The 144179-nt window shown below is 40.4% G+C and overlaps 1 protein-coding gene across 1 annotated transcript; it reads right to left on the reverse strand.

Annotated features, from left to right (window-relative positions):
- Positions 1-16430: 16430 nt before the first annotated feature.
- Positions 16431-84320, reverse strand: TRPA1 (transient receptor potential cation channel subfamily A member 1). The gene is made up of 27 exons (XM_032794479.2): positions 84189-84320; positions 81449-81611; positions 80749-80924; positions 78811-78918; positions 76741-76849; positions 75063-75208; positions 68780-68916; positions 65544-65592; positions 51941-52040; positions 50720-50820; positions 47975-48144; positions 47723-47887; positions 46906-47020; positions 45294-45460; positions 41785-41878; positions 41348-41407; positions 35102-35200; positions 34183-34253; positions 33461-33608; positions 30283-30372; positions 29870-30039; positions 26822-26951; positions 25520-25702; positions 24163-24231; positions 19742-19852; positions 19037-19134; positions 16431-17633 (listed from the first exon to the last, which is right to left on the reverse strand). The coding sequence occupies exons 1-27, from the start codon at positions 84303-84305 to the stop codon at positions 17435-17437; spliced, it is 3345 nt and encodes a 1114-aa protein (XP_032650370.1). The 5' UTR covers positions 84306-84320; the 3' UTR covers positions 16431-17434.
- Positions 84321-144179: the final 59859 nt, after the last annotated feature.

Here is a 144179-nt window from a genome sequence, read left to right on the forward strand (position 1 = left end):
GACATGTAGGGGTTTGAGAAAGGCATTGCTTCAGCCACACCAAGTACATATTCATGTGAGAGTTGTTCCATTCCTCACAAAAGCATGCGCTATAGCTCTGCGGCACTACAGGGTTGTTAATCTGAGCTATTACTAGGTTGTAGATATTCTATGATTCAGCATGAATGTAAATACTGATATTTTCTTTTTACATTTGGACAAACATGTTTGATCTGATTTAGAACTCACTCAGGCCATCTGAGTTCACAGTTGAGCTTACAGACTTGAGTTTTCAGGGCTTGTGCTCTGCCTTGCCTGGGCAGAATGCTTGTTTGCTCCTGCTTGAAACCTAGTTAGTTCCTGGTTCAAAATGTAAGTTACCTCCTGGGTTCAAATGCTGCTCCATCTTTCTTCCTGGGCTTGAAATGAGATGAGAGCTACTGTCTTGTGAGATTTTGAGCCCATAAAAGCTGGAGTCATTGGTTCTGAACAAACTCACAACAGGAGCAGCTTATTCAGGAGTAGCTCTGCTGGAGTCAGGAGAGTTTCAGCAAAATTATTTTCCCCTTTCTCCTTTTGCAGAGTTCTCTCTGCTCTTCCTCACAATGAGCCTGACTCAGCTCTCATTGCAGGGATTCACCCCTGTTCTGTAGCCACTATGTGTTCTGTGATGGGTGGGAGCAGGTCGGGGACAGGCTAGAGGAGGGAATGGGTAGAAGGGCGGAAGAAGGAGGCATGGACAAGATGGATCTTCACCCTGGCAATTGTATGTCACTGCATTTGTCCATAGGGGCCATTGTAACAAGGGGCACAAATTCCTCAGGATTTCCTTAGCTTGCACCTGGGGCCATATCCCAAATAGAAAGGAATAAGCTGCTTCCCTCAATACCTGCAGCATCCCACTTACGCCTACTCCTGACCGGGGCTGGCTGTAGGATTTTTGCTGCCCCAAGCAAAAAAATAAAATAAAAAACCCCACCTCAGACAGTGCAAGTGCCACCCCCAGAATTGTGCCACCCCAAGCAAGTGCCTAGAACCGGCCCTGCTCCTGACATGTCACTGTCTGCCCGTATGCTGCCTACTCCAGCCACACCAGGGATCTGATCTGAAGTCAATGGGAGTCTTTCCATTGACTTGAGTAAATTGTGGATCTAGCCCTTGTGTTACTATGTTCTGTTGCAGAAACTTATAACTACTATGTTCTTGAAATTAGCTTAATTAATAATGATGTGTGGGAGAGCACTGCAGTAGATAGCTGCTTTGCCAGTACTTATACTGCCCTTCCACTCCCGGTGGTGCTGAACTGGGTGGTGAGTGGCTATAAAATGCCAACATGAGAAATTACAGCAAGGGCATCCACAAGTGTCTGTGACTCTGAAAGCCTTTGGAAGCGTCATCTGGCTTCAGTTTGTGGAAGACCACACACACTCCAGCAGCAGTGCCACCTGTTGTGCATTTCTTGCCAGTTACTGTACCGTTCTGTTATGGTGCTGCTGCATGCCCTTAAAAACATTCCCATTTTGAGAACTAGACAGCAGTACTCCTGATATTTTGCTATGCACTTATACCTAGTGCATACCACAGACACAGAGTATGCTATTATTTAGCAAAAGCAAAAACAGTTTTTCAAGGTGACCTCTCCAGCCAGCTAAATATTGCTTGTTTAATAAGGGCACAAGCGTGGGTCAATGCTGTTGAGGGGGTTGTCTTTCTTTGACCCTCTTTAAGACAAACAACACGTGTTACAGCACCTGTTGTTTTGTCCTCCTACTTATTGCTCGGTTGAGTCAACCTCCCCTGAGGCAAGTAACACAGCTCATAGGACTGTACCCAAGCACTAGCTGTGCTCCGCAGCTGTATGCTCCCTAGCAGCAAGCGCTGTGCTGTGTGATGTAGTTACTGCTGCTGTAACAAACATGCTCGATGAGCAAGTGCACTCATTTGTGTCACTGCTGCTTCTGAGGGCGTGAGGCTGTGGGGTTCACCCAGACTAGTGAGGGGTTCTGTCACTGCCTGCCCTGTAACCTTGACTCCTTCTGTGCTGTGTAGAGCCCTGACACTACCCACCTGCTCACTGCACAGTGGCCTCACTCTGGCTTCCACCAACCTGCTTATGCCTTGCAGGGTGAAGTTAACATCCCCTTCAGTCCCAAGTCTCCCTCAAACCATCTCCTCTGCAGTGTCCTGTTCCTGACACTGGCCCCTCACAGAAGTTATTTAGTTGGCTGCCTCCAGAGAGACAGAGTGCACACCTGCCGACTAGTTTAACAAAGACCCATGCTTTACTTTATTACACAGCACTGAGATACTTTTCTAATAAAACAAGAGTAAGTTTATTAACAAAAACCAGAGATTTAAGTGATAACAAATAAGAATAGAAGACACAAGTAAAACAAGTAAAACAAAACAACGCACACTTTCCAGTGACTGAAACTTAAATTTCAGCAAGTCACATTCTTTGTCTATGCAGGTTTCTCACTTACCTAAAGTCTCCAGCAACTCTTGCATTCCAGGGTAAGAGGATACAGTTTTCAAAGGCTCAGAGGATGCTGTACTCTATTGTCCCCTCAATGATGGATGCCAAAATGGTTTTTTGCCTTTGCTTATACTTCCCAGAGTCTATTGTCTCTGTCTCAAGAGCCAGGAAATCTTTCTGGGGGTACAGGATCCATATTCATGGTGATCACCAAGCAGTCTCCTCAACCCCAAACCCTCCTCATTTAACTTGCTGGCTTTGTTTGCCTTCTATGTAGATGTACTTTTCATTGTCCTTTGAGGAATTACCTGCCTCAGTTTACATTGGAGATGCAGGAATATAGATGAAACTACATTCCTTTGTCTAGGACAGGCTGGGAGTATAAACAACTTGCAAAATAACTTTTAACAACGTATTTCCATCACACATCTATAATGCTTTACACACTGCCAAGGCCAGTGTGTTACCAGTTCACATACAATACTCCCATGGCAACTTTTAGATACAAATTATGACAACAGTGTATTCAGGCAATGAGTGTGTCAGGCCAGATGTGAGTTATGGCATGGTGTGCCCTCTGACAGTTGGCACTGAGGGACTCACTGGGTCACAACGGGTGTTGTCTCTCTAGAGCATTGGTGGGCAACCTGTGGCCCATGGGCTGCACATGGCCCCTCAGGGTAATCTGCTTGCGGGCCACGAGACAGTTTGTTTACATTGACTGTCTGCAGGCACGGCCACCTGCAGCTCCCAGTTGGTGCGGTTCATCGTTCCACGCCAATGGGAGCTACAGGAAGTGGTACAGGCTGCAGGGACATGGGTATGTTGGGAAAACAAAATCTAGTGATCTTACCGTTAGCAAACAAGAAAAAATTACTGTGATGGTGAAGAAGCCCTTGGCACCAGCTGCTACTGTAGCAAACACTCTAGGAATGTGAGATACTGTATTCTCTCATGCTTTGGTAGAGCAAGTGGTTTGCTACTATTCTAGGTGGAAATTTCGGTAGCAAGGAGTCATGTAACATAGGGCAGGATGTTGCTGATGATTCAACTAGGGATGAGTTCAGCAACATTGATGCTGAATACATTTCTGAATCTGAAAATTTGTTTAATATGCCAGAGGTCACATGAATCTCTTAGGGTTTGCAAAGAATGTCTCAGGCTGAATGTCTCAGGCTGAAAAGATGACATCTGAAGTAAGGTAGCAGCAAAGAGTTTAGAAGAATTTGCATCTAGCAAACTAATTGCTCTGTCACAGATAACAGTCTGAAAATACATACATTATTCTACAGTGAAATCTTGGCCCCATGGAAGTCAAAATAAGTTTTACCGCTAACTTCACTGGGGCCAGAATTTCACCTCAGGCTTGATCCAATCTATGCTATTGCTACGAAGATGTTCACCTTGTTTACAGCTTTCTGGTAGGATTGCTCCGATAGTCCTGTGGTTAGGGCACTAGCTTAGGATTTCAGAGATCCGGAATTCGCTGCTCCACCACAGACTTCCTGTGTAACCTTGGGCAAGTCAATGAGTCTCCGTTTCTTTCAGCCCCCCATATGTAAAATGAGGATAATAACTCAGCTCTACCTCTTGGGGTGTTGTGAGAATAAACACAGTAAAGACGCTAGGTGCATACTTGAGACAGAGACTACATTGAAAATAGTGCTATCACCATGAGTGCTAGTGCAGGTATGTCTCCTCTAGCTGGGAACCAAATGCCTCAGCTTGAAGTGTAGACATACCCTAAGATAGAGAGATTCTGATGACACATCATTCAAATAAATGCAACGTTAAGACAAGCCAAGTATATGGGATGGAACAGAAAATTTATGTTTATTGAATATAAGATTATGAAATGCTACTTTGCTTTTACCAAAGTATTTTGTCTTCTGTGATCCTAGCTAGTCAGATATATTAGAAAACAAAAACAAACAGCCAAGGATTGATAAACACTTAAATGATGTTTTATTTTTATTTTCTTCAGTCTCTCATCTCTCTCCCTGGCCGGTCAGATTAACATATATATTTATGACTATGCAGGAAATATGGGAGGTAAGATTTTCCCATGATTACACATAGTGTAGTAATCCAAGATTCAGCCCATTACCGATCAGTTTGGCTTTGTCTAAAGGCCATTGTGCTGTCGCTGATGTAAAATAGATTTGCAGACAAAGAATTAAAAAGCAATCTTTTAAGACAGAAAATGATCAGTGCCGCAGTTAGAATTTCATTGTTTATATATGGAGTCATTAATACATGGTTTATGAGTTGCTCAGGACTAATTTGTATATTATTGAATTTATTCAGATAACTGGATGATGCTTTTATGACTCTGCTGGAGAACAAACAGAGCTAAACAGTGACTCACAGCGCTTGTTCTGGGCTGTTGACTCCATCCTTAACTCCCTCAGCACCTCCCTCCTTTTATCTTTCTTCAGTGAACATTATGAGAAGTTTGCCCTTTGTTTCTTTTTGAAGAACACAGAGACACACAGCTCCATTGCAGCCCCAAAAGCCAGGTACCTCCATTCTCCTCTGATCTACCTGCATTTCATCCCCTCTTCAATCCTATCCGCTCTCTCATTATCTATAGTTCCAGTTCAGATTAGAGTTAAGCACATACGTAAGTGCTTTGCTGAACTGGGGCCTATCTGATTAAAAAACCTGCTTCCTGGATCATGCATTTTAACCCTCAGTTGTCATCTCTTGCCTCCCCCTACTTTATCTTTGTATCACTTTCCTCATCCCAAACAGACTTTTCCTGGTCTCTTGCTGTCACCTCCATTTTTGTAAAAATTCTTTGCTTGACTTCTTTTCACTATCTATCAACATTGTCATTTTCCCTTTGTATAACAAAGTTCTGGAGAAAGTGCTTTCTCTTGCCTCTCTGACCACTATTGCTAGTTCGCTGCAATACAAATTCCTTGACCACTTTCATGCCAGCTTTCAGTTCTTCCCCAGTAACAAACCTGCTTCTCCCTGCTTGGTTAATCACCTATGCTTCTAATCATGATTCTTTTGACTCCTTTTATCTGACATCACTTCACTGTGACCTTTATTTCTCTTCCAACATGGTTATTCAATAATACTACAGGATAACAGAGAACATTTAAAGACAAGATACAGTTCATTTGTCTCTGATGAAAGAATGAAGATAGCAGTGCAATGTACTATTAGCTACTTGACCATATTAATAAAGAACTCCATAAAATAACAAGATTGTTTTCACATGTTCATGGCTGTGTTAACCATGGAACAAAGAGTATGGTGAAATGTTTGTATTGTGTTCATTGTAATATCATGAAACAAGTGAAAAAATAGAATAGAAAACCTGGAATCATAGGATGAAGTCCTAACTTTATTCAAGTCAATGGGAGTGTTGCAATTGAGTTTAAAGGGACCAGGATTTCTCATATTCATTCTAGCCAAGCAGAGAGATGCTTGCCAAAAACAAAATCAAGCAAGCAAGCTCAGATCTTGTGAAATTAGATGCCCTCATGAACCTAGCACCTATAATGACAAGGTGAGAGTTGTGAAGAATAAGATATGAGCCCATGTGGAGGATTAGCAACAATGTTTTTGAGTAAGAAAAGTTTTCTCTGGTGGAATCAACCCATTCTACTGCCAGATATTCAGTCCGTTGTGTCTTCACCTTATTTTTCCTTACCAGATCCATCTTACACGGTGCTTTATACAAATATGGAATAAGCTTTCTCATTAAACTATTTTTTTAGACGAGGATACTTCCAAGTAAGTACTTTTGTCAGTTATTTGTGTAATCTTCTGGTGTGTGTTACATATTTAAACTGTTAGTGAAATAGGTCAGAAGGAGGTGAAGTGAAGAGGCACTGAGCTTTCTCAAACATAATGAGTTCTTGCCCTTTTATATGTCCTGGCCCCTCCCTGTATCTATCACTTTTCCATCTCTGAAATATTACTCTCATGTGATCATTTGGATCTGTAGATGAAACTGGGTTACTATAGCAAATATGGATATTTTAACATATTAGATCCATTGCTTCCAAGCATTTGTCCAAGGTATTATTAATATATCTAATAATATAGCTGCAGAAGGGGGAGGGGGTTGTCTTCCTAATTAACACAGAGTTAGTTTCTCAGCACTACCTCATGCCCTTTCAGAACATTGAATTAGCTGGGGGAGGGGGTTGTCTTCCTCTGCAACACAGGGCATGGATCATTGGTTGGTTTGAACTAGAGTAAATGGTGGATTCTTTGTATTGTGAAGTCTTTAAGTTATGAGTTGAGGATTTCAGTAACTCAGTCAGAGGTTATGGGCCTATTGCAGGAGTGGATGGGTGAGGTTCTATGGCCTGCAAAGAGCAGGAGGTCAGACTAGATGATCATGATAGTCCCTTCAGGCCTTAAAGTCTATGAGCCTGTGATATCTTGCTTCTAGAACAATATAACAGGGCCAGTGCAGCTTTATTAATTATTATTATTATTATTATTATTTTATTTATTATTTATTCTATCTTGGTTGAATATGAAGTAGTTTCCTCTCCAACTTTGAATCCTTCTTTTCTAACCACTCATTTGAAATTGCTTATCGAGTCATCACACCATTTCTGCCTGCTTCCCAGTTTATAATGTTTTAAGGATTTTCTTGGCCTTCTCCTCTCCTTCATCCATTTTCTCTTGCTGCTCATCAGCTGCTCGCTCATCCTTCACTTGCTTTCCAGCTTCACGGATCTGATCTCTGCTCTTTGCCCTCCCACGTGAGCCAGGATCTGGAAGGCTATGCCTTGTGAGGGATGGAAGTGGGGGATCGATAAGACCCTCTCCCTATTCCACACAATGTGAGCCAATATCTGGGGGGGTATCAGAGCCACTCGTCTTCCCTACATAGCCTCCAACAGTGAGAAGGGGCTCCAGACTCACCCTTCCCCCGATGCAGTTCCTTCTAGGAGGAATGAGAAAGTCAGAGAAGTGCAGGGGAGTGTGGAAAGGAAAGGAGGGAGTCAGTTCAATCATCTCCCCAGATCCTCCCCATTTTTGCCCAAAACAGGTCCCCACAGTGCTGATTCCAGGGTGGGGAACTGGAACAGGCTTGTTCAGTGGACAGCACAGGCACACAGTGCTGAGGGGAGGTGGAGAGTTGAGAATAGGCTTGCTTGGTTCATGGCACAGAGCTATAATGCAGAGACCAGAGTGAGAAGCCAAAATGGGCATGTTTGCTGCATGGCACAGTACAAAGCATTGAAATCTCAGTTGGGATCTGAGAACAGGCATGATCACAGCATGCACCAAACACATAATGCTGAGGTTAGGGTAAGAAGCAGAGATCAGGCGTACTTGGTACATGGCACAGACCCACAAGCCCTGACACTATGAGAGGGGGAGGAGCTACCCACTAAAATGAATGGAGCAGTTGACACGTCTGGGAGCTATTGTTTCAGGCTTCATTCAGCTGACAATATCTCATCGATATGAATGGGCTACTTCACACGTCTCTGAGCCTCCAGTGCTACAGACGGATGTGTAGAGCCCCTTCCCATATACTAGGCCCAGATTTGGGGCAGGGACTCTGCATCTCCAGTCTCCTGCCTCTTCCTGCCTCCAGCTGGTACTTGCACTCCTCACAGCCTCACCACTTTCTCTCTTCCCCAAGCTTACAAGGGGGATGGAGTGGCAAGGAGGAGCCGTGTGTGTGTGAAAGAGAGACAGAGGAATAGAGGACATCAGAATTGTGCAGTGGGGTATGTTATGCATAATCTCTTTCCGCCAGACATCACACACCCATGTCCCTCCAAGTCCGTCTCCCTCTTCAGTAAATGTCCCCACTGATTCCATGCTAGCCCCTGTGTCACTCTTGCATCCTATCTCCAGCTCTTCAACCTCTGGGGCCTCTGCTATTAGGGGAAGGGGGCTTGTCAAGGTTCCTTCTCCACTCTGAACTTTAGGGTACAGATGTGGGGACCTGCATGGACACTTCTAAGCTTAATTACTAGCTTAGATCTGGTATCGCTGCCACCACCCCCAAGTACTACCTTTTTCCCTGGGTAGTCTTGAGGGACTTCACCAATTCCCTGGTGAACACAGATCCAAACCCCTTGGATCTTAAAACAAGGAGAAATTAACCATCCCCCCTCCTTTCTCCCACCAACTCCTGGTGGATCCAGATCCAACCCCCTTGGATCTAAAAAACAAGGAAAAATCAATAAGGTATTAAGAAAAAGGCTTTTAATTAAAGAAAAGAGAGGTAAAAGAAAACCCTCTGGGAGAGATTAGCATACCAGCTACTCTCACAGACAACAGAGTCAAAACACAGAGGATGTTCCCCTGGGCACAAATTTAGTTACACAAAAAAATACCAAATACCCAATTTTGATAATTCCCTTAATGGTACCAAGACAAGTTACAAAGAAAATAAAAATAAACCTATTTATCCCTTTCTAAAACTTATTACTCTGATAAGAGGCTGGTTCCTTGCTCTTTTTCACCCCAGGTGAAACTGAAACTCTAAATGAAGGAAAACTTCCCTCCTTCCTTTTGAAACATCTTGTTCCCCCATTGGTTCCTCTGGTCAGGTGTTAGCTAGGCTAGGTGGACTTCTTAATCCTTTACAGGTAAAAGAGGCTTTAAAGCTTAACTATCTGTTTGTGACAGAGCTGAAGAGGGAGAACCAGGCTGGACAGGCAGAGAGATGGGAGATGAGGAGAAGATGAAGGGACAGTAAAGGGACTAACATGCAGCCAAGGAAATCATTGCCAAGGAGCCAGAGGCAGTGGATGGGAAGAGTAGGCTGTGGCACATGGGGGTGCTGAGAATTTATTTTAAAAAAAAAAACAGCCAAAGAAATTAAATGCTCCAAAACTTCATTAACACAGAGTTAATTTCCCAGTAGAACCCCATGCCCTTTCAGAACATTGAATTATCTACACTCAAACCTCTGAAAACCAGAAGATGAAGAGTTAAGGTAACACAAACGTAACATTCTCAAAACCAGGAAGTAAAGTATATTACCCCTGCAATGTAACCTTAACTCTGCTCTCTTTGGGAGCTGTCCCGACACACTAATAATGTACAAACTAGCACTCCATCCTCACAGCTGCTGACGAACACTCTGGGAAGAGAGCCCATGAGCACTGTCAGACACAGTCTAGCATATTCTCTTTGCTAAGGCAAAACTTGGGTGTAGCAAATGGGAGCTACTCACACCTACTTATGTTCAAACACTGAGCCCATTCCATACAATCCATCCAGACTTGCTAAATGTTACCACCCTGTCACCTGGGTGACTCTCAGTGCCAACTGGCAGAGGGCCCTCATTGTACTGTAATGCATATCAGGCCTGACACACTGATTACTCCCAACACACTGTCATCATAATAAGCACCAAGAAGGTGTCATTTGAGGTATCAGAGGTAAATCGGTGACACACTGGTCCCAAAAATCATTGTGTGACTTATGTTCGAGTTGAGTACAAAAAATTACAGATGTGTACTGGAAATACGTTCTTAAAATGGGTTTGGGAGGCAGGTCATACGCCCAGCCTGCCCTAGACAAAAGAATGTATATCTACATGTCTGAACAGCCTGATTACTGGCAAAGGACAATGAAAGGACATTTATATAGAAGGTAAACAAAGCCATTAAGCTAATGAGCTGTAGAGAAGACAGTTTAGAGATCAAGTTCAGGGACAGTTTCAAAGAAGCTCCATGACTTCTTTGCATTAGTCTTCACTGCAGAGGATTATGAGGGAGATTCCCACATCTCAGCCATTCTTTTCAGCTGACAAATCTGAGCAACTATCCCAGAGTGAGATGTCAATAGAAGAGGTTTTGGAACAAACTGATACATTAAACAGTAATAAGTCCCTAGGACCAGATGGTATTCACCCAAGAGTTCTGAAGGAACTCAAATATGAAATTGCAGAACTACTAACTGTGGTATGTAACCTATCATTTAAATCAGTCTCTCTTACAAATGACTGGAGGATGGCTTACGGTTCTAGATGAGCAGATATGACACACTCTTTCACCCTGGCCCTATAGATTCCTTCTGAGACACCACTCATAATGCCCCGGAGTATCCAAATAATGCCACGGCCCATAGGACAAGACCTTGGTGCACCACTACTGTCACAGTCTCTAGAACCCAGCATTAAAATAAGGCTTATATGATCCTCTGAAGTATGAATGCACTTCTCCTCATATCACAGGAACAACGATGCCACCCTTCGCCAACTAATCCCCCATCATTCAGTACAACTACAATACACACAGGAAGTGTAGCTGAAATGCATGCTGAAAAATGCTGGAATTCAAATCTGTGGAACACGATACAAATAATGGTACATTCTCTTAGAACTTCCTCATGTCTACCTGTTGCGGCACATACATCTCTTATTGAACCATTCCCAGTTGCTATTGCCAGAGCTGAGGGGCAGAGTTAAGGTTGTGTTGCAGTGGTAGCATGTACCTCAGCTCTGCATTTCCTGGTTTTCAGAAGTTTGAGTGTTGCTGAATTCATTGTTCTGGAACGGCATGGACATTGCTGCCCAACTTTAATGTTGTTTTGGGGCATTTAATCAATTTTATGGTTATTACACTCAAGTCTCCCTTTCCTCCTTCACTCTTCATCTCATTTCTGCCCATATACCTACCTGCTTTGACTTTCAGCACTTGTTTAAACCATAACTTCCTACTGCAGACGCTTTAGAGAATGCAATCCTCCTTTCGGGTACATCAATACAATTTCATCTCCCCAAATCATGTTCCTTATCCCAACTTTTCTTCCCATACTCCTGGGATCAGACCTGACCATGAATCTATTTCTCTTCCCATATCTCCTTATCTCTATTACCTCCTTCTCATATCTTCTTCATGCCCCCTTGTTTACATGACCAGAATTCATCCTTGTCTTGAATCTACCTCTACTGAACTCCTTAGTACACACCTTAATCATTTCCTGTTTCAGTTATTGTAACAACTTCTTTTTTGGACTTCCTGATTCCCTGTTCTCTACATTACAGGGAATCCCAAATGCTGCAACCAGGTAACTGTGTGACTTAGGAGTTAAGTTTCTCCCCTCATCCTTATCATCATGACAGGCTTCTTATCCATTTCAGAATGCAGATCAAAATTACTCTCCTGCTTTCGAAAACTCTCTGTGGACTTGCTTTGCCATGCCTCTCTGACACTACATTCAGCTACCTGCTTAACAGATCACTCCATTAGTTTGAACTTGGTCCCTGATTCCTATTTGCATGTTAAAACATTGTATGGCATGATTGGCATTTCTTCATGAATGCATCTTTCCAACATCCCTTCAAGATAAGTAGCCTGAAAGAAGAGGTTCTTCCATCCTTACCTGCTTATGCTATTCAGGTGCCTCTTCTCTGACTCTTCTTCCTGCTGTATGCTATTTTCCCCTTGCTGCACTCTGCTGGCCACTCAACCCAGTGCTGTAAGACATGCTCTCCCTCTCCATTCTATGTGTTGCGGGAAGTGTTTTTTGATGCTGTATATGAAGGATGTATTAAAATCAATGGCATTATGCATGAGATTAGGGAGAACATGATGCAGAATGTTTCGTTTCAAACAGAGAGGCCAAATCACTATGTTTCAGAGTAGCAGCCATGTTAGTCTGTGTCTGCAAAAAGAACAGGAGTACTTGTGGCACCTTAGAGACTAACAAATTTATTTGAGCATAAGCTTTCGTGGGCTATAGCCCACTTCATCGGATGTATAAACTAGAACATACAGCAAGAAGATATTTATACATACAGAGAACATGAAAAGGTGGAAGTAGCCATACCAACTGTAAGGGCCAATCAATTGAGATGAGCTATCATCAGCAGGAGAAAAAAACTTTTGAAGTGATAATCGAGATGACCCATAGAAGGTGTGAGGATACTTAACATGGGGAAATAAATTCAATTAGTGTAATGGCCCAACCATTCCCAGTCTCTGTTCAAACCTAAGTTAATTGTATCTAATTTGCATATTAATTCAAGTTCAGCAGTCTTCCTTTGGAGTCTGTTTTTGAAGGGTTTTTGTTGTAAAATTGCCACCTTCAAGTCTGTCTGAGTGGTTAGAGAGGTTGAAGTGTTCTCCCACTGGTTTTTGAATGTTTTGATTCCTGATGTCAGATTTGTGTCCATTTATTCTTGTGCGTAGAGACTGTCCAGTTTGGCCAATGTATATGGCAGAGGGGCATTGTGGTTTGCTTACAGTGCAGCTTATAATTAGTGCCATTAGTGTAAGATGGTACTTTATAATCACCAAGTAGGTGAGCTGAAGCAGGAAATTCTATGTTTCCTAGGCTTTCTCGTCCTAAAATAGTCTCAATCTATTCCACTGCTAAATAAGGGCATTTCGGATGTTCTCAGGAGGAAGTATTTTATTGTTCTGGCTGATTTAATTCACACGATCAGAGTCCTTTATCAGTCTGAACTTACCAGCAACTCTCTGCTTCACCTCCTGGACACATGCCCTAAGCAGCCAAGTCTCTGGTATCAACAACCACACTGCTACAGACTTCACTCTAAATCTGCATAAGCATCACATCTGTACTCTGATTCTTCCAGAACTTTCCCTACACTGGGGAAAGTTGTCCTAAGTGGTCCCACAACTGCTAGATCACACTAGAGCACCTTCCCTGCTTCAAAACTTCGCAAGCCAATTCCTAGGGCTAACTAATGATAATGAGCCCTTCTGTATCACTTTGAGGGGCTAAATTATGTCCTAAAACCACAGCTCACACTGGAGCACATGGAGGTGCACCACCCCTGCAAGAACTGTCAGAAGCATTGTGCCTGTCAGGCAGCACAGCTGCTGTGCCACCACCAGTGCATCAGTGCACACAGTCTCTGTGGAGGAAGGGAGTGTCAGGGCCCTACCATCTCCCAAATTCACCAGAAATTACACTGGGCTCTGCCAGTGGAACTGCATACATCTCAGGTGTTTCTGCCATTGACCTCCATACGTTTTCTACCATATGTGGACAGCTCTTACTCCTATCAGGGGTCCAAAGGAGCTCCCCTGGCAGGAGGTTAACTGGTGCACTACTGAATCAGCAGGTTCCCCAGATGCCCTAGCCACACAACCTTTCCTGACGCCTTCAATCAGTATTGGCCTTTTTCCCTTAGAACTGAAACTGCTATTTTTTTTTTTTTGCACCACCACATGTTGGGGCCACCACCAAAAAAACATCCTCCAAGGATTATTGGCCCATTGGCATTGCTGGATCTTAATACTTGTTTAAACACAGATCTGTGTGTAAGGTGCCCAAGTAAACAACATATTTGACAATTTTTACTAGCCAGGCTTCCAAAAATAGCACAAAACAATTTAAATAATGATTTACGTGTATGTGTAAAATGACTATATACATTATATATCATGTTTGCCTTCTCAAACTTTTTTTAAATGTCATAAAAGCTTTTATCCCCCCCAAAATTACCACTTTTCTTGGTGCCCTGATGCACATTGGCTTGGGATTCTGGAGCTAACTGTGGAATTTGGGACCGCCCTGGATTTCCAAGCTGTGTTGTCACTCTGATTTGTGGAAGAGCTGTGGCTATAAATTTCATCTGGCTGTGAACCTGCTATGTCTAGGTCACAGTAAATAAAATAAAATTAAACCACTTGGAGATTTGGGAAGTTGCTAACAACATCAGTCAAACGGTCCTCTCTGCCAGCCAATCCTCAGAATGGCTTTGGGGTTAGCCTTGGATGTGTGTATGGGAGGGATGGATATGGTTATCCATACTTTCAACCATAATGACAGCTGCTAAGTGAGTACAAGACAAGAACATAAAAGAATGAAAATGAAACATTTCAAATTAAAAGTTAAAACTGATTAAGAGCCCTCCTGCTGAAAGCCCTGCGTACAAACTTCTCTGAAGTCTGCACACAAAAGGTTTATAGAATCAGGATGTAAAACTTTAGATGGTGATTGCTTCTGTTTTTGAAGTAACTGTGTTGCTTCCCTTGTTTCACTTAAAAGAATATTCTAAAGATCAAAACTTCTTCAGAAATATTAGAGAGACAAGGTGGGTGAGGGAATACTTTTTATTGGACCAACTTCTATTGCTGACAGAGACATGCTTTTGAGCCATACAGAGCTCTTCTTCATAGCTTTACGTGGCTCGAAAGTGGGTCTCACTCACCAACAGAAGTTGGTCCAATAAAAGATATTGCCTCACCCACCTTGTCTCTCTAATATCCTGGGACCAACACAACTATAACTACACTGCATTCAGAAATATTGACATTCACTGCCATCTAGTGTTAATCTGAGAGACTGCCAAAACCAGCAAATGACTGTCCTCTGCTTTTCACAGGTCTAGTGGTTTTTCATTGGCAGACCCCCTAAAATATTTTGAATGGAGGTTTGGAAATTCAACCTGTGGTCCGAGGACCCCTACCATAGAAGTCTTTGACTGAAAACTGACTGGACAGAAGTCAGCTATAAATGGGGTATAGTAGTATGTGCTCAGCCTGGCATTGGACGCAGTCTGAGAAAGGGCATTAAACTGTGGGCTTCTATGGTACTGACAACACTTCCAGCTTTTGCCCTGTCGGGGGGAAGGGGGTATTTGCATACTTTTGATGGATCAGAAAATGGAATACCTTTTCTGGAATCTGAAACTTTATTTTCATGATCACCTTCTGTGGACCATGAGGGGTCTGCAGACCACAGGTTGAAAACCACTGGCTTAGGCCAACATTTTCATACATGGTAGGCTGAAATTAAATAGTTAACTTCATAGTTTTAAAAAAGTGGCTTGATTTTCATAGGTACCAAGCATCCCCATATTTCACTGACATCAGTGGGAACTACAGATGCTCAGCAACTCAGTCAGACCAAATGGCAGGACTGCCCTGGAGCCCCACATCCTGCAAGTCCAGGGTCCCTGGCCCTGGAGCACGCCACATGGTAGGGCTCTGGAGCCACGGACCCTGGATGCCCATACAAGGACTTCTTGGCTTCATAGCAGGGAGGACAGACTTGACTGGAGCTGGATCTCTCAGGGCTTCCAGGACTTCCAGGCTCCTGGCTCTGACTAGCTCTGTTTTAAAGTAATAGCTCTGTTTAGTCAGTGGAAGCTGCATGTACTTGGAACCTATGAAAACCAGACCACTTATTTTGATGCCTAACTATGAATTAAGATGCCTGATTTTACCCTAGTTTCAAAATCTGACCCACTGCTGCCAGAGTTTGTCTGTGGGGTGTCACTCTAGGAGTGAAGAGCCACCCGATGAGCAATCTCAGAAGAGATTCCTAGACATCTTTACAGAAGCAGCTCTTAGGAGAATGGTCACCACTTGAACTTGAAAGTAGGAGGAAAAGGGGAGGGGTAAAAATGGGAAATGTCCTCCATCTTCAAAATAAGAGATCAATAGAAGCTGCGTCTACTTGTACCTGTGACTGGATTGAGGACACAGAACTCAAGAGGCATCAACGGCTCAGTAAGAGTCGCCATTGAAGGGCAGAGGCACATGGCCCTCCTGAGGCTTCCTGTTCTCTCACAGGAATCCAGGAATCTTCAGCAATCCAGCATCTGACTGCACTTCACCTTTGGTAGTCCCAGCAGAATAGCTGTGAGGACAGAGAGAACCTGTTTCTTTCCCTGTTCTCACTCAGCAACAGCGTCAGGGAGTATGAAGTTGAGCAGATACTAACTAGCTCCAGCTCTGGACTATAGCCAGCTTTGAGTTAGAGATGTTGAGTGACGTGATATCCTCACTGAAATCATAGTGTGATGTTATCTATGCTACCTCACTCTAGGCAGTTTTAAAGCACAAATGCCATTAACTTGCATTGAGGTGCCCTGCCTTTTGTGTGGATTAGTGAGGTTCTACATTGTATGACATCATTCCCAGAACTTAGTTTATCATTACCTGAATAATAAGGTATTCTTTAGAGAATGAGTAAAATGATGTGCAAAGGCTAAAAGTAAAATATATCTGAACACAAAGGCAGAGCACTGATGGTGACCACCAAATACAGACATAAGCAGTTTATTGTTATCATTTCTGAAACTGAAAATACAGTACAGCATTTCAACAGTAGAGTGTAATTAATGTTTATAGCATACCTACATGTATATTCCTGTATTCCACATAATGCATTTCATATTCTGTAAATAAATAACAAGACTCAAAGTGCAGATTAAGCTAACAAGCTGAGTTCTTATGGTAGAACCAAGAGTAAAGGTATGTCTACAATGCAGCTGGGACCATGCTTCCCAGCCCAGGTAAACACATACAGGCTAGCTCTGTGAGGCTTTGGCTAGATACCCAGTGGATTGGGCAGGTTTGGACTTGGTAGGCTATCCTGAACCACCACTCATGGTGCCATGGCCACACTGCTATTTCTAGCACACCAGCTGGAGCAGCAGTACTGTGTGTCTGTTCACCTGTGCTGGAAAGCACCATGCCAGTTTCAGTGTAGATAAACCTTAAACGTACTATGTACAAGAGACAATAGTTCAAAGTGACTGTCAGAATTAAATTCTGCATTCTGCTGTTTGTATTTTAGGATGTACTTATTGATGGCAGAATCTGGCCTTTCAGTTGCACAACAGGTTCACAATCTTACATTTATTTTGTACCTTTCAGGGCCTGATCCTGCAGTCCTTACTCAGTCAAAACTCCCAGTGAAATCAGTCTGGCTCAGCTTCTTGTTTTACATTAAATGATTTTTTACATAAAAGTGATTCCTTTACTCATCTGTCCCACAAAGTCAGGTTATTATAGGAATTAGTATACTCTGAATGCATCAAAAAAGATTTTCATAACAGCAAAACAGGTCAGTAAATACAAAGCTAAAAGGTTTACTATATTTCTTGTAAACCCTAATTAGGAACCTGTTCTATATTTGTGTACATGATGTGAGTACCATTAACATTACACTTGGGCAGAGGAGAGGAGAGCCTAAAGTGAAGCAATTGATATATGATGTGATATTCATGTTCAGAAAGAGTTGTTGTTTTCAGCTGTGCTAGAGCTAGGGACATTTTGATTTTACAGCTTTTAACACAGTATCCCATTTACTGTTCATGTGTTCTAACTGCTGTTTCCTAAACCTATGCTGAAATAAATCATTACTGTCTTCATCATCAGCTTCTGATACTATCTCCATCTTTTGTATGATCAGTTTAATGAGCTCATGCTGTTTTTTCAAGAGCGTTGACATATCCTTCAGCCTAAAACAAAAGAAGTATATACACAGAGTAAATTTTATAATGTAGTTTTACAGCAGATTTTATAGAATCATAAACATTAAAGATACAAAGGACCTATTAGATCATCAAGTTCACTCCTCTGCCACGAAAAAAAAAGTTCCCTAGAGTGTATCTAATATCTCATGCCATGGTGCTTCCCCCATTTCAGGAATATTTTGTTTGAAAATGAGCTGCATGGTCCTTGAGAAAAGTGATATATAACTGTACATTTTAAATATAAGAGCTGAGGTCTGTCCCATCCTGAAGTAGAATTATCACTTGCAGAGCATGATCCTGCAAGGACCTTTCTATCCACAATAGTTACTCATTTGTGTAGTCCCACTGAGGTAAAAAGGGCCAGATTTTAATAGGTATTTAGATGCTTAAAGAGGCAAATTGGTGTCTAGAGGATTTTCAAAAGTGCTCTGGCACCTGCCTAACTAAATCTAGCACAAAGGAATTACTGGGGATTTAGTATTAGCCCTATAGAATGCAATTTGACATGTACGTGCTTTTGTTGTATTTAACAAAAGCAACTAATTACAAAAATGGAATCCATCTCCAGAAACTGTCTCCCATGAGTTACTGAATGAGTATTTTGAAAACTCCAGTGGTAGAACAGTGATACTCAGACTGAGGCTCGGGAACTGCAAGGGGCTCTTTAATGTGTCGCCGGTGGCTCTTTGTGGCACATGATATTAAAATACTGTGAGATTTAATTATTAACCAATTTAGATCCTTTTACTACGTACCAATTGTAGAATACTTGGTCAGCCATTTTGCTGTGAGAATTTATATATATATATATATATATATTATATACACACACACACACACAGCAAAATGACTGACCAAGTATATAGTAATTGCACAATGAATTCACACTACTGTGGCTCTTTTGGGTAATGTTGATCACTAATTTGGCTCCTGAACCACTGAGATCTATCACTGGCCTAGAACATGGAAGACCTGTGGTCAAGTCCCTGCTCTGTCACAGATGTCCTGTGTGATCTTTGGCAAGTCATTTAGGCCCACATTTTTTTAATGAGATTTAGGTTCCTAAATCAGTTAGGGGTTACAATGCTGAATGCAGCAACACTAAATATTTTTTAAAGTCTTGACCTTAGTGTCTCTATGCCATAGTTCTCCATCTGTAAAATGAGGACAATAAGACTTCACTACCTCACCAGGCTGTTGTGCATCTAATACATTAAATATTGTGAAATATTCAGATATTACGTGATGAGGGCCATCTGAGTACCTTAGATAGTGTTGTACTGATAAAGTGAAATTAAATCTAAAGTGCATGACACTGGCATTAACTGAAAATATATTCGCAATGCTGATTCTACATATTAGTGCAGAAATAAAACAAAAATAAATACCTGTATTTCTGCTTCAAAATTTCCAGTTCTAAAGTTGTGTCAGCACTCTGAGCATCTGTGACAGAGTCTTTACAACCAAAGCAAAAGTTGAACACGCTCTAAACAAGAAATTGTTTACACATTACAATTCAGACATTACAGTGATGCACAAAACCCAAGGGAGATAAATATAGCAATTTCTCCTCCCCAGAGTGAAAGTTGCAGCTTCTATCATAAAGCTATATTTTAGCATCCTTATAACTTTGGCTTAGAAAATGTATTTGGCCTAAAAAACAACTAGGTTCACTTTGCCAGCAAAATAACATGTTCCCTCAAAGTCTGGAGATAAATATTCTGTGCTGCAGGTCATTAAACTATTACCCTTGTTTGAATTATATTAGTTTATCTCATATTTCGTCTTTCTCTGCCAAGCTTCCCACATGGTTACACTTCCTTGAAAACTCATGACCAACTACAGTTGCTTAATCACAACTTAGTTTCTTCAAAGTTATGTTATCTTTGTTGTGGATAGTTTGAGGCTTAACCCTGTGCCCGGTGATGTCAATGGAAGATTTTGCCATTAATTTTAATGAGGACAACATTGTATTCTCTGGTCCCAATCCTGCACACAGCAAAATTAATGACAACATTCCTATTGACTTCAGTCCATGAAAAACAGAGCCCCAAGCGTGTGTCAGCATTTTACTCTAGGATACATCAACTTACCATAAATCCACAGTATCTTGGCCTATTAGGATACACAGTGATTGTTTCCTGGTCTACTCGACTTAGGAACCAATATGGCAGCTTCTTCTCTAAATTTGTGTGAAGATGAACCTAAACATATTTTTGCATTTAGAGTAGTAATTAACATAGCATAATACATTTCTCTTTAGATCAAAATACATATTCGGATCATGTAAATGTCCTACTCATTTTGGTAATAGGTTTAAAAAAAATTTGCTTCATTGTTTTGAAATGTAGACCTTCATCCAATGTATAATATGTAAAGCTGGTTGTTATGGCCAAAAAGGGGAAAAGTCATGTGTTAGTCATAGCAAAATAATGCAAATGTAAAATATTTATAGAGAAAGAACACAAAAAGTCACTGGAGACACTTGTTTAGTGGATGCTGGGTGGGCGGGAAAACATCTGGAGTCCAGCATAGTTTGTAAATCTCATTCTCAGAGCTCAGGATGGATGGCTTTGTGCTTAAGGCCATGGATGCAGACTTCAGAGACCTGGATCCCCTGCTCTACCACAGACATAATGTGTGACTCTGGCCAGTCACTTATTGTCTCTGTGCCTCAGCTTTCCAACAGCAGAATAGGAATACTAGTAATTCCCTGCTTTTTAATGATGTATTGTAAGAGTTATTACATCAATAATTACGAGGCTCTCAGATACACTGCTGATGAGGGCTATGTAAGCAGCTAAGATGGAAAGACTGGTATTGAGGATTTCAGTGGGATTCAGGGAGGATCATGCAGTTGTCAGAAGGTTAGATCAGAGAGAATTTCCATCACTTGAAGAGGTTGGGTTTGCAGAACTATTAATAGGATTAGTAATAATAGGTATTAGGAGAGATTCTGCAATAGGATGGTGGTTGGGTACTTGACACAGTGGTAGGATCTGAGACCATTCATCAGTCGGAGTGGGTATTATGATGCCCTGACATGCAGGGGGCATGAGCCTATGGTAGGGCCACTGTAGGGTAACCTAAGCTGCATTGTGTAAAACTGGTACCAGTAGGAATTCTCCCTTGGCTTAATTCAGGGCTCCACTGGGCCTTTTTACACTGTTGCTGCTGTGTGATGAATGCCTCTGTGATGAGGTGTACAAACTCCATCCTGTGCCTGCAGGGGTTAACAGACTATACTGGACCCAGGTAGTCTGCCTGCAGCGCATGCTCCAGCTTGAGAGGAAGCTTAAAAGGGAGCCACTCAGCTCAGAAGGGAAGAGGCTGGGGAGAAGACAGACTTACCCTGAGGGCTCCTGGACAAGGACACTGAAGAAGCCTTACTGTGGGGAAGAGGCCTACCCGCTGAGGCCAACCAGGGCTGAAGGTTTAGTTGTCTTTTCTTTTGCTATTTTATATTTAACTTGGAGACTTTGGGAGAGATGGATGGCAGGAAGTGACCCAGGGAGGCAAGCTCTGGGGCACTCCAAATTGTTCAACATTTTATAGGGCCCTGGCTCAGAGCCTGGTGGAGTGGGAGGGCCCAGGATCCCCTGCCAACTGCTCTTATTGCAGAAGGGGCATAAACCTCATTCCCTCCTCCCCCAAGTAAGGAGAGACTAAAGATGTTGAAAATCCTGAGGTGAGATAAGCCACATACAAGAGTTAGGAACTGGATGGAAAGTCCTTGCTGCTGGGAAGTGAGAGAGACTGGAAACTGGGTCCTGGCCCTTTGAGGACTCTACTGCACCCTCTCATCCATTTAAACTATTAAGGAAATACTGAACATGTATACTTGTTTATTTAAACATGAAATACTATATCAGCTCATTTCAGTTATTCATAGCATGGGTATTTCATGTTTTTGTCAAACATGGCAAAGGTCACATAGGTCATTTGATGTTTCAAAACATAGATTTGAGTTTTCTGATAACCAACTATGCTCTGCACATCACTGGGTGACTTCCAGTGACCACACCTGGGGAATAGCATTCAACCCATCTGATGCCCCATCCTTCAGTTTCTCGTCCATGGTCTCACTCTCTTTGGAGTCAGATTATTTCTTATCTTTTCTTTCCTGATTCTGGATTTACCACTGAAACCTACTCAACTCCCGTGGCTACTTCACCCCTCCTGGCAGGGCCGGTGAAACCATTTACGCAAACTAGGCTGCCGCTTAGGGCGCCTAGTGATTGGGGGTGCCTAAAGGTCCCCTCAGGCGAGGACGTGGAGTGGAGGTGAGGTGGGGGGGGCGTGCAGAGAGGGCTGCCCACAGTAACGGGGGCAGGGGCACACAGGAGGAACAGCTCCCCTCCCCAGCTTACCTCCACTCTGCCTACTCTGCTGAGCACACAGCCCAGCTCTAAGGCTCCTCCAATCAGCGCCACAAGCCTGGGCGGGGACGAGAATTAGAGCAGCGCCAGCATGCTCAGTGGAGGAGGCGGAGCCAAGGTGAGCTGGGGTGGGCTACCTAGGCAGGGTTAGCTGCCGTGGCGGTGGGGGGGAGAGGGAAGAGAGGGGGGAAGTCTCCCCAGGCAGGGTTAGCTCCCGTGGCGGCGGGGGTGGGGGGAGAGAGAGGGGGAAAGTCTCCCCAGGCAGGGTTAGCTGCCATGGGGGGACAGGGAGGGAGAGGGGTTAGCTGTCACCGTGTGGTGGGGGGTAGCTGCTGCGGGGGGGGGGTGCTGCCTGAGTAGGGGGTTGAGTTAGCTGCCGGGGGGGTGCAAGGTGGAAATTTTGTCTAGGGCGTGAAACTTCCTTGCACCAGCCCTGCCTCCTGGCCTCTTACCAGACTCCTTACTCCAGTACAGGATGCCAGGTCTTGCTCTCCCAGTGCACTTCCTCTTTGTTCCTGGAGGCCTGCCAGGGAGCAACTGTAGACTCCTTCCCCTGCAGCCCTCTTCTGCTTTCAGCCTCTTGGTTTTATAGTGCTGGCCCTGCCCTTCCCCATCTGGGCTTCACTCTCAATTAATCTTGGCCCTCCTTTTTTCAGATGACACAAAGTGAACTAATTGGCCTCTTAGACCCTCGTTATCCCTATCAGAGCTGGTGTGGGGTGCGCACCTCATCACACCAACCAATAACTAGATAAGTGCAAAACATGCATTTCTTCTTCAAGAATTGCCTCTGTATTCCATCCCAAACCCCTCGTTTGTATCTCTAGCAAAAGAAATTCCTTCTGGGATGAAATTTCTCATACCGTAAGCTAAAAGCAAACTTTTAAAATAAGTTTGAACATAGTCAGTTCAGCTAATTGCGAGTTTTGTGAGCATCAAAAGAAAAGGTTACTCACCAGTATGTGTAGTTCTTTGAGTGTATTGCCTTTGCACACTTCTGGAATATATACTGTAGCACTGTGAAGCTCTGGGAACTTTCTAGAAAGCAGTGCAAACCAGGGCCACATGTGCACCCCCTCTTGACATTGAGTTTCTGACTGTTCAAAGCTGAAACTACAAAACAGCGGTACACTCCCAATCACCTCGGTTCCTTCCACCAAACTTTGGAGCCCTAGAGAAGTACAACTCCAAGGTAGTATGAGGCTGCAGAAGCAATACATTCTAAGAACTACAATTAATGATAAGAAACCTTTATTTCTTATTTGACAATTGCATATTCTTCATGTTTCCACTTGCAGAAGTCTAGTGATCATACAATCTACAGGCAGGTGGGCTGAGTTCTAAATAAATGTGTGTGCAGAACTCCAAGCAGCAGACCTGCAGATTTCTTAAGTGAAAACATTACGAAGTTATGTCACCTAAGCTGCCTTACTCCAGTAAGCAAGCCCCAAGTCCTAGATTTTTAAAGGATTTTAGGTACCTAAAGATGCAGATAGGTGTATAGTGCGGTTTCCAGAAGTGCATAAATGACTTAGGTGCTCATGTACTTTTGAAAACCCCACCAGCTGCATCTTTAGGCATCTAGATACCTTTGAATTAAGTCCCTTAATCAGTTTCATTGGCTACCATATAATGTGTCTCACTACGTAGCCTCTGCCCAATTGAGTGAGCCTCTGATATGTTGCAGGAGATCTGGGGCCCTTCACATTTTCATGAATCTCGATTATTTTTAGGCTAAATAGATTCTTCCTTTCAAAGGGAAAGCAATAAATCCCCCAAATTACACCACTATGTTTGGCTTTTATGCTCACATAACTAAAATTGGCTGAACTGACTGTTCAAACTTACTTTAACAATTTATTTTTAGCTAAAAGCATGAAAAAATTCATCCTATAAGGAATTTTTGTATAGTTACACAAATGACCAAAAGCTGGGATTTAGGATGGAATGCACTTGTCAACCTACCTAGCTTACAGAGATGTTTGAATATAAGTTTACCATAGTGATAAAAAGGATCCTAAAAATAACACTAGAGACCAATAATATTAATGCTAAATAAACCAGTTCTTTCAAGGTGATATTTAAGCACTTATATCTGCTACTTACACCCTACAAACCGAACACACACTACGCACCTGCATTGCAATCCTTTTCAGTGCAGCATATTTTTGCACCTCAGCAATGTCTCCAACAGCCAAACCAATCTAAAAATACAACATAGAATCAAACAAGTATTTTTAATTACCTGATTTTTTACATAGGGTGGTTTAAATTATGTTCCTCACTGGCATTATGATCTGAAAAGCCTTTTGCTAAATCATATTGTATCAGCAGAACACTTCCCCACTAAACACAGAAGATTTGTCCATACTTAAAATCCATAATCAAGAAAGTTAATTGTTTGTTTAATATTATTTTCATTTTCTTAGCAAATTATATTTGGTTATCACTGATGCTCTTTGTAACTACTTCTAAGAACTGTTCAAAAACTAATACAACTTCTTTAAGGCCCTTTATTGCTTTAATTGACTTCAGTTGAAGCAGGATCAGGCCAACATCCTGTAAAATAAAAGTCTTTGTATCATTTCCTATCAAACATGTTGTTTAATGGGGCACAGGCAAAAATGATATTAAATATTTTCTCTCGCACACTCTCTTTGCTACACTTCCAGTTTGCTGATTTTTTTATTTACATCAGTCCTACCATTTAGTGTTCAACAATACTTCCAGTGAGATAAATGGTTCACTTATTTAATAAAACCCGCTGAGATTTGCTTAAGCAATTTGTTTAAATATGACTCTAAGAACATCAAGCTGTAAATTACTACAGTTAGGACTAGATATTGGTTTTTATGCCCTGGATGGGGTCACTTTGAAGCCACATTAGTTCAGGAGGAGCACTGGAGAAACTATGCCTCAGACAGGCACAGTCTCTGCTGGGGCTTGTCCATGGACATGGGTAGGGGGCACAAACTGGTTGGTACAAGGCTGCTTTCCATGGTGTGTCACCTTTCCTCTGTCAGCTGGTATGGGGCCATGATCTTGCTTCCTTCCTTTGCCTTTTTGGGTTCATTGCTTCCTAAGGGAGGGGGAGGAACCAATATTCTCTGGACTTCATGGAACATAGGGGCTAGTAGTGAGGGAGGGCAACATAAGGGGCTGGCTTCTTGCATGGCCACCTTACACTTTGCAGTTGAACAAGGGCCATCACAAGCTGGCTCTAAATACAGAAATACTCAAACGTGTTCTGTAGCAAGGACAGAAAAACACTTGTTTTAGGAAGTAAAATGATGGAAGATTGGAGAAAAGAGAACTAGAGAAAGGCAAAAGGAAATACCTCAATGTGTTCTTAAAAAAAAACAAATGTTGCTAACTAATGAACAAAGTTTGCTGCAAATCAGCATGCACGTACACAAATGATCCTATCCAGTAATGATGTGTATAAACAGCAATGTTCCCAAATCTCCATATTTTACTATATGAAATACTTACCAGCAAGTTCATAAGAAGAATTGGAATAAGCAAGGTGAAGACAATGAGAACTGCATAACTCAGGAACGGATAGGGCAAATTATCACTTAGCAGTGGATCAAGGAAAGCCTCATGATAATTAATATCTCCCAGCATCATAGCAAATGTCTGCATTACAGAAAGGAGTGGAGTCTTGTAATGTTGCTGAAAAAAGAAATAATGCAGGCAATGTAAATGGGAACATTTTTAAAATCTGTAATGTCACCTCTATTTTTTTTTTCAGATTCTCAATCCATGAATATTGGTTGTGGTATATTTAAAACTTGCACATAGCTATGCAAAATTTACAAATACAAGATATAGTGGGCCAGATCTTCTACTGGTGTAAACTGGTGCAACTCCATTGACTATTCAGCTTTGCAAAAACTATTATCCTAACTACCATGCCGAAAGATTCAAACTCGAGTGATGCACTTCTGGAGTGGATTAACTTCTGGCTAGCGAGAAATGAGGGCACACAGAATCAGGATATTCTCTCCTACTCTATTTTTATTTACAATGTTCACATAGGGACAAATTGGGCTCCCATCTGTGCTAGCGTGAAAGGACTTCTGACAGTTGAACTTGAGAGTTTCTCTGCTGCACAGGGCACTATGTTCAAATACCTTACAAAAGTCTAAGTATATTATATCAACACATACCCCTTTATCAACCAAACATAATTTTGTACAAAAATGATTCCAAGTTCATTTAACAAGACATAGTATTTTCCATACATCCTTGTTGACTGGTATTAATGATGTTACTATTCTTCAATTCTTAATTGACTGAGTCAAGTGTCAGCTTTTCCATTATTTTACCTAATATCAATGTCAAGGTACAATTATCTAGATACAATAATCTAGGTTATCTAGGTTTTTTCCTCTTTTTTTAACAATGGCCCCCTGTTAGTACTCTTCCCCAGCATTCCAAGATTTATTAAAAAATGAACATTAAGGTCCAGAGAACTTCTTGTCCAATTTTTTTTTATCCTAGGGAAGATCTGTGCAAGAAGGGCTCCAACAACACTGGGATTCTTATGGGGCAATCTATTCTTTCATATTTTTTTTATAGGGAAAAACAACAGTAGCACCTTTTGGATTGGTTTCTGAATTATTATAAATATGTTATTTTTTTCAAAGATAGAAATTATTTTTCCCTATATTATAAATTGTCCTAATTTTAAAGTACCTCATCAATTGTATCTATCAAATATCTGAATACAGGAAACACACAAACAGTATTATTAACAATGACAACAAATAACTGTGCCATTAATCTAACCTGTGAACACAGAAGGACAAAGAAGCTGAGTCCAAAGGCCAGTATCAGGAAAAAGAACACAACAGCAATCCGAATCAAAGTCCTCAGAATTTCCCAGAACATTACAATGTAGATTCCATAGCTTTCAAATCTAAGGAAATGTTTGTAGGTAAAAATTAACCACCATCAAATACTATAACAGGTTACTTTTCCTGCCATATCTGTAAAGCAGAGCACAATCCTAATGCATCAGCCCAGTTGACATTTTGCTTCTAGGAAAGATTTTTAAATGTTCAGCACATTTTTCTAATTTTATGCATGCAAAAGTGGAAAAAGTCCAGTTTGTCACAAATTTAGAACAGGGGTTCTCAGATTTTTTAATACAGTGGATCACATTTTAATTGAAAGATGATTGTCTCATGGCTGTCTTCTCTCCCATTCATGATCCCACCTCCTCTTCCATCTAAGAATGCCTAACCCCCCTGTATCATGTACAGCAACTGATTACATGGAAAACTAATATTAGAAACCCAGTCCATCTTTTATAGCTGTCTTTTAATGTGACTTAGCCACTAGAAACAAGGAGAGCTGGTACCATGAGATAAGCCAGCTCTCCAATTTGGAAGATCTTCCTTCTTTTCCAATGAGAGGGGTAAAATTTGCTATGCCTCTAAAAGCTGCAGCAAAAAGCTCACAGTTGAGGTCAAGAGACAGGATACCATGGCTTTAAGATGCCTTTGTAGCCTCCTGATTTTGTGTGACAGAGGGCTGCCTATGTAACAGTTGTTTCAAGCTGGACCTATGCACAGAAGTGCTACCCACAATCCCTGCAGCACGATGTCCCAAGTCACCGCCCCTCCCACTCTTTGCCTCACCCCCACTGCCTTATACACTGCCACGATGTATAAAAGGATAAAAGGGCCATAACAGATGGAAAAATCCCAACTTTAGCGTTTCACCAATGATATATTATGCATTAGTTCAGAGGAGCAGTTTTAGGAATAGTGGACCTAATCTTTTTCTGTTTTACATTGTGTATATCAGGAGTAACTCCACTGAAGGCAAAAGAGTCATATCGGTGTAAAATGATGTAACTGAGAAAAGAGTCAAGCCTATTGTGTTAGGCAACTGATGTAAATGATACCTAAAAGTTTCTGCAGGCATACAAAATCAAAAGTGCTTTGGGGAGAGGAAGCATTTCCCCAGGGAGAAGAAGGATGGTTGAGCAGTTAGGAGACCAGACTTAGACTTAGGAGACCCTGCTTCAAGTCACTGCTTTATCACAGACTTCTTGTATGATTCTGGGCCAGCTATTTAGGCCTGGTCCATACTTAAAAATTAGATTGATCTAGCCATGTTGCTCAGTGCTGTGAAAAATTTTGTAAGCCATGCAAGATAATTAGATTGAGTTAACCCCTATGTAGATGCAGCTATGTTGACAGAATTCTTCTGTCTACCTAGCTATTGCCTCTCAAAGAGATGGACTAACTACATAGATTAAAAAAAAAACCCTTCTGTTGATGTAGGAAGCATCTATGCTATGGTGCTGCAGTGCCATAGTTGTGTTGCTGCAGCAGCTGTAGAGTAGACTCTTAGAGAATGTCTACACTTCAGACTAAAGGTATCAATTCCAGTTGGAGGCAATATACCTGCATTAGCTCTTACTGAGCTAGCATGCTAAAATAGAGTGTAGCTGCAGCGATGGGAGGGCTAGCTACCCTAAGTACATGGGTTGTATATGTAGGGCTGCTAGCCCTTTCCACCACTATAGTTATATTTTATTTTTAACATGCTAACTTTATTAGTGCTAACGCAGGTACATCTTCTCAAGCTTGAATTTTTACCACCAGCTCAAAGTGTAGAGGTACCCTTAAGGGATACACTGTACACCAGGCTCTGACTCAGGTTTGAGCCCAAGTTTCCCTTCCATCTCCAAACAAATCATTCTGATTTGGGTCAGCAAGCACTCAGGACCAGGCTCCTAGGATCTTGGTGGGGGGGCATGGGTCAGAGCCCAAGTCCCCGTGTGACTCAGGTCCCCAAGCTCTGTCATTTTGCAGTGAGGACAGAGCTCAAGCTATAGACCTGAGTTAGAAGGTCTGCACAGAGTAGTATGGCCATGTTAGCGCAGCTGAGAGACCCAGGTTGAGCAATTGTTAACCCAGGTTTACAATGCAGTGTAGATGTTCAAACACAGGCTTTGAAACACTAAAGTTCACAAGCCAATGGCCCGGGTTTATAAAGCAGTGTAGACATACCCTTAATAGCTCTGTGTCTTGGGTTCCCAATTTGTTAAATAGATATAACTACTTCCATAGCTCACAGGGGCATTGTCAGAATAAGTACACTACTGGTTATTAGGTGTCCCTATACTATGGTAATGGGGACCATATAAGTATTGATAGACAATCAGTCAGCCATGGAAACATTTTACCACCCCCGGCTCCGTGTTAAAATAGGAGGGTGGAAATTTTTTTTTTCATTTAATCCATAAAATGATCCTACATGGCTGCTCTGGAGTAAAAAAAACAAAACAAAAAAAAGCACCTTTTCCTCAGGTGAGGGGCAGTCTCAACAGCTAAAAACTAAAGGGCAGGCTGCCAGAGGCTAGTGGAGGCTGCTTTCTTCTGGATATAACCCAAAACAAGAAACATTTCCTTTTATTAGGCATAACTAATCTTTCTCTTCAGATTTTTTTTCTTTTTAAGATTTTTCAAATGATAACAAAAGAAAAAAAAATCCTGCTTTCTGAAGCTGAAAAGGATATACAACATAACATTTTAAAAATTTTTTATTCAGACCACTAAAAAAACCTAAAGATCCTTTGTTTTCTTACAAAGTGACCTGGAGAGTGTTATTTACATTATCGATTATTTCTTCAGTTGGAGTTATGTGCTTTGAAGTTTTCATTATGAAAAACAATCAACCACAATTAAAAATTCCTTAAGGAAAACAGAAACAGAGTAAAGGCCTAATCCATACATGTGTGATAATTTTACACATGAAATTATTCCTACTGAATTAATGTTTGAATTCTAAGTGTTTGGAGAATCAGGACCTAAATTTTACCTTTGAAGATAAAGCAAGAAGTTCATCCAAGATAAATATACAGAAATTGCTCCACATTCCCACTGCAGGCGAGCTGGGATATTAACAAATAAGGAAGACACAAAAATTATGCTAGAAGTATAAATTGTCCAGTCTAATAGATTAGAATAATCCAACAGGTACTTCAATTTCTAGAATTTGAAAGAAAGAAAAAATTAGCATACTGACAAGTATGAAATCATTAAATATAATACATTATATGTTATTTTTCTATCCTCTTAAGTTTTAATGTATCTTGAGTATAACCCTAAATTAGGATTTCCCTGATAATAAAAGAAAAAGCAGCAGTGTTTTTAATATCAAATTATTAAGACAAATAGAGTATGATAAATTACACATATTATATACACACACACACACACACACACACATACCTGTTGAAAGAGTTGAAATATCTCTTTGCAGATTCCAAATAAACTCATAGTGAAAACTAAACACATGCATACTCTTATGAAGTATGAATCCTGAAACAGAAACCAGACAGGACAACAAAATGGTAAATAGAAACTTTGGCTGAAGTTCTAATTAGGACACTCATGTTGCATTGACAAGTCTGCTAACCCTTCACAGAACAAAAAAGAATATATTTAAAAATAGTAATAAAAATATTACTTACAACATTTATGGTGAAATCCACCTCATCTGCATTGAGTTCAGACAATGAGGTTTTATAGTGGAGGGGCTGTAGAGGTGAAATCCAGCTCTACAACTCAGAATCAGTGACTAGGACTGCTGTGCAGCCCCCCTAAAGCTGCTATTCAAGCCTATGAGCTGAAATGGTAGCCACTGCACATCTATAACACTTGCACAGACTGTTGGGGCTACTGGATGTGTGTAATCACTGAAGCTGTGACCCATCATCTCTGCACCATTATGATCTCCCATGCTAGCCTACAGTATTCAGGGCCAGCAAAGGGATCCTTTCGATGGTACTTAAAAGGTGTGCAGGCACCCCTAACTGGCTACTCTCCCTTGATGTCTCGCAATGCAGACTGTATGAAGGACATTAGTGACATGGAGTGCCTCTCACTCATCCCCACACCACTAGTGAATTTCATACTCACTAAATAAATTCAGACTGTGTCTTAGTCATATGTTTTCTCAGATACATTCACATGCCAGCAGCAGAGCTGCTCTCACTTCCTTGTCAGTGTGTCAACAATTACCTGAAAGGAACAAATGAGTTTTAAATCTACACCATGGGCCAAATTCTGCCTCACATACACTGTGCTGCCTCAAGTACTTGGTTTACACCTGGTCATATCTTGACTACAGAGTTGAAGCATGGTTTTAAGCAAGGGCAAAACTTGGCCACATATTCCAGCAACTTCCACAAGATGCATAAGCCTTGGTTGCAAAGTCACACACAGAGATACCGTATGTCTTGTTTCTGGATGTTTTTGTCACTGATCTTGCCAGCAAACCATGTGTTGTGGATTTTCCTCCTAGACACACTTAATCATTTATATTTATATTAACCATGTGTCTATAACTGACACACTGAAATTAACATTATTTTCAATGTTTTGGGGTTTTTGTGGGGAGGAGATATTGCAATATAATGTAGATTTCCTCTCCCCCTTTTTCTGTTCCGTGAGTTGATTTATATTCACCTAAATAGTCATTTTGGAATCATGACATCACAAAACAAAACATGCAGTATTTTAAAATCATTGTTTGAGTGTTCTTGGAAACCTGAAAAGGAAAAGAATCAATACCACCACCACACCAAACATTATAGTTGCATATATTTGATATTGTTATTGTAACCTTCAACTCTATCTTTTAGTTTTCAGGTTCTTATCTCACTGCAGTATATCAACATCTATTCTTCTCTCTAGTTTCCTCTGCCCATTAGATTACTGCTTTTTATTTGTGTGTAAAACACAATGCTGACTGAGGGTGCTGTATAAATAATGAATTCCCAACTATTTATAGCAACAGAATATTGAGGATACCAATTTCAGCATTGAAAAGTAAGCACAGGGCCGGCTCCAAGTTTTATGCCGTCCCAAGCAAAAAAAATTTCCCATGCCCCCTCCCAGCCCTGCCCCAACTCTGCCCCTTCCTCACCCCATTCCAACCCCTTTCCCAAATCCCCAGCCCCACCTCCTCCCCCAGGAGCGCTGCATTTCCCCTCCTACCTCTGGGAGGGAGTGGGGAGAAGTGGTGTGCTTGGGAGAGGAGGTGTAAGTGAGCTGGGAGCAGAGTGGTTCCTTTGCTCCCCCCAGGATTATTTCCTGCGGCCCTCCCCGCGCCCCCCACCACCGCAGCTCACCTCTGTTCTGCCTGCTCCCCTGAGCGCACCGCCGCCGCTCCGCTTCTCCCCGCTCCCTCCCAGGCTTGCCGCAAAACATCTGATTCGCGCAGCAAGCCTGGGAGGGAGGGGGGAGAAGTGGAGTGGTGGCATGCTTAGGGGAGCAGGCGGCAGTAGAGTGGAGGTGAGCTGTGGGGGAGCAGTTCCTCTGCCCACCCCCAGGTTACTTCCTGAGGCCTCCCCACACCCCCCACAGCTGCACCTCATCTCTGCTCACGGCCAGCTCCCGACTTTTTGCGCCCCAAGTGAAAAAAAAAAAAAGGAGCCGGAGTGCTGCCCCTTGAAAAGTGCTGCCCCAAGCACATGCTTGGAGTGCTGGTGCCTAGAGCCAGCCCTGAGTAAGCAGATGACAAAGTTAAGGCTGCGTACACAATCTTACTTGTGTGTATGTGTTTTGATTGTCTTTTATTATGCAATAGCATTCTATTTCCCAAGTAGGATATCATACAAATTGTTGCACAGCAGCCCTTCTTCAACACTTTTACAATTTACAAAGTGCTCGGGGGCTGCGGGAAGAATCCTTAAAAAGAATCTTGAAAATTCTTGAAATATATGCAGGAGCATTTCCTTAACCCCTTACAAGATGAACACAAGCTGAGGTAATGGCTTAGCAGTATTCCTACACTACATTTTTCACTATAGCTACAGCTGAGTTAGCCGTGCACAGTACAACCCTTCTTAGCTGCATATTTTTTGAGCTTAGTGCAAAATGTACTGTGCTTGTGTGGCCTGTGAATGTCAAAGACACAAAACATGGCCAAGTAAAATCCAATGTTCACCAGAATACTCAAAAGCACTTCTCTTTCATCATGAATATATCCATGCCAGATTTCAAACTTGCAACTTTGGACATCACCCATTTTGCTGCTTTTTATTTTTAAGAAAAAGGGAGAAAGTGTATTGTTTTCAGTCACTTCATACTAAAAAGCAGCTTAATCCCTTTTGTTCACACTGTGCCTTAGGGCAGAGACGGAAACTGAAAAAAAAATGTGCCCAAGAGGTAACATTTTCAGAAAATAAGTAAAAATAGGGAAAATTACTGTAGAATTTAAACTACAGGAGTTATCACTTCCCATTCCAGGACAATACCAGCATGAGGACAGATTGTTTGGATGTATATGTTTTATAATTATAGGCCTTATTGTTGCAAAGTGACTAATAATTCTAGAAAACCATTTCAATTATCATATCGTCTTGTTTTAAAATGATATATTGTAACTAATTAAAAATAGTACCTTATACTCTAATGGTCCTGTTTGATGGGTTTCTGTTGCATTGGAAGATATTCCTGGTCGTATGCGGGTGACCAGAAGAGTCAGAGGAATGAGACCAAGGGAATACACACCAAGGTTCATAATATGTGCTCGGAACCCATAGGCCATCCTGGAAGATGAAAAATGAAAAAAGTTTATATTTGGAAGGCTGTATTTCCAATGGTCCTTTTGTGATCATGGAGAAATGCACGTTAAGGCTGCAATCATGCAAATACAACTGTATAAATATTCTTAGTGACTGGCCTTGCCCCAGGAGCTCAAGGTGAGCAAAGGCTTAATGGCTGCCTTTAGGGTCTCTGGGCCAAACTCTGCTCTTATTCCCTTTGAAGTTAATGAAGTGACACCAGATTTTCTGTGATGGAAATGAAAATAAAACTTGTGCCAATATAGATTGTGGTGTGTTTCTGCCTCTAGTAAAATAAAAAGATTTCTTGAACTTTATTTACTAATGGTTGAGATATTTAAATATTCTTATCAGAGTGACTGGATGGGAGTAAAACTGACATAAATTCTACAATTAAAATTAACTTTCTTTGTAACAAATCTTTTCCATAGGACATATAAACATTTTTATAGTAATGTGTTTTTTTGTATATTCCATTTTACTGTAAACCCGATTAAGAGATTAAAAAACACAATTTATTCTAAAATCTGTTTTAGAGGTCCAGTTAACAGATACATACCACTTCATAAGCAAATATTCTTTACATACAGGATGATTGAGAAGCTCCATGCGATTATGACGTACCATCGCCTACAAAATGTGTAAGCAAATGTATCAAACATACAGTATATCCACTTCAGTTGAGTGACCCAGTTACAAACCAGTTGTTTAGACTACCTATTTCAGTACACTAGAATCCCCTTTATCTGAGCCTCCATTATCTAGCTCTCCGTATCAACCAAACCACCAACTGCCTGGGGCTGACAGCAGGGAGTCCCATCACCCATTCTCTGGTTTATCTGGATTTTTATTATCCCATTTGGCTCAGGTCCCAGATAGATCAGATCAGGATCCCACTGTACTTTACATGAATTCTAGCCCATTGAAAGGTACAGTACATTTGAAGTGACCTTATTTATCTAATTTTATTATGATTGAATTGGAAAGAACAGAATATCCTTTGAGGCTAATGTTGTGTGAGAACATTGAAATTTGTTTTAGATCAATAAAACATTTTGCAATCTGCATGTGAAGAAAGAAAATGGTGAATACATCATGACCACTTGTACCCTGGTCAGATCCCTCTCTTAGAAATGTTTTTTCTGCAATTCTGTTTACATTTCAGGATGTGATTGCAAGTGATGAAGGATGAGTTTGCTTAGATACATGCACATCCACATACAGTGTACTCTTTCAAAGTATCTGAAGTGCATAAATAAGTTAATAACTTCTATCTATACCTAATAATTGGTTAAAATATTTATTATATAAACTATAAGAACTTCAGCTGGAAAATTAATGCCCAAGTTTCGATCCAATGTGCTTTAAAACTGCTGAGTTACAACCCCTGGAAAAGAGGGTTTACAATGAAAAAAGCTTAACTTTAGCTCCAACAATACCAATGTACAATATTTTGATAGTTAAAAAACAGAACTTACATTTAGAATGGTAAGTGGTTCATAGACAATTTCTTCATCTGCCTTTACTTTTTTGTTAAGTACTAGTGGACACTGAAGATACCTGAAGTTATATTCAATCTGTACAGTAAATACATATATTAGTGTGTGTTTATGACAATATTAATGTAGCAGTTCAGTCTTGGTACATCAAAGCAAACAAAACAAAAAACAATTAAATATTCTTCAGAAAAAAATATGACTGTTGTGGCAGAATAACTATCAACCTGGACACTCTGTACTTATCAATCACTCAGTAAAACTATGAAATCTATATGACCAGCTATGATTATTATGGATTTTCATCACTATCAGTAAAATAAATGGGTTCTTAAAATACTCTTAAAATATTAGAATTTTAAATAATTGTTTAGATTTTTTTTTATTTTAGCATCGACTACAAGGTAAACTTTATATAGGTAATATAAGAAAGAAATCACATAGTATTATATTAATTTTCCAAACAATCTGTTAATGTTGTGGACACAATCCAATGTGAAAATCTACATAAGATGTTTTAATATAAATCCAAAATTAGTGCAATTGTAAAAGCAACAAACACTTAAAAATATATCCTGCTTCCCTGGATATCTGTAAGGTGACTGTCATTTTAGATTTTGGATGTAATAATAAGATGTGCCAGTTTATGTACAGAAGCCACATTCAGGTTTGGAATAAGCACAAACTGGTTTAGAGGGGATGTGAAGGCAGTTATAAAAATTAATATCCAACAAATGGAAGAAAGGGGAAGTTGATTGTAATTAATATAAATCAGATGTTATGAACTGTAGAAAATTGATATGGGAAGCCAAGAGACACAAGAAGAAAGCTATGGCCAGCAGAATGAAGGACAATAAGAAGAAGTTTTAAAATACACTAAGAACAAAAATAATCCTGACAATTACATTGGTTCATTATAAGATGGAAGTGGTAGACTTATCAATAACAACAGAGAAAACGCAGAAGTGTTCAATAAATATTTCTGTTCTGTCTTTGAAGGAAAAACAGATGATATAGTCTCATAATACGGTGATGATAACATTCCTTCCATTCCACTAATATCTCTAAAGGATGTTAAACAGCAGCTATTAAGGTTAGACATTTTAAAATCAGCAGGTCCAGATAACTTGCATCCAAGACTTTTAGAAGAGTTAGCTGAGGAGCTCACTGGACCATTAATGCTGATTTTCAATCAGTCTTGGAGCTCTGGAAAAGTTCCTGAAGACTGGAAGAAAGCTAATATTGTTGTGCCAATATTTAGAAAGGATAAATGGGATGACCTTGTTAATTATAGGTCTTACATCAATCCCAAGCAAAATAATGAAGTGGCTGATATGGGACTCAAGTAATAAAGAATTAAAGGAGGGTACAGTAATTAATGCATATCAACATGGGTTTATGGAAAATAGATCCTATCAAAACTAACCTGATATATTTTTTGATGAGATTACAAGTTTGGTTGACAAAGGTAATATTGTTGATGTAATCTATTTACTTTAGCCTTCTCTAAGGCGTTGCACTTGGTATCATATGGCATGCTGATTAAAAACTAGAATGATATACAATTAATATGGTACACATTAAATGGATTAAAAACTGGCTAACTGCTATATCTCAAAATGTAACTGTAAATGGGGAATCATCATAGAGTGGGTGTTTTTCCAGTGGTGTCCTGGAGGGATCAATTCTTGGCCCTACACTATTAACCATTTTTTTTATCAATGATGTGGAAGAAAACAAAATCATCACTGATACAGTATGCCAGTGACACAAAAATTGGGGGAGTGGTAAATAATGAAGAGGACAGGTCACTGATTCAGAGTGATCTGGGTACCCTGGTAAAAGGAGTGCAAGCAAACAATATATTTTATTATGGCTAAATGGAAATGTATACATATTGGAACAAAGAATGGAAGCCATGCTTATAGGATAGAGGGGTCTATCCTAGGAAACAGTGATTCTGAAAAAGATTTGGGGGTCCTGGAGGATAATCAGCTGAACATAAGCTCTCTGTGGCCAAAAGAGCTAATGGATCCTAGGATGCATAAACAGAGGGATCTCAAGTAATAGTAGAGAGGTTATTTTAACTTTGTATTTGGCACTGGTGCGACTGCTGCTGTGTCCAGTTGTGGTGCTCACAATTCAAGAAAGATGTTGATAAATTGGAAACGGTTTCAGGAAGAGCCACAGAATGATTAAAGGATTAGAAAACATGCCTTATAGAGAGACTCAAAGAGCTCAATCTATTGAGTTCAAAAGAGAAGTTTAAGGGGTGACTTGCTTAGTCTTTAATAGCTACATGGGGAACAAATATTTGATAATGGACTCATCAGTCTAGCAGAGAAAGGTTCAACATGATCCAAAGACTGGAAGTAGCAGCTAGACAAATTCAGACTGGAAATATGGTGTAATTTTTATAATTAACCATGGGGACAATTTACCAAGGGTCATGATGGATTTTCCATCACCGACAATTTTAAAAACAAGACAGGATATTCTTCTAAAAGATCTGTTCTAGGAATTATTTTGGGGAAGTTCTGTGGCCTGTGTTATACAGGAGGTCACACCAGATGATTATAGCGGTCCCTTCAGGCCTTGGAATCTATATGCAAGTCTATGAACAGTGAAGACAGCTGCACCACTTAAACCAGATGTCTGTTTGACTCAGAAACTGAACATTTTGTCTGTACTCATTGTTAAGAAAATAGCGTATATTCTGGAAAATCTATAACCTTTGATTCCAGATTCATTTCAAAAGGTATCTTAGTAAAGTTGAAGACCTATAAATTGCTGAAGTTTAAATTATAGTTATAACAATTTTTAAACGTGAAAATTACAGCAACTGACCTTCAAAACAGGACAAAACAAGAGTAAAATAAGACAACATACCTGGAAGCATGTATTTAAATTATGTGTATGTTATGTATCTGTGTGTGTATATATATACACACACAAAATTATATACACCCACTGAACTGCTAAGCCAATTGTGAATGTGTCCAATTCAATCTCAACTACTATAAACAAAAATGATCAAGGGTATGGAACACCTTCCATACAAGGAGAGACTAAAAAGATTAGGGCTTTTCATCTTAAAAAAAAAAAAATGACTAAGGTGGATCTGATAGAGGTCTATAAAATCATGAATGGTGTGGAAAAAGTGAATAGATTAGTGTTATTCACCCATTACCCAATACAAAAATGAGGAGGCATCAAATGAACTTAATACACCTCAGGCTTAATACAAACAAGAGAAAATACTTTTTCACACAATGCACAGCTAACCTGTGGAACTCATTGCCATGGGACTGCCAAAAGCATACTATGTTCAAAAAAGAACTGGATGAGTTCATGGAGGATAGGAATGCAACCCCATACTTGGGGCAACTCTAAACCTCTGACTACCAGAAGTTGAGAGAAGACTGCGGAGATCAGTCCCTAATCACTCTATTCTGTCCACTCCCCCTGAAGCTTTGGCATGGGTCACTGTCAGAGACAAACTACTAAGCAGAGGATCACAGTCTGACTTGGTATGGCAGCTATTATGTTCTTTTGTTCTAATTTCATGCAGAAGGTGGAAAGGGGATACCAGCAGGGCCGACGGGGACGGGGAGGAAGAGCCCTGAAAAATTTCTTTCACCAGGGCCTAAACCCACTCTTGGCAGCCCTGAATACGAGGGGCATTCCTTGGTACAAGATATTTCTTCCCTTGTAGATATAAAAAGGTGACAGTATCAAGTGCATACATATTTCACTAACTGGTCCATATACTGAATAGATGACTTTGCTATCAGATTTGAAAGGGCCTTCATTTCAAGGAACTACATAATATGAAGACTGTAGCCTTTTGTGGGTTCCTGATTAAATAGAATGGCTTTAGCAGTGCTCTCCTCCAAAAAGCGAAGTGTGGAGCTACCTCTTCCCCTTGTCTCCAGATAGATATGTAGATTTTAATGAGGTTCTTCTATTGCCTTTAAATGGCAATTCTGAGTTCATGAATCCTCTTTCTTTTCCTTCTTAACCCAGTTTGGCTCATGTTACTGAACCATCGCAGGAGGAACATGCATCAACACTTTAGGCATGACATCAGCACAACGTGTGCTGAAGTTGCTGGAGCCAAGGATGCTGACTGTACTGAAGCATATTATGAAATTGTGTGATGACAGCTTCAAAGGTTAGAGAACAACAGGGATGTTAAATATACACATCATGATTTTAGCACCAAAACCATCTAAGGTCTAACCATGCAACTCTTGAAGTCAATGAAAGTTGCCATTAAGTTTAATTGGAGGACATTGAATCAATTTGGTAGGGGGAAGCACTGGGAAACTGCTTAAACCAGTTGATACACAGACACAGATTGACAGAGGTGAAGTCAAGTATTCATCAGGCTATTCAACATGTCTGACTGTGGCTTAGATACTAGAATACTAAGAAAGACACTGAGGACTTGAATGATCAGAGTTCTCAAGGAGTTTGATACAGACATCAAAAGCAGCCAAGGTATCTGTGGTAGCAAAAGATCATCACAGTGTAGCCTTAAACTGAGCTTTGTAGAACACTCATTTTCAGCTGAGTTCTCCTGGAAAAGGATTTTTCAACACCTACTGCTTTGAAGCCAAAGTGGCTCCTCCCATCTTGTATTTACAATAGATCAAGGAAAAATTTATGGCATGGTAGTGTTTCTGTAAAGTCTGTTTCAGCAGACCTATGCAAAAGCAGGGAGTAAAAGGAACACCATTACAGGTTGCAATGAAAAAGGGATTGATAACGACTGCACTGCATCTTAAGATGAGAGACTGTTGTCTGGCTTGCTGGGGGAAATAGTTAGGGGCGGCTCCAGGCCTCAGCACGCCAAGCATATGGTTGGGGCGGCATGCCGTGGGGGGTGCTCTGCCGGTCGCCGGGAGGGTGGCAGGCAGGGTGCCTTCAAAGGCATGCCTGCGGAGGATCCACTGGTCCCGCAGCTCCGGTGGACCTCCCGCAGGCGTGCCTGCGGAGGGTCTGCTGGTCCCGCGGCTCCACCGAAGCCGCAGGACCAGCAGACCCTTCGCAGGCACACCTGCAGGAGGTCGACCGGAGCCGCGGGACTGGCGACCAGCAGAGCGTCCCCTGCTGTATGCCGCTGTGCTTGGCGCGGCGAAATGTTTAGAGCCGCCCCTGGAAGGAGTGTACCTCTTTAAGAGGCAGAGAAGCACTAACGGTGCAGCCGAAGGGCAGCTGAATCATCCCTCCAGGTGGCCAGTCCAGAAGGGAGGGGAAGGTATATAGAGTAAGCCAGGTGGGAAAAACCCTCTCTCATCTGGACCAAGGCAAGGTGGGGGATTTTTTGTCTTCCTCATAGCAGGTAGGTAGGGTAGGGCATAGGTTGGGCAAGCAGGAACAGGAATTAGGCTATGATGTCACAACTCATTACGTAAGCATGGGGCAGGTGTCCTATGCAAGTACTCCATAGGAAAGGGATAGAGTGATCAGATAAATGGATTGGTAAAGGATTTAATGGAGGTGTTTGTTAAATGAATAGAAATAGGGGGGTTTGGGGCTGCCATGACTAGAACAGTAGGGAGCCACCCCCATTCCTTTAGATACCACCTTAACCCTAATTTGAGGGTGGAGGACGGAAAGGATCCAGCAGTGGATTGGCTGGGAACCAGCATGGAAAAGGGATAGGCTAATGGAAGCCCCCTGGGTAGATACTGAAATGACCATGGATTTACCTGTACTATACACTTTTATCTGCCAGGTACTCCCAGACAGTTGCAGTCTAATTAAACCACATAGTATAGCCAAACAATTAGAGGCGGTTGGTATCACTGCACCTTAGTACTAGGTAAATTCATGCTACCAACTGATGAGGTGATTTAAATTATTTATTCTAAACTAAAGGGATTCTTGCCAATCACACACCGGGAGCACAGACCCACAAGTTTACTCAGCTTACCTTTGGTGAATTTCAGTTGCACAATGATCCAGATATAAACTATCTAAAACATGTTAAAAAGGGATTAAACTTTACAGAGTAAGCAAGTTTAAGCAGATATAAACTACACTGATGATTTGGCAAGGTTCAAAAAGTGCCAAGTTCAGTCAATTTACTACAATCCAAATTTTTAACAAATGATTTATCACTAATAATATATTGGAGGTACATTATGACATATCCTACTGTAAGAAGAGTTTTAATAATTAAAATGTACTAGTTTTAATTACTTTTTTTCTTCCACTTACATAGAAGTCTCGACTTGTCTTTTCCTCTGAAGAATCAATTATACAGTTGTCCAAAACCAACTTTCAGCATGGAAAGAAAAACAATACATTTGCATAAATTGTCATGATTGCTGAAAATTAGGACTGTTCAGAAAAAAAGGAAGATTTCCATACTTTAGGGGGAAAAAAGTGTCCACGGTCTTCAACAATACAGTAGCCCTTCTAACAAAAATAATTATTCAATACACATTTACAGCATGCTTAGTGATGTGCACAACCTATATTTGTACATATATGTTAACAAATGAGAAATTTTACCTTGTTTACATGGGCATATGACAATTTGCACTTCCATATGCCAAGTCTTTAGAAATACTGATACTTGCAGATTTACTTGAAAATTTCACAGAATTTTTAGAATGAGGTAAATTCTTAATGTGTAGACTAAACAATCTTACTTTTAAAGATTCAGGAACATATTCAACCATCTCCAACAAAGGACACTTATTGGCAGTAGAAGAGTGAGAAAATGTTCTTACAGCTTCTTCCCATCTGCAAAAATAAATTGAAATAGTGCAGAATTAATTCTATGCTTCTCGGCAAAGGATAAGAAGTTAAACATCAACTTTATAATGAAAGAAAAAATGGATTATGTTATTTTGAAATCTAATTATTTTCAGACCGGATGAGCTGTTATTTCAGAAATTATTCTGCAAATTACAATCTCTAATGAATGCATATGCCATGAAGTGAAAATCAGCTGTTGAGGCCCTAATTGAATAATATTCCTGAATGTTTCCATAAGAATGAGTCATGTTTAATCCTGTTTTCAGATAAGCAGTGATGTTTTGCAAATCACAGGATATACTGAGCTCTTCTTGGCCTTCACAATATTCTCTGCCAAGAAGTTCCACAGGTTGACTGTGCATTGTCTGAAAAATACTTCCTTTTGTTTGTTTTAAACCTGTCGCCTATTAATTTTATTTGGTGCCCTCTAGTTCTTGTGTTATGAGGAGTAAACAACATGTCCTTATTTACTTTCTCCACACCAGTCATAATTTTATAGGCCTCAATCATATCCCCCCTTAGTTGTCTTTTTCCAAGTTGAAAAGTCCCAGACTTACTATTCTCTCCTCATATGGAAGCCATTTCATACCCTTAATCATTTTTGCTGCCCTTTTCTGAACCTTTTCTAATTCCAATATATCTTTTTTGAGATGGGGCAACCACATCTGCATGCTAGTTAACAGCAGACTTTGTGAGGGAGTTCTCTGGATGAAGGAGGAGCATTTACATGACCCTTAGGATAAGACTGACGTCTGTAGTGTGTACGTTTGTGTTTGTGGTGTGCTTGCTGCTTTACTGAAATATTCCGTGTGATCTGTTTATTTGGGGGACCGTTTTCCTAGCCTAGCCCATCAACCCTTAACCAAAGAGCTGAGCTACTCAGGAAGATCAGGGCTTTAAAAAGCCAGCTCCTAAGCAACCAGAGGAGCTAGTGAACAGAAGTGGCTAATGGGAGTTTTGCAAGGGCGTTTAGAGAGGGAGTGGGGACTAGATAAACTTAAAGCCAAAAACACCCCCTGATAAAAACAAAACATCAACAAAGAAATGAGCTGCAGGAGTTAAAAGAGAATGCAGGCACAAGTCCAGCAACAGAGTGGTGGCTATGCAGTCTATTGTATCCAGTGCAGCATGTATGATTACCTGCCCTATGGGTAGGTGGCATATGTGTGCATTCAGTGCAAGGAGCTCCTGGCCCTCAGAGACCATGTAGACCAGAGTGGCTGAACTGGAGGGGCCAAGGGAGACAAAGAGGTATATAGATGAGACTTTCCAGGACACAGTAGAACAGTCCCACCCCTGTCTGACAGCCTCTATGCTGTTGAGGAGAATGAAAGCCTCAGGAAAGGAGAACATCCAACTGGAGCAGAGGGAAATGATCCCATATTTGGGCCCCTCATTCCAGATGATGACATGGTATCCTCTCATACTGAGGATACCTCTCCAGGGGTGGGAACTCTAGTTATTAGGAAGAGACAGGTAATAATTATGGGGGATTTGATCATTAGAAACATAAGTAGCTGGGTTTGCAATGACCGGGAGAATCACATGGTGATTTGCTTGCCTGGTGCAATCTATTAATAGAGATTATCTATGTCCTAGTAAGGAGGAGAGGATGGAAGATGATAAAATACAGGTAGGATCTGATGAGAAACAGTCAAATGAAAAAGAGTACCATTCAACTGTATCATGTAATGTCAGACAGCTAAAAAGTGAAAAAAATTGTAAGTGCTTATATACAAATGCTAGAAGTCTAAATAATAAGATGGGTGAACTAGATGCCTCATATTAAATGAAGATATTGATATAACAGGCATCACAGAAACTTGATGGAATGAGGATAATCAATGGCAATTGGTAATACCAGGATACAAAATATATCAGAAAGACAGAACAGCTCATGCTGGAGGAGTTGGACTATATGTGAAAAAAAGCGTAAAATCAAATGAAGTCAAAATCTTAAATGAACCAAACTGTACCATAGAATCTCTATAGATAGTAATTCCATGCTCTAATCATAAGAATATAGCAGTAGGGATATATTACAGACCACCTAACTAGGATGGTGATAGTGATTGTGAAATGCTCAGGGAGATTAGAGAGGCTATAAAAATTAAAAAAAACCTCAATAATAATCGGGGATTTCAACTACTCCTGTAATGACTGGGTACATGTCACCTGAGGACAGGATGCAGAAATAAAGTTTCTTGACAGCTTAAATGGTTGTTTCTTGGAGCAGGTAGTCCTGGAATCCACAAGAGACAATTCTTGAATGGCATACTGGGTCAGACCAATAGCCCATCTAGCCCTGTATCCTGTTGTCCGAAAGTGGCCAATGCCAAATAAACCAGACAGAATGAAAAGAACAAGGAAATTATCTATTGATCCATTCGCTGTTGTCTAGCCCTAGCTTCCCTGAATCACCCTTGTCCACATTTGTTGACTCCCTCAAAAAATTCTAAAAGATTCGTGAGAGATGATGTCCCTTTAGAAAAGCCATGCTGACTCATTCCCAACAAACCTTATTCATCTATGTGCCTGATAATTCTGTTCTTTATTATAATTTCAACCAATTTGCTTGGTACTGAGATTAGGTTTATTGGCCTGTAATTGCCAGGCTTGTCTCTGGAGTATTTTTCTTAAAAATCAGTGCTACATTAGCTATCCACCAGTCATCTGGTACAGAGACTGATTTGAGTGATAAATTACATACCACAATTAGTAATTCTGCAAGTTCATATTTGAGTTCCTTCAGAACTCTTGGGTGAATACCATCTGGTCCTGGTGACTTGTCACTGTTTAATTTATCAATTTGTTCCAAATCTTTCTCTAATGACACCCCAGACTGGGACAGTTCCTCGGATTTGTCACCAAAAAAGAATGGCTCAGGTGTGAGATTCTCCCTCACATCCTCTGCCGTGAAGATCAATGCAAAGAATTCATTTAGCTTCTCTGCAACAGCCTTTTCTTCCTTGAGTCTTCCTCATGTACTTAAATATTTGCAACAGTTTTACCCAGCAATTTTAAATTAAATCCCTGGAATTATGTGACTTGTGCTCAGGCTTTGATAAAAATTCTGTATCTTTGTATCATTACAGTACCATATTCCAGAGCAAGAACTACTCATTCTCTTGGCTTCTTGTCATGTTTCTTGCAGTTCTTCAACAATTGCCCTGACATGGAGAGGATTTCCTTCCTATAGCTGATTATTATTTATTTTACCATTTCCTCCTGATTCTCATTATACATATTATATCAGTATTAATCTTTTGAATATGGAAAATATGTATCTGATCAACCGTAGTATATTGCATGCTCAGTATATTAACTGCCAGGGAACAAAGAGAAGACAATGGTTACTAAACATCTGAAACTATTAAAACGTGTTGTATAGGCATCTCACCTTTTATTCAGAATGACAGCAGACACTACATCTTTATGCCTCTTGTGTATTGCTTCATGGAAAAAAGAGGCTGATGCTTTGTTCAAGGTTATTTTGGCACCACCGTCAAGAAGCAGTCTCACCGCTTTCGCATGTCCTTCTTTTGCAGCAAGATGAAGCGCTGTGTTCTTTTCAGAAAGACAACACACCAAAACATTATTAGGAATCACTATGCTTAAAAGAAATGTACAGCCCTTTCCCCCTCCCCTCCCACTCCTCAAGGGCAAGATTCTGCTCTCAATTCATAGAACATAGGACTGTAAGGGACCTTGAGAGGTCATCTAGGTCAGTCTCCTGCACAAATGGCAAGACTAAGTATCATCTAGACCATCTGAATCACTTCAGTGGTGGTATAAAAGAAAAGAATTTTGTCCCAAGTGCTTAATTGTATATGCCTGTACCATTACAGAGAAAACAAACTGCATGTAGGAAAGGGGAATGCGTATACAAAGGATACTAATTATTAACATCTCATAGTTTTGCAATTAATGAAAGCAAGATGTTAAAAACAAAACTATCCTGTGTCAACAGATCCACAGAATCTATATTTGAGGGTCAGGAAGAGAAGAATCCAAAATTAGTTTCTACCAGTGTGGTACTATGTATAGGTCTGCAGGAAATTATTTGCAAACAGCTCTGAGAGAAGGATTTTGCCCTCAGTGACTTGCATAAAACTAAGGTAAATGGTTGTGATTTTCAAAGGCACTAAAAGGCCTCAGAAGCCCAAGTCCAACTGCAAGTTAGTTGGGCAGGAAGACAAGTGCTTCTAGATCTTTTTGGCACTTTGGTGAATCTCTCCAAATATCAACCCATCCAGTCTTCTCTGAGCAATGTACAAATAAGGGACTACACAATGGCTTCTAATTAGCTTCCAGTGGAATCTGAAGTGCTGTTTTTAATCTAACAGGTCCTAAATGCTTTGAGCCCTGACTACCTCAAAGATTGTCTCTCTCTCATTTTGGTAAAACAGTTGCTTGAGCTGAACATCCCTTGGTTTCTGAGAGGGAACTGTTGATGCATCATTTCCCTCAAGAGGTCTTCAGCTCTGGAACTGGATTCCTCTCCTGGCCAAAAGATCTTGGTTTTGACAAACTTCAGAACAAGCTGCAAGCATAGCTACTAGGGTTTGCCAGGGGGAATAGACTTTGAGGTTTGAAGAGCTTTGTTGATGAGTCATTATCTATGGTGGGTTTCCTTTCATTGTCATGAGCTCTTCATATTGTGAGTTTATGATGTTATTATATTCTGCTACATTGTTAAGTGGGTCATGTGGTATAGTTAGTAGAGTCTAAAGTGCTTTGTACTTTACATATTGCGTTAATGATGTTGATCTTCTGTTGTGTACAGCTCCTAGAACTTGGATGGGCATTTCACTAATTATAAATAAACCTAAACATGATATGTTAACAACAACAAAATAGTAAGGCTTTTATAATTGCCAAAATAAATATATTATCATAAACACAGTCTCTCCTAATCTTCAACAGTGAAACAAGTTTGCTAACAGAGATTACATGTTTGATTGCAATGAGACAACAGAGTGGAAACAAACAAAAATTATACATATACATACCCCTTCTTCATCCACTCTGTCTGTAGATTTCACATTAGTATCCAAAATGATTTGCATTGTGTGAGTGTATCCTCCGAAGGCAGCATGGTGCAGGGCTGTCCAGCCTTTATAATCACTTTTCAAACAGTAGATATGATGTTATTCACATATTTTTACAAGTTTAACCTACAACCTTGAGCTCATGGGCCTGATTCTCCCCTCTCTCACAATAGTTTCCCCACTGTTGTTCTCCATCAATGTCAATGTCTTTTTGCTGAGTAAAGTACAATAGAATCCTACTAGTACTACACTCAGCCATGTAAGGGTAATCTCAACTGTGTAGAAGTAATTGAGTCTCATAAAGGCAGATACGTGATCTTGTGGGATCTTGCCTGTTTCACAGGATTCACCTCTGAAATAAGTGAGAAATATACAAGACCCTGGTATTAACATGTAACAGCTGATGCTGCATACAACACTGCAGTACTGTTGAATTGTACATTTAAGGCAACTGACAAGTATTAAAAGCACACAATTTTATTTCTATTAAAAGTATTTCATGTTAATATTGTGATATCCTATGTGTTAGTGAATTGTCCTGGACTAATTACATATTATATGAAAAGCCCCCTGAATCAAGTTCATTGTAGAATATTCTTAATGACTTAAACAAAAGTGTAATATACAATGTTAGTGTTCATGTGATAATTCATACCTTAGCTTTAATGCAAACTTGCATGGACAATCCAGCACAACTTTAGAGATGAGTACAAAATGTAAGTAATAAAGTAGCTCAGTAACACTAATTATTTTAAAGAAAGGAAACCTATACACTTACCACAGGAAGAGGGCACCCTTCTTCAGTAGAAATTGCACGACCTTTTCATGACCATTTTGGGCTGCCAAGTGAAGGGGAGTCATTCCCTTCTTATCGCCTTCATTCAAAAGTCTTGTGTCATTCATGCCTCTGAGAAGTCGCTGACAGGTGTTGATGCGCCCATAGCTTTAAAAGATTAATGTACAGGATAATACTGAGAAAATCTGAATGTATAAAATGGCATTGATACATTCTGTAGACTGCACTACTTACTTGGCTGCAAAATGCAAGGGAGACTTCTTGTCTCTACTTTTAGAATAGACAGAAACATTCAAGTCGAGCAAGCTATTTACAGAGAAGGGCACTCCTTGTCTGCATGCATAATGTAGTGGAGTGCACCCCTCGTCATCTTCTTCCACTACAAGATCTTTAATATGTTTCATCTGTTGGCAAAAAGAAATGGTTGTATACATATTACCAATGCAACTGTGGGTCCTAGTTAGTTAGCAGTAATTTTTTGAAGCTAAATTTAAAAATAAATCTTTATGGAACTTTAAGAAAGGTAAAATTAAAAACAGAGGCAACAAAAACAAGAGAGCCTTTAAAAATATGTATGCTGATTGATGGTTTTCAGTGAATTTACACTTCACAAGAAGAACTCAGCAACTTGGATATTGGTCCTCGAGCTCTCTATTTATCCACAGAACAGGTCCAATACAGGAAGTACAAGATTCTCTTACACTGCCACACCATGCACCTCAACCACATCAGGGAGGAAAATGAAGACATGTCAGCCTATATACCTTCTGAATATTTGGTCTCTCTGTCGGGCTATTCAGAAGGTGGCCAGTGAGGATGGCGGTAATTTTGCAGTGTGGACACCTGCAACGCTATCAGAAGGTGAAAAAATATGGGCGCAAATTACCTGAGACTAAATTTGCCCGCAGTAGTAGAGAGAGGCTGTCAAGGTTCCTCCCCTACTCTGAACTTTAGGGCACAGATATGGGGACCTGCATGGACACTTCTAAGCTTAATTACTAGCTTAGATCTGGTAACACTGCCACCATGCAGAAATTTCGCTGTCTGGATCACTTCCTGTCCCCCCAAAACCCTCCCCTCCCTGGGCAGCCTTGAGAGGCTTTTTCACCAAGTTTCTGGTGAACACCGATCCAACCCCTTGGATCTTAACACAAGGAGAATTTAACCATTCCCCCACTCCTTTCTCCCACCAATTCCTGTTGAGTCCAGATCCAATCCCCTTGGATCTTAAAACAAGGAAAAATCAATCAGGTTCTTAAAAAGAAAGCTTTTAATTAAAGAAAGAAAGGTAAAAATCATCTCTGTAAAATCAGGATGGAAAATACTTACAGGTAATCAGATTCATATAGCCAAGAGGAACCCCTCTAGCCTTAGGTTCAAAGTTACAGGCAAACAGAGGTAAAGTCTTCTCAGCAAAAAGGAACATTTACAATTGAGAAAACAAAAAAGACTAACATGCCTTGCCGGCTATTTACTTACAAGTCTGAAACATGAGAGACTGATTCAGAAGAATTGGAGAGTCTGGATGACGTCTGGTCCCTCTTGAGTCCCAAGGCGAATAATCTCCCAAACAAAAGAGCACACACAAAGACTTCCCCACCGATTTGAAAGTACTTGTCCCTCATCTGGTCCTCTGGTCAGGTGTTAGCCAGGTTTACTGAGCTTCTTAACCCTTTATAGGTAAAAGAGACATTAACCCTTAACTATCTGTTTATGACAGAGGCAGAAACTGAACTCTTGTGCAAGTGGGATCAGCTGCACTACAGCAGAGATTCAGTCTCAGAGGGCGGGAGACAGCATTTGCCAAACCTCCTCTGGGGGGTTCAAATGGAAGTGAAGGCCTTTAAAGCAGAAGTGTCAAACTCATTCAGAGCAGAGGAATGAATTTTGTTTAATTGTGTTCCATGGGCTGAGGTATAAATTTAGGAGTATATATTCCCCATAGTATACATGGAATGCCCACTGATGTCAGTAGGTTTGCACGGAGAGCAATAGGAGAACAGAGCCTTTAGGTAGTAATGAAACATTTAGTTATTTAGTCAGTGCCTCACTGTCACATTCACTGCTCAGTGAGAGAATATGCTTTCCTTGAGGCATCACTATTTCTGCTTTGTGTTTCTCATCCTTCCCCAACCTTTCTCTTTCCCTCCTCTCATTTTGTGAGTCTCCTCTTTTCTCTGCATTTCCCTTCCTGCAGCAACTTCCAGTTCCCAGTCTAGTGTACTTCACTCCCAGCCCTTAAGCCCATTCCACCCACTGAAATGATCAGTGATTAAGTACATTTAAAACTTGACAAAATGACATGCAAAAGTTATCATTGTTCTTTAAAGTTGATTCTCCAATCAGATTAATATGGGGAGTTCACACCTCTGACTCATGGTTTCAAGCTGTCTGCGCATTAAGGCAGACGTAATTGCAGCAGTTATATTTGGCTCACATCTGAAATATATCTCTGCAGCTATGATGACTAGAAACTTACTATATTTTCTTTAAATGAAAGCTTAGATTCAGAGAATCTGAATATGTCAAGTGACCCATATAAATACATCAAACAGGCCAAGTGCAGAATTACGTTTGATACTCCTATTTTAAAATATGTCTAGGGATTTATTGAAACCCAGGCAATGGAGACTTCCTAAAGAATTTGCTGCAGCATGCAGCATATCCCAGGGTTTGATTGCCTATTAACTGGCAAAGTAGAAGAAAAGGTTCTATAATATATTGCTAATCTCCTGAGCCATTCAATTCCTTGGCAGCAAATAACTTTATTCCTTTGCCTTCCAGAGAGATCCGTATTATTGGCTTGATCATGTTTATTTTTATATTTGTACCTATTTAAATTACCCTGTGGGGACAGTGAGGTGAGTTTACAAATAAAATGACTTTCCATAAATGTTCTGGAAGAAAAGAGAATCCTTAAACAGTTGGACAAAGAAATTGAATTCATCAGAAAAAGATACAAATAGATCCTCACTGTACCTGCAGAAATTTCTCATCCAGATGTTGTAATCCTCCAGGCTGCAATACTGTCAAGTGTAAGAAATTCCGACCAAGCTGATCTTTTAAAGATATATTTGCTCCTAAATAAATATGGGGATAAATACTAGCAATTCAAAACTGCTGGCCTCTGATAACTAATAATGTTTGATTAAAATGCACAAGCTAAAATGAAATTAAAAATACAATTATTTCAGCCAATGCAACAACAAATATCACACCAAGACTCTACTAAACTCTAAGCTTTCAATTTACAGTAATGTATGAATTTCATTTGCTCCACTGTAGCACTCAGATTTATAGGGGTGTGATATTTGGAAATGTTGAGCCTCTACAACTGCTGGTGGGAATGGAGGCTGCATGATCAACACCTCTAAATATATCAGTCAGCCTCCATTATGGTGTACTGCTGCCGTAGTCATATTGTTTTAACTGGAATTCTATGTTTCAATATCAGTTTACTTCAGTGCTGTTATATGAATAATCTATGATAACATTACAATAGTTTGGCAACACAGAAATGGAACGTCTTGCTTATTCGAACCAAGAGAGTGCCTTGCTAAAGTCCACAACAGTTTTACTATAAACTTTCTATTAAAAAAAGGAATAGTTTGTTAATAAAAATTAAAGGTACAAATATTGAGATAAATACTCACAAGAATATTTACAGTAGCTTACTCTTAAAAATGCGGCAACTGACAATTAAGGATGAAACTTCATTAAGGGTTTAGTAGTTAGTAAAGTTTCAGGTGACACTAAACTGTGACCACTTACTACAGTTTAGGCTTAATACTTAAAACCATTAATGGTCAGAAACTTGACCATGTCAAAGTTATATCTTCATGTTCAATAATTCTGTTCCCTCTCTGTGTACTCAGTAGTGTAGAGTTGCTTTGAGCTTGTGGAAAGTGCAAGGGGAGTGCACACCAACCCTTAGGAGGGTGCAGCATGTGCTTTCCTTCCACAGCCCACACACTCTGTATGTTGATGTGGAGGGGCAAGGACATGCCTCTGCTTCCTCCTTTCTCTTCCTGAGGATTTAGCACTCCAGAGGGAGCTAGCAAGGAGCAGTTCATGTGTTCACTTGTGCCTGCCACCCATGTAGGAGGCTTAAAGAGGAGTCTCTTGAGAGAGTATCTTAACTTGTACGGACCCTTCTCAGAAAAAAAAAACCACACATAATACTTGTTTGTTCCTTTGTACCTTTTGAGAGTAGTAAATTCACAATTTTCCATGATGCACAGGAAGTAGCCAGGAGGAGTGGTGACCGACCCTCAATGTCAAGACTATCAATATTTGCTCCCTGCAATGAAAAAACCCAGGTTTATCACAGATTCATGAACAAATACTATTTAGCAATAAGTTGTAAACAGAGCAGAATTATAGGCATAGTTAGTCACTTTCACATGCTTTAAATTATGTAAATTCAATAAACAAATTATTTCCTAATTTAATTGAATTTAGGTCAAAGATTTCAAACTCGAGTGCCTAAGGTTAGATATCTAAATCCATATTTAGTCATCTAAATAACAGTATCTTGATTTTAAGAGGTGCTGAGCTGGGGAACATGAGGTCCTTTATGTGGAATTAGGCAAGGCCGGATTTAGGGCGAGGCAATCACCTGGGTTGCTGGGCTTCAGGGGTGCCAGGCTTGGGGTGCTGTTTTTGTTGTTAGTGACAAAAGGGAAAATAGAATGTTTGAAGTAAAATGTTTCGGGTATTCTGTATCTGGATTCATTTTTCATTAACATCTTAGAAAGTTCTGGACCTCTGTAGAATCTCATGGAACCTTCCAGACTTTCTGAGAACTACATTTTCCTTGAACCTCTTAGAATCTTGTCAGCCATGCTCTCACTGGCTGCCAGTCAGTCAATTAGTGAGACATAAGCATAAAGTGAAGTGAAGTGAAGTGAAAGCCCAGCTGCCATACTGTGAACCTTGTTTTATTGTGCAATTGTGGAAGTGTACTTGTGTTTTGAGATTTGAAGAGTATAAGTAGCAACTAATAAATGACATATTTAATGATGATAGATATCTATCAAACCCCTCTCTACACATTAATATAAAAGAAATACTGTTACTTCTTCTGACATCCTTAACACGTAATGTTTGATGGCTTTCTAAGACTGTGGAACATAAACTTTTGCTCTCCCTAATGCTGTCTCTTTCCCCTCAATAGAAAATAAAAGATGCCCCCAAAGAAACCTTCAGGAACTCAGTATAGGAAGTGAAAAGCTCAGTTGCAATCTAGTTTGCAGCAAGGGGCAAATTTGATGGGAAAATATCTGAAACAGAATAGACTGGGCTTTAGGCAGTAGTGATCATCCCAGTGCAGAAGAAATTGAGGAGTGAAGCATAAATGATGGAAGTCCTATTACTAAGGAATTAGCAGATTTACATGAAGATAAGTAACAGAAATGTGAGGAAAGTTATGGAGAATCGTCCGGTTTTCCTGGCAATCTAAAGGAGAGTGATGATAAAGAAGAATGTGGCTCACATGAAAAGGAGAGTAATGACAAAGAAAAATCTGGTTTACATGAAGAGGAGAGAAAATATAAAGAAGAATCAACCTCACATGATGACAGAAACAGCAGTGAGAAAAATTGAACACCACAAATTGATACATCAGATCCTGCTTTATGGCTGGCATGTTAAGGTTCCTTCCCCACTTTGAACTTTAGGGTACAGATGTGGGGACCTGCATGGACACTTCTAAACTTAATTACTAGCTTAGATCTGGTATCGCTGCCACCACCCCCAAGTACTACCTTTTTCCCTGGGTAGTCTTGAGGGACTTCACCAATTCCCTGGTGAACACAGATCCAAACCCCTTGGATCTTAAAACAAGGAGAAATTAACCATCCCCCTCCCTTTCTCCACCAACTTCTGGGGGATCCAGATCCAACCCCTTTGGATCTAAAAACAAGGAAAAAATCAATCAGGTATTAAGAAAAAGGCTTTTAATTAAAGAAAAGAAAGGTAAAAGAAAACCCTCTGGGAGAGATTAGCATACCAGCTACGCTCATAGACAACAGAGTCAAAACACAGAGGATGTTCCCCTGGGCACAAATTTAGTTACACAAAAAAATACCAAATACCCAATTTTGATAATTCCCTTAATGGTACCAAGACAAGTTACAAAGAAAATAAAAATAAACCTATTTATCCCTTTCTAAAACTTATTACTCTGATAAGAGGCTGGTTCCTTGCTCTTTTTCACCCCAGGTGAAACTGAAACTCTAAATGAAGGAAAACTTCCCTCCTTCCTTTTGAAACATCTTGTTCCCCCATTGGTTCCTCTGGTCAGGTGTCAGCTAGGCTAGGTGAACTTCTTAACCCTTTACAGGTAAAAGAGGCATTAATCCTTAACTATCTGTTTATGACAGCTGGTGATCCTAAACTCTGCTGATAGTGATTGCAAAATTTTGAATGGGACAGGCAAAACTGAGGATATGACATTTCCAGTAAATGAGCAGAAGCGACACTTCTCAAAGTCACCCTGCGAAAGAGTGCTCAAGAATGGTGAGAAACTGAATTGACGTTTGCTAGCTTATTCAAAATCAACTGACAAAGTGCTCTAGGTTTGTTGCAAAATATTTGACAAGAATGTCAAATCACTGCTTGCACTTTTCTGGTAAAATTACTGGCATAACTTAGCTGATGCTCTGAAGCAACATGAAAAGTAACCCAGCCCTTTTATGGCCTACTCCAAATGGATGGAGGCTGAGTCCAGTCTCAAGCTGAATAAATGCATAGATGCAGAAAATCAGTGCATTAGTAAAGTAGAAACCCATCATTGGAGGAATGTGTTCAAGTGTTTGATCTCAACTGCCCTCTTCCTTGCAAAGAATAATTTGGCTCTCCTGGGCTCTTCGGATGCATTGTTGACTGAATGTAATGGTAATTTCCTCGGTTTGGTAGTGCTCCTTGGGAAATATGACACTGTCACGCATGAACACCTTCATCGAGTAGTTCATAAAGAAGCAAAACAATTCGAAATGAATCGACTGACATGTCCAGCAACTTCCTTGCCAACATATTGATGCAACTCAGCACAGTGAAGTACCATGCCATAATAATAGACTGTGCTCCTGATATTAGTCACAATGAAAAGATGTCATTTACAGTAAGATTTGTTGACAAGGATGGCTGTACCAAGTAAAGGAACACTATCTGTTTCCAGTCTCTGGATGACTCTACTGGAAAAGCCCTAACAGAACTGTTCATGAACATCTTGAATGAGAATAAAATAAAGCTTCAGAGCTGCCATAGCCAAGGCTATGACCACAGCATGAACATGAAGGGAAGAAACAGTGGTGCCCAAGCAAGGATCTTTGCGTTGAATGCAAGAGCTTTCTTCATGACTTGTGGCTGCCATTTCCTCAACCTGGTTGTGTCAGATGCAGCATCATCTTCTTTAGATTTGGTATCTCTCTTCAGAATACTGCAAATAATATATGTCCTATTTTCAGCATCAACTATCAGATGGAAGATCCTCTTAGACAATGTTACAAATCAGACCATAAAGCCGCTAAGTGACACTTGTTGGGAAAGCTGCATTGACAGCGTGAGGCCAGTGAGGTACCAACTAACTAATACACTGATGGCATTTGCGCAGTAGAGTAAAGTCAAGGCTGGACTACAACATGATGCTCAAAGCCTGGCAAACCAGATCACTAACTTCAAATTTCTGGTCTCAGTTGTGGTTTGGCAAGATGTCCTGTTCCAAGTAAATGTTGTAAGCAAGACATTACAAACTCAGTTGATGGACACTGCAACCACTACTACTTTGATGAGAAGCTGCCTTGATTTCATTGTAGCCTATAGAGACAATGGATTTGAAAATGCCATCACTGCTGCCAAAGAAATGGCAGAAAACTTTGGAGTTGAGCCTGTCTTCAAGGAAACTTGTATTTATTGGAAGAAGAGACAGTTTGGTTGAGGGCAGAGATGAGGTGATGGAAAGCTTGGGAAAAAAATTCAACAGAGTGTTTTTTTGCTTGCTCATTGACACTGTTTGGCTGTCCATCCTAGAAAAGTATGGATAAATGAAACACCATGAAAATACCTGGGTTTTTTTGTATGACCTTAGTAAGCTACCAGTGAACAGGAGACCACTCTTGAACAATTGTACAGACCTTCTCCAGACACTGACATGTGGGGAATGTTCGGATGTCAATGATTAAACCCTCTATGGTGAATTGGACAACAGTAGTCACATTTTGCAACATGAGAAGCAATCTCCACTACAAGTTCTCCAATTCAATTCTGATACAGAGCTGAAGGACACTTTTCTTAATGTGTGGATATCTTGAAAGATTCTGCTCTTGTTGCCGGTGATAGTCCCAAGTAGTGCGCACAGTTTTTTTGAAGTTTGGGCTTATTAAAACATATTTTCAATTGATAACTGAGTGAGACTGACTTCACTTGTTATTTTATCGTTTGAAAGTAGCATTGGCCAGTCTTTGGATCTCTCTGACATTGTGCTTCAGTCCATGAGGGCAAAGGCGAGAAAAGTGACCTTTTGAACTCAAGGACAAGGGTTAACATTTTAAGGCTGTCACCTACTGTAATACTATTGAATACTGGTTCACCCAATGTTAGTGCACAGTTCAATATCTTGATGTTAGTACATTTTCAGTTATTCTTAAAATTAAAAAGTTTCTATAAGCTTAGAGAAAACAATCTTTTTGGTTTGCGTACACGTAGCACACAGATTTACATATCCTAGTGTGCAAATGTATCAACTTATATGATGGGGATAAATCATGCATGCAAATTGTGCATCAAAGTCATGAAATGGGCTAGAAATGTAATAAAAAATAAGGTATTCAAAAGTTTAACAAATGGGGGGGCACAAAAGATACTCCTCACCTGGGACGCAATTTCATCTAGGGTCAGCCCTGGAGTTAGGTGCCTATTTTAATGGACCCAAGTTTGAAAACAATACACTTAGTGGTCTGGAAATGTACCAAAATTACAGCCCTGATGAATGAGGTTCCCTACCTATCCACATAATAGTCAGCAACAGTGCAAGCCTCTTCCGAACTACCATACCACTGCAGTTTACTCCTGTTCTGGAGGAATGACATCCAGAAATTAATGTAGTTTGATCTCTGTGCCCATTAAATCCTTGTCTTCTCTGCTCAGGCTGCCAGGGAGTGCAAGTAAAGGGCCAATACGTGGCAGCTTCGATGGTGGCTTTTGTGATGTGGACATTTCTAGAGCTGAGAGACGAACTCAGATCATGGAATTAAGACTAGGTTATATCTAACGCAAATCTGACCCAAAATGAATTGAAGTGAATGGGAGTCTTTCCATTAATTTCAACTATCTTTGAATCAGGCCCTAAATCATGAGACAACTATTAACCAAAGCCACAATCAATATTTAACTTGAGAAACAATAAATCTTGTTGTTCATAGAAACATGATAAGTTATATTGATTGTTATATACACAATGACTGTTTTCATCAGAAACACCAGGAAGTTACCTAGCAAGGCCATGAATTGTTTAAGGATAACAAATAATTCCCTGCCCCCTGCTCTCAGTTACCATTCATTCTGTAACTTAAGAGGGCAACTGAAAAATTAAAAATAAGGTTAATTTCTGATGAGCCAATCAAACAGAGATTTTCCTATCTGATTGGCTATCAGAATTTAAATATAATTTCAGATGATACAGCTGCAGCAAGTCACAAATAGTCATTTACATAAACATTCTCAGTAGTTACCTTTACTCCAGACATTACTGTTGTTGACCTCTTAGGAACATGAATTCAACAATATTGTACATCCTATATGTTTTAATGTATTTAACAAGATTATGACTAGTATATTAAAATATATATTTAAAAAGGACATCAGGAATAGAAGATAATGTATATTTATAACATGCTCAAGTTATTGGTGCTTTACAAACCTTTACTTCTTGAATTTTCTGACTGGTATAATTTAGTTATCCTGAAGTTACTTTAATGTTATTCCTGCATTCAATATAATTGTTTTTAACTGAAACAGGAGTCAAAGAAAATATAAAAGGAAAGAAGAAGAAAAAAGAATAAAGGGCTAATAAAGTGCTTTAGAAGCCCTTTAGTGATATAAAAATCACTTGAGAGAGAGAACTTTTCATTAAAATGTTCTTAACTCAAGATGCCTTAACTGAGGCAGTCCTTAAGAAAGACATCCTTAACTCAGGAAGTCTTGAGCATGTTAAGAGATCTCAAAGCTAACTTGTCCAGTATACAAACAGAATTCTAATTCATTAAGCCTGAAGTCCTAATGAAAAATGATGCAACCAATTCTAAAGCACATTTGTGAACATTTTGACTTTGCTGTTCTGATTTTTTACAATTACTCATACACAACTGAATACCTAATACGTGCATGCAATTACATCATTTGTGTGCACAAATCAGATGCTTGCCAATACAGTAGAGACAAAGAACTGTCTATGTGTATATGCAAATACTATAGTGAATATAATTGCACAAGCATTGGATACACAATTGAACACAATTTGCAAATACACATTTTAAAATTAGATTCATAAAGTTCAAAACATTTAAAATAATGACCTAGATTTTCTTTTTCAAGCTTAATTTGTTTTGCTTCTTAAGGCCCTGATTTAGCAAAACACTTAAGCATATCAATTTCTGCTCAAGAAATAACATGCATATGCATAAGTCCCACTCAAGTTAAAGCATCTGCTAAAATGTTATGCTGAACCAGGGCCTACATGAAGATGACAAAACCAACCATTAGTTCAATTTTTAACTACAGGGCTTGATTCTCCACTGCTTTGCATCTTGTGCAGTCATTCACATTGGGCACGAGTACAAAGTGGGTGTATAATGCTACAGGAGAATTTTGCTTTTGTGGGGATGATCAGGCTCTCATTGTCTAAAACATGACATATAACTTTATTCCTGTTAAGAATGTTTTGACAGCTGCTGTTTTTATTTCCAAGTAGAAAAAGCACTTACAATAAGATAAATGTTTATAAAAGCTAACATCCCTGAAATGAGATGTGGATTATTAAAGGATACAAGTGATAACCAAACCTAAAGTCAATATTTCTCTCTTTTTACTATGGAGACAATGGGCAGGACCCTGAGCTATGTTGTGGCAGGAAAGCTGCACTAAACTGGGAGCTCATGAGTCCCACAGAGCAGCGAAATCTCTGGCTGACACAATCAGCTCTATACCACCCTTTCCCACTTAACCCTGCTCATACCTAGTGTAGAAGATGCCACAGAAGCATGCCAGGAGAGAGGAAACAAAGGTAACAGCTGAAATGTGCAGTGTTTTGTTGATCTTAGCTGGTACTTTGGGGCCTATTAGAAACCACTGCAAATGAGAGAAGTCCTGAGGTGGTCTTTAGAGGTCTAAAACAGCTCCAAACTGCACCAGGAAGCAAGGAGTGCAAAGACAGCACATAGTCATTGTAACAGAATGTTAAACTGTACTATACTGTTCAGCTACTAGCCAGCGATGAGTGTATAAATACCTTATGGAAATGACCTTCAGCCATACCTGAAAGACCACTGAAGGATCTTATGATGAACATATCTGGTGTGTATAAGCAAGCTCTGAGCCCTGTCCATACCAGATCCAGAACATTACATGGGATCAGGAGTAAGATAAGAACAGAAACAGAAGGAAAACAGCTATAAAGGTTGCAGACAGAAAGGACACAGCAACAAAGGTTGCAGGATCTCATCAACATGCCACTCTTCAATGCTCCAGCGAACTTCATTTTGGATAAACCTTCAGAATGGACAGACTGGAACAATATTATGCAAAATTTTACATTGCTACCAAGCTGCACAAAGAAACTGAAGATATACAGGTATCGTCTTTAATTTATGCTGTGGGGAAGCAAGCAGGTCATATCTTTCAATCCTTTGACATTAATGAAGATAGTCACAAAGATGACTATTAAAGGGTTTTGGCTATGTTTGATGCATACTGTATACCTCAGAGAAGCATGGTTTATGAAAGAGCATGTTTTTACCAGAGAACTCAGAACCAAGGAAAAAAGTTGAATGTTTTATAAGAGTTCTACATATATTGGCTGAAAACTGATTTGGGGAATGCAAAACATGAATATATCAGAGACACATCGGTTATTGGGTTAACAGATAAAAACCTTTCACAGCAGCTACAACTGAAGACAGATTTAATTCTAGCCATAGCTATTCAAATAGCAAAATAGTCTGAACTGGTGAAATAGGAAAACCTAGAGAAACTTGACAAACTTAAAAACCTGAAACTAGCTTAGCAACTGCAGACACTTGAGTCTTAAAAGTCATTATCATAAAACCCCTGATGCAAGAAGAGAGAACTCCTAGCTAAGAAGGACACATTCCAGCCTACATGCACAAGAAGTGGAAAAAGTCATATCCCAAGAAGAGATGATGAATGTCCAGTTAGAGGCACAGGTTGTAATAAAAGCATGAAATATGGACATTTTACAGCTGGGCATTAACTCATATTATAAACAATCAAGAGCCCTTGTTTTGGGGACCTATCACTTACAAAGATATAGAACCTGCCTGGACAGTGAACCTGAATAGTTATGGCATGACAATTGACTTTAAAATTGACTCAGGAGCTGATGTCTCATTCACCTCAGACAGCACTTAAAATCACCTTCAACCCCTCCCAAAGATGAAGACACCTGACACAGCTCTGACTAGCCCTGGAGATAACTCTGAAATGCATAGGCCAGTCCACCACAGAAACAACATACGAAGACAAAAGATTTGCATTCAGAGTGCATATGATCAGAGGATCCAAGATCAACAACCTTCTCAGCAGCAGTATAGCAACCATGATGGGCCTAGTGAGAAATGTCGAGGAAGCTGAATGATATTGGACTTTTGAGAGGAGATTGAGCACAAATCAATTTAAGCGATAATGCTGAACCACAGTATACAAACACCTGTACCAGAAAGACCTTGGAAGAGGCTAATGGCAGATTTATGCAAATTCAGAGGATATCATTACCTGGTCATTGTGGACTATTTTTTCAGGTATATAGAAATAATGTACTTGAAAGACATAACGTTGCAGTGTTATCAAGAAACTGAAGAGCACTTGTGCTTTGGTATTCTGGAACAATTAGTGATGTACAATGGACCACAATTCATTGCAGCAGAATAAAAGTCATTCCAAATGAAATATGATTTTGATCATATTACTAGCTATACAGAGAGCCAGGAAAATCTGACAGCATGAAGATCCATTCCTTGCTCTTCTGAGTTATAGATCAACACCAATAGTGATTACTTGATGTTGTCCTGCACAACTCCTGATGGGAAGACAAAGCAGACCTACTCTTCCAACTTTGGAAAAATAATCTATTTCTGAAGTGGCCAGACATGAAGAGAGTTGCCAAATTGGATAAAAAGGCTAAAAGATCTTATGAACACTTTTACAACAGACATCACTCTGATGGAATGTACCCCTATATTCACACCCTACACATAACTGTAATAATCTTTGTACAAAATATGTCTTATAAGATATCTTTTGAAAACAACTCATGGTCAATAATATCACAATGAAATGTGTGTAGTAAAATTATATGTAAAGTTATGAACATAAGATGAAATCTCATCTAAAATGTGATTACCAGACAAGTCTGGGTAAATCAGTTTCTCTAAGATAAAGGACAAGCTGACACCACTAGCCAGTTGTCGTCAAAGTTGTTGGGCAATCACCCATCAAGTGGCCATTATTTGGCAAGGAAAGGGGGCAGGAACAAACAGATCTGCACCGTAGCAAACAACAGCACTATGAAATGTCCTCAAAGTGGGAATAAACTTTCTCCAGTGGATACAGTGTATTTAGATTTTCAGAAAGCCTTTGACAAGGTCCCTCACCAAAGGCTCTTAAGCAAAATAAGCAGTCATGGAATAAGAGGAAAGGTTCTCTCATGGATTGGTAACTGGTTAAAAGATAGGAAACAAAGAGTAGGAATAAAAGTCAGTTTTCAGAATGGAGAGAGGTAAATAGTGGTGTCCCCCAGGAATCTGTACTGCACCCAGTCCTATTTAACATGTTCATAAATGATCTGGAAAAAGGGGTAAACAGTGATGTGGTAAAATCTGCAGATGATACAAAGCTGTGCAAGATAGTTAAGTCCCAGGCAGACTGTGAAGAGCTACAAAAGGATCTCACAAAACTGAGTGGCTGGGTAACAAAATGGCAGATGAAATTTAACGTTGATAAATGGAACGTAATGCACACTGGAAAACATAATCCTAACTATACATTTACAAAGATGGGGTCTAAATTAGCTGTTACCACTCACAAAAGAGATCTTGGAGTCATTGTTGATAGTTCTCTGAAATCATCCACTCAATGTGCAGCAGTAGTCAAAAATGTGAACAAACTGTTGGGAATCATCAAGAGAGGGATAGATAATAAGACAGAAAATATCATATTGCCGCTATATAAATCCATGGTATGCCCACACCTTGAATACTGCATGCAGATGTGGTCGCCCTATCTCAAAAAAAAAATATTGGAATTGGAAAAGGTTCAGAAAAGGGCAACAAAAATGATTAGGGGTATAGAACAGCTTCTGTATGAGGAGAGATTAATAAGATTGGGACTTTTCAGTTTGGAAAAAAGTCGACTAAGGGGCTATATGATAGAGGTCTATAAAATCATGAGTGGTATAGAGACAGTAAACAAGGAAGTGTTATTTACTCCTTTTCATAATACAAGAACAAGGAGCCACCAAATGAAATTAATAGGTAGTAGGTTTAAAACAAACACAAGGAAGTATTTTTTCACACAACGCACTGCCAACCTCTGGAACTCCTTGCCAGAGGGTGTTGTAAAGGCCAATACTATAACGGGGTTCAAAACGGAGCTAGATAGATTCATGGAAGATAGGTCCATCAATGGCTATTAGCCAGGATGGGCAGAAATGGTGTTCCTAGCCTCTGTTTACCCAGAAGCTGCGACTGGGTGACAGGGCATGGATCACTTAATGATAACCTGTCTGTTCATTCTCTTTGGGGCACCTGCCATTGGCAGAGGACAGGATACTGGGCTTCATGGACCTTTGGTCTGATCCACTATGGCTGTTCTTATGTTCTTATAGAGGTAACCCTCAGGAAAATGCATTGCAGAGGAGGACTGGGCAATTAAGGAGAAGCAAAAACACCTCAAGATTTCTCTCTATCCATCTCTTGCTCTTTCACCTAAGACGACAAAAGAAACCATCCCATTTATCTTTGGGAGAGATCCTAACTTGAAATTTGGTCAGCCCTGTTGCTGGGAGTATGTGGTAAGAATTTTATCTTGAACCACATTAAGTTTTAGCACTAGAAAGCATTTTATCTTTATTTCTCTTTTAACCATTTCTAACTTTAATACCTTATACTTGTACTCATGTAAAATCTCTTTGTGGTTAAATAAACTTGTTTATTCTTTAATTAAAACTAATCCAGTGTTGTCTTTAAACTGAACTGTATGGGGTAATTCCATTTATGGTAGCAAACTCTTGTATATTGATCCCCTTAAAGGGGCAATGGGCCCAATATATCTGGACTGTCCAGGAGAGGGATATGGGGGAAAATCTGGGACTGGGAGTGTGTTTGGGGTCATCCCGCAAGTGGTAACCCAAGGCTGGTGGAAGCCAGAGTGTGACTCATGTATGGCTGGCGGGCTGCAGCTACACACAGACACTCAGGGCATGCTAGAAGGCTGTTTGTGAGCAGCCCAGGTTGGAGTTATAGCAGCAAAGCATTATGAGGCACTCAAGTTTGCAGGGCAGGGATGATACATCCCCTCAGTGGTCTGGATTGTACGACCCAGAATGTCAGTCACTCATTTAGAGAACTGCCAGGTCTAGAATTTGGTGGCCATGCTCATGTCAAATTGGATGGAAAAAAGGGATGAACGTGTCATAAAGAAAAAGAATTCAGCACTCAGATCATATGTAATCAAGACTGACAGTGGCGAGTTCAACAGAAACTGTTGCCATATAGAGTTTGTTCCTTAACAGAGAACAATCAACAGAGCAAACTCTACAGATGTTGGATGTGGAAAACAAAGAAGACAACTCAAGGATTCTGCACTGACTGCAGCCAGTTGTTGCAACTAATGGACAAGCCAGATGACCAAATTGTTACATTTGGGTCGTGTAACTAGAAAATCAGTATGATTCAGAGACACTTAGCAGACTGATACATACTAAATTTCAAAGTCAGCATGATAGTATAAATTAGTGGTTTTCAAACGTTTGTACTGGTGACCCCTTTCACATAGCAAGCCTCTGAGTGTGACCCTACCTATAAATTAAAAACACTTTTTAATATATTTAACACTATTATAAATGATGGAGGCAAAGTAGGGCTTGGGGTGGAGGCTGACAGCTCATGACTTCCCATGTAATAACCTCTGAGGAGTCCCAACACGCTGGCGTAAATTCTGTAAATGGTAGGAATGTAGAACTTAAAGGGGGAGATGTAATGGAATGCTAAAGCTAAACTCTATTATACTGCTCAGACATAGGTGGCACTTTGTGTAAAATATCTTATTTCAATGAACCTCAGCCAGACATGGCAGAGCATTAATAGATCTAATGATGAACACATCTGGTGTGTATAAGCAAGTTTTGAGACCAGTCCATATTGGGTACAGGAACATGACAGTCACTTTCACCTCCCAGCATGGGTCTATGTTGAGCATAGCTCGACCAGACCTCAAAAATGCAACAAAAATATTCTAGAGAACATCAGATAGGAATGCAAGTTCATTCTTAACAAATACAGTGTTAAATACTGGATTTTCATCCTTTACGCTCTAATTGCTTGTGCACATAGACTTCCACATGCACAAACTAGTGCCTGCCCTTCACAGGTGAAAACATGTGTGTGCCTGTTACTACCCAAAGATAAGTTTAAATAGTCTAATATCAAGTGTCAGCATTTGCTGATGTTTAAAAAAAAAACAACGAAAAAAACCCTGGTTCCACAGCTCACTTTTACTAAAGTTTCTAAGATGAGGACAACTACTTGTATGGACTAAAACATTTCTAATATTTATTGTCTGTTGACACAACATTAAAGGCAAAATCTTCAACTAATATAAATTGGCATAGCTCTATTGATGCCTGACAATTTGCTCAGCACTGTACGAACACAGAGGATATAGAAGAGCATACAGTGCATATAAAAATCTTTTTCTTTCCCAATTATTCCATGAACAAACCCAATAAATCTCCTGTGGGATATGTGTATGTGTATAAGATATTGCTGGACCACACATGAACACTCTTCCCCACTTAGAAACGTCTGTGTGATGCCTGTAACATACACACACACATACACACACAACGGGTGTGAGATTTCACTTCTGAAAAAAGCAAATGAGTTAAATTAAATGTATATTTAATTTTTTTTCCTTTCCTTGTTAATTACTTTAAAAGTGATGTCACCTGAAACATTCTGGCATATTCTATAAACATTTCTGAATGTTAAAACTCTGTCTAAATAATTCAAATACAAATACAGATTCAGTTTTGCAGCATCATTATGAACCCCTACAAAATGCTACAGTGGAATCATAACTATAGCAGTGCTTTAATTTGCAGCTGTGTATTACGAAATATATTTAAACAAAAAAAACTGTTCCTGAAGAAACACCTCTCTTTTGTAATTTCCTGTACTTGCTAAACAGGAAATTATTTTTTAAGTAAAAGTCTTTAATAGCTGTTTCTATACAACCTGCATTAGTAGCTAGCAACAATCTTTGTTAATATATTCCTTGATTAAATATTTACCATTGAAATTAAATATTCTGCCAGTTCATAGTGATCAAATAATGCAGTCCTGTGGGGGAAAAAACATATAGTTATTTTAGAAAGGTCAATGAACATTAAAAGTAAAGGCCAATGCTTTTCTACATCTGCTGCCTTCTTCTAGTGCTTTCAAATAATTTTCTTTATATAAACAGAGAGAAAGAGAGACTAAAAATGCTTCCTTCATAACAGCTCATAGAATAAATTATTGTGGACCTTCAATTTTTAACCATGTTCAATTCTACAGATATGCTAAAAATTCATTGAGTGAAATCCTGGCCCCCCTTAAAATCAATGGTAAAACTCCTATTACTGCAATATAACCAGAAATTAGTACCTTTAAAATACCATAAAATGTTGATACAACATATTATGCATCAGGTGCTCAACTTATTCTGTGTATACCTGAAACTCCAAATGATTTCAATGGGATACGGCACCAGGACTCCCACTGACCTTAGTGGAAGCTTTGGATGTGTACAGAATGCCAGCTCAGGCTGTGTAATTGCATTAACTCTGCTCAGGGAATATTCTGACCATGGTAATCAATTCCATAACAAAACTAGAGAATGAATTAAAACATAACTCGGTGGGGGGGGGTGTTATTAACTTAACAAAATATATTTTTTAAATATATTTGCATAGTGTACAAATCTGAAGTTTTATGCCGCAGCAGGATACTAAAATGTAATATTGTAGGGAAAAAATAAAATGAACCAAGAACTTTCAGAAAAATTATGAAGTTAAAAATTTAAAATGTTTTGAGAAATCGGGACTTGGCTGCATTTCTGATAAAATACATTAAAGAATTGTTATCTTCTCTTTTCCGTTAAGGCTTAACACTAAATTTTACAACAGGTGATCTCACGGTAATGTAGCTATACACAATTCCAGCACCAAAGTGATAAAATTTCTCAGAGATACCACCTGATGCATTGGTGGAGTTATTTAATAGATTGCAGAACATTATACTTAGAAGTGATGATATTAAAAGTGTGATTTTTAAAAATAATATCAGTGATTCAAGTGTGTGGAGAGACTTCTACTATATACAGGGAATATTTCCTGCCAGGAAGACCAAATATTTAGCATATGGACAAAAGAAACTCCAAGTAACAGGACATAGGCTTTGTAAAATATTCAAACTGAAGCCCTGAAACCAGGACTCTGACTGGTTCTCTTCTCACACACCCTTGCTGCTCTTTACAGATTAGAGCACCTACCTATCTTATGGAGTCTTCTGAGGAAGCCTGTTAACAATGAACTCTTCTTGTGATGCCTGGTGGCACATTCCTCATCCAAAATTCATTGGGTGGTGAGAAAAATCATCTGCTGTTGAGCAGATGGCCTGCTTTCTTATTTCCCTGCCTTTCTTCAGCAGCAAAATCCTGATCTTGCTACTGCTGCTGCTTTAATTTACTCCAGGATGAGATGCAGTTACATGTAAAAATAGCCATTTACAAATTCTTGATTTGCATAAGCAGTCATAGTAACTGTGCATGGATGTGAAGTTGTACTCTGATTTTTCTGAAAATCAGGCTCTAAATGGTTTTGTTACAGAACAGTGAAATAGACTCCACCGCATTTTTGACATTCCTTCTTCATTTATTTGCTTGGGAAGGTCCACTAAATCCCGTTAAACCAAGTTTAGCATTTTATTTGGGCCTGGTGCCTCAAGAGGCTTTTGATAGTTCCAAAACGTCATATTCTTCTATCTTCCCATGAGTATCCCTTTTCCAGTACTGCAAGTTCTTTCAGCTGGTCTGCCCACTGATCCTACACTAGAGTAGTTTTCCAGTTCAAAGAGGCAGTGTACATTGCTGAATGTACGATGTGAGATGCCAGAATCTCGATCTCTCTCTCTCGTCTTGACCCTAGGCACAGGACTCCTGGCATCTAACACTGTGTCCTAGTGAGATCACCTATCTCCTGAATCCACATATCAGTAAGAAATCCCTCCAGATGTGGATGCACATTTCCTGTTTTCTCTAATTAGTTATATGAAGTTATATTGTTGGAACTGAAACAGTGATTATGAATATGATGTTAGAGGATTCTGTGACATTGCTGTCTATATGATTTTATAAAAATATGCTTATGAGTGAATATAATGTAACTGGAATATACTTCATGCAAAAGGTCTCTTGTAAAGTATCTTTACAAAGTGTATTATCTACTGGAAGTGTGATCATCTTATTTGTATAAATGTACCACTCTTGTATCTGAAACTAGAAATATGAAATACAACTCTGAGGGTCTCTTGTAATTATGCGAAATTTGGGCCATTAATGGTGGATTGGAATCTTGATAACTCTCATTAACCAGGACAATTGTCTGCAGATGAGTGTGTTTTACTGATAAGTCTTCCTGTATGAGTGTGTGCTGGCAAGTGGGCAATGAAGTCTTGCAGTGACATGTGATTATGTCATCTGAACTGGAATCCATTTTTAACCTGGTGTCTTTCTATTGAGAAGGAGGAGGTGGGAACCCAGAGAGGGACAAAGGATTCCCGCCTTGTGCAAAAGATATATAAAGGGATGGAACAGAACAAAGGGGGAGAGGAGCCATCATGAAGAATCCCCTACTACCACCTGAGCTGGAACAAGAGCTGTACAAGGGGAAAGAATAGTCCCCAGCCCAGAAGGTGTCCAGTCTGAGGAAAAACTTATTAAAGCATCTCTGAGGGTGAGATTATCTGTATTCAGTTTGATTAGACATAGATTTGCACATTTTATTTTATTTTGCTCGGTGACTTACTTTATTCTGTCTGTTACTACTTGGAACCACTTAAATCCTACTTTCTGTATTTAATAAAATCACTTTTTACACTCAGAGTATGTATTAATACCTGGAGGAGCAAACAACTGTGCATATCTCTCTATCAGTGTTATAGAGGGTGAACAATTTATGAGTTTATCCTATATAAGCTTTATACAGGGTAAAACGGATTTATTTGGATTTAGACTCCATTGGAAGTTGGGCATCTGAGCGTTAAAGACAAGCACACTTCTGTTAGCTGCTTTCAGGTAAACCTGCAGATTTGGGGCAAGTAATTCAGACCCTGGGTCTTTGTTGGAGCAGACAGGTGCATCTGGCTCAGCAAGACAGCGTGCTGGGGTCCTGAGCTGCAGCGAAGGCAGGGGTAGAAGTATTCTTGGCACATTGGGTGGCAGTTCCCAGGGGGTTTCTGCGATACAACCCATCAAAGATTCTCTTACCTGTGAAGCAGTGTTTCCTTATTCCCATCTACGGCATCAATAATAGATTCATCACCAGCATAGGATGACATCATTAATTTAACAATCTCAGTCGCGCCTTGGGTGGCAGCAAAATGAAGAGCTGTACATTTTTCATTCTGCAAACAGGATTATAAGGCACAATTTAAAATCAAATTAATTTTCAATCAATTCAATCTGCTTAAAAGATGAGTCATAGCCTGGTAGCCTGACTTCAGTGACATGAACTGCCATGCAGGAGACCACATTTCAGTTCATACACTTAGACTCTTACATATTAAGCCACAAGTTTAGGAATAATGCAGTATTAATTAGATCATTTTTAAGGCCTACTTAATACTCTTAGTTATTGAACAGCAGCCCCTTGAGCTGAGAGATGTAGATGGACTGTGAAAAAGTCCAAGCTGTCCTTTGTAGCTAGAAAAATAATGGCCACACTGAGTAGACTTGAAGGCTGGAGGCTAACGCAGAAGAAATCATCTGTAGGTAGGCAGGTACAACAATTCTCACAGGAAAAAATAGTCATTTTTTGTCATGTTAATTATTATATTTCATTTATTTTCTGAGATATATTTTCCAATTTCTTCATTTTATAAAAAGTAATTGTTTGCTTGTTAGCCCTTATTATCCATGTTAATATGTGATCTATTTGACTAGGTGAATCATATCCACCCTTGACAGATGTCTGAGCGGTCTTATGTTTTTCCTTTTGGCTACACATGTATAACTTTTAATGACCAGAAAGTCTTATTGAATTGAAATAGTCTTTTCCATGATGCCATATCCATGCTTAAATACTCCCTGCACCATCCACTCACCAAAAAGGAAAAGCACAAGTGTTGCATTAACAGTTTCACTGCCAGATGATCTCATTTAGGTACTACATATCCAAACAACAAATACATAAAGGAAAGACACATCTTTTTGTCATTAGGAGCCAAGCCATGCAAATCCTTACTCACATGAGTATTCCATATTCACATGGGTAGAATTTACTCACACAAGTAATCTGATTCAGGTCTGGGTTCTGGGCTCTCATCAGAAATATGTGTTTGTTAGAAAACTGAATGAAGAACATAAGACTGTTCCACATTTAGCCACATTAACAGAAATTCTGTAGCAAACCTCTTCCTCTCCAGCTTCCATGGGTCCACTAGTCTGACTGTAATCAGCAGGATTTCTAGTTTTATTTACACCAGTAGTCCTACTGATTACAATCAGACTAGTGGTCAGAATGAGGTGAACAGGATTTGACTTTTTAGATATAAAAAGTACTACAGTCTTTAGGTGAGTAAATGTTGCTTGATCCAGCATATCCTTACTAATGTAAGTAGTCCTTACTCACACAAGGAGTCCTGTGAAGGTCAATAAGATAGCTTGCATGAGAAAGACAAACAGGGTCTGGTCCATAATTTGTCCTCCTGAGACATTCAACAACCCATTTGTCACTGCAGCCTTTTCTGCAAAGTTTCCCTCTGAAATAAATATTTGTAAATACCAGATGCTTTTCATTTAGCTTTTCCAACAGAAATACATTGTTTTAAATGTCCCAATTTTCAGCAAAGTGCTGTCAAGAACTGTATAACTGGAAGTGCACTTCAGAACACAAATCCATGCCAGTAATATTTCTGCTTTCAAGACTATCCTCAGATTTCACAGGGTTTCTCTGGTTCACAACTGGCTTTCAGAATTAAGGAGCAGCTTCTGACACTGCTTCATCTAGTACAAAGAGGCCTTAAAACTGCCTTAGCCAGCTGAGGATTTCTCCTCACTTCAGCATGTTGCTCCCCATCTTCTCACAACCATATTACCTTCAAACAGCTCTGCTGTCACAACATTTATTTCAGAATCTAGTTCACAACTACCTTCTCTTGTGGTGAAATACTGGCTCCATTTAAGCCAATAGGAATTTTGCCATTGACTTCAGCGGGGCCAGGATTTCATGCTTTGTTTGTAGAAGTCTTCTTGTCTTTGGATTTGCTCCAATCTCCCTCAGGAACCTTTTCTCATTCTACTTTCCTGGATGACACCACTTATCTAGCACTTAGTTTAATCTCTGCTGACCTATGCAATCTAACCAGTGGTGGAGGGAGGGTCTTCTCTTCTGCAGTTCCTGCCATATGGAAAAGTCTTCGTGTATTTCTCTATCTCTGATTCTCCATTTATTTACAAATTTCACCTGAAACCTTATTTTGGCTCATTTGCTTATTCCTCTTAGTTTCCCTTAACTATCTTTGGAATTGCATTATTTCTCTCTGTAAAACTTTTCAGGATACAGTTTGTAAGGGAAAAAAGCTACTTACAATATTTCTAACAGATACAAGTATATTGTTAGGGCTCTTCATTTTTTGTTTGTATTTAATTTTTCCCAGGAATTTATCAGTGTTTATTACTACAACAACAAAAACAGGTGAAAATTGGTGGGAAAAAAAAAACATTTTTCTGCATAAATATTGAGATTTATTTTGGTGGACTAATGCTTTGATGAATGGAACTCAAAGTGGTTTGCTGCAGAATTAAAACAGAACTCAAAACACAAGGCCACATCTGAGTTTAAGAAAACAACATCTCTGTGATCCCCAAATAAAATTTTTCATTTGAATAAACAGTTTACTCTTGTAGTACAGAAAAATTCCACAGAGAAAATTTACATTGAAAATATGACTTATTAATAACTGAATTTTATGCACAGTAAATATACAAGGGCTCAAGGCAGGCAAAACTTCAAATGAAGTCAAATTTCATAGGCATAGGCACTGCAAAATCAGCCCTACATAAATAAATGGAAAGATTACACTATCATTTTACTATGAAGGTGATCCCATTTGGCTGCATTGTCAGATAGGAATATTGTCAAATATTGATATGTAAAATATTATTTACAGACTGTGACAGACCCAGGCCAGTGGGGTACAGGAGTCTGGTCCTATTGGCATCCCAGGGGTGGGCGGGCAAAGCCCGCCCACTTCTAAAGGACCTCCCCGCAGCCTAAGGGGAGTATCCACAGGTCTAGAACACCAAGTAATTCCGGGGGACAACTAATGAAAAAAAGCAGGAGCGGGAAGTGAGGTCACAGGGCAAAACGAAGGGAACCCGATGGGGACACCAAGCAGAGAACCCCAGACAACGCCCACGCTCTCGAAGGTGTCAAGGGAGCCAGTGGATGCCGCCCAGAGGAACTCCGCTCGGATGCGTGAACAGACAGAGGAGTGGAAATAGGCCCCACAGTCGCAGGAAATCCCATCAGCCAACCTCCTCTCCCTGGTGCTGTAGATGGCTAGTTTGGCCAGGGCCAAGGGAGTTGAGAAGGAGACCCGCGACTTTTGTGGCCACGTATGGGAGTGTGTAGATAAAAAGGTGAGGGGAAAAGTGCAACCAGAAACGCAAGAAGGAGGAGCAGGAACAGGGGCTGCAACCTGGCGCACTCCAAGTAAATGTGCGCCAAGGTCTCCTCACCACAGAAAGGAAGGTGTTGGGGACAGAGGTGAACCGCGCCAAGTACACGCCCGTGCTCATGGCCCCATGAAGGAGCCGCCAATGACATCCCCGGCGGGCCGCGGGACCAGGCAGAGTACAAGCTGGCCCACCGGGGCTTCTCACCCTCGAGAGGTGGCAGGAGGTCCCGCCATTGGTATTTGGGCGGACGCCAAGGGTGAGGTAGTGAAGGTGTGGAGCACGAGAGTGTATAGATGTTTCTCATGGCGCGGCTGGAACATAACCGGCTGCAGAGTGTGCACCAGCTCGCGTGAAAGGGTGAGGGGGCCGATGGAGTCGGGGCGGCGAAAAAGCGCAGGGTGGACCGCAGAAAATGTCAGAGGGTGGGGGTGGGCGGCGTGCTCTCTTGCAGGACCCGGTCGAGGTAAGCCCGAGCAGCAGGCTAGTAAAGCGGCCTTTCACCTCCTGAAGTACGCGCAGGGGAGTACGAGGTCTGGAGAGCCCCATGCGCTGAGTGAGCGTAGGGGATCCAGCCAGTCTCCTGGTCGTAGTCCAGGAGGTCTCCACCCTGGTGCTCCTGCCAAGACCAGCTCTGGCGCACCTCGGGGGACTCCGCCACTCACACGACAGCGCTGGGACTGTGTAGCAGGGGCTCCGCGGAGGAGTCGGCCCTATGGGGGCACGCGACACTGGTCGTCGAAAAGAGCTTCAGGTCCGGAGGAGGTCTTGGTAGAAGACCGGCAGCCTGGAGAGGTCTCGCGAGACCCTCGGATGGAGGAAAAGCTGCCGGTCGTATGGAGCCCTCGGAGCGGCGAGAGAGCGTGCGCCAGTACGCTCCACGCCGGACTACCTGCACCATACAGGAGCTTCTGCAGGGCCTGGAGGTGGAAGGACATAGACCTGGTGCGTAGGCATTCAGGCCCTGCCCCCATCCTCCAGGGCAGGTGAAGGACACCCCGCAGAGACCCAGTGCATCCCTGGCCAAAAAACTCCAGAATCGCCGTCCGGAGGTTGGCCAGGAAATCCGGGCTGGACCAAGGTTGTTGAGCCGGTACCAGAGCATGGACAGGACCAGTTGATTAAGCCCAGCGCCCTCCCCGAAGGGAGAGGCAACGGAATAGTCCTGTCCATTTCCGGAGCCGTCCCATCACCCTGCCCCAAACCATGCCAGTTCTCCGGCGGAGACGGATGTGTGGCAGAAAGGTAAACGCCAGAGTAGAGCAGCGGACCCCCGCTCCACCGGATGGCCTGAAGTGCGGGTGGGAGGAGCTCACCTGCCACTCGTCCCTGACCACCAGGCCAAAGCTCTTGACCCAGTTGACCCGGCGGAGGAGGCCGCCGAGTACACAGCCTGGCAAGCCTCCACTGCGCCAAGTCGCCTGGTCCTGGACCACGAGAAGACACATCTTATCAGTCGTTTCGTCCCCCCCCCCCTCAAGGGCTGTAGGTGGAGTAACAGCAGGAACCGAGGGCGGGGTGGGGGAATTTACTAGCCAGCCAGTAAGCAGATAGCAGAGAGAGGGGTGGGTGGTGGTATCTAAGCCAGCCAGGGGAGCAGCAGAAGCAGGAACAGCAGCAGCAACAGCAGCGAGGGCCCAGTGCCCAGCAGGAACAGCAGCAGCAGCAGCAGCAGCAGCCCTCTCCCTCCTTCCTCTACAGCAGAGCAGTCAAAGGGAGAGCTATTACTGGCCCCAGGAGAAGCAGGCTTCTGTTCCCTGAGTGACCAGAGCAGGAGCTGCACTAGAGTAATCAGGAACCTACTAGAACTAATCAGCCTGTCTGCCTGAATTGGAACACCTGCAGCCAATCAAGGCAAGCTAATCAGGGCACCTGGCTTTAAAAAGGAGTTCACTCCAGTCAGAGAGGAGAGAGCCAGAGGATAGGAAGTGCGTGTGAGGAGCTGGGAGCAAGAGGTGCAAAGAACTGAGAATAAGAGGGTATGCTGTTGGAGGATTGAGGAGTACAAGCATTATCAGACACCAGGAGGAAGGTCCTGTGGTGAGGATAAAGAAGGAGTTTGGAGGAGGCCAAGGGGAAGTAGCCCAGGGAGCTGTAGCGTCATGCAGCTATTACAAGAGGCACTATAGACAGCTGCAATCCACAGGGCCCTGGGCTGGAACCCAGAGTAGAGGGTGGGCCCGGGTTCCCCCAACCTCCCAACTCCTGATCAGACAGAGGAGAAGTTGAACTAGACTGTGGGGAAGATCACTGAGGTGAGCAAACTCTGCCAATAAGCGCCGGACCCGCCAAAGAAGAGGAGGAACTTTGTCACAAGACTTAGAACTATCAGCCTATAAATATTTACACTAAATAATTGGGCCACATAATTTGCAGCGCATACACTCAATTTCATCCTTTTTTCCTGTTTTTTTTTAAACTTTCAAATACTTCCTTATGTTCTGAAACTTATTCTGATATAGATTTTCATTTTCTTCCCATTTTAGTATGTCAGGTCTTTAAACTGTTATCTGCTAACAGCTTGAAATGTGTATGTGATGGGCGTGAGATTCATCAGTAGGTTCAGATGGGCATGCACTTCAGAGCTTGCGTGCATGCCTGTTTGTTTATTGTGTGTATCATCTAGACTAATACATAGCCTTACTTCAAAAGGCAGCTTTTCATGTACACACAGATTGATGTTTTATCATAATACAGATATCTCATGCAATACATTTTTTTTCCTAATAAAACAAGTTATTTTTATATATTTGAATAATACAAAATCGGAAAAAAATGAATAACACCTTCTGTAAAACCTAGGATTTTTTTGGTAAAATCAGTTTAAGCTGAAAATGAAGGGGATTATGTATTGTATAATACTAACAGTTACCTGTTTCAGATCAATCTGTGCTCCATATTCGATGCACATTTTAATCATTCCCAAGTCTCCACTCTGAACTGCCAGATGAAGAGGACTGCACTTTCCATTATTGGTAAAATTGATGTGACTTTCAGTAGAATAGCCTAACTCTTCACCTGAGAAAGAAAACAAAATACAAACTTATTAAATAAAAATAACACAAGAAATCAAGATTTAAAAACAAACAAATATAGGGATATTTCCCCCCCCACAATACCAACATGTACTCCTATTAACACTCATGGAGTTCTGTGTTCATTCATTCAAGGAAGCATATAAATTACGGCCCTTTTTGTACAAGCATTTACTTATATGTGTAACTCTACTCATCGGAGCATTCTCATTGAACTTGTAGAGAGTTAGTGTGTAAATGTTTGCAGGATCAAAACCTTTCTTTGCACAGCCCTTTGAGAAGTAAAGTACTAAATATGCACTAAGTGTTACTACAGGTATGTTTGGGAGATGTGATTCCCAGCTTGCTTAGACATACTCGCATTAGCTCTGCCCGAGCTAATGTCTACAAATGGCAGTGTGTCTCAGTAGCACAGGCAGCCACATAGGCTAGCCAGCACAAGTATAAGCCCACCTGACCCCTGGGTACATACTCAGGTGGCTAGCCTGAGACACCACCGCCTGTGCCTCCACAGACCCACTACTTTTTTAGGCACTAGCACAAGCAGAACTCATGGATGTACATCTACACAAGCCTCCCAGCTCAACTATAGATGTACCGTAATGGGATAACTGGCCCATTAAATGAAACTGGGCTCAGCTCTCCTATCCCAGTCTAGGTACTCCCAGTTAGGCTAATTAAGAGGATGGGGCAGCACCTGGGGGCCTATAAAAGGTCAGTTAAAAGTCAGAGCTGAGTCAGTCAGTCAGGAATCAGACAGGAGAAGAGAGAGGAAAGCTGCCATAGAAAGAAGGCGGTCTCTCGGAGAAGTCTGAAGGCAGGAGAGCAGCAAGAAGGGCTTGCTGGCTGGCTGGCATCCTCAAGTCAGAAAGCCAGGGCTGGAGAGGGCTAAAGATAATAATAATAATAGGAGCAGGAGCAGCAGCAGTAGCAGAGAGAGGGATTCCTGCTGGCTCTAAGCCAGAGCCAACAGCCAGAAAAGCCTGAAGGAAGGGGCAGCAGCAGAGAGTCTTACCAACTGATGTCTCCTTGCCGGAGAGTTGGATCCAGAGAAAGAATGAAAGGAGGATACTCCCAGAAGAGAAGCTTTGAGAGTTTCCATGAGGAGAGCAGGGTTGCCCCCCAAAAGGAAGGCCTGGGGTAGCTGTCATAGCTGAGAAACAGAAGACTGACAAAGAGACCAGGTGTAGCAGAAGATGCCAGAATGTGGTCCATGTTATGTCAGTGGCCAAAAGGATATGTGGTTTTTAAGGACTATTTGCACTCGGGTGATATGGACTATGTTTTGGAACTTTTACTATGGAGTATTTGCACTATGTTTTATTAATCAACTGTGTGTGGATTAGAAGATAAGCGTCCACAGAGACACTGGGGACTCAAAAGGGAAACTGAGGTGAGGGGCCAATTGAAGGGCTGCCTTGAGACCACGAGAGGGCAGCTGGGAGGAGGCTGCTCATTTACAGTGCCCTATAACTAATAAGGATGAAACAAAAGAGATTTGGAACATTTATTTACCTTTTTTTAAAATAATTTCCATACATGCTTTTGCACCTGAAAAAGCAGCTGCATGGACAGGCATACTTCCAGTTTTGTTTGATTTACATAACTTTCCTCCATTTTCAAGCTGAAAAATAGTATCCACATATAGTTAAATGGCATGCTGCAAATTATGACCAAATAACACATTATCATAGATGTACTTTCTCACTTGTAATGTCTGTCTTCATTCTATGTTTTGATGATCTTTAAAGTACATGTTTATCTGAAAAAAATTAGAATAGCAGGCTAGACTTATACATATAAATCCAATAAACAGTTAAGTGTAATTCCTCAAGGAGCATGCTTGAAGTTTACCCTACCATTTTCTAAAATTCACATTTCCAAAATCACATTTCATTTGGGGGTTTCTGGGGTTTTTTAAATATACTTGATCTAAGTGGGGTGAGTTTTTTTCACCTTCCTCACAGCAGATCGGGGACCCAGTTGGGGAGCTTAGTAGATAGTAGGTGTAGCAGCTGTCCAGTGCCGGAACACAGTACAGAGAGAATACAATTCCCTGATAAACGCGATTTGGAAAGGGGTTTAGGGGAAGACATTGGGGAAATGGGGCTGGAGCTCCTAATATCTGGTGCAGTGGGGGAGACAATCCCTGATCCCCTTTTTCCAGCTCCCCCATAACCCTCATTCAACAGTGCTGGGGTTCCAGTGACAGACTGGGACCAGGTTGGGAAAGGGGAGGGCAGACAGCAGTTCTCCCAAATAGGAGAAAACAATTAAGGAAATAATGATGACCCACACTGTATGATTTGTTGCTAGGTATTCCCAGATATTTTAAGAGACTAAAGTTGCAGCCTAATTAAACAACATCCATTGCCTCTTTTCTTTCTTCCAGCTTGGTCAGGACAAGCTATTTTTCTCAGGAATGGGCATTGTTTCACATAATGCACTCAAGAATCTTGTTAACACTTTTTTTTCATAGTGTTGCTGTAGGTACAAACAGATTTAAAAGATTCCCAAAGAAAGACAGGCACATACTGACAGATAAAGCACACTGCTTTTCAGAAAAAAGGGAAAAAAATATACCTCATGGAAGATGCTAAAATGTCTTTTTTCTAGCTCAAGACACCAATTTTGCAAATAAATGCACCCTTACATGTAATGGAACTACATGAGAGCACAAGTATGTGACACACTTATTTGCAGAATTATAGGGATCCATTGAAGTGAACAGGGCTCCACTCAGGCACATGCAACTTGCAGTACTGGGGCAGGGCTGTCCTTACCCATATGCAAAGTAAGCAGCAGCATAGGGCACCAGGAAATTTGGGGCACCAAATTGCCCCAAATTTCCTGGTGCCCTATGCAGCTGTGTGCTGCTCCAGCAGCCAGCCCAATTCCCTGGCTGGCTGAGCTGCCCAGGAAAGCTGCCCCTGTTCCGCTCCGCCTTTTCCCCATGGATCCTGCCCCTGCACGCCCACCCTACCTCTTCCCACCCCTGGTCAGCCCCAGCCCCAGCCCCACCCCACTACACTCCTTCATCTGAGCAACATCTTGGGGGACTGCAGCAGGGGTCAGGCGTTCCCTGCACTCACCAGGCAGTGGGAAGTGGAGCGACCCAGCCCCAGCCCACTCCGTGGTGCCAGTGAGTGCTGTGGGGCAGTTCCCCTCTGCCCTCCAAGTCCCAGAGCTGGGAGCCAGGGGACTAGAGCAGGCTGGAGCCATGTCACTCCACTTCCCACCGCCCCATGAATGTGGGGTTGGGCCCACTCTGCAATCGCCGGGCAGCAGGAAGTGTAGCAACACAGCCCCAACCCACTCCATTGGCTCATGCAAGGGGGCAGTTTCCCCCTTGCCCCCTAAGCCTGCTCCTGCCCACCCCCATGGAGGTCTGGGACCTGCCACCCCCCCGCAGAGGCCTGGGGCTGCGTAGGGCACCAAAATGTCTAAGAATAGCCCTGTACTGGGGCTTTAATTTATGTTTACACTTCTTTGGTTAAGCAGAGATATACAAAGTAGGAAAAAAGACAACACATTGTATTAAGATAAGTGGAAGAACATTAGGGAAAATCAAATAATTCTACATACCAGAAGTGTCAGTGCCTCAGGATTTTCTTTGTAACATGCTAGTATTACAGGTGTGTTGCCAGTTTCTCCTTCCAGATTAACATCTGTACTGCTGTGTTGGACCAACACCTAGACAGTAAACATAAGAATGGCCATACTGGGTCAGACCGATGGTCCATCTAGCCCATTAACCAGGTGCTTCAGAGGAAAGGAACAGAATAGGTAATCGTCAAGTGATCCATCCCATCACCCATTCCCAGCTTCTGGCAAACAGAGGCTAGGGACACCATTCTTGCCCATCCTGGCTAGTAGCCACAAAAGAGAACTTTCACAATTTTCCACTAATTTAATTGCTTATCATGAATCATTTCTTATTATTAGTGTTCTGTTTGAGGAGCACCAGCAGCACGCAGAATAAAGGAGTAATGGAAGGAGAAGAAAGGAGTTCCAGATTTATGTACCACAGTGCAAGAAGGTGCAGGTGACAGTAAGTCAGGGAAACAAAGCTCATGTTTACAGTAGAGCAGGACCGGATCTAGGCACCAGCAAACCAAGCACGTACTTGGGGTGGCACAATTCCAGGGGCGGCATTCTGGGTATTTGTTTTTTTTGTTTGTTTGTTTGTTTTGGCAGTTGCACTCTCGGAGGGTTTTCTTTTTTTTATTTTGCTTGGGGCAGCAAAAACCTATTGCCAGCCCTGCAGTAGAGAATCACTAGTAATTGTACTAGTGGGACAAGACTGCTGTAAGCACCACCAGTAAAGAGACTCCACACTAGCTATGCTATTTTGGGTCAAGTTCTGATTCAGTTTTGCCCTGTGTTTATACTGGCACTGAACTATATAGCACTGAATTTGTGCTGCTGTCTGGATATCTATCAAAGTTACTAGCAGAGATCTAAGCAGCAATGGATTCTGGGAGATCTGAGAAAAATTAAATGTCTCTAGATATTATCTATATTTCTCTTTCTGTGTTTTCTTTTGCTAAATAGACTTTACTTTATTTCCCTTTCTAATAGCTCCGAAATCCCTTGTCTGCACTGGAGAATTTGGCATATTAACTAGCTTTTGGAAAGGGAAACAAAGGGAGAGTTAGGTTGAATAGAGGAGAGTGAGGGGGAAGACATCAGAGCATATACATAAGCATGAGCAGACTTGTGCAGAGTCTTGAAGGTGAATTTAGGCATAACTCCAGAATTCAATTTTCAAATTCCAATGTATTCCAGATTTGTTTTTAACAGACAGTACATATGTGCATTGCAAAAGGTGTGAGGGGGACGCTGGGGGTTTTGGCAGCTGTTTAGGGGAATCTCAGACATCTTACAGAACTTTATTTACATGATGGAACACAGTGGTGTTTTCTTCCTTTTTGTGTTTGAGAAAACTATTGGAAGAGTTGGGATTCAATTTAGAAAAGTGCTTTTCTGCTGATGTTATAACAAATGCATGAGCTAGTAACTTCCAGAATTCTACCCATACAACATACGCCTAGTCAAAAATGGGGAAATAGTTTTGCTAAAAATTTCAAAGTTGTTTCTGTTCCACAGGATTTGGAATAGTCTCATTTGCTGCTAAATTTTTCATAATATTTTATCAACATTTTAATTTCAGTTTTATCAATATTTGTATTGAAATTGTTTTCAACATGGTTATAAAATGTTTTGTTTACTAAAAACCAAATTTTCTTACTAAAATCACTGTCAACAAATCTTAATGGATAAATTTATTGATGTCACTTTTTCTTAGCAACTTCTGAGTACAGATGATCTCTTTTGTGAGTGCCACATGCTGTACAGCATACCTGCCATTTGAAGAACTTAAAGGGCTTTATTTTCACTGGGTATAAGCCTCCTGCGTGTGCATTTCTACACTTGGAATTTTGCATACAACTAGTGAAATTGGGTGCCCAGGTGGCTCTTGAGCCCTTTATGCATGTATATTTACTTGGACTATAATCTTACCTTAACTATTTCATTGTGAAGGCACTGCACAGCTAGATGAAGAGGTGCCATCATACTGGAGTTTAGAATGTTTGGGTTAGCGCCTCTGCTGAGAAGTAATTTAACACTTTCAATTTGGTTTTTTTTTGTGGCCCAGTGCAGTGGGGTGTTTCCAGAGGAGTCCATCACATTTAGTGCTAGGTGAAAAGGTAAAAAACAAAGTAAAAGGCGAAAGATTTATACGAAATGAAGAAAAACCAGAATATACTACAATAAACATGTAGCTGGCAAATGTTCTGATGTAGTTAATTGACTACTGTGAATTTCCTGTGAAATATCATATTTTCAGTAGAGAGTCTCTGTCATTGGGTTTGTTTGTTTGTAGGTTTGTTTAAATAAATCATCAACTGTGAAAGACTCTTGCTGCTATTACTAAGCTGCCAGTTACATTATAGATAAATTTCAAATAATTAATTACATGCTGAATCCACAATATTATTATTGAGAGGAAATGTTACATTAAAAATGTCAACATACTGCAACAGAGGAGAACAAGGATGAACATGTAGCAAAGGTACCAAAACAATGTTAAGAAAATAATGATTCCTCCGTGAAAATGGCAGTAACAAATCCAAACACCAGTCTACACCAGTGAAGTAACGAATGCTTTTATTTAACTATTTTTATTTAATGATACAGAAGATAATTAAAAATGTATTACCTTCATTGGAAGAATCATCTAAAATCATCTCCATTAATTCTATTTGACCTCCTCCTGCGGCATGATGCAATGGAGTGGCATTCAGTTCATCCAATTTGCTAAGCCCAGAACGATTTTTCTTAATGAAACTCCGTAATCTGCAAGCACTTCCATCTGAAATCACCTAATTTTGGGTGCAAATGTTGTAAATTTCTTTATTTTTTTCCAGTAAACTAGACTTTAGTAACACCATATGCTAAAAAGTAGATCAGAATAAAATTTCTCTCTGTCTTGTTTGCCTATCAGTTTCAGAAGAAGTTGGACTACATATATTACTTTTACTTTTGCTAAGGACCTCGCACACGTTTTTCATTATGTGAAATATAAAGGTGTGATTTGTTCCTGGCCTTACCATTATTGAATGGTTTCTAAAAGTAAAAGACATTATTTCTGAAAATGTTCAACTTTTTCATTGATTTATCATAATAAATCTTATAATTGATTTGAGCTTTCAATATATCAAAGACAAACTAAATGGATCAAACAACTAATATATAAACCAGTTGGCAACAGAAAATTAAAAAACAGACACTTCACACCAATCCAAATGTGAAACACAATATTTAAAAGTATAAGTGTAATTCGACATCCTTACTCCATCTTCTAATTTTCCCTTTTACTAAAAAGAATGGCAAAGAATAAGAATTAGAAAATACCATGTGAATTTCTGTATAATTTTCATATTATTGCTCCTGTCTTACAGCCTGATAATGCATGTAAGTAGTTGTATTCAAATACTGAAATGAGTATGTGCTCTTTGCAGTTGGAACAGTCAAAAACCTCTATACCTCATCAACTCCACAGCTCCATGCCGAAGGAATCAAATCGTGCTCCATAGAAGTCAATGGCAAAACTCCCATTGACTTCAATGAGTGCAGAATCAAACCCAAAACAAGCAGCAAAAATGAAATTAACAAAAATGCAAGTAATCTAGACTCAGCTATTTTCCTTTCTGCATAAGGTCAGAGATCTTCCTACCCACCAGCCTCTATTTTGTTCCTCTGTCCAGGGGGAAGAGTTTAACGATGAAGGAAAATAATCTTGTCCATTTCCCTGAACAGAACTTTACACTGAGATTGAGAATGATTCTGGGCTGTGGCTTCAAGTCAGATTTCAAAGAGAGGGGCTTGTGCCCTCAGGATTCTGGGCTGCTCTGGAGAAAAAAATCCATTAAAATTTCCTTCACAGTTGCAGGAAATTATGCAGCTGCATGTCAGACAATGGAAGAGTTCAGACAATCATTATTTAGTGAGAGGTTTCAGAGTAGCAGCTGTGTTAGTCTGTATCCGTAAAAAGAACAGGAGTACTTGTGGCACCTTAGAGACTAACAAATTTATTTGAGCATAAGATTTCCTGGGCTACAGCCCACTTCAGCGGATGCATAGAATGGAACATATAAGAAGAGTATATATATATATATATAATTTGCAAATCAATTCAAGCTCAGCTCATTCACCTGCAGATCTACTAATGTGATATATGCCATCATGTGCCAGCAATGCCCCTCTGCCATGTACATTGGCCAAACGGGATAGCCTCTACGCAAAAGAATAAATGGACACAAATCTGACATCAGGAATCATAACACTCAAAAACCAGTCGGAGAACACTTCAGCTTCTCTGGCCACTCAGTAACAGACCTAAAGGTGGCAATTTTGCAACAGAAAGACTTCAAAAACAGACTCCAAAGAAAAATGGCTGAACTTGAATTGATTTGCAAATTAGATACTATTAACTCTGGCTTGAATAGAGACTGGGAATGGCTGAGTCATTACACTACTTGAATCTATTTCCTTATGATAACTATCCTTCCACCTCTTGTCAACTGTCTGTAATTGACCATCTTGATTATCACTACAAAAGCTTTTTTCCTGCTGATAACAGGAATTTAATCTTAATCTTAATTAATTAGCCTCTTAACGCTGGTATGGCATCTTCTCTGTACGTGTATATATACTCTTCTTATATGTTCCATTCTATGCAACCGACGAAGTGGGCTGTAGCCCACGAAAGCTTATACTCAGATAAATGGATTAGTCTCTAAGGTGCCAGGAGTACTCCTGTCCTTTTTATTCAGTGAGAGTAGACACTGAGATTCAAAACGTTCAAGCTTTAGTACCATTAAAATCTAAACTGTCAATATCCTATTCCCAAACATACCAAGTAACCTTAGATCAAACTCTGGTGAGTTCTCAAGGGACACAAGGTGGGTGAGGCAACATCTTGTATTGGGTCAACTTCTGTGGGTGAGAGACACAAGCCCTCAAGCCACACAACGCTCTTCTTCATGTCATAATAGCTAATACTAATCTAGGGATATCCAATATCATAGTAGCTAATATCTGGGGACCAACAGGGCTGCACCACCACTACAGGCAAGTTCTTAAACGGCACTTTTCTTCCTTCCCCGGGCTGTACATTTGGACTGTTACCCATGGAAATGCAGTGTTTGTGTGTGTGTGGGGGGGGGGTGTTAGCGAGTGTAGGGGGAAATGGAGGGTTGCTGGTATTGACCAATAAAAATCTAACCCTTCCAAGCCTCCTCCTGCCCCACGCCCTCCGTGCCCCCGCTGTCTCCAGCCTCTCCCATGCCCCCACCTTAGACAGCTCACCTCCCCCATCTCAACCTTCCCGCGCCCCCAGCGCCTGCCCCATTCGCCAGCCCGTCTGCCCTCCCTGCCCCGCTTCTCTCCGCACCCACCTTAAAGACGTCCTGCGAGGCGAGGGAGGCGGCATCGGCCTCGCACGCGACCCCCTGGTAGGAGCCGCACGCCGCCTTCTCCTGCGGCTGGAACATCTTCAGCAGGGCGCGCTTCATGGCTCTGCCGCCGCCCGCCCCAGCCACCTGCAAGGCAGCGAGACCAGCGAGTGAGTCCCGCGCGGGGGGAGCGCCGGTGGCGGGGCGCGGAGCGCGGCCGGCCGGGGACACACCTCGTGCCACGCACCTCAGCTCCCCCTCCACTTCCCCACGGGCGGCCCCCGCCTGCAGCCCCGCAGCCTGGCGTCTCTGGGGGGACCCGCAGCTGCAAGAGCCGCTAGGGAAGCGAAGCGCTGGGGGCACTTAGGAAACGTCTCCCCGCCTCCTTCACCGGGGCCAAGGAAACCAGCCCTTGCCCGCCCCCTTTCCACCAGCCTGGAGCCCCAGCACGACTCCGGGATCGCTTTCCTGAGCTGCGCGAGGGGCGCTCAGGGGGTCTTTCCCCGCCCTGCCACGAACGAAGCCCTTTGCCGGGAGGCGAGGAGAGCGTTCGGCGAGGGAAGGAAGGGGGTGAATGTTGCGCCCCCCGGGAGCTGTGAGGGAGATTCACCACCACAAATGCCAGTCCTTGCCCTTAGAGGGGCAAGGTTGGTGAGGTTCATGGGACCAACTTCTGTTGGTGAGAGAGGCACGGGGATCTCCTTCAGGCCTGGGTAAATGCTCTCCCAGCCTCACAGCAACATGCAAGGTGGAACCGCTTAGTTTAGCATGAAAATCTTCAAAATTGTCCTGGTGTTCTTGTTGATCAAACAATTGGACAAGCTCTGAGTCAGAAGAACAACAAGGAAAACCATATGTACGCAACTCACCAGCAAAAGCTTCAAAACCCTTTGAAATGTCAAATTTTGATATTTTCTTCAGATCAAGCAAGATTTCACCACTGACGCTGAGGGACCTGAACAGCCCCGTCTTGATTTCTCAACATTTACATTGTATTAACAGAGGGGTTCTTAACTCAAGTAGCCTTATCTAAGGTGCTTAAGAAGTATGAGAGCCTTAATGTTAAAATGGTTTAGAGCTTTATTCATGCTAACTTTCAGGCAACCTAAAAAATGGGGAGGGGGAAAGTTCTACTGCACATGCTCTAATATGTACTATATGAATCTTCAAAAAGTCATAGAAGTCACTATAAATTATTTAACTACTTGCTTATAGTTAAAATTAATTGTGACTGAAGCAAATAGGGTGATCACTCATACAGTACAGTAGCTCAGAAGGGAAGTCACTAATGCCTAGAAGTATGAATTACTGGAATAGTTAATTAATTATGAAGAAGCCCTTCTCTGAAATGGTGAGTTGTAAGTAATTTGTAGGTTACACTATTTCTCAGAGCTCAGTATAAACTGCAATACTGTTTGTTCTCCTTTGGAGAGTTTACTCTTAGACCTTGTCTACACGACACAGTTTTGTCGACAAAAAACAGCTTTCAGCCAATGAAACAGTGGCAGTGTACACACTGAAATGCTCCTTCTACTGATGTAATTCCCCTGCTATGCCGACATAACAAACCCACCTTGATGAGAGGCGTAGGACTTAGTTGGTGTAGTTAGGGCGACGGAGTGTCTGGGTAGACACGGCTTTCTTACATCCACTGCTGGCTGTCATTCTTGTCAATTTCACACCAGAACTGGCTCCCCTGCTCCCCCTGGGATCCCGTCTCCCCACTCCCCATCGGGAGCACAGCAGCTGACCAGACACCTGGTCCAGATTTCTCCACTGGAGAAGAGAAGCCCCAGGCGGCTGTCCCCCTGCCTGCTCCCACCTGGAAGCAGTAAGGCAAAAAGTCCCAGGGGGCAGCTAGCTCCTGTTGGTGAGCTGTGTGGAGCTGAAAGTTCAGGTTCTTAGCCCCCTATACTGGCCCTGCCCCCCATACTGCTCCTGCACACCATCAACAGAAGGGTAGTGTGTGTGACGGGTTTCCCCTTGGGTGCCACCTGGAACTGGGGTACCACAGAGCCCGTTGACCCAGCAGCATAGGGTCCCTTTACACTGTACTGCTGTGACCAGCCTGCCAAGCCCTCTCCCAGACTCCAGCACACATACACAGGCAGGGACACACCCATTTACATTTACATACAGACGCTGTGACCAGCTCTGCATGGGGAGACACAGCTAGGACACCACTTTCTTTGCTGGGCCTGTCCTGTAGTAGGTGACTTCTGGGTACTCTTCTGACTCTGTCAATCTGTGACAGGCCGAGCAAAGAGAGTAACAGAACGCTACTAGCCATCACCTTCAGCCCCCAACTAAAACCTCTCCAGTGCATCATCAAATATCTACTACCTATCCTGAAGGATGATCCCTCACTCTCACAGACCTGGGGAGACAGGCCAGTCCTCGCTTACAGACATCCCCGCAACCTGAATCAAATACTCACCAGCAACCACACACCACACCACAAAAACACTAACCCAGGAACCTATCCTTGCAACAAAACCTATTGCCAACTCTGTCCACATATCTATTCAAGGGACCATAATAGGACCTAATCACATCAGCCACACCATCAGGTGCTCGTTCACCTGCACATCTTCCAATGTGATATATGTCATCATGTGCCATTAATGCCCCTCTGCCATGTACATTGGCCAAATCGGACAGTCTCTACTCAAAAGAATAAATGGACACAAATCAGACATCAAGAATTATAACATTCAAAAACCAGTTGGAGAACATTTCAACCTCCCTGGACACTCAATTACAGACCTAAAAGTCACAATTCTTCAACAATAACAAAACTTCAAAAACAAACTCCAACGAGAAACTGCAGAACTGGAATTAATTTGCAAACTGGACACCATTAAATTAGGTTTGAATAAAGACTGGGAGTGGATGGGTCATTACACAAACTAAAAAACTATTTCCCCATGCTAATTTTTCCCCTACTGTTACTCACAGCTTCTTGTCAACTGTTTGAAATGGGCCCTGCTGATTATCACTACAAAAGTTTTTTTTCTCCTGTTGATAATAGCCCACCTTAATTGATTTGTCTCATTAGAGTTGGTATGGCAATCCCCATCTTTTCATGGAAAAGCAGCAGAGAATCCTGTGGCACCTTATAGACTAACAGACGTTTTGGAGCGTGAGCTTTCGTGGGTGAATACCCACTTCATCAGACGCAGATAGTGGTAAATTTCCACTACCTGTGTCTGACGAAGTGGGTATTCACCCACGAAAGCTCACACTCCAAAACGTCTGTTAGTTATAAGGTGCCACAGGATTCTCTGCTGCTTTTACAGATCCAGACTAACACAGCTACCCCTCTGATACTTGACATCTTTTCATGTTTTCTGTATATATCTATATATCTATATATATCTTCCTACTCTATCTTCTACTCCATGCATCTGACGAAGTGGGTATTCACCCACGAAAGCTCACACTCCAAAACGTCTGTTAGTTATAAGGTGCCACAGGATTCTCTGCTGCTTTTACAGATCCAGACTAACACAGCTACCCCTCTGATACTTGACATCTTTTCATGTTTTCTGTATATATCTATATATCTATATATATCTTCCTACTCTATCTTCTACTCCATGCATCTGATGAAGTGGGTTTTAGTCCACGAAAGCTTATGCCCAAATACATTTGTTAGTCTTTAAGGTGCCATAAGTACTCCTCGTTCTTTTTTTTAGAATTCACAGTGACACTGCTGATTTTCTTCAGATTTGGATTGTTTTCTTTCCTCAGTGAAGACTAATATAATCATGCTAATTTAGAAGTGTCTTACTTAAGCTTCCTTTAAGTTATGTAACTCCAAAATTTTTATTGCAGCTTGAAAAAAGTAGCGCTGTTGATTAATCACAGTTAACTCATGCGATTAACTAAAAAAATTAATTGCAATAAAATTAATATTTAAATAAATGGTATTATATTATTAATAGCACAATTAATCACATGATTAATTGCAATTAATTTTTAATTGCTTGACAGCCCTAGAAAAAAGTGATTTTATTTTCATACTGACGTGACTGAGAGAAGGCTAAATCAAATTTAATTAAACATTACACAAAAATCACATTCAGGCTGAAATCAATCATGGAAAGTTTCAGACTAAAATTTGTTTTATTTTGTTTTTAAGAAAATTATGGTCAACTAGTAAAAGGGGTTAGTGTGGAAAACATGGCCAGGATTTTCAAAAATAGGTGCTTAAAGTTAGGTTCCTAATCTATATCTAGGCACCTGAATAAGTAGAGTGATATTCAAATATGCTGATAGCCCAGCAACCCCTCACTGAAGTCGTCCAGGTTGGAAAACCTTTGGCTTTTACTGTACATTAGTTCTTGCAATAGGTGGGCCAAATTCTGTTCCCAATTACATTAATGTGAATCTAATGGGAGTCAGCTGAGTTACCCTGGTATTCCAGCATTATAACCAAGAACAGGATTTAGCCCAATGGATTTATATTAAAGCATTTAAAGTGTTTAGGATTAAGTATACAAAGAGTGGAATACTGAAAAGTTTTATGGAGGAATTTATGCAGTCTTTAGCATAAACAGAGGTCATTGAGACTTCAGCAACTATAAATAAGTGCAAAAATGTATTACATTTTGCTTTCAATTCATGTATTGATCTCCCAGTGACATCACTGCAAATTCTAAGTATGGATCAAGGATAATACATAGGCCACAGTTTCCCATTGTCATCTAATCATGTACCCAGTAGCACAACTGTATACTGCTAAAAACAAAATAGTTCAATAGCTGAGTCACCAAAATGACAAGCAGAGCACAGAAAAATTGTTATAGTGCTCACAATAAAGTGTCAGAAGATCTATACCATGTAAATACACACTTTAAGTCAAATAACACTGGTCTACAATTTTTGAGAAGTCACCTGCTTCAGAGATAAAATGTGGTATTTATTATGTATTTTGATATGCTGAGTTCAAATATGACAATTAAAACAACTGATTGGCTACTGTTTCTTAGATATTTAAGTTATTACATTTTATGTCTATGTATATTGTGTAGATAGTAGAGTTTTAACCATAAATTGTAAACCTAGGTCTTTTCATGTGTTTATGTTTGCTTTACATGATAATATTTCACCTGTCCTGTTTATGTAACACTTTAAAAATCAGCAAAAGGGTTATATAAATAAAATTTATTATGAAACAAAAGGCAAAAAACTATTATGTACATAGTTTAGTCCTATTCAGTGTCTACTGTCTACTCGGCGCTTCTTGGCTTGTCTCTTGTATTCATTAAATGGAGCATCTCTTGTCACTGTCCAGCAATAGTCTGCAAGCATTGATGGGCCTCCATTTGCCCTGATAGCGTTTCTCCATTGTCTGCAATGTCCTGGTGAAATCGCTCGCCGTGTGCTCGTCGCTCACTGCTCCGCAGTTTCGGTGGAAAAAAAAATCTAGATGAGAGTGCAAAAAAATGGTCTATCTTTAGTGACATGTTGCACCAAGGCTTTGTATGCCTTGAGGAGGTTTTCCACCAACAACCTGTAGTTGTCTGCCTTGTTGTTTCTATCCGAGAAAATTTATTGCCACTAACTGAAGGGCTTTCCATGCCGTCTTTTCCTTGCCACGCCTATGTGCCATGGTCAAATGCATCATTTCGAAGAAGTTCACGAATCTGAGGACCAACAAAGACACCTTCCTTTATCTTAGCTTCACTTAACCTTGGAAATTTTCCACGAGGTACTTCTTTTGAAAGCTGCTTGTGTTTTGTCAATGAGCCTTGACAAAGTTCTTCATCAGACCCAGTTGATGTGTAAGTTTTGTGGTAACAAAATCTTTCCTTGATTTCAACACAAGATGGTGGAGATCTATGATGCTGAACACTTTCACTCCTCAGGCTCCAATGACTGTCGGAGTGCCAGTCTTTTCTTGATGTAGTGGGAATCTCTTGCATCCGACTATTCCTATTTGCAGAGAAAACAGGCCAGTACTTTGTGTATCCAGTCTGCAGACCAAAGCAAGAGGTAGCAACAACCTTCAAATCGCCACAAAGCTGCCATGATGTTGGTCATAGTTTTATGCACCTCAAAAGTTGTTTCATGTTGTCCATAGGTTTCCTTATATGGACTGCATGACCAACTGGAATTGATGGCAAAACATTGCCATTATGCAGCAAAACTCCGCGTCTTTGGCTTGTCTCTTTATTATATCAATGGGCTCTCTGTCAACTCAGCAATAGTCTTGAAGCACTGAATGGCTCATTTGCCTATAGATAGCGTTTTCTCCATTGTTGAATGTCCTGGTGAAATTGGCTCGCTTGCTCGTCGCTCCCTGTCTCCTCATCGGTGTAAAATAAATCTAGAGAGTGTGCAACAATATTTTTTTGTGACATGTGCAACAAGCTTCTTGTATCTTAGGCGGTTCCACCTCACCTGTAGTTGTTTGCCTGTTCGTTCCGAACATTTATTCCACAAACTGGACGACTTTCCATCGTCTTTCCTGTCCATGCAGGCATGGTGCACTAATGCTCATCTCTTCGATAGTTTCACGAGATCGAGATCAACCAAATGACGACCTTCCTTTCTCTTGCTTTCACTCACTTGAATTTTCCATAGCATCTTGAGCTAGCTTCTGTTTTGTCAATGCCTTGACAAGTTTCTTCTCAGACCCCGTTGGATGTGTAAGATGGGTTACAAATCTTCCTTGGATTCAACGTGTGTGGTGATGAACCACCTTTTCCTCCAGGTCCAATGACTGTCGGCTAACATGGCCAATCTTTCTTGTGTACGTGGGCATCTCGTTAGCCGACTATCCATTCGCACCGAGACACCCGCACCTTTGTTATCCAGTCTGCGCCAAGCAATAGAGCACACCTTCAATCGCCACAAAGTGCGAGTTGATGTGTCATTTGTTTATGCACCTCAAGTTGTTTCATTTGTGTCGAGCTATCTTACATTATGCGCCTGCATGACCAACTGGAATTGCTGCACATCTGCCATTATGCGCCAACAGCTTTAAGACTCATCTTCGTGAATCACGAGTCTACTCATGTGCTCGTTGAACGATGTTGGCATCCACACATCCTCATCGTAATGTTGCTACAGCTACGTCATCCTCTCATGAGAAGAAGGACAGATCCTGCATCACGGAACATGAACCCCCTAACATCATCCTCCAGGAGACTCCACTCCGTTATGTCTGTGAGCCCAATCAGGCCTCTGCCTTATCGTTGGGTAGTTCCAATCCTGACGCAGTACATTTCGTTCACTTGCGTTTAGAGGTGTGTTCAGAGGAGCAAGAGGATGGGAGAATAATTGGTTCGTACATTGAGTGTTCAGACAGAAGTTTCTGTCTTCCTTATTTCTGGTTTAAATTGAGATCCCTTCCCTTTATAAGTCACTTATCCTCCGCCATTCCCAAGTCAAGGGTTGTATATACTGACCCAATAGCAGAGCCAATCAACAATTTTAAGCATCATTTTCGTTCTCAGTGACCCAGAATTAGTAAAGTTTGACTACATTTATTTCAGAAGCATTTCGGCTGTAGAGCAGTGTTATGCTTCTGTTTTCTTTTTCAGTCACTGTCAGAAGTCTTACAGTGATGTGTAGAGGAAATGTGAGTTGTGAAAAAATATTATGAACATTTTTAGTTCCCAAGAGGAATCAAATGGAATCATAAGCCTACTGACCACAGATTCAGATTTCTACATAATGACTTGACATAAGAAACTAATTCAAATAAGCAGTCAAAAAGTAACTCTTCTTAGAATCGTTTTCCCTAGAGTGGACTGAAAAGACATTTATACTATTTTCTTTTAGATCTGAGCTCACTAATGGTAAAACAAGGGCTCCATGAGTACAGCAAAATTCCACAGGGAGAATTTTCATTGAAAATATGACTGTTTAATACTGAATTGCATGCACAATAACTATACAAGGGCCCAAGGCAGGTAAAACTTCAAATGAAGTCAAGTTTCATAGGCATAGGCACTGCAAAATTAGCCCTGCATAAATAAATGGAAAGATTACACTATTATTTTTACTGTGAAGGTTATCCCATTTGGCAGCATTGTCAGATAGGAATATTGTAAAATATTGATATGTAAAATATTATTTAGAGTTTTATATTGTTAATTTAATTGAATAAGCCATATTAGTCCCTGGTGTAACTTTACTGGAGTCAATGGAGTTACCTGGAGATTAATCTGATCCACTGTTTAGATTTACAAAATTATGGTCTCATAGTAGTTTATAATAAGCACACTGGTACTCCTTGACCATAAAGAACAACAATATTGTCTTTATATACTTGTCTTTTCCTTTGTATAATCCTGTTTCCTTTAAATATGTATTTAATTTAAAACTTTACACAAATCTCATGAATCATTTTACTGCATTATCTCTTAATTGAATTTTACAAAGGACTACACTGATTGTTTTCAAGAAAGTGGCTTAGCTTGCTGTAACAAATGTGTAATGTGCCTCATAAAATCAAAATGGGGACTGGAAAACAAGAATGGATATTACCACTACACATCCTGAAAATCTTTTTAAAATGTACAGTAGGAATACAAAACAAGATCTTGAACTGTAGTACTGCCCTAGAATATTATAACATGAATGTGGAAAAATGAAAAAAAATAGGAATAGAGAGTGAGATTTTTTTTTTGCATTGTTCAAAGCTGATGAGATTGAAATATGAAACATGAGTGCCTGAAGTTAATAGGTATTCACATTGAATATAGGCCCCTCTGCCTAATAAATATATCTCTAAACAGAGCATCTCACAGGGAGTCAGTTGAAGTCTGACAAATAATTAAGCCAATTGCAGTGGTTGCTACTTAAAGGAGACAGATTCTGCTTAATGGATATGTGTTCTTGTGACAAACTGGTGCTTAATTCTGGCTATGTTTCTGTCTTCTGTTGGGTCTGTATGTTTACTCCTTTGACAATTCTGTTCAGATTTTTTGAGCTGTGATACAATCAAAAAGTGCTACTGCCTGTTCTTCGCTTGACCTTTCCACATCAACTACATATGCTAGACCAGTGGCCCGTTGGGGTAAGCTACTGGTGGGGCGCCAGACCATTTGTTTTCATTTGCATGGCTGCCCATAGCTTCCAGTGACCGCAGTTCCAGCCAATGGGAGCTGTGGGAAGCAGTGGCCATGCTATATGTGTGACAGTCTCACTATCTTCCCAGACAACAACATCACTACTGCAATAACATTTTTCATTAACTGGGAATTCTGTTTGGTTAAGTAGATCTTACTCTATCTAGCAGTATAATGAGTTGAAAAGATCCCTGCATGGGACTATTTTTTTTAATCCCACTCCCATTCTGCCCCACAATACCCACTCCCACCTGCAGATACCAATTTCTCCAACTTTCCAGTGCATCAATGGCCATCAGGTGGAATGGCTGCTCCTCTTTGTTTCTAACAGCTTTTATAGATCTGTGTCCTTTTACAGTAATTAACCTGGGCACTTGTAGAAGCAGCTGAAAGCAAAGAACAGTACTGGCATCCTAGCAGAAGCTAGCTCTCTGCAGGTCACTCATAAGTCACCAGAAGTCTGTAAACCACAGGTGGGAATAGCTCAAATAGGACATACATTTTTCAGAGTACAATTATGGGACACCCTGGCTATGGCAGGTTACACTGCCAGTATTTACTTCCCAAGAATATCTGATCATTTGGCATTCAAGATATCAATAAAAATGTATATATTGATCTTAGCACAATGGCGTCCTAAGCCATGACTAGGGCTCCGAGGTGCTATTGTAATATAAATAACAAATAATCATAATAATTCTGCCTTCAGTTATGTTCATGCAACTCCACTGATACCCCACTGAGCTGAACTTGGTCCATTAAGTGATTCTTCTGGGTGGGATGGGAGAAACTTAGTCAAATGGATTCTTGCAAAATATTGCAAACCTGTCAAATGAAATTTCTGCTTTTTTAAAAAAATACAAAGAAAAATACATTTAAAATGGGGTTATAGTTTTGCTTTAGACTTGCCTAATTATATATGGTTGAAAATCTGCTATGGTTTTAATCTGGAAATATAAAATGGAAATTATGTATATTTCCTTTTAAAATTAGTTATGCTGTTTAAACCAGCAGAATTCAGGAAACTTCAAGTGATGGGTCAGCTTTCATTCTGATCTCTCAGTTGAACGAAGAAGGTAATCAGTAATTAAACACATTTTTAAAAACAAACACATCCTTCATCTGCATGAAATGGATTTAATTCAGCACTCTGGCCGAGGGGCAGTTTGTAAAATATGTCCTATGGGCTCATTGCGGCAAGGCACTGAAGCACTTTTCCCCCAACCTAAGCAGATGAGGAGTCTCATTGAGGTCAATGGGATTACTCATTTGCTTGAAGTTCAATGTGTGCTTCACCAGTTCTGGGCCTAAGTGCTTAAAACCTTACAGGGGCAAGTCCTGCACGCTTAGTAGAGTACAACACTGAATTGGGGACCGATTTGAAATATATATGCTTCATAGTGTGTTTAGTAGAAATTAACTGATCATTATTACAGCTACATTATTTTTATCTAATAACTGCATAATCTCTCCAGAAGCAAATATAATTATTTCTATGTTTCAAACAATACTTAGTATAAATATAATTAATGTAACATCTACTAGTAACTGAAGTGTCTTGTTCAGATATACTTTTTTTCATATGGCAGCAATGCTTACTGGGATCTATTTAAGGAAAGAAACAATATATTTCTTATGGTAAAAATAAAAGGCTACTCAGTGAACAAGTTCACACGATGAAAAGATGTATTAAAGAACTGACATTTCATATTAATCTCATTTTTCTATTCGGAGAAAGTGGATTTTATTAAAGTTCATTATGGCACTTAGGGTACAGATTCTTCATGAGTTCAAAATTATCCTAAATTTATATCTAAAATAAATTGCAAGATAATTCATCTTGTATTTTACAGTATAAAGAAGCATATTTTAAAAACAAACAAACAAAAAGAGCAACATGCCAAGGCTGCAATTTTATTTGATCTACCGAAAAACAATATTATACTTACCCTTCAGAGAGAGTTGCAGAAGCTGATGATCTCCTGATGGTAATACCTACATAAAGATATCAAAAATAAGACTCCCTGAATCTTGATTTGCTGATACTTTTATACAGTAGTTCCAGTGGAGCATGCATCCTGCAGTTATGTCACAGAATGGTTTACACTGTTCGCGAGAATTCTTTTATTTGCTAAAAGTGTCTCTGTAATGGACAAAGTGGGAGGAGTATCAATATTCATAAAGTGACTCATAAAGACATTTTTTTAACATCTGACTAAATCCATCCATTTTCATTATGGGCTGCAAATGTACCTATAAATGTACCTGTCATTTCAGATATTTTTTCTAATGCAATATCACAGAGCAGTTTTAGATTTGTTAGGTGGTCACTAGAGGGTACTTGTTTACCTATTTGCAATGAACTAATTGCTTTTAATGGATAATCCAAACATGAGTGGGCAAGAATGTAGTCTACTTATTGAGATCCATTGCACTAATAAATGTTTCAAAAAAACAGAATTAGTATATAAAAAGTAGCAGAATGTGATCAATACTTGATGCGATATGGAATAGTAGAAAGAATTGCATGTACTTCCTTTCTGAAACATAAATTGCGCTTTATTTTCTCTATTTTACTTTGAAACTGCACAAAATTACTTGGTTTATTTGAACTAATTCTCTAATGCATTTTAGGCCTCAACTGCTCTACAGAAAGAATCATTCTACACATAACCACTGTCTGATATGATTTTTTGATATGGGAAGAGTTTGTGTGGTTTAGCGCAACTATACAGAACAATATTTCCTAGCACAATCATATTTCAACCATGTTGTCTAGTCACACATACCATACAACACAACTGTATTTGTATTTGTGTAGTCTGGAGAAATTTGGCTAGCAATAGTATATTATACTGCCTCATTTACTGGGTGCCATGATCAAATAATTATGGGAGTTTTTCAAAATATTCCTTCTTCTAACTCATCTTCTGGTTTCAGAGTCCATCAGTTCCAGAGGACATTTTCAAACCAGGGTGTTTGGTGGTTCAGAGTAGTGCATTCTCTAGCTTTGCTGTTTTTACACTTGATTGTATAGAAAGAGGACAAAACAGAAATGTATAAAACACAGTAATCTAATCTAAAAACATAGTAATCTAAAATAATATCTAAAAAGAACGCAACTCCTGACACAAAAGTTCATCTCCTGAGCCTGTTGATTTGTGCCAAATGGTGCTTGATCTGTTGATCAAGTCCAGCTCTACTCACTAGTGGGATAAGTTTGTGACTAAAGCGAACTGAGAATGAATAGCTGGCTCACTTTGAAATGATCAAAACAACTATAAAATTTCTGTGTCTGGATCTTGCCCTAACATTATAGTACTATTCTATCCATAGGCAAGTATCCATTGCTGTGAATAATTGGTATAGGTATGGAATATACTAAGTCAGGGTTTCTCGAACTTCATTGCACTGCGATCCCTTTCTGACAACAAAAATTAATACATGATCCCGGGAAGGGGGACTAAAAGCCTGAGCCTCACTGCACCAGACGGGGGGGCCAAAGCTGAAGCCCAAGCCCCACCACCCTGTGGTAGGGGCCAAAGCTAAAGCTTGAGGCTTTCAGCCCCAAGTGAGGGGCTGTAACCTGAGCCCAATTCATAGACTCATAGACTTTAAGGTCAGAAGAGATGATTATGATTGTCTAGTCTGATGTCCTGCACAACGCAGGCCACAGATTCTCACCCACCCACTCCTGTAACAAACCCCTAACCTATGTCTGAGCTATTGACATCCTCAAACCATGGTTTAAAGACTTCAAGGTGCAGAGAATCCTCCAGCAAGTGACCCGGGCCCCGCGCTGCAGAGGAAGGTGAAAACCCCCTGGGGCCTCTGCCAATCTGCCCTGGAGGAAAATTCCTTCCCGACCCCAAATATGGTGATCAGTTAAACCCTGAGCATGTGGGCAAGACTCACCAGCCAGACACCCAGGAAAGAATTCTCTGTAGTAACTCAGCCAGAGTCGCTTCCACTATCATCCCATCACAGGCCATTGGACATAATTCCACTATAGTCCAAAGATCAACGTAATTGCCAAAATTTAGCGCTTCCCATCTACAGAGGGAGTAGTCACGTCGACGCATCAGGTCCAGAGGGCTTAAAAACAGCCCTGCAGATGTGGCTGTTGGAGAAAGCAGCTCTAGAAGCTGGCTGACTGAGAAGCATGTTGCACTGGGCCATCTGCCCTGAATCAGGGCCCACAGCTGGCCTCGTACAAGAGGCTAGTGTAGCAGGAGCTCCAAACTAGTCTCCCTCTGTGCTGTAGAGGGAGTAAGGGTCTGGCTGCATTGAGCTAGAGCCTAGGGTACCTGAGGGACAGGGCTGGGAAAGGCAGAGGGATGGGAGCTCCAGCCTGGCAAAGCCCCAGGCGCAGGCCTAGTATGAATGGCAAACAAGTTACTGGGGGATTGCAGAGGGCACTAGGGGTAGGGAAAGGTAGGCAGGTCCAAACGCAACCTTTGCCTATGATGCAGTTAGGCTGATACTGTAGTCAGCCAGGAGCGTGTGGGGCTATGATGATGACTGGTGTTAGCCTGATACTGAAGTGAGGTGGGTGATGTGGGTGAGGGTCCCTAGGAGGGGAGACCCTGAGGAAGGGATTACTGGCCAAGGGTGAGGCATCCCCAGATAAAAGAGGCACCAGGTCCCTGGGAGGGACACGGGGGCCACAGCAAGCATGTAAGGCGGATCACCGGCCTGAGGTGTGATCAGAGCTTGGAAAAAAGCTAATTCCGCCTGAGAGGACCAGTGGGAGGTTTGCCTCAGAGTGAGGTCCAACATCTATACCATCCCCTCCATAAACTTCACCAAATGCTGTAGTCTTGAATCAGATATGTCTTATTTTGCCCCCATGCTCCCCTTGGAGCTGCTTCCAGAATGTTCACTCACTGATTGTTAGAAACCTTCATCTAATTTCAAGTCTAAAACTTCCTGATGGCCAGTTTAATATCCATTTCGCTCTTGTGTCTACATTGTTACTGAGCTTAAATTATTCCTCTCCTGCCTGGTATTATCCCTCAGATATATTATAGAGATGCCAATCTAATATGTCGCCGCTCAGCTTCTTTGTGTATATACTAAGCTATAACAAGGCCAAACTCTGAATCTCCTTCAAAGACAGATTATTCGCATTCTCTGTACCTGTTCCATTTTGATTCATCTATTCTTAACTAGGAGACCAGAAACTGAACCACATCTATTTTAGATGATGGGTGCTCACCAGTGCCTTGCTATTAATGGTAACAACCACCATCTTATGTCTACTTTGGGAAATATCTCGCCTGATTGCATTCCAAGACCACATTAGTTTTTTCAGGCCCATATCACATGGCAGCTCTAGTCAATCCTGCGTTCAACATACACCAGGTCCTTCTCCACCTCTTTCTTTCCAAGTGTGGGTTCATCCGAGCTTTTAACAAAAAAATTTTGTTTTAATCCTAAGTGACAAGACCTTGCAGCTTTTCACTTAAATCTCATCCTATAATATTATCCAGTTTTAAAAAGGTCATCCAGATCTTACTGTATTATATCCGGTCTTTTTGTATTGGCAAACTCCAGCTTTGTGTCCATCTGCAAACTTTAGTTAGCACACATCCACTTGTTGTGCCAAGGTCAGTAATAAAAAATAAGATTGGTCCCAAAACTGATCCCTGAGGAACTCTACTAGTAACCTCCTTCTAGCCTGACAGTTCACCTTTCAGTATGACCCATTGTAATCTTTCCTTTAACCAGTTCCTTATCCATCTTTCAATTTTCATATTGATCCCCATCTTTTCCAGTTTAACTAATAATTCCCCATGTGGAACTGTATCAAATGCCTTGCTGAAATCGAGGTAAATTAGATCCACTGTGTTTCCTTTGTTTAAAAAAATCTGTTACCTTCTCAAAGAAGTACATCAGGTTGGTTTAGTATGATCTACCTTTTGTAAAACCATGTTGTATTTTGTCCCAATTACCATTGACCTCAATGTCCTTAACTACTTTCTCCTTCAAAATTTTTTTCAAGATCTTACATACTACAGATGTCAAACTAACAGACCATAGTTACTCAGATCACTTCTTTCTTAAAAATAGGCACTATGTTAGCAATTCTCCAGTCATATGGTAAAACCCCTAAGTTAACAGATTCATTAAAAATTCTTGCTAATGGGCTTGCAATTTCATGTGCCAGTTCCTTTAATATTCGTGGATGAAGATTATCTGGACCCCCCAGTTTCGTCCCATTAAGCTGTTCGAGTTTGCCCAGGGCTGAAGCCGAAGCCTGACCCCCGCAACCCTGGGCAGTGGGGCTCAGACTTTGACTTCAGCCCTGGGCCCCACAAGTCTAATGCCAGCCCTGGCAACCCCATTAAAACAGGGTCATGACCCACTTTGGGGTTCACACCCATAGTTTGTGAACTGCTTCCTAAATGATACACAAATATCTTACACCAAAAATGGTTAACACTACAAATTAAGGAATTTGAGAGGGTGTGGGACTCACAGTTGTAGTAAGGTTATTAATGGAATCTCCTTTCAGTGTTTCCAAATCAAAAATTTTCAGAATTTCTGTTCTGGAAGAAATTCTGAAAATTTGTCTTTTCATTCCAATTTGGAACAAAACCAAATTTTGAAATGTCAGAAATTATTAAATGTTTTGATGTAATGTGGGACAAGAATCTCACTCACCTTCATCATAACACACTGAAATTCTTGAAAATGTTGGTATTTGTGTGGGCAGCTGATATCAATATTAATTAGAGCTGCTTGGAAAATGGAATTTCCATTCCATGAGAATTCTGACATTTCAAAATTTGATTTTGTTTCAAACCTGAAAAGACAAAGTTCAGAATTTCTCATAGGACAGAAAAAATTGGGGAATTCAGCCTACCTGATGTTGCTCTGGTATTAAAGTCAAACCACAACTACTCCAATATGGACAAGTGATCTTCATCTGTCACCTCATTTATCTAAGGCACATGTTCTCCATTACCTGAGCATGTCACAATCTTCATTGTATTTATCCTCAAAATACCCCTGTGTAGTAGGGAAGTATTATCGCCAATTTACAGATGGAGAACTGAGGCATTGAGAGACTAAAAAAAGGTATGTCTACACTATAAGCACTACAGTGACAACACTGCAGTGCAACATCTATGCTGCTGTACTGTAACCACTTGGGCCTTGTCTACACTACACAGTTTTGTCAGCAAAAGGCAGCTTTTGTAGACAAAACAGTGGAGGTGTACTCACTACAATGCTTCTTCCACCAACAAAACTCTCCTGCTTTGCCAGCAAAATAAAACTACCTTGTTGCGAGGCATAGAGCTTTTTGAGGCAAGGTTAGATTGACAAAGCGTCACTGTAGACACTGCATTCATTATGTTGCCTTAAGTGGCCTCCAGGAGTCCCCCCTCATTCCTGACATGCTCAGTCCCTGACCCTAGCAGCCGAACCCAGGCAGGGAGCAGGCCACCACTGCCTCCCAGCCTGGTTTTCTCAAGCAGAAGCATCTCCATCCCACTCCCTGCCCAACTGCCAGGGAGAGCTACCAAATGTGTTGGGAGAAAAAGGCACAGGGAGAGAAGGACAGAGCCCTTCTCCCTCCCACCCCTGGCAGGCCAATCTGGAGGGGGCACTTGACCCTACATGCGCCCCGCAAATATGAGATAGCTGCCCACAGTGCACTGCTCTGTGTCAATGCAAGAGCTGCTGTAGTGGATGTGCTCTGCCAACACAAGGAGCATACTGTAGACATGCAACCGTGGTTTAATTACAGTGGTGGCTGTATGTTGGCATAACTGGCATCGATAAAACTTTGTAGGGTAGACAAGACCTTAGATACTTCTACACTTGAACTGCTACAGCAAAACAGCTGCAGTACTGTAACACTTCAATGTAGACAATACCTCTGCCAACAGGAGTGGTTCTCCCACCAGGTAGGTAATCCAGCTCCCCAAGAGGCGGTAGCTAGGTTAATGGAAGCTGTCTAAACCAGGAGTGAGGTCACAGTAGCTATGTCTCTCAGACTATGTCTTCACTAGGGCGGGTAGCAATCGATTTCTCGGGGATCGATATATCGTGTCTCATCTAGACGCAATATATCGATCCCCAAACGTGCTCCTGTCGACTCCGGAACTCCACTGGAGCGAGCGGCGGTAGCAGAGTTGACAGGGGGAGCCGTGAATGTCGATCCCGCGCCGTGAGGATGGTAGGTAATTCGATCTAAGATACTTCAACTTCAGCTACATTATTCACGTAGCTGAAGTTGCATATCTTAGATCGATTTTTCTCTCTAGTGTAGACCAGCCCTCAGTGTTGTGAATATGTCACACCCATAAGAGACACAATTATGCCAGTGTAAGTCCCCAGTATAGACCAGCCCTTACAATAGTGACACAGTAGTAAATCCACCCATTGAGAGATGGTAAGTAGGTTGACAGAAGAATTCTTCTGTTGAACTAGCAATATTTACAACAGGGCTTATGTCAGCTTAATTACATCTCTCAGGAGTGTGAATTTTTCACATCCCTGAGTGACCTACCTAGGTTAACCTAAGTATTAGCAGTAGAACTAGCTTAGTGATTTGCCCAAGGTCACACAGGAAATCTATTGTGGAGCAGGGAATTGCAAATGCTTTTTCCTATGAGCAGTTCAGGTGCAGCACTAAATGGACATGTCAGAACACAGAGGCAAAAGTGGTGGAATGCTGGAAAACTTGATTAAAGGCACATCAGCGTTAAAAAGTTCAGGGGGGCAGCTTATTGGCATCCTTAAGCATAGAGTCAACTTGAATCTTAAGGCTGCTTTAAACACTTAAAGCACCTTTAACTGCTGAGCTAGATTGAGGCTGCTTTAAGCACTGAACCACTTTGCTATTTGAACTGTCTCCACATTTAAGACTCTCCCTAGATCATATTAAGCACTTAGGATAACTCACTGCTTAAAGACATTTAGTTCGGAATCACCTAATCACTGGAAGCAGCTCAGGGAGAAGGAGGAGGAATCTGCAGGCAGATGGAAGGTTTAGGTTCCAACAATTCAGTCCATAGTCTAAGGGTACTCTTGGATTCCTCACTGAGCTCTCACATTGTAATGACTGTAAGTAACGCTTTCTATAGTCTCTGGCTGGCTATGGTGGACAAAGATTTGGCCTCAGTTATTCACGCCTTCATTATTCTTTGGCTGTGGTACTACAGCAGTGCAATATATCTGGGCATGAAATCTTCAGCGCTTAGGAAATTTCAACTCATACAGAATGCTGCAGCATGTCTCCTCAGCAACACAGGCTATGGCAAACACATTAGACCTGTCCTCCGCTCTCTACAATGACTTCCCACAGAATATTGAATCACATTCAGGTCTCAAGTCTTTATCTTCAAAAAGTTTTCTGGCCTAGGCCCAGAAAATTTAAAAGATCATCTAAAGCTTCGGGACAAAGACTGCGGTCAACAGATTTGCTCCTCTGTTACAACAGAACTCTCAGCAATAAGAATAAAGCTCACCTGTGTGGGAGGTGGGGTGATCTGAGACTGATGAATGAAACTCCCTCAGGAATCTCAAACCATCACAAACCTCATCGCTTTCTGCCCTAAAAGCAAGGCACGTTTCTTTGATCTTGCCTTCTCTGATATAAACACATAAAAAAGATATATTTAATTAACAAATTTAAAAAAAACGAGCCCTACCAAAACAAGACACTCCACTGTACATGCTTCTCCCTCCGTGGAGAGGATAAGAGATCTAATAACACCTGATAGAAATGTAGTCATGTTGCTTAATGCACTGCTGAAAGGTTCTCAGATACTATGGTGAAGTCAACAGATGGTTTTTGAGAATATACTGAACATCAAAACATGCTTGTAGTGTGAAGGGAGGAAGCTAGAGGACAGTAACAGGTTAATAAAAATATCACTGAAGTATTTTCTTTGTTGAAAACTCATTGTGTTTCGATTCAGACTGCTGTATTTACTGAAGGTTAGAGAAAACATACAGAGTTCACACGTATCAAACATTAGCTACACCATCGCATAGGTACAGTAAATAGGTAAAACCATGTGAAAGTTTCTCAACATCACCCTTTATAGAAATGTTTTCAATAAGTGTCGTCATCAAATTAATATCAGGCTGTTCTTTGAACCTATTGTAGCTGGCTTGCTGATTTTTCTTTCACATTTTTTATCTTGCTCTTTCATTCCACACCTCTAATTTTCACTGATGAGAAGTACTGCACTGCATTTGAAAACAAGAGGAAAGAATAATTCTGCTGACAGGCTAAGGGGTATAAATATAAAGAAAACCCCTGTGCAAAGGAAAGCTTAGCACTTGCACTGCAATGGCTTCTGGCTGGATGGGTGGTTCACATAAAAGAAGGAAGTTCTTACATTTTGTTGTAGACTTAGTTAATTAAGACATTGCTGAAGATACACTGCAAACAATTTATTATACACTTGTTTCGTAGACAGATCCTATGTTAATCTTTACTTAGTAGCTTGGAACTACTAATGGGCAAACACTGATATTTGTACACATGGTGAGTAGTACCTTACACCTCAAGCAGTCCAGTTAGACTCAAAGAGCAAGATTCTACTCAATATGTGTAAGGACATCAGTATATGGCCTTAAATTATTAAGGTTTGTTGAAAAAACTATTTCAACCAAATCATTATGGGCCAGGTTCTCTATCCTGGCCAAACTAGGAAAATTAGAGGTGCCTGTTTTAAAAAAACCCTTTGTTTGGTCCATATCCGGCCCCCTGGCATAAATCAAAGCAATCTCAAAATTGTTCCAATGTAGGTTGGCTGCAACAGTCTACTGGTGGCTGTTTCACTCCTCCAACACTGTCTCCACCCTCGGAAGCTGCAAGGGAGGTAGCAAGGTAGCATAGAGCGATTCCAGCAGCTGTACAGTGCATTGGGAACCCTAGTATACTAGGTCCGTTATGGCTGCTTCCATCATGTTTCAGGCCTGTTTATGCCACCAGTCAGGTGTAAAGTGAACAGATTGCAATGGAAAATTTGGCCTTGTTTTCACAACTGAAAAGATCAAATATACAGGACTGATTCCTTTACACACTTGTATTTGTTTCAATACTTACTAAGTTGCTAAATGTTCCCAGATATTATACATTCACTATTAAACAAGTATAATAAATTGTGAGCTTCTTTTCCTTTGAGGCTCATTAATTCATGTTCTGAACTTTCTTTATGTTTACTATGTATTGTATCCCAGACTTATTTTGTATTTGCATTCAGGAATGAAAAATGTTGATAAATAAATACCTGAAGTATGCCCCATTTCAACATGCATGTAAGTGTCATATAAATAAGGCACATAGGTTCATGCAGATGCCATATATCAAAGCATATTATGCAAGAAAATGGCTGAAATCAGAAATGAAAATAGAACTCTAGAAAAGTTGCAGTTGGTTCCTTGATTTTAAATTAGAGAGAAAAACCACTATTTCCTAACACTAACAGTTAGCAAAAGGTGTAGCTTTTATTGGGAATTCTATCTGAACAAATAATGATATAGTAAAGCTAGCCAAATACCTCAAGAAGTGTTCTGTGAATATTCATTAAACCCCCATTTTCTCATGCTTTAGTGGCTGAGAATATGAAGAAATGCTGCCATGCGTTTGGCCCAACTGCAGAATTGGTTTGGGGACTCAGGTCATGTCTAGACTAGGAAATTCTGCCAGAAAAGCTATGTCAGTCAGGGGTCTGATGAGGTGCAATTTGCAATCAACATACTCTACAGGCAGAAGGCCTAGTGTAGACAGCACTTTTGCTAGTATAGTTTATTTCACAGGAAAGGACTGAGGATGCAGAGCTGGAATAAGCTATATTGTCAAATGTACAGTTTTGCCAGCGTATGCTGCAGCCACACTAGCAGCACTTAGCTATTCCTGTAAAGTGCAGTCCTAGGGCAAGTCTACTCTACAAAATTAATTTGACCTAAGTTACCTCGATGTACAGCCACTGCAGTAATTGAATTGGTTTTACATGTCCTCACTACGCTCTTTGTGTTAGCGGCGTGTGTCCTCACCAGGAGCGCTTGAACTGATTTAACTGCCAGTGTGGGGCATTCTGGGATGGTTTCTGAAAGGCAGCATCAGTGGATGCAGCATCTGCACTGAAGTTGCGTTGATCCAGCTACATCGACTTAAGCACCACACCTCCTGCGGAGGTGGACTTATTAAGTTGGGGAAGTGGGTGAGTTATGTCGGTGGGAGCTACATTTTAGTGTAGATGCTTATAAAGTTAGGTTGACATGTCAACCTAACTCTGTAATGTAGACCAGACTCTTGTGTAAATATTGCCTCACTCTCTTTGATTCAGTTAGCAATGGGCCTGTGGGACAATGCCGCAGATTCTCAGATGTAAGCATTTAGTTAAACAATTGTGCTAACTCCCTTTGGTCTCACTGAAGGCTTCATCTCAGGAACTCAAGAAACCAGATCCTCACTCTCAGACTATTTCACACAGTTAGTGGATAATAAAATTCTGTCATTCATGATTTAATGAGGCACCCACGTTTGTATGTGTAACAAAGACCTACCTGAGTAAGTCAGTTGTTCAAAAAGCCTGCAGGTTTTCAAAGCTCACAAGTGAGAAATTTCACACCAAAAGTCTGAGCTTTTTGGGTCTTGTGGCAAAACACATTCAGTCTTCTAAATTGTGTAATAAATTAATACAAAATTTTAGGGAGGCAATTATGTGACACAAAACTGGCAAAACATTTCAAATGAATGTTCATGAACTACTGCCACCCCTTTCTCCCAGCTCTAGTTCTGAATAAGCAGAATTATAAAAAAAAATCACATTAGAAGAAGGGAGGAAATCTGGCAAATAATTGCTTTTAGGTGCCAATGCTACCTCTCCACTTTCTCTTTCTGGTTTAGCCAGTGGGAGATAATAAATCTGATTTTTCATATTTACATATAATTTTTGGTATGTTATCTGGTTAGCTTGTTTCCTCATATTTTTTCTATAAAACAGAAGTAGACAATTGTGTATTATTTCCTCTAAACTGGGATTTTCAAAGGAGCCTAAGGCAGTTGAAATTCAATTAAAGTTAGGTGCCTAACTCCCAAAGCCCTTAAGAAATTACATATCTTTCTACAGTATGCCAGCTTTACATGCTGTACTAAACTTGAAAGTGTCTGTTTTGAGCAGTCACTGTGGTAAATTAATCTCACTGTCTAACTGAGTACAGCAGAAAATACGATGAGATTATTTATTAATACTGAAGTTTTGAACAGCAACTCACAAGTCCTACTAACTCTGGGCTTACATTTCAGACATACCCTAAATAGAACATATGGTTGATAGATGAAATATCAGTGTGGTAAATCATTTGCACTAAGTGTCTTTTGTAGTATAGACCATGCAAACAACATTATTATATGGATTATGTTAGGATTATAAATATTAAGGATGTTCTTGCAAACATCATGAGATGGAACTTTTCCTGTTCAGTTCAGATTAAAAATATAGCAGGAAAAAAAAGGCAACATGAACCAGACCCCAGTCAATTACATAATCAGAGACACAGTTGCACTTTGTTTCAGTGTTCTTTTGGTAATTAACAAAAAATAAAATGATATTTTATTGCACATGGCAAAATTATCAATCTGTACTGTGCATGCCACTTGCATTGAAATGATCCGTGGAAACAGTCATCTTTAGGGGAATAAAATAGGTTTTCCAAAGAGAACATGCTGAATTCAATCAAATTTTTCATTAGATATAAAAAGCAAACACTTTCATAGATGTTGTCTGGACATTTATAGGATTGATTAACAATCTGAAGAAGGAAAGGAAGTTGGACAGGGACACTTATAGAAAAGAAATAGGCGAGAACTGGAGACTTTTCCAACAAAATAATCTCATAATTACAATTTGGTGTTGTTAATGGACCATCTGTTATGTTCAAGAGCCATTATAAAGAGCCAACCTGGAATGAAAGTCACCTCAATATACTCACTACCTTGAAAAAATGTGCTTCCTTAAAAAAAAATGAACCCTAACCATGAAGTGAACTCAATAAATATTATAACAGCACCATTTCCCCTAGCATGTGTAAAGTAGTGTCTGCACTTCCATTATAAATCCTGCCTTTGTTTATATAACCTGTGAATACAATTTTTCTGTGGGTGTTACTCATTATGTAACAGAGATGAGAACAAACCTTTGTTTGTTAGAGTCTAATCCAAAGGAGCCATTTCAGTTTATGAAGATATAGTATGTTATTAAGTACTTAGTTTAAAATCTGGTGTCTTATGTATTTACCCAAGGAAATGCAGTAGCTCAGGGTCCTTCTAGTCTCACAAGTAAACAGTTATGTTTACACACTAGTAGGAAACATATTTTGCCTTTAAAACAAACAGAGGGAAAAAGGTATCTAGTTTGCTATACAGCTGAGCAGACACAATATGAAGCAGTTCTAGATGACTGACACAATCATATAAAAGAAAAAACCCAAACTGCTAAGTGTAAAGGTCTCCAAAAATGCAGAAGAAGAAACATCCAAGCAAGTGAAAGGAATGGATAAAACAAAACAAAGATCTCACCAAAAGAAAAGCAGTAGAAACTCATGAACTTGGGAAGAAGAGAACAGCAAGGGATTGGCTTAGAAGTGGTGAAAGAAAAAGATGGGGGTAATTATATAAAAAAAGGAATTGGCTGGGATGGGGTGGTGGGGAGGCAAAGGAGGAGAAGGAGAGACCTGAACTTTAAAAACATTCTAAGAGGTTCAAACAAGCATATGTCCTAGAAAATAGGTCAAGGTGAATCATGCCCCCTCTCTTTAGATTGCCCAAAGAGATTATTCCACTTAAGTTAGAGGACTTTCTGGAACAATCAATTTTAAAATATGCCTGAAAGAATTAGGTTACTGTAGGTGCTCAGACTCGATGATGAATGCCATAGAAATGCCTGCCCATAAATATAGAATCAATGCAGAGTCCAAGTGAGAAAACAAGACGACTTTGTGGGAGCCAGCCTCACCCTATTATTATGATGTTCCTATGCTGGCACTAGGAAAAACGCACAACATGCAGATCCATTGTTCTTTAATGTAACTAGACCTAATCATTACTTCTTATTTGTACAAAGATAAAGTTCCAGTCATGGCCCTTTTTGGTGCCCTGTTGGGTTAAGCATAATAGAGACACAGAAAGACATGATCTCTGCCTATGAGCTTATAATCTCATTCAAGACAAGATGCAACCAGTGACAGAGAGGACAAGGGTAAGGGTAATAAGAACCTATATCTCCAGAGGCTACCTGCGAGTACCAGTTGATGCTGCTGAATCTGTTAAAAGGGTGGGGACATTTTAAACACTAATAAAAATCAACAATCTTGTATCCCAGCATGATTCTTGCATGTTTAGTTTAAGTTCCTCCAACAGCTAAATACAATTGGGTAATACTGCTGGCACAGAACAGATGCTGTGTTCAGTGGTTGATGAGTAATCCCTAAAAACTGTATATAATTTGCAAATAAGTTTGGAATGTTCCTGGCAGAGTTGGAAGAAGAATAAACAAGTCCTGAATCCGCCAAAACTTGGGGATCGCCTTACAAGTTTTTCCTCCTACCTTAAGTTTCACCCCTTCCCCAGAAAAACTTGTCCTCCAGTTCTGTCCCATGTGGCAGGTGGCTGCACTTCAGCTATTAGCTGTGTCCTATACCCTGACTGCTACTCTGCCTTTGCCTGATATATTCATAATATTTAAAACCAGCAAAGACCATAATGATCATCTATAAATGACCTCCTGCATAGCACAGGCCATAGCATTTCACCACTTTTATATTTTGGTACTCTCTGCCTGTGGGGCCAAGGATCCTACCTTTGATCATCCTTCTCAGCGGGTTGAAAGATGATGTAATAAATATAAAGGATAGATCCTCAGCTAGTGGAAACTGGCATTGCTCAGCTGAAGTCAATGGAGGTAGATTGATTTATACCAACTGAGGATCTAGATCAAGGTGTTGTATTAACCATCTACTTTTGCTTCTTTCACTGCTAATTATTTCTTGCCTCCTAACCTCTCAGACATTTCTGAGATATTAATTACTTTCTACACCAGGTTTCCTACCTTTTATGGAGTATCCATGGGATCTTGGAAGGGAGGATGGAATACACTCTAGTCTAGAAATATCAGGAGAAAATAATGAACCATGAAATATTTCAGTTTGTTGAACTGACACAAAACACTTCGTTTTGAGTCAGTTAAACATTAGACTGCCTTGGCAGTGCTTTGGCTTTTTTTGGGGGGGGGGGAGGGGTGCTTCAGCAGCACCCTGCTCCCCCCATGTGTCCTAATATTTTGTTTTTGGCATCTGGTCACCCTATAGGCCCTTGGCTTCACTTTCTGACTGTGACTCAGATTAACTCTTTGACTTCAGCTTCTGACTTCTGGCTCTAACCCTTAGTCTTGTTCCTGAATCCACCCCATCTAGATCTAGCTCTAATTGGTAAGCCAGACACTTGCTCCAACCATTAGGCCATACCACTCACACCCAGTCACTGACAGGTTCTGATGTTGCATGAAGGCATTGTTACACAGCGATTTGTTCTCCAAAAAAGCTAAGTGCTGAGACTTTGCTGCCTTTGTAGCCGACAACAACTAAGCCATACTAGTCTGCACTGCAGCATAAGTTAAGAAGAATTCTTTGTGTTCAAGTCTGTCTGTGTCAGACCATGTTTTTCTCCAATATTTTGCTTCCTTCCCATTTTTGTCTTAGGTTGGCAGGCAAAATGTGAGGATCCGTGCAGGCAGTGGGTTTAGATGAAATGCTTTGTTGCCAAAGTACTTATTGTACTTGCCAGTTGTACAATTGAATGTCTTTGTTAAATTCTACTATTCCATAATCTCTTGATTGAGAGAAATATCCCACTAGTGAATGTCAGACTTTGGCAGGGTGCAGAAGTATTTGGAGGTAAACCTTGGTGACAGCTTCTTCCCATTTTGATAGGATAGGCGAGGTTATGCTGTGCACGTGAAGGAGGAAGTGGCCTGTCCCAGGGAAAAGGGTAGTTCTTATGCTCCACACATCTTGGAGTGGATTCTAGAGTTCAGTGCAGGTGTTCCTTCAAGAGATTACCTGTATGAAATCAAAGATGCAGAGGCTGAATGTGAGATTTTTGTGCTGCTGTGTCCAAGATATTGTCTGCAGGATAATGAGTCATAAGAATCTCAATATTATGTCAGATAATGCATCAGCCGGCTCTTCAGTTTTGTCTGGAGGCCTAAAGATAGCAGGCTGCCCAAATTTGATCAGTTGTTGATCTCCAAAGTTAGATGAACGTATGCAAAATATTTTGTGTTGAGCGAATCTTCCCTGTGCTTGAACCTGGAAGAAAGGAGGATGGCTGTCCTAATTCCAGATTATTTTTTCCCTGGGATCCTCCACCTATAACTAATATTTTCTACAGGGATACAAAACCTAATGTTCCAAAGTTGTTTCCTTTGAGAGGGGAACTCTAACTTCAAACTGGCACAAGAATATATACTTTTTTGCTTCAATTATTGCTACATTCATGAATATGGCCTGACATTTGATAAGTCCCACTTCAGATCAATCATTTAGCAAACAGACTTTTGAAATGTGCATGTTGAAGACATGTTATTCCAGAAATATCGGTTTTCTGTACACTCACAGAGAGAATGACAGAGATTTCCCCAATATATATATTTAACATTATTTTGTATTGATTTAATTTCTTTATGGCTGTTCAAGCATGAAAGACAGTATATTAAAGGCCAGCAATTTAGCATTTGTAGCTTATTTTTTAAAGTGTTCATAATTCTGATCATATTGCATGTGTCTATTCCATTCTCAAATCCTTTCCCCATTTATATTTGGTTTTAGATAGATCTTCATTTTTCCACATTAAAATTATTATATATTTGTAACTCCAGCACTTTCTGTTGCAATGGGGGAAAAGGATAAGTTTACATTCTAATGAATTTAACATGAGTACATTGAATGCTTCCTTGACTACTTTCCTTGCCAAAGAGAGTCTAATTTGAAGGAAAACAAAGATAATATAATTTAGGCATATTGAATTTATTTAAAGGAAATAATGATTTCTCTGAATAATCATCATTTTAGTGTCATTGCTCCACCTCATTTGCAACTAGTAGACACCAGGCTAGGAGTTAGAATTCATTCAGAGGCACTATGTTGACTCTTATTATAGCACTTGTTTTCCCTTTGACATAATGGCAAGACAATGAGTGTAGTTCAGTGTTCTGGAGATTTAACCTCTGATGTTTTTTTCTGATTAATAATTACCTTTTACATTTATCGATTGGCTTTTCTTCTGAAGATTCCAATATGCTTTACAACAAATATAGTATGCATACACGAATCACTTCATGCATCTCTGCATTGAAAAATGGCAGTTGTTTAATAGCACACAGAAGTAACCCTGTACACAGTAGAATGCTATATGAATTTGAAACTACTCTTTCATATTTCCAAACCAGAAATTATGTACCACTTGTAATAGGCCCATATAGCATTCAAATTTTACGTCTGCGGCAGAGACCAGTACCAGCAACTGTAGTCATCCATCTCCAGTGCAGAGCTCCAGTGTTTGAGAGTGGTAGCCAAGAGACACCATCTCAGCATGCTGCCAGCTGGCCAGAAGCTAACACTGAGATACTGAATTATCTCTGGTGTAAGGCAAGCAGAGCCCATGATTACAGGAACAAGAACTAGAATGCCAAGCAACATAAGATTTCAGAAAAGCTGGCAGAACACAGAATCCACCGACAGGACCTCCATGCTGGGGTAAAAAAAACAAAGAGATTAAGATGCTCTGTCAGAAGGCAAAAGACCAGAACTCCCACCCTGGTAATTCCCTGAAAATGTACCCATTCTACCATGAGGTCAATGAGGTCATTAGCAGCACCCCAAGCAGTCCCCAATTTCACACTAGACCCCAGAGGATTCTGATGCAAGCCAAGTGTAGCTGGTGCTTCCTGCTCCTGATCTCAGCTAGTCCTATCTTGGCCTGGAGTCCCAAACCCTGTTTAGGACCTGAATATACTTCCCCATGTACACCAAGTGCTTATCACTGTGCGGTTCAACTGGTTTTGGGGCACCTTTGGAACTTGTGACCGGTGAATTGAGCAACAGCCTTTTTAAAACAAAGTATTTGCATTTAGCAGTCAGAACAAAACATTAAGAAAAAAAACAGATTTTAAAACAAACAGGCTTGTGTGCACAGTCTTATCTTACCTAAAATACTGCTATCCCATTATGACTACCCTGGCATACTTATATTCTTCAGACACCCTCATGGATTTTAGTGTCTGGATCTGTCTTCCAGTCTGGTTCTCTCCTACCTTTTGAAGGCTATAAGGGTTCTTCATTCTCCAGGAGGCTTTAAGTTATTGACGGCTTTGATTTCTCTTGGTCAAACCAGTTGCATTGGTAGTCTGAGGGAATGAGGTAAAGTCATGAGTTAGTAGTTCTGGTTTTATCCATTAATCACTCTTAAATGGAAGCTGTTAGATGACCGTCTTAAAACATCTTCTCCTCCCTGCCTGGATTGTCCCAGAAAGTCCCGTGTTAGGAAGCTTTTAAACAAATATTTGTACAGAAATGTCATGCAAGTGACAGATCCAGATACAGGTTTAATGGTTACAAAAGAGCACTTCCATATTTGCCACACTGTGCTTCAGAGATTTTTTTTTTAAGTCACAGGTCTAAGAATAGATGAAGCTATCATGGAATGTTTGTAACATATGTGGCAGCAGCAAGTATGAATTGCTAAGTAAAGTGAAAGTCATGAAACAAAAGAAGCAAGCAATTTTATTGCACTTTAATTAATGCTTTTCATTCAAGTCTTTACCAAAGTCATGTTATCAGTTAAATGAGACGCATTTAAAAATACTGTGTGGTGAAATAAGATCAGGAACATTTAGTGTCTCTCTTTTCCCCCATTTTTACCTTGGTCCATGAGTACACCACACCAAGTACGTCTATAAACAGTTTAGTTCTGCTGTAAACTGAAGAAGTGAAATGTGATATGTTATTTCCTTTTGTGTATATACACAGAATGGAAGTGGAATAAATGATGTATTTTTAAAGGTTTTAATTTCTTGCATGTTATACTGTATAAGAAGTATCCGCCCTATCCCTACAACCGCAGGTTGGACTCAAGTGCCAAAGCTCAGGATATCTTCAAGCTGCGAACATTTTTTCTTTGTTTTCTTTTTGTTTTTTTTACAGTTATCAAACTACTAAGTCCCTTCTTGAATCTTGGGCGTCTGAACATAGTAACAAATCATTCAATTTTAATTGTATATGTTTTGTTTTTTGTAATATGTAACTTTTCCTTTACTATACTGTATGTTTGTTTACCCAAATACACTTTTTTTAAAAAAAAGGGAAAATATCTTAAGTTTTGCTGCTAATGCAAAAAGACTCACTCCAAAAATTCACACACCAAAGACAGACACAGCTATTTCCAGTTTTCTGGACAGTAAAAGCAAATAGGATTTTCCTGTACTGTAATTTAAAACTACCACTAGAAGGCATCTGAAGCACTGTGTGCACCTGCATATAGTGTGTGCGTGGTAGAAGAGACATGAAAGAAAACTCTACATTTCAGACTTTAAAACCTAGGAGATATTTTGAATCAGCAAAAGCCTGGTGGCTGCAGTCTTATATGCACCATTAAGGAAACAACAGAAGTGGAAGCCACAGAACTTTAGTTATTAACTTTTTATTGATGTTTTTATATTGTCAGAGAACTCAAACCTTCAAAATGAGTGGATTCAAAACACTTTATCACCCTTACTTTCGGATGAATAATCTTTGCATTTCAAAGTAGCTGTCTTTTTCAAAGGCTAGACAAGAAGAGAAAATAGGTTTACGGTAAAACAGCTTTCACTCAAGATATGCTAAAGCAACTTCAATCATTTAGAAGCTGATACTGTAAAGAAATGGGGCATCCACTATGCTTTCAGCAAGAGCAAAGGAACGCTTTGGCCATTAAAACCTATTTTATTTTATTGAAAGGGAACATTAACCAGGACACCATAGTTATCACTTCTCATACCTGTATAAGATAATGTCACTTTCTACAGCTATCAAATCTGACACCTTTCACATAGAAGATAGAAGCAGATGAGACAAAAAAAAGCACACGTGAGCACGCACACACACCTGCAGTGGGGGAGGTGATTGATTAGGAAAGTTGCTTGTGCAAGCTGGTGGTGTGTTTGCATAATAGTGGTATGACTGATTAGTTAGCCGGACTGATGTGGTGGTTCAGCAAAGCATGGTTGCTGTGAACAGAGCAAACTCTTCAACATGATCCCCAACTAACAATACACCTCCCTAAAGACTCCCCAAACTGTCATATTTCCCATGCCTTTACCTAGCGCTCCCCTGGAAATTCATAGATCATAACAGACTCACACAGGTTGTCAACACCATACAGTCTGAAGCACAGGGACTGCTAATGTGGGCGGCACCTGAACAGACACAGAATGGGTAGGGGATGGAAGGAAGCTTCATGCGTGCTCTTGTGTGGGGCTGGGGCTGCTCACAATCTGAGCCTAAAAAAAGATATAAAAATACCAAACTAGATATACCTTAGTTATTTTTATTAAACAGTAAAAACCAAACTCAATCCAATGGTAATGCTTCTAGCAGCAAAAATTGTTATAAACCTCTGGTGTAAATTTCATTACACAGTATATAAAAACAGCATTAAGTGACAGTCAACCTTCACTGAGACACAGCACATCAGCTCATTACTAATCAAATGCTCCCATAGGAGCCAAGTAAATATTTGCAGACAATCTTCCTGTGTTGAATAAACCAAAAATAAAAATAGAGGGGAAGCTGCAATCTAGACTGTTAGAAAAGACTCCAAAGTCTATAATTACACAAATCAGCCAGGAGGAGTCACACCTCCATCTGACACCCACTGAAGTCCTAACTTAGCAAAAGTATTCAAATATCTGCTAAGTTTTAAATGTGTTTAAGTCCACCCCTATTTAACAAAGTACTATAATGTTATGCAGGGAAAGAACATTTTCAAATCTCACCTAATTCTGGGTTTATTAGGCTGGATAAATAATCTTGCAATCTGGGTAAATAATATTTTAACCAATTTATAAAAGAAATTAAGCGGGAATTTGTACACAGGGATGGCTCTTTTCCCAACTTCTAAGTGTTTAAACCTGTCTCAAGGGAGTAATTTAAGGTTTCCAGCAAAAATAGAGAAATCGATCCACAAATGGTTTGATTTCTGACCCAGTTTCAGGAAAGCACTTAAGCATGTGCTTAATTTTAAGCACATTACTAATGCCACTGATTTCAAAACAAGGGATATGTTTAAATATCTCATTGCATTGCGGCCTGAAGTCCATTCAAATTAATGGCAAAATGCCTATTTATTCTACTGGTAGCATGACTGTGTTTTCTTGTAGTTATATTCAAAAGGAACTACAGTCCATCTCCTTTTCCTGTTATGCTTCTCAAGGTCTTTTCAAATTTCATGCACATTGGTTGGCTTTGTCCAATTATAATAATACTTGGTCTCTTTTGGCAAGTATGTCTTTTCTAAAAATGTAAACCATCTTCCCTGACTATTATATGAGAAATGAAACTGTTATAAATGTCATCAATTCCCTCATGATCTCTTTAGGACTCAGAATAAGGGGCCAGACTCTCCCCTACATTCTGACTCCTCTGCAGAAAGGCTGGAATGCAGCTGACCAGGCCAGCTGAGAATTCTCTTAGCACAGGGAAGCTCTTAGATTGTGCAGAGCCAGCACACTTGGACTAGCATCACCTCAAAATGCAGATTTGGTGTAAGACAAGGGAAGGCATAGGTATGATTGGATTATAGTGCACTCTGACAATCCACTGGTGGTGTACAGTGTCTTGGGCTGGGGCGGAGTGGTCCAGAGAATTAGGGAGCTGTAACTGGCTCCATGACATCTGCACCCCCATGCTGAGCATAAAACAGCATAGCGGGTTGTCTGGGGATTTAGTTATGTCATTGGTTAAGACACTCATATTGAAAAGTCAGCATTCACCAATGCAGCCACATGGTGGTTTGCAATAGATCTCTATCCAAAGTATAAGGCGATAACTGTGGTGTGGCCAGCTGATCCTCTGTGGTAACTCCTGGTCAGTGATGCCATTTTACTTATGTTCTGTTCTATTATATAAATTTTATTTTAGCAAGTCACAAGTGGCAACTACACAGGTAGCTAGCTCCTCAGCATAGCACCATTGAAGCCAGTGGAGCCAATTTACACAAATTGATTGTCTGGACCTCTATTTTTACCAGTCATTTCCCATTGTAGCCACAACTTCTAGACTGACAAATAAATAGTATCCTTAAGTTTGGTTCTTAAGTCTCTTTTGGCCCTCTGAAAGGGTTCTTCCCCAACTATATAGTCTTGACCTCTGTCTTTCTCAGCTGTTTCTTCAAATAATTTGCCCTAAAATTCTTGTTTGAGGTTGAAATTACTAAGAAGAGTTCTAATTCTATTTACTCTTAGGCAGACCGTATCCAAAAGTATACCATGTAACCCTACAGTTCTGAAGAGGACTTCCAAGGGGACAAGGCAAGCACAATCTGGTAACGTGAAACACAAGGGAAGGTTTTCCTTCTATTTTCATAGATTCATAGATTCATAGACTCTAGGACTGGAAGGGACCTCGAGAGGTCATCGAGTCCAGTCCCCTGCCCTCATGGCAGGACCAAATACTGTCTAGACCATCCCTGATAGACATTTATCTAACCTACTCTTAAATATCTCCAGAGATGGAGATTCCACAACCTCCCTAGGCAATTTATTCCAGTGTTTAACTACCCTGACAGTTAGGAACTTTTTCCTAATGTCCAACCTAAATCTCCCTTGCTGCAGTTTAAGCCCATTGCTTCTTGTTCTATCATTAGAGGCTAAGGTGAACAAGTTTTCTCCCTCCTCCTGATGACACCCTTTTAGATACCTGAAAACTGCTATCATGTCCCCTCTCAGTCTTCTCTTTTCCAAACTAAATAAACCCAATTCTTTCAGCCTTCCTTCATAGGTCATGTTCTCAAGACCTTTAATCATTCTTGTTGCTCTTCTCTGGACCCTCTCCAATTTCTCCACATCTTTCTTGAAATGCGGTGCCCGGAACTGGACACAATACTCCAGTTGAGGCCTAACCAGCGCAGAGTAGAGCGGAAGAATGACTTCTCGTGTCTTGTTTACAACACACCTGTTAATGCATCCCAGAATCACGTTTGCTTTTTTTGCAACAGTATCACACTGTTGACTCATATTTAGCTTGTGGTCCACTATGACCCCTAGATCTCTTTCTGCCATACTCCTTCCTAGACAGTCTCTTCCCATTCTGTATGTGTGAAACTGATTGTTCCTTCCTAAGTGGAGCACTTTGCATTTGTCTTTATTGAACTTCATCCGGTTTACCTCAGACCATTTCTCCAATTTGTCCAGATCATTTTGAATTTTGACCCTGTCCTCCAAAGCAGTTGCAATCCCTTCCAGTTTGGTATGTCTGCAAACTTAATAAGTGTACTTTCTATGCCAACATCTAAGTCATTGATGAAGATATTGAACAGAGCCGGTCCAAAAATTGTCTGGGTCTACTAAATTTAATTGGGTTCGGCCTCTTGGAACTTCCTGTGAAGTTCGGAAACAAATTATAAGCATTAGACATTGACATTCTCCCCTTCCCGCCCCCCACATACACATCATGCAGAAATTTAAATTTTGCAGAGTTTTTCAAAACTGATAAATTTAGTCAGTGTTCAAAATCTGGTATATTTCTGTGGGAAAAAAACTGTAGAAAAGCCAGAAAGAGTGAAATATCACCATAGCACAAATTTGCAAGCTAGTGCATTCTTTAGGCTCCTGAACTCTATAAGGCAGGAATGTTAGAGCTGGTCGGGAATTTGCTGACAAAAAATTGTTGGAAAATGTTAATTTGTCAAAACAGGAATTGTTGGGTCAGTTTTGATAATCTTCCAATCCTAAATTATTTTTGAAATTGTCTTGTTTTGACATTTTTGAAACAAAAAAGTTTAATTTTCTGGTTCAGAATGACCTTTCATTTCAAAATTTTACTGAATTTATAAGAAAGAAAAGTTCTTAAAAAGTCAAAGTTGAAATGAAGCATTTCAAAATTATCAAAGGAAAATGTTTTGATTGACTCGATTTGAAGTTCAGATTATCAATTCATGGAAATTTCAGATTTCAATCTTTCATCCCAATTTGTGATAAAAAAACCTTCAAGACCTTGTGAAATGGCAAAACCATTACTTGCCCAGCTCTATCCAGCCACTTCAAAGGATGAGGTGGGGAAAATCAGTTGAGAGGTATGGGTGCAAACTGGATACAAAATTCACAGGAGTGATGAAAAGCGGGTAGTATTAAAGTGGGCAATAAATATAGTGAAAAGAAATAAATTACATGGTGTAGTGAGGCAGTGTGGCTCCCCTCCTCCCCAGGGAGGGTCGAGTCCCGTCAGGCACCTAAGGGGGCGTGGCCACAGAGCAGTGAGCCCGCCCCTCAGAGGGTTAGGAGGTGACCCAGAAGTATAAAAGCCAGCCATCAGCACTCAGTTGGAGCCCAGCCACCATCAGGAGCAGATCTGCCGGAGGGTGCTCGTGACTGGGACACCGCTGAGGCCCGGGGCCGGTGCCCTGATTGGCTGGAGCCTCCCCGTGCCCGCTACAATGAGGAGCTGCTGGAGCCACCCCGTCCCTGCTGCTACCCTGAGGAACCCCCGGACCAGGCCTGGCCGGACTTCCCAAAGGTACTGCCGGACCTACCGCCCAGCCCTAGCCGGGAGGAGCCCATGCTACTAGACTTCCCAGGAGCTGACACCACAGGTCAGGTAAACCCAGAGGGGGAGATTGGAAGTAGCCCGGGGGCAGCTGACTCCAGTCAGGCTGCAAGTATACCTGAACCCATGTCAGTGTGTTGTGGTCAGGACCTCACTGACCGTCAGCGGTGATAGCCTCTACTAGGGACCCCGGGCTGGAACGCAGTGGAGTGGGTGGGCCTGCGTTCCCCCTGCCACCTGTACCCGGGTGGCAGAATCCCCCTCTCTCTGGCCTAAGGAGGCCATTTAGTCTACTGGTGACTGCTCAACCCTGAGCCAGGAGGGACTGAGCGATTGTAACTGTGTGTTTGGTGCCCCACCCAAACCAAGGGCTGGGCCCCTTTAACTGTGTCACTGCTCGGTCCTGCCTAAAGGGCCCGAGCCACCTGAACTGTTGACTGCTCAACCCTGAGTCACGAGGGCCTGAGCCTCTATAACTTTGTATTCATTGCCCCGCCCTACAGCAGAAGGATGGAGCTCAAGCGACTGTGCAGCGGCGTTCAGCCCTGAAGACAGAGGCTGCCTCAGACGACGTGTCGAGGCCGGTGTGGCTCCCCTCCTCCCCAGGGAGGGTCGAGCCCTGGCCGTGCACCTTTACACATGGGTGCAAATAATTTAACTTCTACCAACACATTTACATTGTATGTTGTGCAGAGAGTTACAATACTTAACTTATTTGAACTTTGAAGCACCTTACAAACACTTAGTAATCCTCATACAGTTATGAGATAGATAACAATTGTTAGCCTTTGCACTGCACATATCCAACGAGCTGTCACACTTCTTGGGCAGAGACCCATGTTTCTCTCCCTCCTGAGTCAGATATTCCCAGGCTGCAAAGTTCTCTGTTTATGCTTTGAATTTCTCACCAACACAAACTGCCTCAATAGGCCTGATTTGCCTTCTCCTCAGAAGCTATGAACTGCTGTGACAGGATCACTGGGATACAACTTGGAACTGTGGGACCACTGCCTGGGCTATCTCTCAATTTTTTGCCACTGAAAAGCAGCAAACCCCTCCAGACACCGTTATCACTCAGCCACCGGTATGCAGAGACTCACCCAGCTAAGTGGCATGAATGCTCTCCAAGCCATTTATAAACTATAGAGGGAGACACCAGCAAATCCTTCCAGCCCCCAGCCTTGTACCCCCAGAAATGTACCATCTTACACTGCTCAAGACCGTCTCTTGAACAATGCAAGCTCATTAATTAGTTTGCCACTTTGTCTAAGTATAGTGGCCATGCACCAGCCTTTGTAATCTGAGCAGGTTCCCCAAGCACTTTTGACAAATTCATGGTAAGGACAAAATGTTAAAATAAGTTTATTAACTACAGATAGATTTTAAATGATTACAAGTGGTAGGCATAAAAGTCAGAGATAGTTACTTAAGAAAAAAAAAGTCACACATTCTAAATCCTAAACTTTCAGACTAAGCAGGATTTGAATCAAATACCTTTTTTCAACCCAGTGGATGTTACAGGCAGATTACAGTTCTTAATACACAGGCTGAATTTCCTTCTCAGTCTGGGACCAGTCTCAGTTCTAAGTCTTTGTCTTCCCAGAGTTCTTGTTGCCTTCAGAGTAGGTGGCAGCAGGAGAGAGGTGGTCTTGTTATGACACTTCCCCTTATTTTATACTCTCAATTCATGTCCCAGGAAGATACCCAGACATGTCCTGGTGGGCCTTGCTGAGTTACAGACTTGCACAATCCCTAATGTGTGGTGCTTGCGCAACTGTCTCTTACAGAATTGTAAATCTCTTGTTTATAATTCCCCTGGTAGTCAATGGCTCATGATGGTCGCTTTTGGGTGTGGGTCACATGGACCCACACCCAAATGCAGCGAGAGTCTCCAGGACACAATATATTTCAGTAACTACTATATCACAGAACATCATAATTCCATATACTATGATGGTACACATATTTTGACAGAACAATGAGTTTTAGCAGATACCTTTCATATGATACCTTGCAAGGTATGCTTTGTATGAGATATCACAACCAGATACAAATGATGAATATGGGGGTTACAGAGCGCTATTTTAAGGTACAATATGTCACAACTACCTAAATTACCCACAGTTGTCACCATAAAGTTCTAAGTGTAGTGGGAGAGGTTTAGGTTGGATATTAGGAAAAATTTTCACTAGGAGGGTGGTGAAGTACTGGAATGGGTTACCTAGAGAAGTGGTGGAATCTCCTTCCTTAGAGGTTTTTAAGGTCAGGCTTGACAAAGCCCTGGCTGGGATGATTTAGTTGGGGGATTGGTCCTGCTTTGAGCAGGGGGTTGGACTAGATGACCCGAGGTCCCTTTGTACCCTGATATTTTGTGAGGCTATGATTTATTCTTAATGTAAAAGCATTACAGAGAAAACATTAAAACAATAAAGAACCTGAATGAATTTTAATAAACTGAGATCATCCGCCAACTCCAGCAAGTAAACTGTCCTTCAAACCCTACAGAGGGGTTTTCCTTTGGCTACAGGTTCACAACTCCTTTTGTCTTGCTCAGAACAAGAACACCCATGAATCTTAGAGTTCCTCTTTTATGCCTTTTGGGCCTTTTCATCCAGGGAATAAATGATTTGTAGACAAAGGTCTCCTCCCAGGGCGAAGCTTCAAGAGATCAGATCTGGAAATGGGCATTTGCATTCTCCTCCTTGCAAGTATTTTCTAGGAAACCTACTTGTTGCATAGTGGAAGTAGAGATCAAAAGGATGAAATTTAACAAGGTTTTATTTAGACAACCACTACGCATCTTCAGAAATAATTGCAACAGTTGTGCCTGACCACAGCTGTGACACACACACACACACACACCCTGCTTCTTGCATGCAACACCGGATCTAGCAACACCACATTTCCCCTTATCTTAGGAACAAACCCAATCTTACAAATAACCAAAACACCCATGAAGTAATTAGCAAATAACTAAGAAGAAATGGTTATGTAACTATAATTAAACTACTAATTATAACAAAAGACTAATCTCTTTCAGTTAATAATTACATAAGTCTCTAGTCCATACAGGTGGCTGTCTGACTCTGACAGCATGTCTGTCAGACCCAATACTGTCAGTGGCAAAATAAAATCATCTAAACTAGTTAGACTATCTGAAACATATCTGCTTTGTTCATGGTAAGTAAGTGCAAGATGAATAGCATTTTGTAACCAAGCATCTGACAGTTTGAAAATTCTTATAAAAAGGACCATGCACTTACAATGGAGATGTGAACCTGGGTGCTCCTTTTTTGTAAGATGTTAAGTTTTTGTACTCGTATAAACAAACTGCATTTGAATTTCAGTGCCTTGGCGTTTATCTGTAGACATCTTATATTTTTGGTGTTTCTGTTTAACCATTGGTCTTATCTGGCTGCATGGATATATCAGATGTAGGCCCAGTAATCCAGCAATATTTAATTTAGTCTCTATCATGCAATAATTCAGCAAGTGACTTGTGTTGTGCCATGGCACATAGCCCTGTCAATCTGTAAGATATCAGTAGTGAAGGTTGTCCACACTTTTCTTTCCAACATAGCTGTCTGCAGACTATCTTCCAAACTTCTTTTAAATTGTTCAATTTCTCCATTAGCGTGAAGGTAATATGTGGATGATCTTCTATGTCTAATATTCCTCTGTGCCAGAAAGTTTCAAATTCCAATGAGGTATATTGCATTCCACTGTCAGATGCTAATCCTTTGGGGCTCCCTTTTCTGCTAAAGGCTGACAAAAACTTGATCACTGTAGCAGAGGTAATCTGTGACAAACACCACCTCCTTCCATTTACTGAAGTAGGGTGATAGCATAGCAACAGTCACAGGGTGCCTTGTTGACTGGACTTACAGTATCAATGTCAACCTTTTCCCATGCCGCATCTTCAAGAAGAAGAGTCTGTAAGGGTCGCACATGCATCACCACCTTCTTATCACGTAATTGGCAAGCATTAGGATGCTGTTAGGGTCACCACTTTGTCACCACTATCAGTGGGACCCATTCAGATAATGCAAGCTCTTCAATACCACTATTCTGTACTCATTTTTTAAGTTCTTGCAATACAGCGTTCCTAACTGAGAGTGGTAGATGGTGCAACTTCTGTCATACAAGTGTCACATTAGGTGAAAGTTTAATTTTGTGAATAAATCCAAATGCACAACCAAGGGCCTCCTCTGTAGCATCTTTGTTAAAGGTGGAGCCTGGAGTATGTGTCGTAGTGGTGCCAGATGGGGTAGAGGCAATGTGCCCATTGACTAACTGCATGGTCAGTGCAGCAAACAAATCTGTGCCTGATGTTATTGTTTGAGTGTGAATGGAAGCAGGAGGGAAGCCTTAGGGCAGTAGAATTAATGTTGGACATCAGTTCAGCAGTTTCTATACAGCCTGAATCTATTTACTTGCAATAGTTTGGCCATGTGCCACTTACTGAACGAAGCTTAGACTTAGTGTGCTACTTGATGAGCCCCATTCGTGTCTTTGGTTGCTTCTCTGTAACTGACTTTTAATACATACTGCATACTGGCAGAATTCTATATCATTCAGGGTCAGGAAAGCCCTCCTCATTGCCAGTGTGTTGAGTAGTGGGAGTCAAGACTGAAAGGGTGAAATCCAGGTAGGATTTATTTAGAACCACCATGCAGATCCAGAAGCAGTTGCATCAGTAGTCCCTGACTCTCTCTCACATGCACTTTTCTTGCTAGTTTTTAACTAACTCAAAGACTACAATTCCCAGTATGCCACACTGGATCTAGCAACACCACACTACTCAACTAACAGTTCGTTCTGATTTTACCCAATTGTTTAAAAAAGAGTCCTTTAAATTGCATAACACTTCCTAAGGTTTACATTCTTCACATCTCCTAGACAAGTTACATGCCGTCCTACAGTAACATATACACATTTGCATTTTTAATACAATGAGCTTCTACATCTTACTGAATTAAGTCTCTTAACACAATTCCATATGGTTTGTCCAGGTTATTTCAAGAAATTGCCATAGGCCTATTTTAAAGACTGCTTATCTGAGATACTGAGGTTAAGTGACTTTTCCAAGGCCACAGAGGGAATCTGTTTCACAGCAAATATTACAACTCTGTGTAAGGATGTGGGAAGTTTGGCCTAGCAGTCACAGATGGGCTGGAGTCCACAAGTAAGAAGCAGTAGTCAGTGAGCAGGAGTCAGAGGAATTGCTAGAGCTGAGGTCAGAGACCAGAGGTAGTACCACACCAGAGCCAGGATGCAAGAGTTGGGGTCATAATCAGGCTGGGATCGGAGATCAGGCAACAAGGTGAAGTCTGAAGTTGCAGCAGGCCCAGAGTCTGCCTGGCTGCCCAGACAACCTCCTGGGCCACCCTCCAGGTTTAGATAGGGCACTGGGCCAGTCAGAGGGCTGTGGGGTACTATTACTCTGTGTCCCTTGGGTGGTACTTCCCATGATGCTTATTCTCCAAAGTGTCCCTGGCTGTGGCTCTACATGCCTCCCGGTGGCTCTGGGGGACTGTCAGCCATCCAAGGCTCTGTAGACCAGCATTCTAGTCCACAGATCCTTACATTCTGGAGCATATGGCTCTCAGCTTAGACTATTCCTTCTGTGAGGTTAATTTCACTGTGACAGGGCTGGGACTTACTACTGTGGAGCCTCCCACTGGTCACTCTTGGAATTAGCTCAGCCCATGGGGAGTGCCCTCTGCTGGTGGTGTCCTATCCATCGTTGGTTCTCTGCCGGTGTCTGGACCCAAATTGCTCCCTGCTCAGCAACATCCTTTTCAGGCCACTGCCCTCCGGTAGTGCCCCCTAGTCCATCCTCACCCCCTTCCATGGGGGGGGCATTAACAGCAGTCTTTCTCTGCACCCCAACCACAGTGATCAACCACACCCCAAAATCTAACTCCTTGTATCAGGGGTCTGATGCAGTCCACTACTGCCATATCCAATGGCTAGGTGTACATGCAAGGAGGACAAGGGGGACCCAGACTCACCCTCCACACTGGGTCCCAACCCAGGGACTCTTTGGCAGCAGCCTTCCTGCTCTCCTTCTCTCCCCTTGTGTGTCTCTCTCCCTGGGCCACTTCCCCTTCAGCCCCTTTGCACCGGCTAGGCCCTTCCTCAGGGCCTGCAGCCTGGCAGGTAGCAGATTGGAGTTCCCATCTGCTCCCCCTAGCCTGCCCAGCACTATGCTGCGCTGTCCCAGGTGCTAGACTCCTCATGCAAGAGATAGACCTTCACCCTTTGAAGGCCTGGGAGAGACTACTTGCTTGTCGCCTAGGCAGCCTTTATATAGGACCTGGCCTAGCTCTGACTGACCTGCCTCTAATCTTGGCCCTGATTGGCTCTCAGTAGGCCTTTCCCTGATTGGCTGCCGGTCTGCGCAGCCGCTCTGGCCTACTTTAGCCCCCTCTCGCATAGGGGTGGAGCAGCTGCCCCACCACATTCACTTTTTTAGAGAAAGTAACTATGAAAACTAAAATGACTGGACTTGCTTCATTCCACCACTTGGGAGCCATCCCTGGCATGTGAAAATAACTCATGGATTCTACTTTCATCTGCTCATCTGATGTACACATTCTCTCTTTTCAATCATATAATAGAATATTTAAAATTTCAATTTACCACTAGACTAAGATATTTACCCAAGCGCCAGGTGTAGTGCACTAATGGATTGCGGTAGAAAAAGAAAGGGACTAAATGTTCTTGACCTCATTTTACCACACAGAATTTTGATATTGTTCATCTCATTTCAGGCCTATTTTAGATATATGAGTTGAAAGTATTAGCTGGGTGAATGATGTAACAGGCAAATGGAAAAATCTGCATACACCACAAAATGGCCGATTCAACACTTTTAGTCTTGTTTTATATTTCATTCTTACAAATTCCCCATGTGTCAATCTACACTCTTCTTTGATGCCACCCAATTACTTTGGATAGACCTGCCTCCTCCCAGGACTTGAGACTACAGGTCAGGAGAAAGGTCTTTTCAAAGTAATATTCAGCCCCGTTGATGATGAATACATGGTGTCAGCATCAAATATGTGTTAAACACAAAGATTTCAGTTTACAGGTGCCTCTAGATAACATTTTAGATGACCTCAGTCCTAAGTGATTCAGCATTCCCAGTGTTTTCATTCCCAGTGGTCAGCATTCCCCACGTTTACAGCTTCTCTAGTTTTTATGTGGGGGGGTGGTGGAGGGGAGTGGATAATACAATACTAATATGCACTCATGAAATGTGCCACTTCAAACACTCCTGATTTTTAACATGCTGAGTTAGACAGATTATCTATAGCTTTGCACATTGGAAAAAATAACCCCAAATGTACATACATATGATGGGGGCTAATTTAGCTACAACAAATCAGGAAAAAGATCTTGGAGTCATTGTGGATAGTTCTCTGAAGATGTCCACGCAGAGTGCAGAGGTGGCCAAAAAAGCAAACAGGGTGTTAGGAATCATTAAAAAGGGGATAGAGAATAAGAGAATATATTATTGCCCTTATATAAATCAATGGTACATCCATATCTTGAATACTGCGTACAGATGCGGTCGCCTCATCTCAAAAAAGATATACTGGCATTCGAAAAGGTTCAGAGAAGGGCAGCTAAAATGATTAAGGGGTTGGAACATGTACCATATGAGGAGAGATTAAAGAGGCTAGGGCTTTTCAGCTTGGAAAAGAGGACACTAAGGGGGGATATAATAGAGCTATATAAAATTATGAGTGATGTGGAGAAAGTAGATAAGGGAAAGTTATTTACTTATTCCCATAATACAAGAACTAGGGGTCACCAAATGAAATTCATAGGCAGCAGCTTTAAAACAAATAAAAGGAAGTTCTTCACACAGTGCACAGTCAACTTGTGGAACTCCTTACCTGAGGAGGTTGTGAAGGCTAGGACTATAACAGCGTTTAAAAGAGAACTGGATAAATTCATGGAGGTTAAGTCCATTAATGGCTATTAGCCAGGAAGGGTAAGGAATGGTGTCCTAGCCTCTGTTTGTCAGAGGGTGGAGATGGATGACAGGAGAGAGATCACTTGATTATTGCCTGTTAGGTTCACTCCCTCTGGGGCACCTGGCATTTGCCACTGTCGGTAGACAGGATATTGGGCTAGATGGACCTTTGGTCTGACCCAGTACGGCCGTTCTTATGTTCTTATGTTTGTTCTGATGGATTATCTTCATTGTACTGTGATTACAGAATGGTTTACAATGTACCAGGGAAAAGTTGGCAGATTCCATAACTGAAAACCAGTAGATGAGCTGAAGTGCTTAAATACAGCTATATTATCTTGTAGAGTAGCTTGTGTGCTTCCGAAGGGAACGGGAAAGATTATTCCTTCCTTCCGCCTTTTAATTTATTTTTGTTTTGGCCCAAACCAGTGCCTCAAACATTGGTCTCTTTTCATTTGTAAATGATTGGTTTCAGTTTGAGAGAGTGCCTCAGATGCCACTGGAGCTGTCTTAGTCTCCAAAGGCCAGATTTTCCAAAATGCTCAGCCCTTAGCAGCTCCCATTGCCACACTTATGGCTTGAACATACTAAGCTCTTTTGAAAGACTGGCCATAAGTCTTTTATGTTTTTTAATGACACAGGCCCAAATTCTCCATTCACTGACACTAGTTTTACATTCTGAAAGCTCTGTTCACCTCACTAGTGTTATTCTTGATTTACAACAGAGAAAGTGAGAAGAGAATCAGGTCCATAGTGCCTGGTCCTATAAACTCCCTCCATGCAGAACTCCCACTGAAGTTAATGCGAGCTCTGCAGTCAGTTAGTGAAACTGACCTCTGGCGGTGCACCAACACTAGCTCTAGGCACCACTTATGTCCCACTTAAGTTCTCAAAGCTTAAGTGGACTTACCTGGTACATAGACCTTATGCTAAGGAGTCTGTTTGACCCAGAGGGCTTGCAGGATTATATCACAACCCTGTGTTAAAGTGTTCTACTCAGAGAAGGGAGTTTGCAGAAATAGCAGTCTGGAGTTCCATGATTATTGTATCAGTGAAATCCACTCTAATTTGTTCTGTTTACAAGTTAAGAAGGACTTTTTTTTAATTGCCACCCATTAAAACTCAAAATGGCTTCAGCAAATCAAGGTGGGCTGCTTTTATCTTGTACTTCATCATCAGTAATAAAAATTCTTCAGTTCGAACGTAATGCTTGATCCAAAGTTCTCTGAAATCAATGGGAGTTTTTTCATTGACTTTGGTGCACTTACACCCTATTCTTCTGTCTCTACAGCTTGTCCTGGGGTAAGCCTGGCCATTCTTAGAGATTTAGTTATCGTACCTGCATGGAAGATTCACAAATCTTCCTCTCTATTCCTGACATATGATTGCTTTTCTGATATGTTATTTTGGATGGTCCATTGCCAGGCAAACCCCACAATGGCTAAAACCAGGCATAACTGACCCCAGTTGGACTGTCTACAGGGTTTGATATTTAGCATTAAAAGCATGAGCCTCTAACCACTTGAAGTAAAGGAGTATCTCCATTAGCTAGCAGCAGTAGACTCAGAGTATGTCTACACTGCAATTTAACACTCACAGCTGGACTGTAAAATGACAGTGTAGATGTTCGGGTGTGGGCTGGCGCCATGGTGCTGGACCCTCCCCCTCAAGTGGATCTGAACACCAACAATCCCCATTACATTCCCATTAGACCCGAATAAGCAACTTATTTAGATGCCTACAAATATTTAACAAATAAAATATAGATGGGGGTTGGAAGAGGGAAAATTGAGAACATTTGGGGAAAATGTTTCCTGTTTTCTTACTGAAATTTAAAATGGTGACCAAAAATGTCATCACAATTTTTTAATCTAAAAAAATTCAATGAGGTCTAACTAATAATTAAAATAAACTTTTGGTTTATATAGCACCTTTCTTCACCTCCTTTCTTGTGTATTGGCTCTTTTCACTTTGCTAACAGACAACATTCTGCTGGCACTGAGTATTGACCCAGAGGGTAGAATGTGTTTCTAACCCCTTTTCCCATCCCATCAATAAAGCAAATTATTTCCTAAAGTACTTTTTAATTGTTGTGGAAGTCAGGAAGCCACTTCTAATTGTGGCTGAAACCCTTGAACAATGCCATTAAACAAAACCTCAGTCCTCCGAGGACAGTAATATTGAGATAAGTTTCCTTTTAGTTTGTGAGATCAAAATGTCACTTTAAAGCTTTTATTGCCAGCAGACTGCTATTAATGCAGACTACTAGCTATAGAACTTCGCTTCACTTAAAAAAAAACATTTTAAAATGAAACATCTTGAAAATGATTGAGAATAATAGACTCGAAGTTTAGCAAAGAAAAAGCATTACTGACCACTTCAAAATGTAATTCAAATGTATCACAAGCAACAGATCACATTCACATGGCAAAAAAATTACTTTAAATCTGAGGGCAAATAAGAGCAGCAAAATGTTTTTTCCTGTATAGAGAGAAGAGGTTTCTAAACTTGCAAGTAAATATTCCAGAACAGTAAAAATATGAACTAAACAGATATTGTCCATGCTTCAGTTCACTGTTGAAACATGCTTACTCCATATATATTTAAATATTAGACAAATGGAGGACATTTTCAAAGTTATGAATTGGACTTGAGTTCCCAACTCCAACTGACATTTCTTGTGACTTTGGTGCTTAATTGTTCTTTATGTCTTTGGACATCTTTCTCAATAAAGATAGATACAGATTACATTTAACCTGGGGTTCATAGTCCATATAGGCTATATGTTTTCTCTCTTTGTGTGGAGCTGCCTGCTCAGTGAAGTTTAAACCAACTCATAACAAAATACTGGATATATGCGGCAGTATTTTGTTATAGGTTGGTTTAAACTTCACTGAACGGGCAGCTTCTCACAAAACACAGGCAGAAATGGAGGCTGCTCAGGAATCTGAACTGGTGCGTGGAGCAGGTTTGCTGGATACTGTGTGTGTGTGTGAGAGAGAGAGAGAGAGAGAGAGAGAAGCAGCAGAAATCCAAGGAAATGGCTAGAATACTAAGAATGTGGCCCTGAGAAAAGCCTAGAGAGAGAGCTTTAGTGCGAAGTGCTGGACGGAAACGGGCTGTGAACCATGAGCAAAGAAATTGTCCCATGCTGTTTGATACCTATATGTTCAGGAGAAAAGGACTTCCTACATTCTTTGTAAATAAATAGGATTGTATTAAAAAAAACCCTGACTCCATCATCAATTTTTTCCTCATGACGAAAACAATCCTTAGGACCCTGAATTTTAGCTAACTGCTGGGATTAAAAGGGAGTAATAATATCCTACTCAGTTTTAAAAAAATATATATCAAATAGGCCATATAAGAGAACAATGAGGAGAGGGGTTGTATAGAGTAAGTCTGAAGAGATAATGTCACTCAATTTATTGGGAATTTTACGTTTGAATTGTAGTTTTCACTGTGTGACTCTGCAGTTTCATGTATTGGTGCACCGTAAGCAAACTACCTGCATAATGACTGTATCACTCTGATGTTTGGAAGTAGTCTAATGTCTTTAAACCATTTCAAACCATTTCCATGGCAAGTAACATATTCATGATTTGCTCTTAATGTTGGTGCTGTATTTTCGGGCTCTATTTTTTGCAACATATCCTGTGTCTGGATGGGTTTAATTAGCTTTTCTATTTTTTCACAATACATTTGCTTCCTCCTTAGGTTTATTTTTTCACTCTATGTTTTGTTATTTCCCAGAATAGGGAATTCCTCATAACTCATGTAATCAGCAGGAAATATGTATTGCTAATAAACTCTTAGAGAAGCAGAATGAGCAAAATCATTAAGTACACATTTAAATCCCTTTTCTTTCTTGTAATAAGGCTCTCTCTAATGAGCTGGAATATAGCTTTTCTTGCCCTCTGTCTTTGTTGACATTGATGGCCAAGTATTATCTGAATAGCGTATTTTTTAAGATAATATTTAAAAATTAACCAATAAACTTTCAAAATATTGTAAATGTTGGTGAAACTTGTCTTGGAGAGTGAATGCCAATAGTTAAAATGAAGTCAGCAGCAATGTAGGTTCCATCCTCTGGCCTGCCAATATGCCTTCATACCGATCTGGAAGGACAATATGTCTCCATGTCCAGTGAGTATTTGGGCTTTCAAAAAAATGTAACTAAGCTACCAGCTAGTGCATGTTTTGTTGATGGTCTTTACAACAAGGATACCTGTCCAGCAGAAATGGAAAGGAGACCAACAACTCATTTCACCTGATACTGAACAACCAGAACATTAGGACTTTTTTTCACTACTTATCTGGTCCGGATTTGAATCCAAATTCACTCTAGATGTGGAATGCACTTTATCTCTTTATTGATCTTCTTTAAAATAACGTTAATTAAAAACAAATGTGAAAATAACCCTAAAAAATGGATTGTCAGAGATGGCCTGTACATTTGCATATTCAGTTATGACTTTATTTTAAAAATGTTTCTCCTAGTGAATCATCCGCACAAATAATAGCACTTAGACATGTCACGTCAAGTTGTCTGCTGGTGTAAACTGGCACAGTTCTATTAACTTCATTGGAACTGCATCAGAAAAGAGAAGTTGGCTCTTAACTAGTTATTTGCACCTATAAGTCAGGACATTAGGTTCTAACTAGTAATGTTTGTTTCTGCAATGAATTTTAGATGCAAAAATGCAGACACCGTTATTTGAGGACACAAAAATTACTTGGTCATAGTCTGTTGTAAATCAGGTAAAAGGATACTGCCAGCTCACATTTAACCCACTATTCTGACTTGCCAAAATGAAGGATTTACAAATTGTAGAACCAAGAACGATGTGCTCATGGCATTAAAACAAAAAAAAAAATCTAATGGAAACAGCTCAGTAATTTTTTTTAAAAAAGCTGTACCTTTACTCATTATATACATTTTGACACTCTTCCATGATACTGTGCCAATAAATGCACATCTTTACACTGCGTGGCCCCTTTTTTTCTATCCTCTTTTTTGTTTTTTTGGTCCATTGAGCAGGCTGCATAATTTTGGAAGTTCCTCCTACCTTTTCATCCCTTTCGCCTTTAGGTTTCTTTTTAGACTCAGAGGACATTAGGAAAAAAACAATTTTTACACATTATTTAATTTATCATTATTTGAAGTGTTATAAATAGAGTAAATAGAGGTTTTATGCCTCTTCCCCATTTTAAAAAGGATTTGTTTTTACGTAGTTAGTTTATTTCTAAATAAAGTCTTAAGGTCAGAGGACTAAAGAAGTATTAAAACATATACAGAATCACACATTTACAAAGAAAAATGTTTTTATGCATTTACATAGTACATTTTTTTAAATAAAGCTGATTAAACAATTCCAGGAAGGCCACAAAATATTAGTGATAGAGAGTGAAAAGATAACTTTAGTGATATTTACCTTGTTGTTTTACAGTCTTCACTCAAAGCTGTCCAAGAAAGTTTTTAAAAATCCATAATGGAAAAAAAGAGAAAAGAAAAGCAGGTTACCCCATTAGCTACTAGCACCCAAATGGCAGAAGTTCAATTCTGGGGGCTTGCAAGCTACCATTCCTCACCTGCTGAGCCAACTAGAAGACAATCTTTGACCATATGACCATTAGCGCAAACATACCTACCCCTTTCCCTGAGCCAACCAGAATATATCTGCAGCATGGTTGGGGTGTGGCTACTGGCTGTTGAATGGTTTGAAAAATGCAGAGCCTGTCAGAAATGGTCTCCTGCTGATTGGGGCACTAGAAAAACACTAACAAAAAACTGTTTGACTTTTGTGTATAAATCCAGGCTATTTTGCAAGAGATCTTTGACAGGGAGCCTAAAGATTGGACTATGGCCTTTTGGAAGACACCTACAGGCTCCAAGAAGCTTGAAGTGCCTTTGGGTGCATCTGTTCGTGATCAGAAAAGGAGACCTACCTACACTTATTTCACTGAAATGGCAGCACTGATACTGAATGCTGTTTTCAATCTAGAAATTGAACCAAAGAAGCAGGGAGATCCCAAGGAGATATCCAGGCCTGTAAATGGGGAAAAAGACATAACTGTACCATACATTCTTGAGGAAAGGGTGCCAGGAGCCCTCTTGCCTGCTTCAAAGCAGACAGAGTCAAGATATAAGGTAAAGCATTCTACAGAATTTTATAAGAAGTTGCTATAAAATTATAAGAAGCTAAATGTATTTATGTATTTCTTTATAGAGATAAGAGGAATAGCCCACATACATCAACATGGTAGCTGGGGGGCCATTGGAGGACAGCAGGAGCCAGTCAGTATTTGATGATCCAGAGATGACAATGTTATTACAGTAAAGCCGCTGATTTTTTTTACTATCCCTCTGTCTCTGAAATATTATCACAATTAAGAGTGTAAAACAGGCTTTCTTTTCTTTGTTGTTTTGTTTTTGATATGTACCCAGGACTGAGAGTCACCTTGTTATCCTCTTGCCTCTAACATGAGGCAGTCTTGCTTGTACTTAGCTGGGTGTCAGCTTCCAAACACCAACAGCCTTCTAGACACTCAAGCACTCTCAGGTGGGCTATGCCAGCCCTTATTTGACTGTCGGGTTAATAATAGGTGCACCCCAGTCCCCAAGTCCCTTTGAGGCATTCCCCTCTGATATCCAGGCCTTGTCATGGCTACTCACAGAAATACCAGGTCTGCTATCCCCGAAAGACCAGTATATACAGCAGCTTGTAAGATTCAGCTCTGATCCAGAAGGTTGCTCAATATTACAGCTCTTAGATATATTTATAGTGAAAACAAGAATAAGTTTACTAAAAAAAAGATTCAAGTGATAGTGAGTAAGGATATTGGAAACAAAACATTTATGTATAAAACAAAATCATAACACACTTTCTAGAGACTAAAATTAACTAACAGGTTAATATCATGCCTAAAGTTTTTCACCCAATGTCTTTTGCAGCTTTTCAACCAAGTTGGCGTTTCATGAATGTAAATGCTCTGCCCGTTTACTTCCTGGGTGCAGGATGAGGGAGTGTCTTCTTTGCCTTCTACTGATACTCCCCAAAGTTAATTGTGTGTACTTTGAGACTGGATAGCCACCCATGGCTTAGTTTTCCTATGTACTGCTTGCCTGTTGATTTCAATATCCATTGTGTTAGCTTATAATGCTTAATTTACATCCTAACAGAGAAACAGATGAATAAATATCTCGTCTGACAGAAAACCTTTTTTCTTTTCATCTCTCCCAGTGATTCATACCTTGATACAGAGTCTAAGAACATATTTTCAGTATATATACATGATTCCTTACACAGTATCTGTACATACATTTCACAACTGTATTAATGACTAGTGTGACCCCGGCTTTTATTTGAGACCGCACATGCCATTCTTTGGTGAACCAGAATGTACATACCAGAATCAGGACATTCCTGTAATCCCCTTGTCAGCTGGCATTAAGGGGTTCTTGGGTCACACAAACCATGCCCATGCTGGATTACTAGCAGGATGAGGAATAAACTGCCAATGAATATTGAGCAGCCTGAGCAAAGGTGGATGCAGAGATAACATTGCATAGAGCATTTTGAAAGAAACTGTTGTAAAATTACTTGGGTGTGTTTTAGTAGCTGGGCGCAAAGACAAAGAATATAGTCGAGGATGTGAAAACAAGATAGGGAGAGGACAGCAAGAGTAAGACTAATGGAGTGACCCTGGGGGATGATGGTTCAGAAACATGAGAATGCTCAAGGTACAAGTGAAAGTTTTTCAGATTGTCAGTCTCTCTCTCTCTCTCTCTCAAATTATTCCAATGCAGAATCTAAAATGTGTTTTTTTCCCTCTGCTTTTGACAGATATCTGAATCTTCAGAGCATGAAACAGATTAAGAGAATTGCAAATCTTTGGGAATAAACCTCTGTTTTTAGTAGGTATATTTCTAAAAGGGATGAAGCTCTTTTTAAGCTCTGTTCTTTTTAACATCTTCCCCCTGTGTTTCTACACAGGCTTTGGACATACAAAATAGCTTACAGCTGGGGCATCTCCTTTCCCCATACACTTCAATGCAGTCTGTGCTAATACATATATGGCAGATTTTTTTACAGGCATGATATTTGTGGCTGTACAAAGTATGGCGGTGCATGCAGAAATATGGTACCCTGTGAATGCTTTGATATTTAGCATACTATTGTAATGTTTGATAAGTAGCAGAATAAACGTGGTTTTGGGGCACCACTCCCAACCTGATGTGAAAATGTGCCAATCCTCTCTTTCATAATACATTACTTTAATAGTTATACCTAAATGTTCTTCAGAAGAGCTCACATCAGTAAAACTAACCTTTTTTAGTCTGAAAACCCCAAATTCTGGTGGAGATGGTGTCATAAACAGATAGCTAAGGGTTAATGTTTCTTTTACCTGTAAAGGGTTAACAAAGGGAACCAAACACCTGACCAGAGGACCAATCAGGAAACCGGATTTTTCAAAGCTCAGGGAGGGAATTTTTGGGTGTGTGTCTTTTGTCTGTGTCTCTGTTCTGTGCTCTCTCGGCTATGAGAGTGATTTCTATCTCCAGGTTTTTCTAATCTTCTGTTTCCAAGTGTAAGTACAAAAGGTAGAAGACAATAGGTTTTTATATTGTTTTTGTATTTACATGTGTGTAGTTTGCTGGAATGTTTTAAATTGTATATCTTTTTGGATAAGGCTGTTTATTCATTTTTCTTTTAAGCAATTGACCCTGTATATTGTCAACCTTGATACAGAGAACAGTTTTATGTCTTTTTCTTTCTTTTTATATAAAGCTTTCTTTTTAAAACTTGTTGGATTTTTTTTTCTAGTTGAGGCTCAGGGGGATAGGAATCTCTGTGCCAGGGTTACGGTCTCTCTCAGGGAAAGACTGGGAGGGGGAAATCTCTTTGTGTCAGAGTTGCAAAGCTTACCTTTGCAGGGACTCTGACTGAGGGTGAAAGAAACTGGATCTCTCTGTTTTGCATTTCAAGGAATTGAAATAGGGTGATCGTCCAGGGCCATCCAGGGAGGGGAAGCCTGGGAGGAAATAAAGAGGAGACAAGGGGAGGGGGTTATTTCCCTTTGTTGTAGACTCAGGGCATCTGAGTCTTGGGGTCCCCCAGGGAAGGTTTTGGGGAGACCAGAGTGCGCCAGACACTGGAATCTGGCTGGTGGCAGCGCTATCAGATCTAAGCTGGTAATTAAGCTTGGAGGTTTCATGCAGGCACCCACATTTTGGACGCTAAGGTTCAGAATTGGGACTTATGCTTATAACAGATGGTTGGTCCCTTTGTAATAGTTGTACATCTGTGGGGTTTTCGTTTGATAAGTGAGCCAGGATGCTATCGAGAAAACATAGGTTATTACTCTGGTTATTTAAATCAATTAAATGTTTCCTTTTTGGGGGTAATTTTAACAATGCACAATAATCTTTAAGGGCCTAGCAACCTGCCTTCCCTGTTTCGAAGGATTGTCATAGTCAGCTATAGAGTACCAGTCCCCACTATCTCTGCATTAGTCTGCAAAATTTTAATGAAGTTATTTAAGAAATCTGCAGCATTTATGTCTTTCCAAAATCACCTTTGAGAAAAGAGAGGGTGGTTTAACCCTGGATCATCTAAACATAGCTGTAAAAATCAGCAAGGCCTATTTGGGTGTCAAACTCTTTCTGCAGAATTTGAATAGCAATGTGAATGGCACTGATCACCCGAGCGAAGGTTGTCACTCTGTACCAATTAGCAAAATAGCATTCTTGAAAATACTGTAAGTGTTAAATGCTCTTTGATGTCTTACCCACTGTCTCACACACTCCAGATGCACCTGTGGAAACTCTTCAGATTCTCCAGGAACAGGATCTTCCGCTCCTCCAGAATCTGGAAAAGAGGGGACTATGACCGTTCCTTCTGATTCAGGGTTAAAGTTATCTGTACTCTTTCCTGAAGTGCTGGATTAGGCAGATCTATTTCCCAGTTTTCTCTGGGGGAATTTTGTGAGCATATCCTTCTTCCTATGATTTTAACCTTTCTTGAAAATGTTTTTGCTTTTTTAAGTTTCTTTGCTAATCTTTCCTCAACATTTTAGACCTTTTTCACCTTTTCTCCTACTCCCCTTTACATTTTCAGGATTCATGGATAGTCAAGACTGATGTTGTGAAGGCCAAGACTGTAACAACATTCAAAAAAAGAACTAGATAAGTTCATTGAGGATAGGTCCACCAATAGCTATTAGCCAGGATGGGCAGAGATGGTGTCCCTAGCCTCTGTTTGCTAGAAGCTGGGAATGAGCGACAGGGAATGGATTACTTGATGATTATCTGTTCTGTTCATTCCCACTAGGGCACCTGACATTGGCCACTGTTGGAAGAGAAGATACTGGGCTAGATGGACATTTGGTCTGACCCAGTATGGTCATTCTTATGTTCACTTTACCATCCTCAGCTTTAACCAACCTTACAAGCAACTCACAAGTCTCTGTTATTTTTTGTTTTAAGGTCTCCCTCTCAGTTTTTGAAATACTTCAAAAATTAGATTCTTAATCTTTTTCTCTATTGCAAATCTAACACCTGCAGATCTTTGCTCATTTGCTATAACGTCCCCACTCAGGTTTGTAACTGTTGAGGATTCAGAAATGTTTAACCTTCCAGACACTGTGAAATGCTGTGAAATGCACTGCAGACCTGGGGTCCTCAGGGTTGTGTGTAAGGCACACCCTGGAAGTACTGAGTTGTTAAAAAATCAGGATTATGAACACCACTTAGGGGCAGCCTGTTGTGTGGGTACGGCTTACCACTAGTCTGGCTATCCTTGGAAACTGTAGCTCAGTCTGAACTCTTGTATTTCTTAAAACAGGGGTTATCTTTGCCCTTTTAAAGCTAGTTCTTGTGAGCTTTCTTCTTGTTGTTGTAGTGTGCCTCAAACATTGGGTAATGTTTGAGTCTGACAAAGAACATGTATAAACCCTTTTAGGATTCAGCAAAATATTCTAGAAGTTTAAAACAAAATCCTAGGTCTTTATTAATTATACTAAAATGTCAGAAACCTGCGCAGACATACAGCCCACTGTGTTATAAGCCCAGCACCTTAAGCAGTTGGCCACTCTGAGACAGGATTCTGCTTCTTAACGGTCTGCTAACCAAGTTAAGATACAGCTTTGCAAATTCTTGTAGCAATGTTTCCTTAGTATGTAAATGCCTAGCAGGGTTGTAAAAACACCACACACTTTTACACTAAAAAAAAAAAAAAGGATAATTTAAAAAACCTTTATACATGCATTGTCATGTTTATTTCAAATTAATTTTGAGTGAAACCAAACCAAACTGCTTAGCATTAACAAAAAGGGGGGAGGGGTGTGGAATGAGAGACATCCTAGTCTAACTTAATTCCTTATCTCTGCAAAAACAGTTTGATAATTACAGATCTTGCTTCTTTAAGTAGAAAACAGTGTTACTATATAGTGTACAAAACATCATATTTTAACTCCTATAATACTAAAATATTTGTAATTATTGCTGGCAAATGATTTTTAATGCATTTTAAAGCCTTGAGTTTATTTTAAATCAAAAGCAAAACTTTAATATAGAGTTATTTCACAAACTAACCAACATCCATACTTCCCACAACCATATTGTAAACAAAGCCAGAGACTGTTTATTGCAAATAATTATGAATATCAACAATACATTCTTGGGTACTATCAGGACTAAGTACATAATTTTGAATTTGAACACTGCCTTGATCGAATTCCAATAATAAAGAGAAAAACAAATTTTAAAATACAGTTATTTTATATTTGTAATAGTATTAATAATGTTAGTGTACACTGTTTTGTGCAGTTATCAGGAACAATGACAAAAATTTGAATTTTACCAAAATAGGCACTATTCATATTAAAAAGGAAAAAAAAAACCAAAACTTTAAAATACACTTCAGAGTTGGGATATTATTAAAAACAATAGCACATACTACCTTGTGGGTTATCAGGAACAACAATAATTTCTTGAGTTTGACTTCTATCTTGGTTTAAATTAAAAGGTAAAAAAAAAGTTAAAACAGTTAATTCAGATATAAAACATAATTTTGTAACATATTACATAACTTATCAAAATTTATCAACCCTTCTACCAGATCTTGTGAAAATTCAAGGAAAACCTCATCAGTCTATTTAAAATAAAATTCAAACATTTATTACTAAATACCACGTGTTACACACACAAACACACACATATTTTCTTTTCCCATATCATTGTCTCTCATTGTGGCAAAAGTCTTACGAAGAAATACATCAGCAACCTTTCATAATTCCTTTATGATGCATGCCCAGTTCTCTGTATAGAATATCACATCTCAAAAGGGAACAACCCTTGTAATGGCTCAAAGAAAGGGTGTTTAAAATTAATCCATACAAAGAAACCCCGCCCAACACATTTTTAAATTTAGAAATATCCTGGTAATGACATCTTTTTTTACTAACTAATACATAATAGCATTGTAAAACACACCAACACAGGTTTTTCATTTTTTAAGGGTGATATAGATTACATTTTAAAAATTAATATTTATTCTCATTTTATTTAGTCCTTTATTAAAATCAATTTCTTTAGCGAGAGGATATTGAAAGAATGGCCTATGTGACCCCATAAACCCCAAATAAAAGCCCTTGTTTTTATCTCAAGCCTTTAGAAATCCATGACTTAAATTTTATTTTTTTTTATGGAAACACAGATGTAAAAGTGGGTATAATATATATTGACATTCCCTTGTATTTATGTCTGTACTTTAGCCAATTAGAAAGCTATGACTTCAGGTTTTTAAACTTACAAACACACATTTGTAAATGGGGATACTGCTATTGCCAAAACACCTGTTTCTTCCCAAATTACAAACTATATCTGTATAAACTATTTTTACAGGAGATTTTGCATATTATGCACTTTGTTTAGGCAAACCTTTGCTAAACTTGAGATGAAACAGGGACCTGACTGTCTGGTGCAGAATGAAAATTATTTAGTTATGGAAATGGTGTAAACTTAGCAATTTCCTGTTCTTGGCCTTTCTAGGATGTAATGTATAGATCCAATGTAAAAACAGATGCATGTTATGTTTAAAAGGCTGGACTAGTATAACTTTTAAACATTTTATTTCAAGTCTCATTTTATTTAATTTTAATCCTATGGAAAAAAATATTTTGCTGAATACACTGCAAAAGATGGTTTTCTTAGGAAAAAGGAAGAGGGGTTGGGGGGGACATGTTTCTCAGGGCAAGTCTACACTACAAAATTAAGTCTAACTAAGTTACATTGACATACAACCACCGGATTAATTGAATCAATTTTACAGGTCTGTACTATCCTCTTTTCGTTGGTGGTGGACGTCCTGACCAGGAGCACTTGCACCTATTTAACTGCCAATGTGGGGCATTGTGGGATGGTTTCTAAAAGGCAGCAATAGTCGATGTAAGTAATGCAGATAGCTCATCTCGATTGGCCTCTTACAGTTGGTATGGCTACTTCCACATTTTCATGTTCTCTGTATGTATAAATATCTTCTTACTGTATGTTCCAGTCTATGCATCCGATGAAGTGGGCTATAGCCCACGAAAGCGTATGCTCAAATAAATTTGTTAGTCTCTAAGGTGCCACAAGTACTCCTAGTATCTACATTGACACTGCATCGACCTCACTACATTGACTTAAGCACTTCGCCTCTTGCAGAGGTAGAGTTATTAAGTCAGTGTGGTGGGTGAGTTACATTGGCGGGAGCTACATTTTAGTGCAGACGCTTACAGAGCTAGGCTGACGTAAGCTACCTTACATTGATCCAACTCTGTAGTGTAGACCAGGCCTCAGGAAACCATGTCAGAGGGGGCAGTCTTTATCTGTCTCCTTCACACAGTTACAAAAATATAACTTATCTTTTTTAACTTTTTTTTAATTTTAAAACTCCTGTGTAAATTGTGGAGATGTTATGCGAATCTCAAAAATCTTCACAATTTACAAATGGTGTCCTGTAAACTGGTGCTACAGAATTTAAATTCAGAGACCTGCACACAGCTGAAGTCAAAAAGCATCTGTGTCCAATAAATATAAAAGGCTAGGAAGAAATATATTACTTTAAGTAAATAGAATAAGGGAAATTAGTATAAAGATTAGGCATGTCTTTCATTAGGGTCTGTCTATCATTTTTTATAGACCAGGGGTGCCCAACCTGAGCCTGAGAAGGAGCCAGAATTTACCAATGTACATTGCCAAAGAGCCACAGTAATATGTCAGCAGCCCCACAGTAGCTGCCACACTCCTGCTCCCAGTTTCTCCCACCCACCAGCAGCCCCACCAATCAGTGCCTCCCCCTCCATCCCCATCAGCTGTTTGGTGGCATGCAGGAGGTGCTGGAGGAGAGGGGGAGGAATGAGGGCATGGCAGGCTTAGGGGAGGGCATGGGAAGGGGTGGAATGGGGGCAGGGCCTGTGGCAGAGCCAGGGGTTGAGCAGTGAGCACCCCCCAGCACACTGGAAAGGTAGCGCCTGTAGCTCCAGCCCCGGAGTTGATGCCTATACAAGGAGCCGCATATTAACTTCTGAAGAGCTACATGTGGCTCTGGAGCCACAGGATGGCCACCCCTGTTATAGACATATGCTAAAGCCATTATGTAGAAAAAAGAAGTTTGGTTCCTGGTACAGGAATAAAACCAAATAAGGTTGTCTGCTAAATTTGCATATATATATTGTTAAAAGGCTGATAAAGAAATCAACGTGCGCATTCCTTTTGTTTGGTATTTTAGCTCCAATTTACATTTTAATATGATACACTAAATAAAGCACTGTGTTCACAGTGACTGAAAAAATATGCAGTAATTAAATATCCGTGGATAAACCATAACATGCTGTGTTCAGAATGACATAGAAAAATTTGATGCATTTTAAAAGAGGCCCCTTGGTTAAAGACTACCTTTCGATTGACTCAGCCAAGCAAGCATAAGATCAGAGGGTTCGAAGGGCATGGTTTGTCACAAGTTCTGAGGACAGGGGTTTCTGCCATTTGACTAGTAATAGTCTGTGGGTTGAGATGCTTTTCTCTTCTCTCTGCCCTACTCTTTCTGGATGTTTTGAAACTTTCTTGGTCTTCTCTGAAAGGTGTCTGTCCCTTGTAGTACAAACTAGCCCTCTGGTTATAGTTTTGCTCTTTATCACTAATATTTTGTGACCTTTGTGCAATTGTTTCATCAGCTTTATTGAGAAATATACAACCCGCATAAAATTATTTTTTCTGAAAATGCACACTTCTCTCTAGATTAATACTTCTCCTTTATTCCTCTATCATTGAGACTTTGTACAATTGTTTTAATGACTTTATTTAGAAATATACTAATTGCATATAAATATTTTCCTCTAACAATGAGTGTTAACATATATATGTATTACCACTTCTTCATTCCATGGTTAAGGTTTTTGTAAATTATTTAGTGAGTTTATTTTAAAATGTACTAACTGTGTTAGTTATTTTTCTCTAAAAATGAAAAAAAAATGCATGTTAACATATTTTTGTCTTAACATTTCTTTATTGTGCTGTTACCAAGATTTTATAAATTATTGAATGTCTTTATTTAGAAAAGGATTAATTCCATTACAATGTTTTTCTCTGAAAATGCTTGTTGACGTGTTACTCTTCTGTCATTGAGACTTTGTGCACCTGTGTACTAGACTTTGTGCAGAGTTGCACTAAATAGGTAAAAAGCATATTCCTCTTAAAGTGAGGGAAAGGTATGAAAGCTCTATTTGTCCATTTAGTTCTAATGCAGCCAATAAGAACAAACTAAATGAAATTTTTAAACAACTTTTTAGCTCTATCAGCCATTTTGAAAAAATGCCTATGTCAAAAAATGAAACTTAGGGTGGGACATAAAGCAGAAAAGAGGCATGGAAATGTACATGATGAGTAAAGATATTGTTTTTTGTTTTTTTTTTTACTGCTCAGCTCTTTTTAAAACAAAACACACACCTTCAATGTGTGTAATTCAAGCATTGCAGAACTAAGAATTTGAAAGTGAAACTGACACTATTAAGTTTCATAGATTCATAGAGTGCAAGATCAGAAGGAACCACTGTGATCATCTAGTCTGACCTCTTATATAGTACAGGACATAGAACTGCCCCCAAAATAATTCCTTTTGGGGGCAAATCCTTTAAAAAAAAATCCAATCTTGATTTTAAAATGGCCAGTGATGGAGAATCCACCACGACCTAAGTAAATTGTTCCAGTGGTTAATTAGCCTCACTGTAAAAGCAAACACCTTATTTCCAGTCTGAATTTGTCTAGCTTCAACTTCCAGCCATGGGCCTTTTGTCTCATATCTTCCCCCTTTTTACCCTCACCTTCTGTGGTTTGTTTAAAGCTCTCCTTACTATTCTAGCAGCCAATCCTAGAAGAGATTTGTTCCCCTTCTGCTGGGCTGGAGGCCATCCAAACTATACAGCCCTCTTTCTCCATAGAGGATGGACCAACGTTCCACCAAACCAATCTCCCTTGCCCTCTTCACCAGTGGTTCACTTATGAAAATTATGCCTTCTGTCTTCCTTCTCTCACAGGACAGATAGAATCTTGGACATTTTTCTTCTTCAGCATGCTTCTCAGTTCCCTGAAGTCATCTATCATCTGTGAGATATCTCATGACACAGTGTCATTAGTGGTGATATGACCAATGGATCTTAACCAGTTGACTTCAGAAGTCTACCTTATCTCAGAGTGATGTCTTGGTTCTTGGCTCTGGGAAGACAATATGGTGTCTGTCTGTTGCTTGTAGAATGTTATTTTGATTCTTCTTAGTTCCTTGAACAGTTGGAGATCTGTGTTCACTCTCAAAACTGAGAGAATAGCAAAAAGTAAATACATGGCATATACAGTGAAAAGTAAATAGTATTTAAGTTTCTTTCCATTTTAATATTCTACGGTATTTGGTAACTGTTATAGATTTGTTAATTCTCTCATGTATAAAATAAAAGCCAGAACCTGTAAATAATCACATACTGTGTGTACGATCATAGCTTGTTTTGAGAATATAGCCCAAGCCCATATACCAAAACTTTTAATTTATTCAGCTTTCAGGT

This window comes from Chelonoidis abingdonii, chromosome 2 (assembly GCF_003597395.2).
Source record: "Chelonoidis abingdonii isolate Lonesome George chromosome 2, CheloAbing_2.0, whole genome shotgun sequence".
Taxonomy (NCBI): Eukaryota; Metazoa; Chordata; order Testudines; family Testudinidae; genus Chelonoidis; species Chelonoidis abingdonii.

Coding starts and splice junctions, on each gene's coding strand:
- TRPA1 (XM_032794479.2), bottom strand. CDS start 84,305: ATGAAGCGCGCCCTGCTGAAGATGTTCCAGCCGCAGGAGAAGGCGGCG. Junction 68,917..75,062: donor CACAGATTGATCTGAAACAG/GTAACTGTTAGT, acceptor TCCTGTTTGCAG/AATGAAAAATGTACAGCTCT. Junction 52,041..65,543: donor CAGAATATTTAATTTCAATG/GTAAATATTTAA, acceptor TTTTCATTGCAG/GGAGCAAATATTGATAGTCT.